Here is a 144,179-nt window from a genome sequence, read left to right on the forward strand (position 1 = left end):
AAAGTCCCTCCAATGACAAATGTAGTCAGTCAAAACGATTCCAGTGTCAATTTCATTTGCTAAGACCATTAAAATGTTTTATTGAAAGATAAGCAGAAAATTCTACTTATAAGTTTAGAAACAGCTATACTATGATTTCAGTATATTCTTAATCTCTCTCTGGGCCACTTGGATATGTCCGATGCTGAATATAACACAGTAAAACTTGACTTTGTGAAATTTCCTAAAAGCACAGAATTGTGCCCAACTGGAACAATGCTGATGATTAGAAATCCATTGATCAGCAGACCCTGTGGAGCACTGACAAGAAAATGCCTTTGATTGCAAATTGCCCACATTTTCTCTCAAAAATCCTGCAGTATAGATGTATCCTGTGTTTCTACTTCAGCAAACATTCTGTCAGGAAGACAGAAATGGGACCCAGCTTTCTCCACCCTATAATTTTTGCTCTGGAAGACATTTTATTTCTTTAAATACGTTAACAATTTGTGTCCAAATACATGTAAAGAGAAATGCTAGAATTGCAAGGGTGTTTGCTATGCACAGATCACTTGGTCAAATATTTAAAACACTGTCCGGTTCCTCTATTAGATTGATTATTGCAGAAAAAATATTCTGCAAACCAACCTACCCACTTCTTTATCAGTAATTCCTAACATGGGAATGAAAGTAGATAGACATTTTCTACCTTTGGAGTAAAATTTAATTGGTGTCGTCAGCAAAGTAATCAATCTCTCGAGGGAAGAGCAGTCTCAGAATCAGGAAACTTGGGTGTTTTTCTTCCACTTTCTCTAATATCAGATTACCATTTCATTATCATTTTTGGACCAAGAAATAAATTAAAAATATATTATGGAGGATGATTAAGAGAGTCAAATTAGTTAAATGATGTGCAAATCTCTAGCACAGGGCAAACTGTGTCAATAATATTATTTAATTTTTCCTAATCATTTAACATCACATTCTAAATTATTACATGAAACTATATGAATAAAAACCAGAATGGAACAGAGCACCTTAGCTCTCCTATTATATTCTTAGGTCAGTAGCAGTGATGTGCTTTCTTTTCGCTGATGTTTTATGCACCTGAGATTCTCAGAGAAACCTGGTCTATTAATATGATCCATGATGAGGACAAATGCATTGTGAAATGATCTATCCATAATACACAGTTATTCTGTGGCAGAGCTCTTCCTGAAACATAATTTTTATTCATTTGGAAAGGTCTGTAGTGCAATTTATTATCTTTATAGCAAAAAAAAATTAAGTACTGGAAAATAACTTTCTCTCTTATTTCCCCTATCTTCTTTTAATCTATAGATGCTATTAGGACAGAGGAAAGCTGTAAACTTCTGACAGCTTGTGGTTGATTTCTGAGGTGGCCTAACTTCCTCTCTCTCTCTCTCTCTCACTTCTCCCTTCTGTTTTATGGTGATCCTGCAGGAATGATGAAGGATATTCTTTTATTCACAAATATGCCCAAGTATCATGGGTATCTGAGACCACTTGTGTTCACAGATGTCATTGTAGAAGTTCATTGCTTAGGTCCAATGCATTATAAAACCATGCCTTTTTCATGCTAGAACAACTGATGTGAAATGGCAGTTCTCAATGAAAGGCATCTCTTAACTTCTACTTTGTATTTCCTAGGCAGTCATTTCTCTCACTGAAGGAGTCTTTTGCCCCTCAACATATACTTGGGTTACTATGAAAAAGTAATTTGCAAACTTGACTGTTAGTTTCAATATTAGTAACTCCAAATAGGTACTTACGGTGCCTTAACCTCCACTTTGTGTAGCATCATTCTACCTAGTACTTTATTTGTATGCTTTACCTGATGAAGGAAGCAAACCATTAGAGAGAAAATCCCTACCCTGGAAATTCACAATGACACAAGCAGCTTCCTAATATTGAAATAATAGGTGCTCATATTTATATAAAACCTATAGGTGTTAAGTATATATGTAAAGCACAACTTAAGTGAGCTTATGAGTTATTTGTAAGTGTGCACACGTATTTTCACTCCATTCGATTCATGCATTACATTCCAATCAGTAAATTATAACAAAAATCATAAATAATTATAGGATGATATGTTCCTAAATGAGAATGGGAAAGCATAGTAAGTAGATTCACAGAAGATGTATATACGTGAAAAACTGACCAAAAGTAGAATTAAAAAAAAAAACTTATTTTGTGCAATTTTTTTTGAAAATCCATACTTTTTTTTGATATTTCTTTTTTTTATTTTTTTAAACTTTTATTTAATGAATATAAATTTCCAAAGTACGACTTATGGATTACAATGGCTTCCCCCCCATACAGTCCTTCCCACCCACAACCCTCCCCTTTCCCACTCCCTCTCCCCTTCCATTCACATCAAGATTCATTTTCGATTATCTTAATATACAGAAGATCAGTTTAGCATACATTAAGTAAGGATTTCAACAGTTTGCTCCCACACAGAGACATAAAGTGAAAAATAATAGATGATTTATTTTTAAATGATGATGGAATCAGAGCAGACCTATTGTCATGTTTAATCCCAGTGAGAGTCAAGTTGGGAATTGATAATTTCTTTTTTTTTTTTTTTTTTTACAGAGGATCAGTTTAGTATGCATTAAGTAAGGATTTCAACAGTTTGCACCCCCATAGAAACACAAAGTGAAATATATTGTTTGAGTACTCATTATAGCATTAAATCTCAATGTACAGCACATTAAGGATAGAGATCCTACACGAGGAGTAAGTGCACAGTGACTCCTGTTGTTGACTTTACCAATTGACACTCCTGTCTATGGCATCAGTAATCTCCCTATGCTCCAGTCATGAGTTTCCAAGGCTATGGAAGCCCTCTGAGTTCTCCGACTCTTATCTTGTTTAGACAAGGTCATAGTCAAAGTGGAGGTTCTCTCCTCCCTTCAGAGAAAGGTACCTCCTTCTTTGATGACCTGTTCTTTCCACTGGGATCTCACTCGCAGAGATCTTTTGCCAGAGTGTCTTGGCTTTCCATGCCTGAAATACTCTCATGAGCTTTTCAGCCAGCTCCGAATGCCTTTAGGGCTGATTCTGAGGCCAGAGTGCTATTTAGGACATCTGCCATTCTATGAGTCTGCTGAGTATCTCACTTCCCATGTTGGATCACTCTCCCCTTTATTTACTCCATCGGTTAGCGTTAGCAGGTACTAGACTTGTCTATGTGCTCCCTTTGACTCCCAGTCCCTCCACCATGACCAACTGTGAACTGAAACTGATCACTTGGAATAGTGAGCTGGCATTGGTACATGCCACCTTGATGGGATTGAATTGGAATCCCTTGGTATGCTTCCAACTCCACCACTTGGGGCAAGTCAGCCTGAGCATGTCCCAAATTATACATCTCTTCCCTCTCTTATTCCTACTCTTATGTTCAACAGGGATCACATTTCAGTTAATTTTCAACACTTAAGAATAACTGTGCATCAATTACAGAACTAAACCAGTCATATTAAGTAGAACAGATAAAAAAACTACTAAGAGGGATAATGTATTAAGTTGTTCATTAACAGTCAGGGCTATGCTGATCAAGCCACCGTTTCCCATAGTGTCCACCTCACTCCAACAGGTTTCCCTCTTGGTGTTCAGTCAGTTGTCACTGATCAGGGAGAACATATGGTATTTGTCCCTTTGGGACTGGCTTATTTCACTCAGCATGATGTGTTCCAGATTCCTCCATTTTGTTGCAAATGACTGGATTTCGTTGTTTCTTACTGCAGTATAGTATTCTAAAGAGTACATATCCCATAATTTCTTTATCCAGTCTACCATTGATGGGCATTTAGGTTGGATCCAGGTCTTAGCTATTGTGAATTGAGCTGCAATAAACATTAGGGTGCAGACCGCTTTTTTGTTTGCCAATTTAAATTCCTTTGGGTAAATTCCAAGGAGTGGGATGGCTGGGTCAAACGGTAGGGTTATCTTCAGGTTTCTGAGGAATCTCCAGACTGACTTCCATAGTGGCTTGACCAGTTTGCATTCTCACCAACAGTGGGTTAGTGTCCCTTTTTCCCCACATCCTCGCCAGCATCTGTTGTTGGTAGATTTCTGCATGTGAGCCATTCTAACCGGGGTGAGGTGAAACCTCATTGTGCTTTTGATTTGCATTTCCCTGATTGCTAATGACCTTGAACATTTTTTCATGTGCCTGTTGGCCATTTGGATTTCCTCTTTTGAAAAATGTCTATTGAGGTCCTTGGCCCATCTCTTAAGTGGGTTGTTGGTTTTGTTTTTGTGGAGTTTCTTGATCTCTTTGTAGATTCTGGTTATTAACCCTTTATCTGTTGCATAGTTTGCAAATATTTTTTCCCATTCTGTCGGTTGTCTCTTCACTCTCCTGACTGTTTCTTTTGCAGTACAGAAACTTCTCAATTTGATGCAATCCCAATAGTTGATTTTGGCTTTGACTGCCTGTGCCTCCCGGGTCTTTTCCAGAAATTCTTTGCCTGTGCCAATATCTTGAAGGGTTTCTCCAATGTTCTCTAGTAACTTGATGGTGTCAGGTCGTAGATTTAGGTCTTTAATCCATGTTGAGTGGATTTTTGTGTAAGGTGTAAGGTAGGGGTCTTGCTTCATGATTCTGCACGTGGAAATCCAATTTTCCCAGCACCATTTATTGAATAGACTGTCCTTGCTCCAGGAATTAGTTTTAGATCCTTGATCAAATATAAGTTGGCTGTAGATGTTTGGGTTGATTTCTGGTGTTTCAATTCTGTTCCATTGGTCTATCCATCTGTTTCTGTACCAATACCATGCTGTTTTGATTACAACTGCCCTGTAGTATGTCCTGAAATCTGGTATTGTGATGCCTCCGGCTTTGTTTTTGTTGTACAAGATTGCTTTAGCTATTCGAGGTCTCTTGTGCCTCCATATAAATTTCAGCACCATTTTTTCCATACTTTTTTGTTAATACTCATTTTCCATGAACTTTTGGAAGACCTCTCCTCTACAGTTGCTGGGCTACCATCAGCTGCTATATTCAGGTTTATATTTTACTTTATCCTGTCCTTTTCTCATATTTCAGAGGTTTGTCAAGACATTCTTCAAAGCAAAATTCAAGGAGACATCTGTTTCCATGGCTCAGAGATAGCCCCCTTGAAAGACTGATTGTGCAGTGCACATTGTTCAGCAGCTGGGAAAAGGAAATTCTTGCAAATACTCATTCGTCACATACGCCAGATCTGTGGAACAGCAACAAAAAGCTTCCATTTCCCGAGTTGTTTAGAGGATCAGATGAGGGAAATTGGTACCTGGGTATTTTTCCCTTAGATGACTGAGGATGGAGAACTTTTGTTTGTTTTTTACTCTATTATTTCCAAGTCAACTTAAGCATTATGCTTTAGTTGTCTGACATAATCTAATCAATGCTTAGGTCCAACCCACAAATAAGATGCATGGAGAATTACATTCCCCAGACACAAGTGCAATTCAATATTAAATTCCACCCCCACTCAACCTCTAAATTCTGAAATTTTAGGTCGAATGAAAATGCTTCTGCCAGGAGCGTTTTTAATTTCCATTTATTTATAACATTTTCCCTAAGTTAACAATGGGATTATATATAACTAGTCTATCATTCAGTAATGAGCTAGGGGTCCTAGTTAGTACAGTTAAAGGTTAAATAAATAATAGTTAGATATTCCTTTTATAACATTCAAACTGTAATTTACCTATAAATATATTACAAAAGATAAGAAATAGCTTTACTGTTACAAATGTAAATTTATATACATAAATTTTATTGGAATGATTAAAGGAGACATAAATAAAAGCAGATATATACATATCTATCTATCTATATGCATATATATATATTCTTCCTTGATAGAAAAACTCACAGGTAATTCCTTGTAAGATTTATCTATATGTTCATTGCAATCTCAGTCAAAATTCCAACAGGAATTTTTGTGAACATTAGGAAGCTGCTTCTAAATATTAGATGAAAAATCAAAGGGTCAGTCATAGACAAAGCTTTTGAAGAAGAGAAGAATTGTGGAGGGGCCGGTTAAAGCTGCTATTAATGCTTATATATTTAAGACAGTGACCTATAAATACAGAACTGAGCAAGTAGACCTAAAGTGAATAGAAAGCCCAGAAACAAACCAAGGTACATGAAACTCAACTTTTAACAAAGGCGATATTACAGAATACAGGAGAAATAATAAACAATAAATTTTACTAAGACAGCTTTGCACTTAGGGAACAAATAGAATACATATCTCAATTTCAAGCACGTTGAAGACTTAAATGTTAAAAAAATCTTTAAAACTTTATAAGAATTCTTAGAGAAATATGAGAAGAATTAATTCTTTAAGCATGATATAAAAAGCCACAAATCATAAAGTAAATATAAAAAAGCCCTTCTCTTCACTAAAAGTGTTAAATTCTTAGCGAATACAGGTATGTAAACAAAGCAACTCCACAATGGATGGGATTGAAATCCTTGACAATCCCAGATATTGGAGAGGATTTGAAGCAACAATGTTCTCAGAGATGATCCATGAAGGTGTGTATTAGCAGCATCAGTTAGGCAATTTGTCATCATCAGGAAAAAGCTTGTACATATGCTAATATTTGTGTTTATATTCTAAGGTAAATTTCATGGTGAAAACCATGCACATATTCAGACAACTTCCTTTCACCAATAGTAGGGAAAAATCTTATAGTCATCTAAATCTCAATTAATAGTAAAATCCAATGCAGGTATAAATACATTTAAAATCAATCATATGCAGTAGAAATAATAGGACTATTGTTATAAAAGTCAGCATGGATGAATGTTAGTAACATGCATGAGAAAAGGAAGATGAAGAGCACATAGAATACAATAACATTTACATATAAAATTAAAAACATGTCAAAGTAAGTGATAGATTGTTAAGGATTTATGCAGTTGTAGCAAAAACTATAATGACAATGAAAGTAATAGTGGCAAAGATTAGAAGTATGGAATTCTTGAAATGTAGTTAGAATGGTGAAATCAGGAAGGCACGCAAGGTAAGCATGTATTTGTAATTTGTAAACTAGGTAGTGGGCACATAGAAGTTAAATTTATTAGGCCATCCTAGTCACATGTGTCATATATGTTGATTTAATGTTTGATCATTATAAAAGCTTTAAAGTACTACTACCCTGAGACTACTCAAAACAGTCAGACCACGTGTATGGCACTGAACTCTGTTCAGCTTACCTGTCCTACACACCTCGGTTGGTCTCCTTTTATTCCTTGTTGGAGTTTAAGGGGGCACATCTAGAACAATCTTGATCTTTGCTCCACTTTCAATTTGATGAGTGATTTTTTTCTTTATGGATGAAATACTTTTAGCTTACTGTGAGAAGCTTTTTAAAACTACACAATAATGACAATATTAGGTGATGATAATCTTCCTATTAAAAAAATTTAAGAGTCTTTTACCAAGTCATAGTTTTTTCACTGCACTAAATACATGTGTGAAAGCAAAAAATTTCATTTTTTTCTAAGTCAAGTATAAATTTGGACACTGTAGTTTTCTTCAGAGTTGCAAGGTGGAACCCTTTAATACATGGAGTTCATTGTTGAGGTGTTCAAAATGTAGAAGCAAATATTCTTATGAATGAATACAGTAAAAATGTGATGACAAAATACACAAAATATGTGCTTTTGCACCCACATTTTAAATCACAATATTGTGACCCACAATCATTTAGGTATGCTAGGCTGGAGTCAGTCAATAAACAGGAGCTTAAAAAGATTCCCTAACAATATTCCGTGGCACAGCATCTTTCTCTCAGAAAAGAAGATTCAAGTAGGAGAAAGATAAATGGAGAAAGATGAGCTATGGGTGGAGTACTCTCAGATACATGAGACCTACAGGGCAGCAAGTCAACTCTGTCTGCTTCACATCAGTCTGGGCCTGACACAAATACCTCCCCAGGACCATCCTTGGTCCTCCAGCCTTCTGATCCCAGAACTCCTTTCATTGCTTAACCAAGCAGTTCCTACAATATTGCTGCAGAGGCAGCAGGCAATTCTTATATGGAAAAGACTATTCCAACCTCAGTTTGCCTTTTTTGTATCTTGGAGAAAAAGATTTCAATATGCAGATAAAAAGGAACATCTAAGTATCAAAGATTAATTAAAGTCACTGTACATGGGAAGTTACATGAGTGTGGTCATATGCATGTTTGCAAACTAGAGGACTTTGAAAATTCTTAATCTTGAGCACCCTGTACACAGAATGTAAGAAATTTATCTATGTACACTTTCAGAGTATCAAAAATATCCTCACTCTTTCATAAAGTACAATTATAAATGCGTAGCAGAACTATCTCATCCAGCACATTCTTCTTGAGGTGAAAACTTGGATCTGGACCTGATTACCTTTGTTCATCACTATGACTGTGATATAAATAGACTGCTTCTTAACATATATGAAATCCTGCCATTTATTGCTTTATTTTTGTAAGAGTACATACTTATTTGTAGTTCTTTTCTATAAATAGGATTTCCCATAAAATTATTTTACTCAAACATACGTTTATTTTTAACTATATTTTATTAATGAAAGACCATATCTATGACCTAGGAAACTAGAATGCTCCTAGGTTTTTAAGCACAGGATAAATATTTGTCTTTGACATGCAATGAGATTAATCTCTTCTGCAACTCTTTTGTTCTTCTACTATTTTCTAGTGAAACAGAGTTCTTCGATACAAATTTGTGGAAATAGGAGGGTATGTGAATTTAAATGTGATTGTAACTTTAGTATTCTACTTACTATTTTAGATTTTGGTTCTGAGCAGTTTTCAAATGTCTCCCAACATGTCACTTTAATCTAGTCAGCAGATTACAATGGCATAAATAATTATTAAAAGGGGTACTACAAAAGCAAGAGTAAAAATGAGGTTCAGAAATCAAACATGGTTAAACAAAAAACTAAGTTAAACATTGCAAATATAAGAACATTACAGTCACTTTAAAAGGCAAGGGACTCTTAACCCTATATTAAGTTTCACTTACATGCACTTCAGTTTCATTCAAAAAATGCTGTATGGGAAAAGGACACTCTTGATTATAACATTATACATTATCAGGCAGGTATTTTTCCAGTGGGCAATGAAATTTTGGAGAATAAAACCAACTTGCAGAAAGATTTTACATTTATAGATTTCTCAATGTCACTCCCTCCACACAAATGATACACTTTGAAAATCTGTTGTAATTCTCAATTGTTTTCAGATGTATTTATGTCTGTTTTAAAATAATAGTAATTCCATGTAGTAAATCTACTGAAGGGGAGTTGTTTATACATGCTTATCATTCGGAATACTAAAATGCATATTCACATACAGAAGATATTCTTTCCTGATTAAGGTGACTTAGGCTACACCTGCCTAAGGAAATAGAATGAGACTGGATGATATTTCAAGGTCAGATTTTTAGATCTAGATGCTGTATGTAGCCACAGTGGATTTCATTTTGAGAGAAAGGCGATAGGTAGACTGTTTCAGCATTTGAAATGCTCCTATAATTATTCCATGAACAGCATGAAGGAAGATTTACATGTGACACCTGTCACTACTTTCCAGTAGCAGTGTGACCTGAGTTAAGTAAGCTGTTCCCTGTGTCTCAAGTTCCTCATTTGTGCCATGGATGTCAGAAAGCAAAGAAAATGAGGCTGGTGCTGTGTCGTAGTGGGTAAGGCTGCCGCCTGCAGCACATGCATCCCATATGGGCAGTGGTTTCAGTCCTGACTGCTCTATTTCCAATCCAGTTCCCTAATAATGTGTATGAATAAGCAGCAGAAGATGGCCCAAAGCTTGATCTCCTGCAATCAGATGGGAGACGCAGATGAAGCTCATTTAGGGAGTGAAACAGCAGATAGAAGATCTGTGCATGTGTGTGTGTGTGTGTGTGCGTGTCTCCCTCTCTCTGTAACTCTGCCTTCCAAATAGATAGACAAATATTTTTTTTTAAAAGCAAGGCAATGAAATAATGTTACCAACTGCTCATAGGAATCAAGACATATGTTATGTGATGCTTTTATAACAAACTAACCCCATACTGTCAAGGTTTTATACCATAAGATTTGCTTATCACATATGTGAAGATGAGTACATACATAGGCCACTTTCTTAGGGAATTGTCTGTCACGTGGTGACTTAGGTGTCCAGATTGCTTTATTTTGTGTTTATAGCATCTCAACACAAGTTTCTTATTTACAAAAAATTTTAAAGTCACCAGGCATGAGAGGTCACTTCTGAGAATAGATCACTAAATATATGGCTCTATCAGAGAGTAAGAGGATTGGGAAATGAGTGGAAGCAGACAGAATTTTAGGAAGTGCCAACACCTTTGACTCAGTTCTAAAAATAATGTAGATTAGTAATGACTATTGCCAATTGTATTGAGAGAATACAAAGAATTGTTTCAAAAGTAAGAGAATACAAAGAAATCCATGGGAGTAGATAAAAATAATTTGTGCTTCTTTTTTTAAAAAAAGATTTATTTACTTGAAAACATTAGAAAAAGAGCGAGAGAGAAAGAGAGAAAGAATTTTCTAAGTTTTCTTCTCTAGATACAAGTTTCATCTACTAAGGAAGATAGAAACACAGCCAGTCAAATATTATATTAGATGTTTAATTTTTCTCAAATGTGTGAAACAAAAATGAACAAAGGCATAAAACACATGTAATGAAAATTCAGTTGACTCATTCTAAATAAATCAACTGCATGCCTTAAAAATGGTTTATTTTTGTCTTTGTTAGAGCTTAGGGGTTGTCAGGAAGGGAATAAATACCTCCAAATAGTCCAGTCAGAAGGTCAAAGAAGTTAGAAACCTTTGTGTTGTTGTCACACTGAGTGATAATATTTATTATTGACTCTTGGTCAATAAAACTGAAATCTCACATATTCTAGGACTGATTCTCATAGGTTTAGTATAGTTTCAGCTAATGGTTTATATATTGTGAGATTGTCAGGCCCTGCTGGAATAGCCTATAAAATCTGCCAAAGGAAACAGGCCATGGGGCCAGGGCTAGGTGAATAGATTTCTTCAGTCAGGCAAGGAAGACACTCCATCACAAGGTACTCTACTTTTTGCAACCCAGATAAATAGAGACACTCAAAGAAGAAGCCATAAAGAAATCAGGATCTTTTCACATTATTGAGCCTCTGAGAGCAGAAAAGTTTTACAAAAATGGGGCATTTGTGGTGTGACTTGGTCATAAAGCAAGAAGACCTGCACTAGTGAGTCAGGGTGCTTTTGCACATGTTCACATAGGAGCAGAGGTGACAAAATGAACCTCATCTTCAATTCAATGTTTTTGTCATCTTGCTGTAATCACTTAGCTAGAGGAAGCTGATATGTTTATGGTCCTACAGACTGAATAATTGAATGATTACATATGAAGGAATGAATAAAATGAGAAGAATGTGAAATTTTTATATTTTTAGTTACTCCAAACATTTAACTTTTAAAATATCAAATATTATCAACTTATTATGTGTAAATGAAGAAATTTGATTATCTCTCTTTATTTTTTAAAATATGTAGTTATTTTTTTGAAAATCAGAATTACAGGAGAGGGAGAGGCAGAGGGAAAGAGAGAGAGAGAGAGAGAGAGAGAGAGAGAGAGAGAGAGATCTTTTATCTGCCGATTCACTCCCAGAAGAGAAATCCACCCCAAGTCACCTTTATGATAAATATTAGAACTCAAAGTTCAGCATTCTATACATTATTCTATAAACGAGTTCTAAAACAAATTGCTATAACTGTAAATTGCAGATTGAAAAGTTGACCCACACCTGTTACATAAAAGGTACTATCTTCATTCTGGTCATGTCTCTAACCACTAAAGATCTGAAACACAATAAAATGCACTGGGGTCCCAAGTTTTAAATGCTACTGTCAGCTCTCTGGGTTTGAATTGTACATAAGACAAAAATGCCTAGCATGGTTCAGTCTTACCTGTTTTTATAAAGAAAATTTGAGATCAGAAACTAGCCAAGTTCCAAGAAAAAATATACTCTGTCAAAAGGATGCAGAAAGGAATGCATATATTGAATTAAACGTTTCTTTACTAATGTACAACTGCTCTCTAGTTTTTCATTATCTAACTGCCTTAACTATATCCTTTACTTGGTGTGAGTGTGGTAATATTAGTTATACATTATTTTAAAAAGATCCTAAAAAAAGACATGCATCATATTCCCAATAAGAAACAAATTCATAGAAAAAGATTTCTTGCAAGTCCTTGCATATTTGTATAGTATTAAAAACCACCTTCTACAAACATAAAACACAATGTTATAGCAAATTATGTATTTTGAGATTTTCAAGCTCTGTTCGAAGAGTCTATTAATTCTGGCAAAGGAAACAGGCCACGGGGCCAGGGCTAGATGAATAGAGTTTCTCAGTCAGGCAAGGGAGGTGCTAATTGTTTGCATTCATATCTTGATGATCTTAAAACTAATTCATCTTTTTTAGGATTCACAAAACATAATATAGAATTCAAAATTTTTTGCATGCATTTGTAAAATTTAGTTAATATGTGTAATTCTGAGTGTTAATGTCGGGAATAACTTTAAATACAAAAATAATTCCTTTATTTCTTTACATATAACCAGCCAGAATAATGTTGAACAGGAAAGACAAGATCAGTTTTTTGTGGTATCTGGGAAACATTTAATGTCTCCAAGTGCAAAGATTCTCTAATAAACTGTGATCCATCACACAAATCAGTGTCCTTTTTTGTCTTGCCCCATATTAGAGACAACAGCATGGGTAGTTTATCTCAAATAATGGATTTTTAACAATAATGTAGAAAATGTGCTCTATGAAAATTATAAAATAGTGTACCTAGTATTGGACAATGCATCTGGATAAGTGAGTGAAATACATTGCTGTTTAAGGAAATAAATAATGTGTAGAAACACTCTTCAACATAATATTTTACTCAGAAAGAAATGCTGAATAGACAGTCCAGAGAATATCAACAAAAACAAGTTATAATCTCAGTAATTGGTGTGATCTCACTTCCATTGTCAAATAAAGCTCAGGAGTAGTTGCCCATCATACTTTGACACCAAATCAGAAGGTGGTACATCTAAGAGACACCTCAACATTTCTATCTAAATAACAAATTATTTCATTGTACAGCAGGGTTTATGCTATTATAAATCACTAAAAGTGGAAACATAAGAAAATTATATAACTTACTCCCCATGTAGGATCTCTGTCCTTAATGTGTTGTACAATGTGAATTAATGCTATAACTAGTACTCAAAGAGTTGTTTACACTTTGTGTTTCAGTGTGGGTGCAAACTGTTGAAATATTTACTTAATATATGCTAAATTGATCTTCTGTATATAAAGAGAATTGAAAATGAATCTTGATGTGAATGGATTGGGAGAGGGAAAAGGAGAGGGGAGGGTTGTGGGTGGGAGGGAAGTTAGGGGGGGGAAAGCCATTGTAATCTATAAGCTGTACTTTGGAAATTTATATTTATTAAATAAAAGTTAAAAAAGTAATAATAATATTGGACAATAATATTAGTGATAGAGGACCATCTTTGCTCTTCCTCTGCTCATGTGTATCAAGCACGTGAAAAAATGCTGTCCTGTAAAGTGGATGAATCTATACATAAGATTGCATATAAAAAGTAATTATTCACAATTTCATAGCCATATTAAAGTGAATTTGAATTGAATATCAAAATTCTAATTTTTTCCTGGTCAGACTCAATGCTCACTAGGTTGAATTTAATAGTTAAGTGAAATATGTTTTATATATTATCTAATTTAAACAGAGAAGCATATACGTTTCAAAAGTTCTGTGTGGAGCCAGCACCATGGCTCACTTACTTAATCCTCTGCCTGTGGCACCAGCATCCCGTATGGGCACCGGATTCTGTCCCGGTTGCTCCTCTTCCAGGCCAGCTCTCTGCTGTGGCCCGGGAGTGCAGTGGAGGATGGCCCAAGTGCTTGGGCCCCTGCACCCGCATGGGAGACCAGGAGAAGCATCTGGCTCCTGACTTCGGATTGGTGCAGCATGCCAGACACAGCGACCATTTTGGGGGTTAACCAATGGAAAGAAGACCTTTCCCTCTGTCCCTCTCTCTCACTAACTCTGCCTGTCAAAAAAAAGTTCTGTGTGTGTAGATGGGGGTGTGTTTTAAGTGTACTGTGTGTCCTACATTACCAGATTTCAAGAAATTTTTTGAAATATATAAAACATATTTTTTTTTACATTTGACATCCCAATCAAGGAAACATAGCAGCAGGAAGCAAAATAGAAGGAAAGTGATTAGTAGTCAGCTAGGACATCACTTTTCAGACTGTTTCCTTAAAATGATGTCCAATTGGCTATTATCAGATGTCCCACAAAAAATAGTTCACCAGCAATACATTTAGAAAATAATGTGTTTTCATCTCCTTTTTTTTTAAAGACTTATTTTATTTATTTGAAAGACAGAGTTAGAGAGAGAGGTAGAGACAGAGCGAGAGGTCTTCCATCCGCTAGTTCAATCCACAGAAGGCCACAATGGCCGGAGCTGCGCCAATCCAAAACCAGGAGCCAGGAGCTTCTTCTGGGTCTCCCATGCCGGTGCAGGGGCTCAAGGACTTGGGCCATCTTCTACTGTTCTCCCAGGCCATAGCAGAGAGCTGGATGGAAAGTGGAGCAGCTGGGACTCTAACCAGTGCCCAAGTGGGATGCCAGTGCTTAAGGCCAGGGCTTTAACCTGCTGTGCCACAGCACTGGTCCCTTCACCCATTTTGAAGCTGATTTATTTGCATGATGTTCTGAGTATATGAACACCACATTTTTGATCTAACAGTTTGTTGGTGATTTATCCACTTTTCTCCATATCTAAATACTTGTTAACCACTCAGAGTATATTTCATTATACCCAATTTGAGAGATCAAGATCTAGGGTGTGCTGCATGCTAGGTAGCTTTGTATATGCTAGTTCTTTTATTTTTCTACATCATTTTTAAATCTTATCCAATGAATCTTTATAATTAATTTTATTTTTATTAATATGAATAGAATAGATTTTATGTGTTTATAGGTACAGATATAAGAAATAAAACCATACTTCTTTCCCTTCCTCACTACCTTCCCCAATCCTACCCTTCCCTTTCTTCTTTTCTTTTCATTAAGTTTTTCAAAGACATAATTTTAATTCACTCTATATTCATAGGCTTAAAGCACCACTAACAATAATATCCAACAAGTGAAATGTAGGAAGACCACAGTTCCACAAGAATATAAATAATGGTTAAAAATAACAGGCATATCACAAGATGTCTGTTTTATTCCACTATTTTTTTGTATTCTATATTAATTGCCAAATATCTGAAAAAATGTATGATATTTTTCATTTTGAGACTGGCTTATTTCACTAACCATAATGATTTCCACTTGCATCCGTTTTGTTGCAAAAGATAGGATTCCATTCTTTTTTTTTTTTTTTATTGATGAGTAGTATGGTGTATATATATATATCACATTTTCTTTATCCAATCATCAGTTGATGGACAACTGGGTTGATTCCATATTTTAGCTGTTGTAAATTGAAAACATGAGGGTACAGATAACTTTTTCATGTGCTGATTTCATTTCATTTGAGTAGATTCCCAGGAGTAGCATGGCTGAGTCATATGTTAAATCTACTTTCAGATTTTTGAGAAATCTCCACTACAGCCATCCATAATGGTTGCACTAGTTTAAATTACTACCAATAGGGGTTTAAGGTGTGTTTTTTCCCATATCCTCACCAGCCTTTATTGTTTTTTTGATTTTTCCATGATACCCATTCTAACTTAGGTGTAGTGAAATATCTGTTTTTATTTGTATGATGGCATCTTCTTATGTGTCTGTTGGCCTTTGCATTTCATTGTTTGAAAAATTCCTGTTCCTGTCCTTTGCTTGTATTTTTAACATGATTGAATTGTTGCTGAGTTTCTTGAACTCTTTTAGATCCTGGATATTAATCCTTTATCAGTTGCATAGCTTGCAAATATTTTCTCCAATTCTGTCAGTTGCCTCTACAGTTTACTGAGTATTTCCTTTGCATTGCAGAAGCTTCTTAGCTTGATGTAAAACTATTTGTCTATTTTTGCTTTGATTGACTGTGTTTCTAGGGTCTATTCCAAGTAGTCTTTGCCAATGTCTTGCAGAATTTCTCCACCATTCTTCCCTAGTTATATGATGGGATTAGGTTGTAGATTTAGATCCTTGATCCATTTTGACTGGATTTTTGTATAAGGTGTAAGGTAGGGTTCTTGTATCATACTTTGGAATGCATAGATCCATTTTTCCCATCACCATTTATTAAAGAAATTCCTTGCTCCAGGGATTGATTTTAACTCCATTGTCAAAGATTAGTTGGTTGTAGACATGCGGATTAATTTCTGAGGTTTCTATTCTTATCCGTTGGTCTACATGTCTATCTTTATGCCAATAATTAGCTATTTTGATTATAATTGCCCTGTAGTATGTGTTGAATTCTGGTATTGTAATGCCTCCACTTTTATTTTTGCTGTTTAACATTTCAGCTATTTGGGGCCCCTTGTGTTTCCATATGAATGTTAACAAAGTTTATCTAGATCTTAGAAGAATGTCATTGGTATTTTAGTCAAGATTGCATTGCCTCTGTAAGCTGCTTTGGGTAGCATAGACATTTTGATGATACTAATTCTTCTAATCCATGAACATAGAAGGTTTTTCCACTTTTTTGTGTGCCTTCCTCTATCTCTCTTTAATTTTTTAAAATTTTCATTGTAGAGATTTTCTACTTCCTTGTTAAATTTATTCTAATGTATTTTTTGTACTCTTTGTGAATGGTACTTGTCTTACAATTTCTTTCATCCATGGCATTGTTTTTGTATACAAAGGTGACTGATTTTTGAGTGTTGATTTTATGTTCTGCATTTTTACCAAACTCTTTTATGTTTTCCAATGGTCTCTGAATGATGTCTTTTGCTTCCCATATAAAGAAAGGAATAATTTGACTTCTTCCTTTCCAATATGTATTCCTTTGATTTCTTTTTCTTGCCCAATGGCTCTGGTTAAAATTTTCAGATCTATATTGAGTAGCAAGAGTGAAAGTGAGATACTTTGCCTGGTTCTGGTACATATTAGAAATGCTTTCAGTTTTTGTCCATTCAATATGATGATGGCTATAGATTTGTCATATATTGCCTTGATTGTGTTGAAGAATGCTCCTTTTATTGAAAATTTTCTTAAGAGTTATTTTTTTAGCATGAAATGATGTATTTTATCAAATGTGTTCTCTGCATCTAATGAGATGATCATACGGTTTTTATTCTTCATTTTGTGCATGTAATGTATTACATTTATTGGTTTGTGTATGTTGAACCATCCCTGCATAACAATGATAAATCTCAGTTGGTCTGGGTGAATGATCTTTTTCTGGTTTTGAAATTTAAGCGATGCTATCCTCATAGAAAGAGTTTGGGAGGATTCTTTCCCTTTTATTGTTTTGAATAGTTTGAGAAGAATTGGAATTAGTTATTTAAAAGTTATGTAGAATTCATCAGTGAAGCCTTCAACTCCTGGGCTTTTCTTGATTGGGAGGATCTTTCTTACTGATAATTCTCCATGTTGGTTATTAATCTATTTAGGTTTACACTTTCATGATTTGCTTTTGGCAGATTGTATGAGTCCAGAAATCTCTCTATTTTTTCTAGAAATCTGAAATTAATGTCATATAGTAGTTTGCAGTAATTTATGATGATTGCTCTTATTTCTGTGATATCTGTTTCAACACCTCCCTTTTCATTTCTGATTTTATTAATTTGGGTTTCCCCAAACCCCACTTTTGTTTAGTTGGGTCAATGATGTATCAATTTTATTTATTTTTCATTGTTAGATCACTTATTTGATGCCTTTCCAATTTTTTGATGTAGGCACTAATTGTTGTAATCTTCCCTCTTAGCACTGCTTTTTCTATATACCATAAGTTTTGATATGTTGCATTGTTGTCTTCATTCATTTCCATACATTTTTTATTTCTCATTTTATTTCTTCTAAGACTATGAGTAGAGCAAATTTTTTTTATCATTTTACTGCTTTATTCTAATTTACACATTAGTTATACAACTGGAATTTAGTTGGATCCTTTTTAAGGTATGTGACTATAATCTCTGAGAGGTGTTAAAGGTGAGCAAATCAAGTAACCAACCAAACAATAATAGAAACGGAGACTATGAAGACCACAGTAATGAACAAGCCAAGTATAAAGAGGGCAACTCACAGAGAAAAACACAGAAACCCATTTAGAGGACTTGAAGCATAGGCAGGTGATGGGAAACAATTATTTTTTAAGATTTATTTTATTATTTATTTGAAAGGAAAGGTTACACACACACAGAGAGAGAGAGAGAGAGAGAGATCTTCCATCAGCTGGTTCAATCCCTAAATGGTCACAGTCGTTGAATTAGGCCAAGATGAATCCAGGAGCCAGGAACTCATCAAAGTATCCAACATGGGTGATACCAAAAACTCAGGTAGTATTCTACTGCCTGTCCATTTGCATTAGCAGGGAGTTGGATGGCAAGTGGAGCAGCCACAACTCAATCTGGCACTCATAGGCAACAGAGAATTCTGCTGTGTCAGAGTGCTAGCCCTCCAGAGAGCAATTCTTATGAACAGGTATTATCAAGTATCAGCCTAGATAGAAGCTCAGGGATAACCTAGAAGTTAGATTCTTACTAATGTTCTTCTAAAAAGATTCCTAAATATCAAATTCTTTTGAGTCAACTTTATGATTCATTATCCATGAAGCTGGATATAGCAAAATAAGAAAATCAAAGAAGTCTGTATATAAATAAATACTCGTTGGAAATAGGTAGTCTGAGATCTATAAAAATAATGGATATAGGAAATAAGAGTGAAGAACTAGAAACACAATTCTCCCAAAGTTACTGAAATTTAGCAACTCAAATATCTGACAAAAATTAGGAAAACTGTCATAACAAAGAAAAAGCAATCTGAAAAGAATGAAGGGAGAGTTCAACTGGATCCTGAAAAAGTGAAATCTGAGGTAACATAAGACTTCATGTATTTCTGCTTTTCGCCAAGTGGTAAGAGTTGAATTTCTAAGAGAATCAATTTAGACAAGTCAGAAAGAAACTGAAAGACAAATGGTAGATTAATCTTTAATGTTATTGTTTCCCCACCAATATTTGCCAATTAAGTCAGGTTTACTCAAAGACAACAGATATAGGCATGAGAACATAATTAACTCCTTGGGATTCCTAAATCCAGTATAAGAGCCTGAGACACAGTTCCATTTCTTTCCATCTCTTCATTCAGATTCAGCTTCCTGTTAATGCACCATGAAGACAACAGATGATAGTTTAAATATTTTGGTTTCCTGCCACCCACCTGGGAGATCCGATGGAAATTCTGGGTCCTGGCTTTGTCCTTGGCCAGTCCTGCATGTTGCATATACTTGGGTAGTGAAATGGTGAACACTGTCTCTCTGTCATTCTGCCTTTCAAATAAAAAGACGTTGACAAGATAACAGACATTAAAAGGGATCAATATTTTCATTTATGGCTAGCTCACAATTATATTAATAGAGAGCATAAGTATATTTTAGACCACTATCCCTGAAATTGATTCAAATATGTAATTTTGTACCTGTCTTGTATAATTTTTTGTGACAGAACTAGAGGTTTAAAGTTTCCCCCAAAATAAAATGCAAAATAAAAGCAAAACACTCAAGCCTCAAGTTTTGAATTAGAATTCAATGTGCATTTTTTCTAGTTGTAATTTTCTTTTCTATCATTGCCAAGATCCCAAATTAAATATATTTGGCACCATACCAGAGGATGGATCTCTAAATTACATTGACACTCATGTTTTCCATACAGTTCTATTGATAACATCAGCAGCAAAGCTGGGCAGTGCTACAGTGAAATAGGAAACAGATGTAGTTCCACTTCTGGCAGAGTGACTTACACACATGCACAAACACACACAGAATATTAAATACCTTTTAAAGGAGTTGGATATGCAGTAACCAATGATGGGGAAAGGGAGTTAGTGTGAGAGAAACAGATAACAACTTATTAAAATATTTTCAGCTATGAACACTGAAATCTGAGTGGTTTCCCGTTTTTCTGGCAAAATACCTTTAAGTAGTAAAATATTCCAAACCATTTCAGAAAGGAAAGCTCAAGCAATTGACCTCACTTGGCTACAGTTAGCAAGAGTTCAGAAAATTAAGATCTGAAAGAACAACTGCACACTCAGAAAAGATGAAACCAGGTGTCAAGAGTAATAATGTACCTTCAGCATAAACATTTGGTAACTTTTTAAAAAAGGAATATTAGAGACTAGCATCTCACTTTTTGAAAAAGTATATATATATATATATATATATATATATATATATATAATGATTTTCACCATAAAGAGGATTTTGACTTCAGAGCAACCTTGGACTAAGATATATTTAAATAACATCTCTACTTTATATTACTGCAAAAAATACAATTGTATTTGACATTAAAATTGTATCAACTTATTTCTTAGTTTCATAAGTTTTAAAAAACTAGTATGAAGGCTCTTCAAAAACTTTATGGAAATGTGCATTCTATTTTACCTTCACATTTTATTTGAGATGCAGAGAGATACAGAGACAGAGAAACAGAGTGAACCCTCATTCGCTGGCGGGTCCTCATATGCCTGCACAAACTGAGACAGGGCCAGGCTGAAGCCATGACACCTGGGATGCATCCAGTTTCCCCATATGGGTGGCAAGAACACAACTATTTGACTGGGTTCTTTTTAGTAAAAAGTTAGGACTGGGAGCCAGGCCAGGAGTTGAACTCTGGTACTCTGATGTGAAATGCAGGTATCCTAACTGGCTTCTTCAGTAGTAGGCTAAACACTTGCCCTTACATTATTTCACAACTGCATTTTCCCACAAACTCTTTGAAGTTCCCTCATTTGTACAAGTATGCATGTTTGTGTTGACATGAATCTTCCTTAAAATGAATTATTTAGCATGACAGAATTTCTGAAGTATTAATAACATTTTTGATACTAAGTGCATAAAACAAATGTGTGTTGGGGGAGTGATATTGAGACACAATAGGTTAAGACACTTTCTATGATGTCAACATCCCATATTGGAGCACTAATTTGAGACCCTGCTGTTCTACTTCTGGTCCAGGTCTTTGCTATTGTTCCTGGGACAGCAGCAGAAAATGGCCCAGAATTGTGGGCCTTTACTACCCAGGTGGGAGATCTGGATGGAGCACTGAGTTCCTAGATTTGGCCTGGCCCATTCCCTGTTGTTGCAGCCATTTGGGAAATGAATCAGAGGATGGAAGATTGATCTCTCTCTTTCTTCCTCTCTCTCTCTCTCTCTCCTTTTCAAATAAATAAACAAATAAATCTTAAAACATTAAAGAAAAACAAACAAGAAGCAGAGGTTGTATCATCATGGGTATGTAATTGCAGGCCTTGATGAAACCTAAGATAATTATAAAAAGTGATTTTGAAGGCATCACAAGAATGTTTATCACAATGAGAAAAAAGTTGCATTTCCAACAATCCATGTGCTTATAAAAGTGCGTCTTTTGATTTTCTTTATACTTTATTTTAAGTGACACTATTATTAGCACTAATGTGTAAAATTCACTCTAGTTCTGGAAATAAACCTTTAAGGAAATAGTTTTCAAACTCTATAGACAGCATATAATTATCATTATGATAAATTCCTTAACCTAAAATATTTCCCACATGTTTCATTGTTCAACATTGAGGACTGCAGATTCATAAACAAAATCAAATTATTATCAATATAATAATACTGCATGAGTAAATATTTATTCTTGCAGGCAAATTACATTATTGGTAATCAGATTAATTTTCCTATACATGGTATATATTTTTATTCAACCTCTTGCATTTTTTGAAATTACTTTCAAAAAGCACACAAGGGTAGTGGAAAAATGTTTCCTCATGCTGTGAGCACGGTCTCCATAGGACCCACCAAAAATGCTTCCTGAAGATCATTCCTGAATATAGAATAAGGCAGGTGTAATGTAGAAATAGCAAATAAAATATGTACTATAAAGCCAGATAGTACCCAGGATGAATAAATTCAATGACACAGGAAAATTTCAGGAAATGATACAAAACACATGTTTCAGGCTTTCGCCACCCAATGGACAGGACATAGGAGTTATGACAGATAGATAGATAGATAGACAGGCAGACAGACAGACTCCCAAAAGTCATTGAAATAGGATTGCTGGAAGAAGGTGTTGATTTTTGGGCACTTTGAGCTTGCAACATGGTGCATGGGCAATATGACTTCCTGCAGTTTCCTGGGAAACCAAGCCATCTGGTTTAGGAATATGCATTTTGACAGTTGGAAAGTGGTTAGAATGCATGAAAAAAGTCCAAGGAAGACAGACAGAGTTTGATATATCTATTAAACTTTACATCCAAAAGGAATAAAAGATGATCCTTATTCTTTTTCTCAGCCATTGCCCCTCTAAAATTCTTGAGATAGCCAAATTTAAAATATCTGAACTTAAAAGCATGCATGCAACTTATAGCAATCCCCCATTATAGATGAAATTAGGAGAATATGGCATTATTTCTTTATTGCTTCTTGTTAAAAAGTTTTATTTATTTATTTATTTATTTACTTACATAACACAGAGAGAGAGGGTCAGAAACTTACACACAAAGAGAGAGAGAGAGAGAGAGAGAGATCTTCCATCTGCTGGTTCATTCCTCTAATAGTTACAACAGCCAGGGCAGTGCTAGGCTGAAGCAAGGATACATTAACTCCATCCAGGTTTCCCACATGGGTAGCAGGGACCAAACATTTGGACCATCATCCACTGCTTTTCCAGGCACAATAGCAGGAAGCCTGATGTGACACCCATCAGAGACACTCAAATTATCACTCTGACATGGGATGCCAGTGCTACAGCAACTTAACACATTGAACCATAATGCTGCCCTCTATAGTTTCTTTCTGATAGAATCTAACAATCATATTCTTATTAGTAACACTTATTTCAAAATATTAGTTTTTTTTCCACTAGTTTTGACTCCATCCATATTTTTTTAACTTTTATTTAATGAATATAAATTTCCAAAGTACGATTTATGGATTACAATGGCTTCCCCCACATACCGTCCCTCCCACCCACAACCCTCCCCTTTCCCACTCCCTCTCCCCTTCCATTCACATCAAGATTCATTTTCGATTATCTTAATAGACAGAAGATCAGCTTAGTATACATTAAGTAAGGATTTCAACAGTTTGCTCCCACACAGAAACATAAAGTGAAAAATAATAGATGATTTTTTTTAAATGACGATGAAATCAGATCAGACCTATTGTCATGTTTAATCCCAGGAGAGTCAAGTTGGGAATTGATAATTTCTTTTTTTTTTTTTTTTTTTTTTTACAGAGGATCAGTTTAGTATGCATTAAGTAAAGATTTCAACAGTTTGCACCCCCATAGAAACACAAAGTGAAATATATTGTTTGAGTACTCGTTATAGCATTAAATCTCAATGCACAGCACATTAAGGACAGAGATCCTACATGAGGAGTAAGTGCACAGTGACTCCTGTTGTTGACTTTACCAATTGACACTCCTGTCTATGGCATCAGTAATCTCCCTATGCTCCAGTCATGAGTTTCCAAGGCTATGGAAGCCCTCTGAGTTCTCCGATTCTTATCTTGTTTAGACAAGGTCATAGTCAAAGTGAAAGTTCCCTCCTCCCTTCAGAGAAAGGTACCTCCCTCTTTGAAGACCTGTTCTTTCCACTGGGATCTCACTCACAGAGATCTTTTTGCCAGAGTGTCTTGGCTTTCCATGCCTGAAATACTCTCATGGGCTTTTCAGCCAGATCCGAATGCCTTTAGGGCTGATTCTGAGGCCAGAGTGCTATTTAGGACATCTGCCATTCTATGAGTCTGCTGAGTATCTCACTTCCCATGTTGGATCACTCTCCCCTTTATTTATTCTATCGGTTAGTGTTAGCAGGTACTAGACTTGTTTATGTGCTCCCTTTGTCTCTTAGTCCTTTCATTATGATCAATTGTGAACTGAAATTGATCACTTGGACTAGTGAGATGGCATTGGTACATGCCACCTTGATGGGATTGAATTGGAGTCCCCGGGTATGTTTCTAACTCTACCATTTGGGGCAAGTCAGCTTGAGCATGTCCCAAATTATACATCTCTTCCCTCTCTTATTCCCACTCTTGTGTTTAACAGGGATCACATTTCAGTTAATTTTCAACACTTAAGAATAACTGTCTATTAATTACAGAATTAAACCAGTCATATTAAGTAGAACAGACGAAAAAACTACTAAGAGGGATAATGTATTAAGTTGTTCATTAACAGTCAGGGCTATGCTGATCAAGTCACCGTTTCCCATAGTGTCCATTTCACTTCAACAGGTTTCCTTTTTGGTGTTCAGTCAGTTGTCACTGATCAGGGAGAACATATGGTATTTGTCCCTTTGGGACTGGCTTATTTCACTCAGCATGATGTTTTCCAGATTCCACTAATAATTATTTCTTTTCCCAAGTCCATAAAACACATGATTAGGTAAGTGATAAAAGGTTTTCAAAAAAAAACACAACTCAATCATTTCATTCTAAAACTAATTTTTAAGGGGGAGGGTCAAGAAGGCTGAATAGTGAGAACACACACACTGACCTGATCTGTAAAAGGCCATGCTTCCGGGTGATGGGCTGACATAAATTTTGAGTGAAGTGACAGAAGAGAGACTCTGTGGAACAATGAAGAAAGGTGCAGCCCACTGCCAGCTGGTGGTCGCCATTTTCCCAAATCAAGATAGAAAATATTGTCATGCACCCTGCCAACAGCAGGCTTGGTTGAGGAAGAATTCCATAGTTCCCCAATGGCTTTAGCTCCAAATTAGTGGTCTGAGTTGGGTCTGAGAAACTTCTTGACTCTGAGAAGTAAAGCCACATTGCCTCCCTCCCATCCCTGATGTCTGAAGAATGCCAAACTAAGTTGGCTGTGTACAGTCACAAAGTAGGTCTCTGTTCTACTCTTCTGGAGTTAGTAGAGCCAGAGTCAGGTACTTGTGGGGTGGCGCGCAGATGCCTTGCATGCTGCTCCTGGAGCATAAGCCCTAAAATTGTGCTCACTCACTTTCATGGTCTATGGTGATTCCCATCTGTTTCTTGGGTCTAGCACTAGCAGCAGCCCATACAATATCTGAACTTTACCTGAAGAAATTTTATTCAAACCTCCTACCTGATGGTGCCGGGACCCCCGGGAACAAATCCCAGCAAAAACTTTGCATGCCTTGCAAAAACTGGGGGCAGTTTCATCTGTGTCTTATGGAACCAAGATTGTTGATGTTGGTACTATATACTGTGGGGTAATTTTCACTCACTCACAGTGCCTAGAGTGCTCTATCTGCATTACTCTGCTTCAGACAGGTGGATACCACTCTCTCCAGCACCTGCCTCTCACACTGGGAGCTCTGGGTAATGACCCCATTGTAACCAGCAATGCCAGGATTGTAACAATCAGTACTAATTTCTCCAACCCAGAAATCTATCCATCAGTATTTAGGAAGGAACCTACCAGCATTCCATATCTCTGAACCCACACCTGCCATTGTAAAATCTCCTGTGTATTTTGTAGTCACCCTGTTGAAGTAGAGCAGTTTCAGTTCATACCCTCTAGTCCTGGGACTAGGATGTTGGTGTCATTAGCACCAACAACAGTTGCCCTCCCCTATAAGGACATGGGGGAGGGCCCATTCACCTCAAATAGTCATAGAGTCACAGCTACTGGTGCCAAAGCCCCACCACCACTCAGATTTGCCTGTGGGACACAGGGAAACCTCACTCTGTGTCACTCAGTACCAAAAACAAGGCATGGAGAAGAGAAGGAAAAAGTCTTTTAAATGCTGCTAAATAAAAGTGTAGTTGAAAATTCCTGGGTCTTAAAAGAGACATGGACATCCAGATTCAGGGAGCTCAATGGCCCTCAAACAGATAGAAACAAAAGATGTGTGTGGTGGAATGAGAAGGTGAAAAGGTCATGCCAAGATGGCTGTTGAGGTGAGAACTCATGCCAAGATGGCCACTGACAACAGAAACTGCCTGACAACAGGCCGTGATTGGATGACTTTGGAAACCACATGACAACCGAGCCTGACTGACAGCAGGCCATGATTGGATGGTTTCAGAAACTGCCTGGCAACAAGAGCCTGACTGGCAATAGGCTGTGATTGGATAGCTTTGGATACTGCCTGGCAACAGGCTGTGATTGGTTAGGGCATAGTCTGCCCCTTGACCAGATTGGCTGCCTTGGCTATATAAGCTGTTGTACCAACTGAAATAAATGAGTCTGTGGGCTGTTCCCCTCTGGCCCACTTTCACTGGACTCCCAGGGTCTGAGTGATGACTCCACGCCTCTTGCCCCCACCACACTCTTCCTCTCAGGAATGAATCCACAGCAACAGAAGTGTTCTTCAGGGTATAGTGTAGTCAAATTGTCTGAAGCTGAGGACAAGGAGAGAATCCTAAAGACAATGAGAGAAAGGTGTAAAATTATTTACAAAACAAAACCAAGTAGATTAATAGCAGACTTTTCATCAGAAACCCTTCAGGACAGAAGTTAGTTGGATAATATATTCAAAACCTTAAAAGAAAAAAAAAAAAACTTCCAATGAAGAATATTACATCCAGGAAAGCTTTCCTTTATTATTGAAGGAGAGGGGCCAGCATCATGGTTTAGTGGGTTAAGCTGCTGCCTGTGATGCTCACATCCCATATGGGTGCTGATTTGAGTCTAAGCTGTTGATCCAGCTCCCTGATAATGTTCCTGGGAAAGCAGCATAAGATGGCCCAAGTCCTTGTGCCCCTACAGCCATGTGAGAGACCCAGAAGAAACCTGCGGGATCCTGTCTTCAGATTGGCTCAGCTCTGGCCGTTGCAGACATTTGGGGAATGAATCAGTGGATAGAAGATCTCTCTGATCTCTCTCTCTCTCTCTCTCTTTCTCTCTCTCTCCTCTCTCTCTCTCTCTCTCTCTGTAAATTCTGTCTTTATAAACAAACAAACAAAAAAAAGTGCAGGAAAATAAGGTACTTTCCAGATAAGTGAAAACAGAGAATTCAGTACCACCAGACTATCTTTAAAAGAAATTCAGAAGGGAGCCTTACATAAAAAATAAATATCATGAAAACAGCAGGTATAATCAGTAACTAATCAATGAAATAACAGATATTAGTTCTTATCTAGCAACACAAACATTAAATTTAAGTGGATTAAATTCCCCAGCCAAAAGATTTAATTTGGCTGAATGGATTATAGATCAAAATTTGGGCCATCATTGAGGCATAGTGGGTAAAGCTGCTACCTGCAATGCTGGCCTCCAATATGGGTGCCTGTTCATGCCCCGGCTGCTCCATTTCCAATCTAGTTGTCTGCTAATGGCTTGGGAAAAGTAGAAGATGACCCAAGTGCTTGGGCCTCTGCTACTCATGTGGGAGACCTGGATGAAGTTCCAAGCTCCCAGCTTTGGCCTCGCCCAGCCACAGTCATTATGGACATCTGGGGAGTGAACTAGTGAATGGAAGATCGATCTCTTTCTTAATATCTCTCTCTCTGTCTCTTCATATCTTCAACTTTCAAATATATAAATAAATCTTTAAATTAAAAAAGGCATCAGTATATGCTCCCTTCATGAAACTCACTTCACAAAAAAAAGTTATACTTGGAATGAAAGTGGAGTTGTAAAAAAAAAAAAAAAATACACCAGACAAATGGAAACCAAAAACAAGCAAGAATACTATAGTCATATCAGAGAAAACAGACTAAATAAAAATTATAAAAAAAGATGAAGGACATTATATAATGATAAAATGATTGATTCAACAAGAAGATAAAGCAATTCTAAATGTATAAGCATCCATCACTTCACCACCCAGATATATGAAGAAAATACTATTAGACCTAAAGGGAAAGATATACTCAAATACAAAAATAGCACATGACTTTTCAACACCAACTCTCATCAAAAAACAGATCATCCAGGCAGGAAATCCACACAGATATATGGGTTGAGCCATAGTCTTAAGCAAATGCACCTAAGAGGGATTTACAAAACATTTCAGCAAACATATACAGAATGCACATGCTTCTCATTTGCACAACAAATATTTTCTTTGATATACTATATATTAGGCCACAAATAAATACAATAAATTTCACCAATCATATTCAGTATAGTACTGAAAGTATTAGCAAGAACAATTTAGGAGAAGAAAGAAATAAAGGGCATCAAAATTGGAAATGAGGAAGTCAAAATATCCATGATGGCATGATGTTGTACACAGAAAAACCTAAACACTCCACCAGAAATCTGTAAGAATTGATAAATCAACTCAGTAAAGTTGCAGATTACAAAATAAATATACAAAAAGTAGCCTTTTTTATACACTAAAGGTAAGCTCACAGAAAAAGTAATTCAGAAAGAAGTTTCATTCACAAAATCCACAAAAAATCAAATATTTAAGGATAAATTTAACCAAAGAAGTGAATGATCTCTATGATGAAAATTTTCAAAAAATGATGAAGGAAATCATCAAGGACAGATACAATATATAATTATTCTTTGCTCATGGATTGGAAGAATTCATATAATTAAAATGTCTATAATACCTAAAGTGATCTTTAGAATCAAATGCAATGCTTATCAAAACACCAATAACATTCTTTACAGAATTTTAACAAAGTTAAAATTTTAACTTTTAACTTTGTTAAATTTCCCCAAATCCTACAATCAGAAAAACAAGCACAGCAAACAAAAATAATCAACCTAGAGGCATCACAATACCAGACTACAAAGCCTACTACAAAGCTCAGTAATCAAAACAGCATGGTGCAAGCATAAAAACCAATATATTCACCAATGAAAGAGAATAGAGAGCCCTGAAATTAATCCACATATTTACAGCCAATTGATTTTTGACAAATGTACCCAGACCATACAGTGGAGAAAGGTTAATCTCTTCAATAAATACTGATGACAAAACTGGATGCATATATATGGAAGAATGAAATTAGGTCCCTCTCACCATGTACAAAATTCAACTCAAAATGCATCAACACCAAATTTAAGACCTGAGACTATGAAGTTCCTGGGAAAAAAATGTACTGGAAAACCTCAAGATATTGGTGTAAGTGATAATTTTTTGGATACATCTCTAAAAAGACAGGCTTGAAAATCCCTCATGGGAAGCGGGATACACAGTAAACTCATAGAATGGCAGATGTCCTAAATAGCACTCTGGCCTCAGAATCAGCCCTTAAGGCATTCGGATCTGGCTGAAGAGCCCATGAGAGTATTTTAGGCATAGAAAGCCAAGACACCCTGGGGGGAAAAAAAGGAAGACCTAAATGGAAGATCTCTATGAGTGAGATCCCAGTGGAAAGAATGGGGCCATCAAAGAAGGAGGTACCTTTCTCTGAAGGGAGGAGAGAACTTCCACTTTGAATATGACCCTGTCAGAATAAGATTGAAATCAAAAGGCTTCCATAGCCTTGGCAACTCATGACTAGAGCCTAGGGAGATTACTGATGCCATAAGCAAGAGTGTCAAATTGTTAAGTCAACAACAGGAGTCACTGTGTACTTACTTCTCATGTGGGATCTGTCCTTAGTGTGTTGTCCAATGTGAAGTAATGCTATAACTAATACTGAAACAGTATTTTACACTTTGTGTTTCTGTGTGGGTGCAAATTGATGAAATCTTTACTTAATATATACTGAATTGATCTTCTGTATATAAAGAGAATTGAAAATGAATCTTGATGTGAATGGAATTGGAGAGGGAGCGGGAGATGGGAGGGGTGTGAGTTTTAGGGACATTATGGGGGGGAAGCCATTGTAATCCATTAACTGTACTTTGAAAATTTATATTTACTAAATAAATAATTTTAAAAAAAGAAAAGCAAAACTGGACAAATGGGTTTATATCAGCCTCAGAAATTTCTTCACAGTAAAGGAAACAACCATTAGGGTGAAGGAATATCAGGTAGAATGGGAAAATAATCTGCAAAGACTTATACCCAGATTACATCAGCAACCCAAAAAAACTCAACAATAAAAGGCAACCAACCCAGTTAAGAAATGCACAAAGAATTTCAATGGATAGTTCTCAGAGGAAGAAATGCAAACAATTAAATGCTGTGTGAAAAAAATGTTCAACGTAATAGCCATCAGGGAAATACAAATCCAAACCACAGTGCAATACCATCTCACCCTTGATGGGTTGGCTATTGTCCAAGACAGAAATAGCAAACGATAATGAGGTTGTGGAGAAAGATCTCTTACACACTGTTGGTGCAACCATTATGGAAAACAGTATGAGGTTTCTCAAAAGCTAAAAATAGATTTGCATTATAATGCAACACACCCAATACTCAGTATATGGCCAGAAGACCTGAACATATTGTATCAAAGAGGTACTTACACAACCATGTTTATAGAAGCACTGTCACAACAGCCAAAACTTGGAATCAACCTGTGGGGAGCAACTGGGAGCAACTCGGACTAGACTAAGTTACTGGAATTAAGACTTATTCTATGCATCTGCTTTCCCACAATATGGCGCTGAGAAGGGAAACAGCTTCTACACAGCTGCCTCCAGTTCAACCAATAAACTGTGGGACCTGCTCCTGATTGGAGGAGAGCAGCGTACTCAGCGTGTGGGCAGCCGAGTTGGGATTGGCGGAGGAGGACTATAAAGGAGGAGAGAGACAACATGCACCAGGAACATCTAAGGGGAACATCTATCCGAATAACACCTGTGTAGCCCCCGAGAGAGCCGGCCGGCGGTGTGCCGCTCCCCTGCGGAAGTGGGGAAAGTGGCCAGGGGGAACTGCCCTTCCACGGAGGTGGAAGGGACGGCAGCCAACCCGGGAAGAACCAGCAACAAACCCGGGGAGGGCCCAGCAGACAAAAGAACAGCGCAGGGTCCTGTGTCTTCCTCCACGAAGACGGGGAGCGACACAACCATGCTGTCCATCACCTGATAAATGGATAAATAAAATGTGTATAAACGTATGCATACACACACACACATACACACACATTGGAATATTATTCAGCTATAAAAAAGAATGAAATTATACTACTTCCAGGGCCAACTCTGTGGAGTAGCAGGTAAAGCCACCACTTGCAGTATCGGCATCCCATATTGACGCCAGTTCGTATCTCATTGCTTCTTTTCCAATCCAGCTCTCTGCTATGGCCTGGGAAAGCAGTGGAAGATGGCCCCTGCATCTGGCTGGGAGACCCAGAAGAGTTTCCTGGCTCCTGGCTTCAGATCAGCACAGCTTGCACCATTGCAGCCAATTGGGGAGTGAACCAGTGGATGGAAGACCTCTCTCTCTCTCTCTGCCTCTCCTCTCTCTGTGTAAGTCTGATTTTCAAATAAATAATTAAAAAAAAAGAAATTATACTACTTCTACCAAAATGGGTGCCTGGGTGCAAATGGAGGACACCATGTTAAGTGAAATAAGCTGGATATGGAAAGACAAATACTGCATGTTCTCCCTTATTTGCAGGAGCTAAAATTAAAAAAGGAAAGAAATGTCTGTGTGTATCATTATTGCTGCAAGTATAGTTTTGTCAAACTTTGTTTTGTATCTTTGTCAAACTAATGGTTAATAATGATATGCTAGTTTAATGATTTCTGATTATTTTAAAATGTACTGCTATGAGTGAAATGGTCATCCTTATGTTTTTAATTTTCATTTATATAAAGAAAATGTTCATCTTTTCATTTGATTATTGTTTATAACTCTCACCTAGATTCACAATGAGCTCGGGTCTTTTAGCTTTTCAGTTGTCAAACTATTTAGTAGAACATTGAGCCTTCGACTATAATATAAATTAAAAATGTTGTCTCATGGCCGGCATGGCGCCTTGGCTCACTAGGCTAATCCTCCACCTGCGGCGTCGGCATCCTGGGTTCTAGTCCAGGTTGGGGCAATGGATTTTGTCCTGGTTGCTCCTCTTCCAGTCCAGCTCTCTGCTGTGGCCGGGGAGTGCATTGGAGGATGGCCCAAGTGCTTGGCCCCTGCTCCCGCATGGGAGGCCAGGAGGAAGCACCTGGCTCCTGGCTTCGGATCCACACAGTGCGCTGGCCGTATCAGCCATTTGGGGGTGAACCAACGGAAGGAAGAACTTTCTGTACTGTATCTCTCTCTCTCTCACTGTCTAATTCTATCTGTCCAAAAAAAAAAAAAATGTTGTCTCAGGTATTTGAAAAGAAACAATGAGAGAAAGAGAAAGACAAAAAGAGAGGAAAGGAAGGAATGGAATTATTACATTCTTAGACTTATATCTATTAAATACATGGAATCTGTTCTTTGTATTAATATCACATTAACGTGAGATTTGTTTAGAATTCTGTTGTAGTAATAATCCTGAATTTAATCTGACCCTGAGAATATAATGTATTAACAAATTCCTTCAAATAAAACACAAATAAAAATTTTAAGATAAAACTCATTAAAATTTTTGTTTTCAAATAAAAATGCAGACTTTAAGTATAGAATTTCTGATTTCTGTGCTTGGAAAAATGTATTTATGTAAAATGGCTCAAATTAAGACATAAAATATTTTTCTCACCTAAAAAAAAAAAAAACACTTTTTCATGCTACTTCATGCTTAATTCTCCCTTCTATTATGTTGTCTGTTCTAGTACTTGGTTTCAATGTATTTATGTTGTTTGTACTCCTTTGCGTATGACTTCTTTTTCCCAGTGTTTTGAGGAATCTTTGTAGCTGCGTGTCTCAGGACTTTGTGTCTTTTTTTTTTTATTGCTCAGTATAACTCAATTAAATAAATGTGTTAATATTGTTTCATCCATTATTCTGTTAAAAAAGCATTGAGATATTTTTGGCTTTTGGCTTTTATGAACAAAAGCTGCTAGGAATGTTTTTGTTAAGTCTTGGTAGACATTTTTCTTCCTTCTCTTTAGTAATAATTTAGGAAAGAAATGGCTAACCCAGGGATAAATTTTTTTTCCCTTTTGTGTTGATTTTTTTGCCTATCATTATGTAAATATTGAATTTTGGATTGCCACAGTAATCAGAGTACAAATGCTCCAACTTTGTATTTTTCCAGTTTGTTTTAACTCTTGTAAGTCATTTAAATATCCATATACATTTTGAATGAAATTTCCAAACTTAAAATTATTCTCAAATTTTTGTTGGACTGACATTGAACCTGGGGTCAATTTAAGGATATTTGTCTTCTCATTGTTGAGGGTAGTATATCTCTCAATTTATGTAATTTTTTTAAAAATTTTCTTAGCAGTATTTGATAGTTTTTATACAATATTGATGCTGTTTGCAGTCACCAAATTTTCAAGACCCCCACCACAAATTTTGATTAAAATTTAATTTAAAATATTTTCTAATTTTTCTTGTGAACTTTTCTTTAACTTATTGGGTCACTTAGAAATGAGTTGTATAATTTCCCAATCTGTGGATAGCATCCTAGATATTATTTTGGTCTTTAAAATTGTGGTCAGAGAACATTCTTTGTATATTTTTAATGGCTTTATATCTGCAACTTCTTTTATAACCCAGCAGTTCATTTTGGTGAGTGCTCTGATACAGTTGGAAACAATGTGCATTTTAGTGTTTTAAAAGTGCCAGTGTGGCTAAATTGCTTGATGCTGTTCAAATCTGCTACATATTAGGTCAGAATTTGTTTGTTTGCTTACTTGTTCTATCAACTTCAGACAGTCATATCAAAACCTTACAATTTGCAAGTTCTGTTTAATATACACATTTTTAAAATATTTTATTTATTTGAAAGACAGAGTTACAGAGAGAGAGGTAGAGAGAGAGAGAGAGAGGTCTTCCATCTGCTGGTTCACTTCCCAAATGGCTGCAAGCGATAGAGCTGAGCTGATCCGAAGTCAGGAGCCAGGAGCTTCTTTCCAGTCTCCCATGTGGGTGCAGGGGCCCAACAACCCAGGCCATCTTCTACTGCCTTCCTAGGCCATAGCAGAAAGCTGGATGGGAAGAGGAGCAGAGGGACTAGAATTGGTGCCCATATGGGATGCAGGCGCTTTAGGCCAGGACTTTAATCCACTATGCCACAGTGACAGCCCTAATGTATTTTGATAGCTTATTGTTGGATGTGTGCCTACTTAATATTCTCATTTCTAATGAATTCATCTTCCAATCACTGTGATGATCTCCTTTATTCTTTCATGCCTTGAAGAACATAACATTAATATTATGCTATTAATATAGTCACAACCACACCCATATTTTTGGTATTTTCTTGATACATTCTTTTCCTTTATTATATCTCAAATTATATTTGTGATTATATTTAAAGTTGTGTATAGTAAACTGCACATAGTTGGGTCTCATTTCCTATCCAGTTGAATAAATGCAATCTTTTAATTGAAGTTTAATTTTATTATGTGATGACTGATCCAGTTGGACTTCAAAGTGTCATCTTGCAATTCATATTCTACTTGTCTTTTCTACAATTCGATTTTTTGTACACCCTTTCTTTCATTATTTGGTGATTTATTAAGAACTTTTAGAATCTTCCCTTATTAATCAGTAAATTTTACTGTATCTTTACTTTTTCTCCTAACTCTTATTTCTTTGAAAATGCCCTTATTTCTGCTTCACTTCTGAAATATTTTCCTTTGCAGGTAAAATTTTAGATTGGCAGTTTTTTTTCTTTATGTGTGTGTATGTGTTTTTTTTTTCTTTTGCAAACATGATTATCAAAGATTTTAATGAATGAAACAGGATTTTAAAACATGCATTGACAGTTAATCACTGTCAATTTTAATTTCATCTAAAATCTGGAAGTAATGTGTTCTACTTTAGGGAAAATTCATATATGAAAATGTTTATTAGAAAAATAAACAACTTTAAATTTTACAATATTTTCCACTTCAATATTCTTTTAGATAAAGCAGATGCGTCTTATGGTTCAAACATATCTGATTTTCTTATTCAGTCCTACTTTGTAAAACAAAATACAAAAATACAAATGGTGAAAGAGTGGACTATTAATACCTATTAATAAATCCAATATAAAATGTTTTCCAGAAAGATCATTTGTTGTAGATACTTAAAAAAGCAGTATTTACTAAAAGTCTATCAGTTTATGTGGTTTTAATTATTATTTTGACATCCTTTCTTAAATATTCTTCTTTTGTTTTTGAAGAGTTATTTTATTTATTTGAATAGGGAAGGGAGAAGAGAGAGAGAGAGAGAGAGAGAGATTGTTTATCCAGTGCTTCACTCCCCAAATGACTGCAACAGATAGGGCTGGATCAGGCCAAAGCTTGTAATTCCATCTCGGTCTCTCAGGAGGGTGGCAGGGGCCCAAGTACTTGCATCATCTTCCTCTGCTTTCCTAGGTGCATTAGCAGGGAGATGAATTGGATGTGGAGCAACCAAGACTCGAACTGGCACTCACAGGATGCTGGCACTGTAGGTGGCAGCTTAACCCACTGCTCTACCATGCAGGCTTCCGTAGATCTTAGCCTATGTTCTTTGTTTCCCTCACCATTCCTTCAGTTTTTTTTTTTTTTTTAAACAAGCTTGTTATTATTTGTATGAAATGCATCTTTGTGCTCTTGCAACTTAAAAGGATTGTTTAGTCCCCTATCATCTAGGTTTTTCTCAGCAGTATAATATAATTCAGTTAAATATCCTTTGTATTAATCCTGCCTAGAGTTAGCTGAACTACAAAGAGCTTGTATTGATTGTAATAAATCAAATCTACAGTTTGAATCAGCTAATACTTTTCTAAAAATTTTATTTGCTATTATCTCCTCATTTTGGATCTTCAATAACATGTATTAAAGGCATTTCATACTGTTCATTAAATAATTGTATTTTTTTTATCTTTTATTTAATGAATATAAATTTCCAAAGTACGATTTATGGATTACAATGGCTTCCCCCACATACCGTCCCTCCCACCCACAACCCTCCCCTTTCCCACTCCCTCTCCCCTTCCATTCACATCAAGATTCATTTTCAATTATCTTAATATACAGAAGATCAGCTTAGTATACCTTAAGTAAGGATTTCAACAGTTTGCTCCCACACAGAAACATAAAGTGAAAAATAATAGATGATTTTTTTTAAATGATGATGAAATCAGATCAGACCTATTGTCATGTTTAATCCCAGTGAGAGTCAAGTTGGGAATTGATAATTTCTTTCTTTTTTTTTTTTTTTTTACAGAAGATCAGTTTAGTGTACATTAAGTAAAGATTTCAACCTTTTGCACCCCCATAGAAACACAAAGTGAAATATACTGTTTGAGTACTCGTTATAGCATTAAGCCTCAATGTACAGCACATTAAGGACAGAGATCCTACATGAGGAGTAAGTGCACAGTGACTCCTGTTGTTGACTTTACAAATTGACACTCCTGAATATGGCATCAGTAATCTCCCTATGCTCCAGTCATGAGTTTCCAAGGCTATGGAAGCCCTCTGAGTTCTCCGATTCTTATCTTGTTTAGACAAGGTCATAGTCAAAGTGAAAGTTCCCTCCTCCCTTCAGAGAAAGGCACTTCCCTCTTTGAAGACCTGTTCTTTCCACTGGGATCTCACTCACAGAGATCTTTTTGCCAGAGTGTCTTGGCTTTCCATGCCTGAAATACTCTCATGGGCTTTTCAGCCAGATCCGAGTGCCTTTAGGGCTGATTCTGAGGCCAGAGTGCTATTTAGGACATCTGCCATTCTATGAGTCTGCTGAGTATCTCACTTCCCATGTTGGATCACTCTCCCCTTTATTTATTCTATCGGTTAGTGTTAGCAGGTACTAGACTTGTTTATGTGCTCCCTTTGACTCTTAGTCCTTTCATTATGATCAATTGTGAACTGAAATTGATCACTTGGACTAGTGAGATGGCATTGGCACATGCCACCTTGATGGGATTGAACTGGAATCCCCTGGTATGTTTCCAACTCTACCAATTGGGTCCCACTCCTTGGAATTTACCCAAAGGAGTTTAAATTGACAAACAAAAAAGCTGTCTGCACCCTAATGTTTATTGCAGCTCAATTCACAATAGCCAAGACCTGGAACCAACCTAAATGCCCATCAACGGTAGACTGGATAAAGAAATTATGGGATATGTATTCTGTAGAATACTATACCGCAGTAAGAAACAACGAAATCCAGTCATTTGCAACAAAATGGAGGAATCTGGAACACATCATGCTGAGTGAAATAAGCCAGTCCCAAAGGGACAAATACCATATGTTCTCCCTGATCAGTGACAACTGACTGAACACCAAAAAGGAAACCTCCTGAAGTGAAATGGACACTATGAGAAATGGTGACTTGATCAGCATAGCCCTGACTGTTAATGGACAACTTAATACATTATCCCTCCTAGTATTTTTTTTGTCTGTTCTACTTAATATGACTGGTTTAATTCTGTAATTATCACACAGTTATTCTTAAGTGTTGAAAATTAACTGAAATGTGATCCCTGTTAAACATAAGAGTGGGAATAAGAGAGGGAAGAGATGTATAACTTGGGGCATGCTCGGGCTGACTTGCCCTAAATAATTGTATTTTAACAGATTTTTCCAATACCTGTTTTCTATTTGCTTCAGTGTAGTTGATTTCTATTTACCTGTCTTCTTTTCTTCTTTTTTTTTAACCTGTCTTCAAGTTCATGTTCCATATTTTTCTTTTGTGTGATTTATTTTTTTAAAGATTTTATTTATTTGAGAGGCAGAGTTACAGACTGTGAAAGAGAGAGACAGAGAGAAAGGTCTTCCTTCCAGTGGTTCACTCCCCAAATGGCGTCAATGGCCAGAGCTGCGCCAATCTGAAGCCAGGAGCCAGGAGCTTCTACTGGGCCTACCACGTGGGTGCAGGGGCCCAAGCATCCGAGCCATCTTCTGCTGCTTTCTCAGGGCATAGCAAGGAGCTGGATTGGAAGAGGAGCAGCCGGGACTAGAATGCATATGGGATGCTGGCACTTCAGGCCAGGGCTTTAACCTGCTGCGCCACAGCACTGGCCCCTTGTGTGATTTATTAAATCCGTGAATCATTTCTTAAATGTTTAATATATGGATTTTTTCTCATTTCTTATTATTATATTTTAAAATAATTTTAATTTATTTCTTTAAATTATTCATCTCTTAAAACATTTTTCACATATATTTCATTAAGATCATAAAATAATTAGTTATATTGGTGTCCTTAATTGATCATTCCAACCAAGATGTCATTTTGTTCTATTGATCCATGTTGTTTTCTTTTCTTTCACTTTTGTACGTGAAACAATCTTACAGTTGTTAATGATATCTTGTAGATTCTGGATTCTGTCATCTTCCTCCAAGAATTTAGTGAGTGTTGTCCTTTCAATTATATTACCAATGAATCATCCTGATCTGGTTGAAGGCCTGTTTTTATGCTTTGCAAAATATTATCTATTTTATTTTTTTCATTTATTCCTTGCATTTCTCTAACTTGATACACCAATGCCAAGCTCTCCTTCTCCTGCAGGCACCAGCTACTGAAAGTTCTGCTCAGGACTTTCTTTCACTTAGCTGTGGTTTTTCTCTAATCGGAATAGAGTCTGTCCCCTTCGTCCATTGCTTGGATGTCTGCCAAAGATTTTGGGAGTGCTTTATGGAAATTTGAGACCTCCCCTTTCTGCTCCCTCATTTCTGGGGTATCGCCTATTAATTTCGAGCTCTAAGCCCTGGATGCTCAGGTGATAGAACCGCGGCTTTCTGTTCCACATCTAATCACGACATGCCATAAGAATGTGGTTTTCACTCAGTGTAATTTCCTTCTCTCAGGGAGTAAACCCTCTTCCGTTTCTGCCTGTTGTGGTCACTCTCCAGTGCTTCTAAATAACTTTCTGTATGTGTATGAATACAGTTTTAGGTCTTTTATATACGTTTTGTCCAGAGTATGTAATTACTCTTCACAGAAGAGCTAGGTAAATACAAGCCTTACTGGAAGTCAGAGTTTTGGTGTTGCTATTTATGTATACTTTTGTTTTAGTCTTGTTGGTCCATCTTTTGTATGTGTGCTTCATAAAAAACATAACCTTAATAATAATAAAAGCAAGGTGGTGCGTTAAGAAAGCTCTAACAAATGTGTTGTGGTTCAGCCTCTGCTTATCTATTCGCATTCACAGAATGATGTGAACAGATCAATTTTTATAAAGTTATCATCATAATAAGTAACTTACATATTTGTGATTATTGATAAAAAGTATAGTAAAAGAGAATCTTACCAACAACTGACCTTTGTAACATAAAAGGCATAAAAAATTCATCCATTTGGGATTCATGTTAGAAAAACATATACTAAGTGAATATAGATGACCTGAATATCCATTTATTCTCTGAGTAAAGACTCGCATATCATAGGAATTACAACAAGAAGGAGAAGGCTGTTACATTCAGTAATAGAGATATGAATGTTTTTATCATACTAGAGATTGACAGCAATCCAGTAGTTCAGGTGGGTTCAACAGTATGTGATCAAAACATTCTGCCATTAGAGATCATGATGCATGTGCTATCATGACATATAAAGAAAAAATGAAGTAAATATAAGACTAGGTAATGTATGTGGACATAAAAAGTGTTTCAGCGATAAGAACAGTATTCACAAAGAAAACAAATAGACAAGGGATCCAATCTGCCATGTGTTTGGGGATTTAATTAGTCTGGAATCAACTATTCTACAATTTAGGAACTTATAAATTAATAACTTCTTAAAAATTCCATCAACATTTTTAAACAGCTGAATTCCTAAAGAGAACTGTCCATTTTATTATAAAGCACATGGAAAATTAATTTCAACTTTAAAATTAATATTAATACTATTTTATTGATTTTGAGACATAGAGACAGAGAAGAGAATCCATGTGCAGGTTAACTCCCCAAATATCCACAGTGGAAGCAACTGTATTGGTGTCAGAACTAAGAGCTGAAATTCAAACCAGGTCTCCCAGGCTGTCAGCAAGAACCCAGTTACTTGAATTGTCACTGTTGCCTCCCAAGGTCCGTACTGATGGAGAGCTGGAATCAGGAGTCAGAACTAGGAACAGAATTCACACGCTGGGATGCAGGACGTGGACATCTTATTTCCTAGGCTGGACACCCACTCTCCAATTTCACTTTTTAAATAATAGATATTCTTGAGACTCACTGTTATTTAGGGATTAAAATTCATTTTATGAACAGGATATTAGAAGTCAAGAGTTAATGTGTTATTGGCAAAAAATGAAATTATCACATTGTTTTCTAATGACCTACTTAAAAAGACAAGCAACATTTGATAGCAAAAATAGACAGTCTATCCAATATTATTTTTCTGTATAATTGTATAGAAATCCCTCTACTTTTACATGTATTATAAGCTTGATTCTGGCAAAAGAATAGGTAATGAAATATCTACCACACTTGATCTACAACTGAATTCCATTGATATTTCAAGATCCCCTTCAGAAAGGCCAATATTCACAAACCTTTAATTAGAGTACGTTTCTTCATTCCATGTCAATTTAGATTTCAAGCATCAGTTATGTCATTAACATAAATTTGCATATAAGTCAAAATTACATAAATGTCACTGTAAAGTTAGAGCCCATTGAAAGAAATAGATTAGTTTGGAATTGAAGCTTTCAATACTCTGTTAAACAGTAACAGGTTTTTTACCTGACCATGAATTCCTTTAGTGTGAATTTTCAGCCAAATGATTCACTTGCTTCTACCTGAAATGTACTTAGTAAGTTGGAACAGTTCTAAGCAAGTTCCCAGCATTTTTGAAATTTCTGGCACTGTTTTCCCTACCTCCATATCTCCATTAACAAGTAAATGGGCTGCAATAGTATGATTTCTGTGGGCTGTGTTGTCCTCATTGTACAAACAATTCAGATTTACGGAGTTCAGCAAAACCTGAGAGAGTCCAATTGGTAGCGCGAGTGAAGAGCCGACTTCAGAGAGCCTTGGGCAGTGCCAGTGTCACTGCTGGGGGCCTAATTTCTCACTGCAGCACACAAACAACCACAACTACAGAGTCCGGGGATCACCATCGATGCAACCAAAAGATGTAATCCTGGGATCCAGAGATGCCCACTGCACCCGCAGTCAGCCAGCCCCACACCACCCACAGCCTCAGAGTGAGTAGTGTGTGGGTGATACCTGCTGGTGGAACAAGAAGCTCACTGCTCTGAAGACTCTGAAGACTATGGAAACAGCAAAGCATGCAGTGCAAGAGAGAGGCATGGTGTTGTAACTGGGAATGACACCAAGTATGATGATTTTTGACACCAAACTGCCAGAAAAAAATAAAGAGGAATAGACCCCCAAAATACCGTGACAATGTAGGAGATGAGGCGACTGTGAAATTTGAAATGAATGAAGGAGAAAGTGGCGTGAAGACAATATTTGTTAGGCCCTGATGGGGCTCCAGTTCTAGGCAATCAATGCACAGCTAAAAGTAATGTAGGCGATGTCCTCACTGGGTGCCCTCCACACAATCTGCAAGAGATCTTCTAAATTGTGAGCAGAGGATGCAGATGAAGCATCACAGATGGCTCCCCAAGGCCAGGCCTTACCACAGGTGTAGGTGGTGCTGGTGTCCACTTTCCTGTAGGTAGAGATTTGGTAGGCATGGACCACTGTATCCCAGCACTTCTGTAGGGGAGAAGTGATGGGAGCAACCCGTGCAGGGAAAGAAGGTCAGCCAGGGGAATAAGGAGACGACTTTGTCTTGGGTCATGGTCTGGAGGGGCCCCCTGACCAAAAGCATACTGGAAATGACTGCAGTGAAGAGAAAAACAGAAATGAATAAGATGATATGGTTAATGAAACTCAATCAACAGAAAAGCACCAAAAACCCTAAACAAGATGGCCAGGAGACAAAAGCAGTCCCCAACAGCTGAGTATTTATTCATTTACCGTGAGCAGGACCTATTATCATCAAGTCTTCCAGTTTATTCATCCAGCAATAGGAAATGAGTTGGAGCTGAAGAATTGATGCTACCTTTTTGCTCATTAACTGGATGGCTAGAACTGTCTGCATTATCTATACAATATGAAGTTTCTTCTATTTTCACCCAAAGATGACTCCTTTTAGTAACAAATGTGCTTCTTGAAAAAAGCATGGTTTTTCTTGATACTTTACATGTATTTATTTTATTTTATTTTATTTTATTTTGACAGGCAGAGTGGACAGTGAGAGAGAGAGACAGAGAGAAAGGTCTTCCTTTGCCCTTGGTTCACCCTCCAATGGCCGCCACGGCTGGCGCGCTGAGGCCGGTGCACCGCGCTGATCCGATGGCAGGAGCCAGGTGCTTATCCTGGTCTCCCATGGGGTGCAGGGCCCAAGCACTTGGGCCATCCTCCACTGCACTCTCGGGCCACAGCAGAGAGCTGGCCTGGAAGAGGGGCAACCGGGACAGAATCCGGCACCCCGACCGGGACTAGAACCTGGTGTGCGGGCGCCACAAGACGGAGGATTAGCCTAGTGAGCCGTGGCGCTGGCTTACATGTATTTAATTTTTAAAATACATTTTTAAAAGTTTATTTAAATTGTTTCATATCTGGTCAAGTTGACATTTTTAAGAACTTCATTTTTAAATTGTGGGAAAAGGGGAGCCAGCATTGTTGTTGTGACACCGACATCCCGTATGGGTGCTGGCTGGTTCATGTCCTGACTGCTACACTTCTGACCCAGCTCACTAATAATGCATCTGCAAAAAGCAGTGGAAGATGTCCCAAGTGTTTGGGCCCCTACCACCCATGTGGAAGACCCTTGGCTTCCACTTGGCACAGTACTTGGCTATTTGGGTAATCTGGGGAGTGAACCAGTGGATGAAGACCTTTCTCTCTCTCTCTCTCTCTCTCTCTCTCTCTCTATAACTCTGACTTTCAAATAAATAAATAAATCTTTAAAAATCTGTGAGGAAAGTTTGCAACTTGAATATTTCAAAAAGTCAACAAACTGCAAATAATATGTTAATAAATATTTGAAATAATAACAAAAATCATGAGAGATCATCATTTTGGATTGAGCATTAGACACCAATAGATCACACCAAACCTGAATACAACCACTCATGCAAAATGCCACATGATCAAAATGAAACATTAAAGAACCAAACAGATCACAAAACAATCCATTTTTTTCTTGAAAACAAGGATTCTCTTCAACCTGAGTCAGGGTAATACGTAAGTCCTCTCCCATTTAACCCTTAGAAAAACAGGAACTAAAGTGACTCCATGTTAATCAACCAGCCTTTACATTTGTTGTTGTTTCCTTGCTCTCACCTCACAATGCCACTGCTCTGCTACTGCCACTTGGGTACTGTCATTCTATTTTGCAGAATGGAGGCTGCCCAGATTCATGAATCATGACTGAGAGTCAGATTTTTACTACAACTAAATTTGTTATAATTTTAACAATAGTCATGAAATTAGTGCCTTGACATATCAGCATGTCCACAAGGTTTCTTGCTGAATCCTTCCACAATGTCAGTGTACCTTTGCTTTCTTAATCCTCCTCTTCCAACCTTTGTTTCCTAACCCTCTTTGTGTAGCTCGTCTCATTCTAGTCTTGATCTTACTCAGAGAGGACTCTAAGGCACAGAATTTCAAAAATTTTTCCTGTATCTGCTATTACCTAAAATTATCCTAGAAGATATGCTAGCCAAAACTGAATTCTCTAGAATTATAAATATTTTCTTATATAATGTCACTCCCAGGAAACTTTCACCATCTTTTTGTATTTTCATAATACAATTGCATTTTGAATTACAGCTAGGCAAAATATTTAGCTTTCATCCCATGCTCCACTGAACATTAAAATCATACATTCAATGTCCTGCTCTTCATATTAATTATTATCTTGTTAGTTGTCAAGAGTTGATTATTTTTCCTTTGTGAAAACTCTCATCTTGAGAATTGTTGTTTTGTTCAGCATTTGTGACCTCCACATCCTAGAAGGGAGTTCCTAGATTCAAGTCCTAGCCCTGCTCTCCTTTTGAGTTTCTTGCTAATACCCTCCCTTGGAAGCATCAGGTGACAGCTCAAGTAGCTGGGTTCCTGCTGTCTACATGAGAGATGTGCATTGAGGTCCTGGCTCCTAGCTATGGCCTGGCCTAACCCGTTGTTGTGGGCATTTGGGGGAGTGAACCAATAAGGGAGAGTTTTTCTCTATCTCTCATTTTCTCTCTATCTATGCCTTTTGAAAGCATGGAATAAGAAAAATGAAAATTTTAAACTCTTATTAGCCTCAGTGAGATAAAATACCTGTAGTATATTCCATATTTCTAATCATTCTCTGAGTCATCATTGTTGATCTGTCTTCCCAAGATCTACATTTTGTTTACCCAAGGGCTCATTTCTGCATCTTAGTCTCTGTCATTTGCCCAACTAATATCTTCTATGCTCATCAATACTAATACCGTGTATTTTCTAATAATGCAAAATTTACATGATCAGTCTTACCGCTCTCTTGAGTTCTAGAATCCTGTATCAATTCTCCATAGAATTAGTCACTCAGAAATACACTTGAGTATTTCAAAGGCACCTCATTATGAGAATTAATGTGTTCAGAACCTAATACTTGATTCCCTTGAAACCTATTTTTCATTGAGTCTTTTTCAGTTAAATGAATTATGTCACTATCTACCCACATGCTTAGGCCAATGACCTGGAAATAATGGACAATTCCTTTTACTTTCCCTTTCCTTGGTACAATATATCAACAAATACTAAAGGATCAACCTCAAAAACGGTTTAAATCCATTCATTTCTCAGGGTGATTGCCAGTCATAGCTCTATCCAGGAATCCAGAACACCATCAAAGCGTTCCATATTGTTGCAGGGGTCTAAGTTCTTGAGCCATAACCTGATGCCCCAGGATGTGCATTACAAGGAAGCTGGATCTGCAGTGGAGTAGCTCGAATTCACATGAGGCTTTCCAATAGGATATGTGGGCACCCCAAATGGCAATTTTACAGCCATGTCAAATCCCAGCTCCTACATGTATTTAATAATAGTTGTTCATGAAATGTATGAAGGCATTTTGTAAAATAGAAAGCTGAAGGGAATTAATTTCTCAAGGTAAAATATCTAAGAAATAGCATAATAAGATTACCTATAGCTCCTGCATGGGAATACTAATCTGACAAAATTATTTGATAGCAACGGGGACAGAAGGAGGTTTAGAAGTAACATAAGATCCATCTTTGACAGGATTCAAATGACAGGATTCAAATGACACAAAGGAGTTTGGGAAGCAGTAATGGAAACAGAAGCCATAGAAGAACCTTGCCTTAAAGGAACTGCCTATTTGTTGAATGTGAAAATAATAGAGGAATTAAAATTAACTCTAAAGTTTCCACTATAGGGACTGGCTTTATGTTGCAGCAGGCTAAACCATCACCTTTGAGGCTGGCATCCTAATTCAGAATGCTTGTCTGAGTCCCAGTTGCTCTGCTCCCTATACAGCTCCATGGTAATGCACCTGAGAAGGCAGTGGATATGGCCCAAGTGTTTGGGTCACTGCCACCCTTGTGCGAGACCCGGATAGAGTTCCAGGCTCCTGGCTTCATCCTGGCCCAGGCCTGGTCATTCAAAAAGTGAACAGTGAGCCAACAGATGGAAAATCTCTCTTTCTCTCTGTCTCTCTCCATCACTTTGATTTTTAAATAAATAAATAAACTTTTTTTTAAAACAAAAGAATGTTTCAAGTGAAACTGAGAGTGAAAATGCTAATTTCATCAGAATAAAATAAGGAACAAAATGTGGCTATAGGAGATCAATGGATTCAGCATGGAGATGTGTTTAAGTACCTGGTAGCACAATCAGATAAGACAGACTTAATCAATTGAAAATACAATTCTGGTACATAGAAGGCAGATTGGTATTTTTATTTATATTTAATATTATTAATATGTGATTAATATGGAAAGGTTTTCTTTTAAAAATATATAATGATGTTGAAAATGTACCCATTCATTACCCCACAAAATTCCACCACATACCTTGATAGTCAATCTCTTTTCTGATATCTCAGGTTCTAGCAAAATAGTCAGATTTTTGCACCCGAATTTTGCACTTTCCATTAAAGTGATACAGGTAGAATCAGCAATATATGGTTTCTTTTTTCAACTTTTATTTAATAAATATAAATTTCCAAAGTACAACTTTTGGATTATAGTGACTTTTCCCCCCATAGCCTCCTCCCACCGACAACCATCCCATCTCCCACTCCCTCTCCCATCCCATTCTAAACAGCCAGAGGGCTGTTTAGGGCATCTGCCATTCTATGAGTCTGCTGTGTATCCCGCTTCCCATGTTGGATTGTTCTCTCCTTTTTTAATTCTATCAGTTAGTATTAGCAGACACTAGTCTTATTTATGTGATCCCTTTGACACTCAATCCTATCATTATGATCAATTATGAATTTAAACTGATCACTTTGACTAGTGAGATGGCATTGGTACACGCCACCTTGATGGAATTGAATTGGAATCCCCAGGCACATTTCTAGCTCTACCATTAGGAGTAAGTCCGAGTGAGCATATGCTGAACTGTACATCTCCTCCCTCTCTTATTCCCACTCTTATATTTAACAGGGATCACTTTTCAGTTAAATTTAAACACCTAAGAAAAATTGTGTGCTAATTAAAGAGTTCAACCAATGGTATTAAGTAGAACAAAAAATATTAAAAGGAATAAAATACTAAGTTGTTCCTCGACAGTCAGGACAAGGGCTGATCAAGTCATTCTTTCTTATGGTGTCCATTTCATTTCTACAGGTTTCCTCTTAGGTGCTCAGTTAGTTGTCACCGATCAGGGAGAACATATGATGTTTGTCCCTTTGGGACTGGCTTATTTCACTCAGCATGATGTTATCCAGAATCCTCCATTGTGTTGCTAATGACCGGATTTCATTTTTTTCTGCTATATAGTATTCTATAGAGTACATGTCCCATAATTTCTTTATCCAGTCTACTGTTGATGGGCATTTGGGTTGGTTCCAGGTCTTAGCTATTGTGAATTGAGCTACAATAAACACTGAAGTGCAGACAGCTCTTTTATTTGCCAATTTAATTTTTTGGGTAAATTCCAAGGAGTGGGATGGCTGGGTTGTATGGTAGGACTATATTCAGGTTTCTGAGCAATCTCCAAACTGACTTCTGTAGTGCATAGTGGCTTTACCAGTTTGCATTCCCACCAACAGTGGATTAGTGTGCCTTTTTCCCTACATCCTCACCAGCATCTGTTGTTAGTTGATTTCTGTATGTAAGCCATTCTAACTGAGGTGAGGTTAAACCTCATTGTTGTTTTGATTTGCATTTCCCTGATTGCTAGTGATCCTGAACATTTTTTCATGCGTCTGTAGGCCATTTGGATTTCCTCTTTTGAAAAATGTCTGTTTAAGTCCTTTGCCCATTTAATAACTTGATCTTAGTCTTTCTGGTGACCCCACGAAAAATGAAGCCAATGGAAAACTGTCTGCAAGTAGGTGTGGATTCCTTTTCCGTCTGGAACTATCAGCTGTACAAAATTTTCATCCTAACCAGCATCTTATCTTTAAAACTGTGTTAAATTTTTAGCTAATATTATGGTAATCATATCCCATTCAGTGTTTTGCCAAAGGTGAAACAATTTTTATGTTCACCAGTTTTATGTTTTATGTTCACCAGTCTTCCTTCAGGAATGTCTTTGAAATTTCTGATGGGCTTGAAACTATTATGCTCTTGTAGACTATTATAGCTTTTTCTCATTATATGTGTTGGTAGAGCATTCCCTTGCATTTTTAGATCCTAAACAGAAATGGGCCTTTCAGAGATTAGATTTTGCAACAAAAGTTATGCTGCTCTATAAAGAACTTTTGTAATTAAATCACCTGTAAGGGGAAAATGAATGGAAGAAATATAAATTTTTATGACAAAATTTGATGGAACTCTTAGATTCCATGCATGGCAATCCAACAAAATATGAAGTAATGGAGTGATGATGAATAGAAAGAAAATTAGAGTAGAGCATTGGTATGTGGGCTGAGAAATGATAAAGTGTAGTAAGGATAAGGATGTCTGATTATTGGTCATTAAATATCCTGAAGTGTTCTGGTACCATGGGAGATTTGAAAAGACTTCAGAAGTTTGGTCATGAATGATTTCCGAATTTTCAGTATAAAAGCCAAAGTTGAAGAGGTTAATGAATGGATTGTCAAAGAGAGGCAAATTGAAAATATGTCACTTTTTAAAGATTACATAGCTTTACAACTAAATCAATTTTGGAGAAAGTTTTGTTAAGATGGAGCTAACTGGAATTTGAAAAACAGGAAGTACAGCAAATATCTGTCAAAAACAATATTTATTTGTGGGATTAAATCAACACAGATTGACACTACAAGTGGAAAGAGTGATAAGTATTATCTCAGCACTTTATTAGAATAAATGAAATTTTTCCATGAAAAAATTTGGAAAAAAATTGGTAGGCAAGATTACCTTGGAGGTGTAATTTGCCAATTGCTGTCTCAGAGATTTCAGAGACATGTGTGACAAACTGCAAAGGAAGAATCACTGTCCCCAAAACATCCTACAAAACCCTTATGAAGCATTCTTGGAAGCTTTCTCTTTCTCAGTTAAGGGTTTCTCTATCGACACTTATTTCATTCTATTATTATTAAGTGAACACATATGTATCTCACACCAAATTTTGTAAGGTCTTGAGAGAAGAGAATGTTTTATCCATTTTTATAGACATTTTAGGGAATGTAAACATGAATCTGCTGTTTGGAAATCAGCCTTCAAAACTGTGTGAGTTAAGTAAAATGTCTTTATATGTTACTGAGCCTCAAGCATTTTGTTATAGCAAAAGAAAAGAGGCTACTACATAAATGTAAATATGTAGATATGAATGAAGTTCATGATGATATGAGTAGATTATATCTCTTTGAGGTTTTTGTTGCTGTCTTGACAAGACAGAAGTGAAATACTTAGGAGTTCAATAAAGGTGTTGGTTGATGGGCAGTCTCCTCCCTCAGATGTTTCTAATTGTTTCATTTGCTTTTGCCAATTGAGATTACAAAAGCAGTAACAGCAAAGACAGCATGAATCTGATACAGTAACAACCGACAGTGCTATTGTTACAGACAAGAAAAGAATATGGGCAAAATCTGTCAAGCTCTTCAAATTTAGAAAATTTGCTCAATATGAAGTGAAGTACATATTTCACATGGTGTTTTTGAATTTCCTTCGAGTAATTCACGGTAAACAGATCCAAGCTTATTCTGTCAGTGCCTCAAAATTCTGATGTGGCTTTTTATATTCCCAAGCGTTGCCATGTTTCCAGAGCTCTCATTTTTCTTCCATCTTATCTCAAGGCTGAAAGAAGTTTATCATATTATTAGACAACAGAGCAGAACAAAACAATACATCAAGCCCCAGCACCCAGTATTGTTCTCAGAAGAAAACCAGGTGAAATCTTTTATTGTGAGATATAAAAAGAGAAGAGGATGTCTCTGTTACCATATTTCAGAAATTGAAGTGTTGATATGCTTAATAAATGGCAAAGGGAATGACAACATGGCATATAGATTAGAAATTAATTAAAACAATGATTCAGAGACTAAATCCTGAGAGAAGAGATTTTTGAAACACATAAGAAACACATGGAAGAGAAAGAAATTCTGATGTGATAGATGAATTAAGCATGTGATAAAACACTTTCAAAAGTCTTATTTACTTATTTATGTGAAAGTCAAAATGACAGAAAGAGGGAAAGTGAGAGTAAGAGTAAGAGAGAGAGAGAGAGAGAGAGAGAGAATCTCCCCTCTGCTGGTTCACTCCTCAAGTGCCCACAACAGGTAGGGCTGAGCCAGGCCAAAGTCAGGAGCCCAGAACTCCACTTGGGTCTCCCATATGGGTGACAAGGGCTTATGTCCCTGAGCCAGTATTTGCTTCCTCCCAGGTGCATTGCATGAAGCTGGATGACAAGTAGAGTTGGGATTTGAGACCTGGTATTCTGAGAAGGGATGCAGATATCTCATATGGCAACTTACCCATCTGCACTACAACGCTCACCTCACAAAACACAAATTTTATTCAGTGACATAAAAGTGGGACTCTGGGTCCAATTATCATTCTTTTATATATAAAATTCAGTCATTCCATTAACATAAAGATATATTACAATTTAATGCCAGCAACCGATCTCTATGGATCATTAAATAGTCCCATCAAGTTATGTAGTTGTCTTCTCTGAAAATAAATATCTGAAATATCAATAACCATACTTTTCCAATGAGGGTCCCAAATTTTAGCTTCTGTAATCTTAAAGGCTCTTAAGACATGAACTAACACAGAGGAAATCATTTGTTGTTATGATCTAAATAAATCCCATGAAAATTTGGTATTACTATCTTAAAATCTTTGTTTCATCTTTGACTTTGGACATAACTGTGTGTTATGAGACTATTTGGAATGCAATTTCCCATACTGACCTTAAGACATTTTTTTCCTCTGGTCTTTACCTACATGAAATACAACTGATCTTATCATTGAGCTGCATGTTCTGTATGATTATTGTATGCTTGAAGTGACTAAGACAAGGCCTAAAAATGTGGACTACATGAGAAATGTAGTTGTTTCTTCCCAATGCAGCATATGATTATGACATGGAATGTGCATTCCTCATATTACACGAAAAGCAGCCACAGTGTGAGCTAGGCCTCTGCATGCTAGCAAGCAGCCATAGCAAGAGCCTGTGTAGAACATGGAGCAAAGCTCTAGGGCAACACTTCTTTCAACTTTTTACCTTTATACCCATATTTTGGTCAAATGATAACAGATCCCTAGATTTTATGTTGTTGACAAAAAATTTAAAAGGATCACCATAGTTCTTTAAACCATGCATCTTTTTAGCATATGTTTTCTCTATATGTTACTATATAAAACAAAAAGTAATGATTTTCAACTGTACTCAATTAAAATTTTGTAGACCAATAATGTCAAACTGTGGACTGTTATGCTCATGTAGATTGCTGTATTGCAAGGAGAGGTAAATAAACCTAGACATTAATAGTAAGGTGAAATTCAGATTAGCTTCTTGGAAACTTTTGAATTGATAAAATCATGATAGTACTTAAAGTATTTATGGAACATAGAACTGTTACTCTGAAAGACGCTGTTAGGAAGAAAATATGCTTTCATTATCCTACAGGTGTTTTGATTTATAGCTAGAGATTATTATGTTTTTCTATTAAAAATGAACACTTGTGAAAGACTTAAAAAATCAAAATGTTGATGCTGTTTATATTTTTGACACTAAACATCTAACAAGTTGAAGCTCTGAAAAACCATGTTTGCATTACTAAACTACATTTGTTGTGTTTCTATATTGCTTTACTTGTGGATTTCCAGGTAGGTAAATGAAAGAAGCCTGGATGCAGAAATGAAATATTTGGCCTTTTCTGAGAGCAACAGTTATTTTCAGTTTGGCTGATATAAAGAATCCTGATGGGAAGAGGGGCAGATTACAATGAGTGGGCTATCTGGAAGCCTCATAATACTTATGAAGATGTTAGTCACATGCACTGAGAATAATGGAGTCTGCAATGGCTGGAGAATTCAGAGTACTTTACATAACAATTTAAATAGAAAATTTTTGCTATGTACAGAAAGATTTGTTCCTGTTTGTTTCAAGCGAACCTTAAAGATTCAAGGCAAGCTGCTCATGATAAGAAAAGCTTCACAATACTGGAAAAAAGCCAAATACCTCTAAAATCTTTCCAGTGTACAGAATACATTTCAGGGTTTTCTCTCAGGAGTCAACCAGTTTATGCATGCTTCGATTGTCCAGTCTTATTTTTCACACCAAATGAATTAGAGATCCTTGACCACACTGTACACTGAAGTAATATAATATAGAACTCTCAAAGTGGCCTTATATTTTGTTCATATTGTCCTTGAAGTTTAAATGACAAAAGTAAATGGAAAGTTTAAGTCATTTTTTTCATATAAGAATTTTCAGAAACAAATTCTATTTTTCTGTGGGGTGGTCTAGCTGTTTAAACTAGAGCTTTTAGGGGGCCAGCCACGAAAATAAGAGGAATATTTTCTTTCTCAACTTTATTTATTCCTGTGTTGTCTCCAGTTTGCTACCTCTATCACAGAAAAAAACTAAATCATATTTAGTGCTCATCTTACTATCTTGCTAGGTTACACTTGCAAGTTGCTACTACTGTGGAAAACATGGTGCTACTGAACTCAAGTTTCTCATTATAGTTGTATCAAATTTTACTACATAATCAGGGTTGAAATATTAATATCTGTGTTCTGCCTAATCCAGTCATATATTTAATTATTAGGCCCTTTCAAATTTATGTAGCAAGAGACATGTCCAAAAGGAGAAATTTATTACTTAAGATGGCTGAAATTAGAACCTTTAAGTTAGAGTTTCATTTTATTAACTCCTCACCAAATTTTCAGAGGAAAAATATCTCCTGTGGCAAATGTGAAATTTAGTAGGTTGTAGAAGTCAGATGACATTGCTGGAAATTCTTCGTGCCTATGGCCACTATGAGGAAAAGCTAGTCTCCTTCACCAGGCATAAAAGTGGGATTCCAACCCTGTCAGAAAGTGGCATTAATCAAACAGAAAGGCATTAAGTCTCAGTAGAGACTTTCATGGAGGACATCAGCATGGAGTACACTCACGGCCACAGGAAATTTTCTATCATTCTAATAGTGAATAAAGTAAGACTTTTCCAAAGAAGAAAGTTGTGGTTCTAAACCTCCAGTAAAATATTTCTGAGCACCATTTTCTGGTTCTAGGGGAAGAAACGGAATTTGAGAAGTTGCTTCCACTTTTAACTGCCAATAGAATAAATTTAGAAAGACTATGTGGCTCAAATCATTCATTGATGCAAATTTGAAAGAGAGATCTTGGGTAAAGTGTAGAACAGCATACAGCATGAATTATAAATTCATTTGAAGGTCCTTTTCCAATGCTGCATATGTAGTATATTAATGAAATCACAGACTCTAGCACTCTCCTGGTTATTTTTGCAATGGTCAGATGGTCTATGAGATACTCTCTGTATTTTCAAAAGATAGATTCAAATTGCTGAAAATTTGTTCATAATTTTTGCATCTACATTGGTGAGTTCTATTGGTCTATATTTTTTATTCTTGTAAAATTTTTGTCTGTTTTGGGTGTCAGTAAAAACGCAAGCTTCAGAAAATGGGTTGGGATTTTACTTGAACAAATTTACATAACTGGTAAATTTTTTTTTGGTAGAATTCAAAGCAAACCCGTGAAGGCTTGGAGTTTACTTTGTGGGAATGTTTTTAACTGCAAATTGGATTTCTTTAATATAAGTTAAGCTATATTTCTTCATAAGTAGATTGAATGTGCCTCTGAGGGGTTTTCTCTTTTGCAATGGAATATTCTGTATGTTTGCTAGATTCTGGCATTTATCTTGAGATATAAAGAGAATTTAACATATCCAAGTCAATAAATGTAATATACTATGTTAACAAAATAGAGGATTAAAATTATATGATCTCAATAGGTATAGAAAAAGATTTTGACAAAATTCAACATTCTTGCATGATAAAAACTCACAAAACTTTAGATATTGCAGTAATGTGCATCAAAATTGTAACAGTCATCTATAAGAAACACACAGTTAGCGTTATACTCAACAGGGAAAAGCAGAAAATGTTTTCTCTAAGATTAGAATTAAAACAAAAACGCTGCTATGGTTTGGATGAGGCTTGTTCTCCAAGAATTAACATAGTGGAGGCTGAGTCTTTAGTGTGGCAGTGTTGAGGTGATGGAAACTTTTAAGAGATAGGGCCTAGTGGGAGATTCTTAGGTCATTAGGGGTGCTGTCTTCGTAAGATGTTAGCTCTTGTGAGAACAAATTGTTTTAAGAGTGAGTCTGGGCCGGCGCCGCGGTTCACTAGGCTAATCCTCTGCCTGTGGCGCCGGCACACCGGGTTCTAGTCCCAGTCGGGGCGCTGGATTCTGTCCTGGTTGCTCTTCTTCCTGTCCAGCTCTCTGCTGTGGCTCGGGAAGGCAGTGGAGGATGGCCCAAGTCCTTGGGCCCTGCACCCACATGGGAGACCAGGAAGAAGCACTTGGCTCCTGGCTTTGGATCAGCGGGGTGCGCCAGCCACAGTGGCCACTGGGGAGTGAACCAACGGAAAAGGAAGACCTTTCTCTCTGTCTCTCACTGTCCACTCTCCCTTTCAAAAAAAAAAAAAAAAAGTGAGTCTGTCCTCTGCATTGCTCTTTGACTTCCTGTCTGACAGTGTGATCTCTCTCTCTTACATGCACCCCCACCATTGTAGTACCATCTACAAAGAGTTCCTTATCGGCAATAACCAGATGTTGGCAGCATGTCCTGAACTTATGGAACTGTGCACCAATTAAGCATGTTTTCTTTTAAAGTAACCTCCCTCATGTATTGTATTGTTATATTTGAAAACTTACTGATAGAGATGCACATTTCAGCACTTCCATTGAACATAGTACTATAAGTTGTAGCCCAGTTAGGCAAGAAAAAGGAGTAAAGCCATCCAGATCATAAAGGAAGACATAAAATTGTATACTTTTCAGATGACATGATCATAGGTATAGAGAACCTTAAAACTGTCACCAAAAACTGTTAGAACTGATTAATGAGGTCAGCAGTTAAAGGTTGCAAAATCAACATGAAAGAAATGGATTACTTTTCTATATATTAAAAACCATCTTAAAATTAATACAACAATTAACTTTATAATTGTATCAGATGGATAAAATGTATCAGATGGATAAATTTAACCAGCTGGCGCCGCGGCTCACTAGGCTAATCCTCTGCCTTGCGGCGAAGGCACACCGGGTTCTAGTCCCGGTCGGGGCGCAGGATTCTGTCCCGGTTGCCCCTCTTGCAGGCCAACTCTCTGCTATGGCCCGGGAGTACAGTGGAGGATGGCCCAAGTGCTTGGGCCCTGCACCCCATGGGAGACCAGGAGAAGTAACTGGCTCCGGCCATCAGATCAGCGCGGTGTGCCGGCTGTAGCGGGCCGGCCACGGCAGCCATTGAAGGGTGAACCAATGGCAAAGGAAGACTGTCTCTTTCTCTCACTGTCCACTCTGCCTGTCAAAAATAAATAAATAAATTTAACCAAGGAGATTAAAAACCTGTATACTAAAAATTATAAAACATTGATAAAAGAAATTGAAGAAGACAAAATAAGTGAAAAATAGCTTATGTTAATTGATTGGGAAAATTAATATTAAAATGTCTGTACTACTCAAAGTGCTTTATCAATTTCAATCCATATCAATGACATTTTTCACAGAGATAGAATAAATAATTCTAAAATTCACAAGTAATTACAAAAGATCCCCAAATATCAAAATCAATTTTGAAATCAAAAATAAAACTTGAAGTAACACTTGTCCTTATTTCAAACCATATCACAAGCTATAGTTATCCATGCAGTATTAATCTGGCATAAACACACATACAAAGGACAATGGAAAAGAATAGAAAATCCCAAAGTAAACTTAGGCGTATATGGTCAACTAGTCTTTGACAAGGGCACCAAGAATACAAAATGAGAAAAGATAATCTCTGTAATAAATGGTGTTTGAAACACAAGAAAGCTACATGCACAAGAATGCAAATAGACTCATATTTTATACCATACACAAAAATCAATTCAAAATTGAATATAAGATTTGAAACTACAAGTGACCTAGAATATACAAAGGGACATTTGACTTGTCAATGATTTTTTTGGGATAGGACCAAAAAATCCACACACACACAAAAAAGAGAGAGTGAAACTAAAAAAGTTGGATTACAACAACCAAAAATCCAAATGGAAATCAAATTACAATGAGATATTATCTCAAACTTGCTAGGATGACCAGTGACTTAAAAAAAAATTCTGAGTGAGGATGTGGAAAAAGGGGATCTTGGTACTCTGTTGGTAAATGATGATGGATTTATGGATACATCCTTATCTCCAAACTCATTGAATGTATGCCTTAAATATATACAACTTTTTACTTGTCAATCAATAGAATGTTCTTAAAAAGATAGATATACAAAACTGAAAACATCTAAATATATATGTAAGAAACACCTCTGCCTGAAAAAGAGACAAATTTGCTTATAAGAATGCCATATCAGGTACAGAAAAAGTTAATTTAGAACTATCAACGCTTTGCTCTATCCTCACAGGTTTTAAACTACAAAGATAAAGTAGTCTCTGTGCATTTTACTTTTTGAGCATTATTGTTAGTGGTGCATTAAGCCTGTGAATATAATGTACATTTTGACCATGAGAGTATTTCAGGCAAGGAAAGCAAAGACACTGTGCAAAAAATGACCTAAATGTAAGATCTCTGTGAGATGCTAGTGAAAAGAATGGGCCACCAAAGAAGGAGGTACCTTTCTCTGAAGGTGGGGAGAACTTCCACTTTGACTATGGCCTTGTCTAAATAAGGTGGGAATTTGTGAACTCAAGAGGCTTCCATAGCCTCGGCAACTCATGACAAGAGCCTCGGGTGATTACTGACGTCATAAATAAAAGTGTCAATTGTTAAATCAACAACAGGAGTCACTGTGCACTTGCTCCCCATGTAGGAACTATGTCTTTAATGTGTTGTACTATGAGAATTAACGGTAAAACCAGTCTTCAAACAGTACTTTATACTTTGTGTGTCTGTGTGGGTGCAAACTGTTGAAATCTGTACTTAGTAAAGAATTGATCTTCTGTGTATATAGATAATTAAAAGTGAATCTTAATGAAGAATGGGATGGGAGAGGGAGTAGGAGATGGGATGGTTGCGGGTGGGAGGGTGGTTAAGGGGGGAAGAACCGCTATAAACCAAAAGATGTACTTTTGAAATTAATATTCATTAAATAAAAGTTTTCTATAAAAATAAATTGAAATTATCTTATTCAAAAAGCAAAAGAAAAGTGAAAGGAATAAAGGATGAGATTCAAAGAAAGAGGGAGGGAAGAATAGTTACCTTAGAATGGTATCCATTGAGGACATGAAATCTGTTCTGTTCATATTAATAAAAATTTTAAAAGTATTGTATACATCCAAGTAAAGCAACTCACACAACAGCCAGAACTATTCAGCTTGTATCACACATTTTTTACAGATTTATTTATTTATTTGAAATTCAGAGTTATACAGAAAAAGAAGGAGAGGCAGAGAGAGAAGGAGAGAGAGAAAATGATCTTCCATCCATTGATTCACTCCCCAGTTGGCCGCAATGGCTAGAGCTGTGCCAATCTGAAGTCAGGAGCCAGGAGCTTCTTCTGGATATCCCATGTGAGTACAGGGGCCCAAAGATTTGGGCCATCTTCTACTGCTTTCCTAGGCCATAGCAGAGAGCTAGATCGGAAGTGGAGTAGCCAGGACTCGAAACTGGCGCCCATATGGGATGTCGGTACTGCAGGCAATGGCTTTACCCACTATAACACAGTGCCATCCCCTGCGTCTCACATTTTTACAACAATCATCCATGTTACAAGAGAGTAAAGCAAAATAAATAACTTGAAAGAAAAATAAAAATGAATATGAAAATAAAAAATAAAATGAAACCCAGAAATTAACAGCCCATTTTTACCTTTTTATGATAGAAGTAGAAAAGATAATTTCCCTCTTAACTCTTTCTAAAATAAAAGTATTTTATAATAAAATAATTTATGTGGAAAATATATGGCTCAGTATTAGATTTATTTATATATAGCATTTAGGCTAACCAACTATAGGCATTATATCATTCATCTTTCTTTGAAATCTGTTGATATAAATTAATTTGAAACATAATGCTTTATTAAAGTAGAACATATAGCAGTATCCTATTCTTGCAATATTGCCTATTCATCCTTCTTTGAAATATGTATTCTTCCATCTTCTTATATGCAAAATCACATACATCAAGTGGTTATATCTGGATTGCATATTTTTGGATTACTTTTTATTTCTTCTTCCTGTTTTATGTCATTTCAATTTTTATATTGAGCTTATATCATATTTTAAAGCTTTTTTAAAAAAATATTTATTGATTTATTTGAAAGTCAGAGAGAAAGTTACACAGAGAGAGGAGAAGCAGAGAGAGAGAGAGGTCTTCTATCTGCTGGTTCATCCCCTTATTGGCCACAAGTGTTTGAGCTGTGCAGATCCAAAGCAAGGAGCCAGGAGCTTCTTCCGCATCTCCCATGTGAGTGCAGGGGCCCAAGGACTTGAGCCATCTTCCACTGCTTTCCCAGGCCAATAGCAAAGAGCTGGATCAGAATTGGAGCAGCCAGGACTAGAACTGGCGCTCATATGGGATGCTGGCACTGCAAGTGGTGGCTTTCACCTGCTATGCCACAGCGCTGGCCCCATATTTTAAAACTTTAATGGAATTATTTTTAAAACATAATACATTGTTCAAATGAAAATAATACCTAGGTACATTGTGTCATCAGTCCAACACGTGTAGACAATCTCTATCCATCTTTGTTATATAAGATTAACCAAAGAGCTGTGAGAGGGCTGTGCAATGAGAAGAGATTTACTCACATAGGAATAATAGCTGAAGTTAAAGACAGACACAAGGAATGGAGGACAAAAGTCAGTATCTGTTTTTCAAACTATTAGCATACTTTTAAAATGGTAGTATATGTCCATATGAAATAGATAAACATCAGTTGCTATAAACATAACTGAAATCATAGATTTCTATAATTCCTTGATATGATATAGCTTAGCATCTACATTTTATGTAACATGTAAATCCCACAAATAAAATACTATTGAATGCATAATGAAAACCAATGTTTGTCATTTCCAGCAATGCAAAAACTTTTATTTTGCTATTGTGTACCAAAAAGAAGAAAGTGGTGCAGCTATTTGCATAAATGTCTGGCTATTCTAGATAATATCTATTTATGTGATGGAATATTTGCAAATATTTAAAAGTATTTAAGTATAAACTATGGAATATAATATTAAGGGGAAGACTTCCAAATTCAGTAGAGTCTATATATTATTTATATTGTGAAACTTTGACCAAAATTTACCCTTCTTACAAAAGAGTATGCTGTCACATACAAAAAAATGCTATAAAGGCTTAAACAGTGAAATGTTGATAAGCACTGATTACTGAGAGGCGAGAACTTGAATTCAAGTGATTATTGGTGAGAAAAAAACCACAATATTAAATCATGTAATTTGTCACTGATATTAGCCTACATTTTACTTGTATTAAAAATAAGATGCAAATTAGCTCAGGTGGTTCATTTGAGCTTAGAATGAGTATAAATCCTGAAGTTTTCATAAACATAACTTACTTTTAGCAATCAAAGTTCAATTCCAAACACTGTAAATGTTAACCCAATAATTTGTGCTATTTTTCTCCTATCACAGAGATGATGTTTTCTTTCATTATCCTTTTCATAATTAGTGAATATTTTCTTTACACTTCTTAGTATATGAGTGATTTATTACCTTTATATATTTCAACATTCTCAAATATTTTCTTACATAACTGAATTATTGTTGTTTTTGTTATATTTATCCTACTTTGGAAAATAATTAGTGTTTCTTATATGTTTCTTTAAAAATCATTTTAGAAGTTATGCCTCCAATTAAAAATTACAATTGGTGACAAGACTTTTGTTAAGATTTGTTTGTTTATTTGAAAGAGCTACTCACAGAGAGAAGAGCAAGAGAGAGAGAGAGAGAGAGAGAGCGAGCAAGTGAGTGATCTTCCATCCCTGGTTCAATCCCCAAATGCAGCAAGGGCTGGAGCTGGGCCCGGCCAAAGTCAGGAGCTAGAAGGTTCTTGTGGGTCTCCCACATACATGGCAGGGGCCCGAGGACATGGGCCATCTTCCACTGTCCTCCCAGGCACATTAGCAGAGAGCTTGATCAGAAGCAGAGCAGCCTGGACTGGAACTGGCTACCATACAGGATACAAGTACTGCAGGTGGTGCCTTTACCCCAACACCAAAATGCAGGCCCTTGGTGACAAGATTTTCTTTGTGCCAGTAAAAAGTTATAATACACATCCCATCCATTAGATGCTCAAAGATTGCATTATGTGGTTTACTGAGACTAGCTATGCATAACAGGTGTTAAATTACATAATCTCATAAACTTATCGGATAATATGCTCACAATAGCAGATGACAATTTGCTTGAAGACCCATATCAACTGCCATAAAATATAAGAAGCAGTTAATTCCACATTTTTGTGGCAAGAAAATTAAGAGAGAGATATTTTACTTAATACATACACGTACAACACTTACATGGAGCTTTATTCTCCTTTTTTCATAAAAGGATGTGTTGGCTACATGTTCTAAAGGATTTGAAAGCTAATAAAATTTACATCACAACAGCAAATTTTGTACATGAGGAGGAGGGACCAGAGATTGATTCAAAACCTGTAAACAGTGCACATCCAAATTTGATAGTTATTATAATAGTAGAAAATATATGCTGTTTTTTTTTTTGTGATGATCATTTAAATGACTAGGATTTAAAGCTGAGAGCTGTATTTTTCTTTTTCTAAAAAAAATATTCTGTTATTTGAAAGTTAGAGTTACAGAGAGAGACATCTTCTTTCACCAGCTGGTTTACTCCCCAGAAGGCCGCAAAAGCCAGGGCTGGGCCAGCCTGAAGCCAGAAGTCAGGAGTGTCATGTGGGTGTCTAAACTGGGTGCAGGGGCCCAAGGACTTAGGCAATCTTGCACTGCTTTTCTCAGGCTGTTAGCAGGGAGCTGGATTAGAAGTGGAATAGCTGGACTTGAACCAGTGCCCATATGAGATTCTGGCATTACAGGAGGTGGCTTTACCCGCCTATGCCACAGCGCCTGCCCTGGAAGTTTTTTTTTTTCTAGATCAAGTAGCTTTCACATGAGCAGGCAGGCCAGCTACTTAAGTGGTGTGATTTAAGGGTCTTAAAATATCCTCTTGCCCTCCTCAACAAAAATGTTATCTTCCTGCTAACTCAGCACAATGCCAAAAATATACAGTATTAGCTGTAATCACTTAGGAATTAACAAATCTGTGAAGCATAGCATGTTAGGATGGAGATAAATGACAGGCACCAAAGACACCTAAATCCTACGCCCTAAAACTTGTGAATATTACCTTATATAGCAAGGTGAACTTTGTATATGTAATAAAATTAAGATCTTGAGATGGAAAAATATTCTGGGTTATCTTGGTGAGTCCTAAAGGCACTTAAGTGGTTTCACAAAAGGTAGGTGAGTAAAATCGGGTTACAGAAAGCAGATGAAGACAATATGATAAATGGAACAGGAAGCTACCACACTGACTTTGAAGATAGAGAAAAGCACCAGGAGTTGAAGAATCCAAGCAATGCAGTTCTAGAACCTTGAGTAGTCAAAGAAACAGATCTTTCCTAAACTTTCAGAAAGTTGCTCAGTTCTAATTTTGGAATTCTGCTGTCCAAAAGTTTCAGAAGATAAGTTTGTGGGTGATTTTAAGCTATTAAGTTCATAATACTTTGTTATAGCAGCACCAAGAAACTAATATGATCAGTAACTATATGGATGATAAAGTCATTAGAATCTCACCCATATATATGGATTAGGAAGGTATTAGATTAGGAAGGTATTAGAAAGCAAAAGGTAATAGTATTGATGGCATTAGATGGGATTTTATTTTGAAGCTTAAGATATCTACTTGAAAGAAAACAGGGGCTGGTGCTGTGGTGCAGCGGGTTAGCACCCTGGCCTGCAGCGCCAGCATCCCATATGGGCGCTGGTTCGAGACCCGGCTGCTCCACTTCCAATCCAGCTCTCTGCTACGGCCTGGGAAAATAGTAGAAAATGGCCCAAGTCCTTGGGCCCCTGAATCCACGTGGGAGACCCAGAAGACGCTCCTGGCTCCTAGCTTCGGGTTGGCGCAGCTCTGGCAGTTGTGGCCAATAGGGGAGTGAACCAGCAGATGGAAGACCTCTCTCTCTCTCCCTCTCTCTCTGCCTCTCCTCTCTCTTTGTGTAACTCTGACTTTCAAATAAATAAATACATCTTTTAAAAAATTTGAAGAAGACAGACTTGAGCAGGAGACAATAGAAAATACTTCAACTTTTAACAAAACTTCTTAGTATTATTTAATTCTGTTCTAATGTTCTAATTCTCATACGTGGCTACACAATCTCTATAAAGTAAGCACATTCTGAGTTGATAGGTGTCATAGGGTGGAATTTCAATCTATTTTTCTCCTAGAATATTTTTCTCCTAGAATATATGGAGAATAGTCATAAAAATAATGCAAAATACAAAAGTTATAGCACTCATCCTTTTCAAAGGAGAGGAACAATGATTTACCGACATAGGGGTATTCATAGTTTTCTTTGTATTTGTACCTGAAATAAATGCCCCCCTTTCCAAAGTGTTTGTCACTTGGCTGTATATTACATTTAGGTGAATGACATGTTTATGGAGGTATGCTCTCATTGAGAGCTAATGATTATGATCAGCCTTTGTCATAATCAAAATATATATTGTATTATAATCTCTTTCAGTTTTAATGTTTAAGATATATATGTATATAGTTTAAACATCCTTTCAAACTAACGTATAAGAAATATAATACAATGTAGTATTTAAAAGGTAAAATGTTGAAGGGATGACATTAGGTACAATTAATCAGGAAGGATTGCTGGAAGAGGTAACGAAGATGAGTTTTAAACAAAAGAATCAGGCATTGGCAAAGAGGAAAACCGAAGTTTCTATAACTACTAAGTTCAAGGCCAAAAGAAAAAGCAGTCTTGTCACAAAAACCTAGGGACTTTCCCACAACATGAAGTAATAATGTAAGTGACACCTCTATGGTTTAAACTGGATACAGCAAGTAGAATCTGAGTACATTTTAAACCCCATTATGGCACTTTGTTTAACGGCAAGTGTGAAACACCCCTGTTAAATCATTCCTGGCATAATCAATGTAGTCACTGCCGTGTCTAACTGCATTTTCATAGGTTTGCTGCCTTAGCACATTTCTGGAGTTATTTCTTCCTCTCCTTCCCCAGCTCTCCACTAAAATGCTCTGGTAATCATGCTTTACTGAACTTGAAGGCTGTGTCCCCTTCAGAGTGCTCATCTATGCCGATGGCCTTCTGAGTTTAATGGCTTGTAATTACTGTTCCCTCCTTAAACGGTATAAGTTCTGTAACTGAAAAAGTAAGCACTATTCTGCCAAAACCCTTCCCTCTAGGAGAAATAAGAAAGTGAAACAAGGTTATTGGTATCCACGCCAAAGAGAAAGAGACGGACAAAGCTAATTCATCCTCTTGTCTGCAAGATCAAATTAAAGGCATGAGCCAAGGCTTTCCCTGAGCCTTGACCTGGCTGGGGCAATGCGAAATAACCTTATTCCTCATCTGTGTCAGTTGGAACAGGGTCGTTTTGAGAATGAGCCAAATTCGGACTATTTATTTCCGTTAATACAATCAATTATTATGACAGTTCATCAAGGTTGGGAGTGAGTGAAATTTCTAAGGATAAAAGTTCTATTAAAACTCTCTTACAAGCAAATCTATAGATTAGCGTCAGCATGCTGTATTCAAACATCCTCAACCTCACCACATATAAATAAACCCAAATGGAAGTATCAGTCGATCAGTCAATAAATGTAATATATCAAGTACTCACACAATTTTTATTACATTTAGGTGGCTTATCAACAAATAAAATATTTGTAAAAATATTGGCAAATCTTCTAGTAGAGATTTTCACTGCCAGTAAAAAATGAAATTGCTAAAGGAATATTCTCAGAGAAAATATCACTAAAATAGTTTAAAGGAATAATATATATAAATTATGTTATTCTAAATATTTATTCATGTATTAATTTTTATAGTAAAGTATACAGACAATAAAAATGAAACTATTAATTAACTTAAGCATCTTCATGCTATCTTACACATTTTTGTGTATGTGTCTGACATAAAGATATTAACAGATTTTGCTTGCCAAGTTTCTGTTATAGCGCAACCTTCACAATGGCATAGAAATTAAAAGTTCTAAATTCATTATCTTTCACACAATGCAAATATATTGCAACTAATTGACTGTACATATACAAAAGCATTTTCCCTAATATGGGTTAGCCATTCTCCATCCCCACCTCACCTCCTTTTTTTCTAAGACAGTCATGGGAATAAGGCACACTGCTCAGATTTCTCTTTAAGAGAAACTGCTTTTAAGCACAACTGATTGAATCTGCCCATGCTATGACTCTGATCCCACAAAAATGCCCCCACACGCTCCTCCCAGTCTCCCGCTCCTACTCAGTGACAGAGTAGGTCATGTTGGGTGGGTGAGCAGAGAATAGCAGAAATCTTGGCTACCTAAGAGTTCTGACCTCTCCATTTCTCTCAGAGATGGGCAGCTTTGGCTTGGAAACCCTTTGGGCCTGTCTGAAATTTTCTCAAGAATATACTTTTACATAATGCATAACAATTTTTGGGTCACATATACAAAGGTGGTTCCATATGATTATATCTCCTAGTGATGCCATAACCTCTTAGTTTGGGTAAGTGAAACCTATGATGTTCTCATAGTGATGTGTTTTACATTGTTTTTAAGAAACACGTAACTGTGCTTGAAGTCTTTTTAAAAATTTTTTATTAATATAAAGATAACATATTTCATGTAATTCATAGATATAAATCCAATAATATAATGATACTTCAATCTTTCTCCCCCACTCTCTTTCATTTCTCCATTTTTAGATTATTGCAATAATATATTTTTAATTTACTTTATAATCACAGGTTCAATGCTCCACTAAATAAATAATTCAACAATTAAAAAGTAGAAATATCACTGTTCGGCATGAATATAAATAAAGACTAAAACAATAATCAAATCTCAAATGTCAATTTCACTTATAGATATTAACCTTTTTCTGTACTATATATATAAGCTACCACAAATCAGAGAAAATATGGTATTTCTCTTTTTGGAAAGGAAATGTATCTATGCTTTTCCTATTCAGTTCTGCCTTTTCTCACTTGCAACCAAGAGAGCCTACCTATACTTTTGCCTACTCGTTCTCATGTTTTCTTTATGTTCCATTGGCATATGCCCACCAACTCTACTGCACAAGCTATTTAATCTTGACATTTTCTTCTTAAATGGCCAAAACAGAAATAGGTGGTCCCATGACTGAGCCAGAAAAGGGAGGCACCTCAAGACTATTACCATTCCCGATCATCCCCTGGCTGACTCTGAGCCACCTTTCCATAAACTCTAGACTTTGCGAGGTTAGAAGTCTTGTTTTTTAAGAAGAGTAAATTCTTGCCAAAAGAGATAGCAATAGCTTAATTGCTATGGAATAGCCCAGGTCTGAGAAAGATTTGATTACTGAAGGCTCAGACTTCTAAAGAGTGAAGATTTGGGTCACACTTAAGGCAAACTCTCGAGATTGCCAAAGTAACAGGCAAGGGTGAGAGGGATTTACAATTCGGAGGAAAGTAATTCATTCCATCAATAACCAAAATTCCCTCTCTCAGTTTCCACCTAGGATTAATGGTCTACCAGAATCATGGAATAAATGCTCACATTGAGGTAGGAGCCAGATCTCTCTAGCACAGGGAGACTCTTGCAGGTATGGAAGTGTCCCATTCAGATGTGCCTTTGAGAAAATCTGCTGCTGGTGCACCACTGGATGAGACCTCTGGTCTTCATCCAAAGCAGCTTTCGTTCCAGTCCACATTTCCCCTGAGTGGTCCTTGTCAATGACTGACCCCTGAAGGGGTCTAAGAATCTGATTATTCCTGTACCACACTGGCTTTTCTAATGGATAGCTTTGCTCTTGTCCCACACTGGCCATTCTAATAGCTTTCATTTGAGGATTTCCAGTCAAAACCTTCACCGACTTCTGATTGGCTTTGAAACTTTTTAAACCAAATCCTTTCTTTTTTTTATTTATTTGACAGATACAGTTAGACAGTAAGAGAGATATACAGAGAGAAAAGTCTGCCTTCCATTGGTTCACTCCCCAAATGTCCACCACGATCGGAGATGGTCTCCCATGCGGGTGCAGGAGCCCAAGCACTTGGGCCATCCTCTACTGCCTTCCCGGGCCACAGCAGGGAGCTGGACTGGAAGAGGAGCAACAGGGACTAGAACCCAGCGCTCATATGGGATGTCAGCGCCACAGGTAGAGGATTAATCAAGTGAGCCATGGCACCAGCCCCAAACCAAATCCTTTCTTATCATCTTCCTTCCACAGATGTCGGATCTGCAACATGAGCTAGGGATCTCATTGTCTATGCCCTTAGGTTTAGCAAGCATTTTCTCAAAAAATTTCTTGCCTATTTAGTTCTCTCTTGGAATCTATTTCTTATAAACCTGTTTAATTTCTTAATTTAAAATGTATTCTACTGTAATTTATTCATATACCATGAGCAGATTCAATTCCCTAAAACTCAAGTTACATTGTGCCACTTCCTTGCTACTCTTCAGTCAAAATCAGTCCCAACTGCAATGCTATCCAATATTATTACATAGTCTATTCAATATTTCACTTAATATTTTCAAAAACTTGTTGCTTGATTTGACTAGCTATCTTTCTGACCCTTAATTCAAATGGACAAGTCTTCTTACTACTTCCACCAGGTTCTTATTTTCCACAAACCTAAATCTTTGTTTTCATATGAAATATTTACTGATCATTTGAAAACAAAATTGTGTTTTTTTACCTTTGTTGGATTTTTATATCACTTAAGAGTTTATTCTATAAAATCTGATGGTTCCATGTACATTTTATGTTGTGTATTGAACTTTCATTTCATTTGCCAAATTTATTAGAGTCAAAATTGATTTCAATGTTAAGACTATATATCAAAATTCTTCTTCAATATAACGATTATCAATGTATATGCACCTAATTACAGGGCACCTGTTTATTTAAAAGATTTGTTAAGGGACTTAAAGGGAGACTTAGACCCCAATACAATAGTGCTGGGGGACTTCAATACTCCACTCAGAAATAGACAGATCAACAGGACAGAAGATCAACAAGGATACAGTAGATTTAAACAACACTATAGCCCAAATGGATCTAACAGATATCTACAGAACTTTTCATCCTACACAGAAAGCATTTACATTCTTCTCAGCAGTACATGGAACCTTCTCTAGGATTGATCACATACTAGGCCATAAAGCAAGTCTCAGCAAATTCAAAAGAATTAGAATCATGTGATGCAGCATCTCAGACCATAAAGGAATGAAGTTGGAAATTAGCATCTCAGGAATCCCTAGAGCATACGAGAACACATGGAGATTGAACTACATGCTCCTGAATGAACAATGGGTCATAGAAGAAATAAAAAGAGAAATCAAAAACTTTCTGGAAGTAAATGAGGATAACAGCACAACATACCAAAACTTATGGGATACAGCAAAAGCAGTATTGAGAGGCAAGTTTATATCAATAGGTGCCTACATCAAGAAATTGGAAAGGCACCAAATAGATGAGCTTTCAATTCATCTCAAGGATCTAGAAAACGTACAGCAAACCAGACCCAAATCTAGTAGGAGAAGAGAAATAATTAAAATCAGAGAAGAAATCAACAGGATTGAATCCAAAAAAAAATGACAAAAAATCAGCCAAACGAGGAGCTGGTTTTTTGAAAAAATAAACAAAATTGACACCCCATTGGCCCAACTAACTAAAAAAAGAAGAGAAAAGACCCAAATCAATAAAATCAGAGATGAAAAAGGAAACGTAACAACAGACACCACAGAAATAAAAAGAATCATCAGAAATTACTACAAGGACTTCTATGCCAGCAAACAGGGAAACCTATCAGAAATGGATAGATTCCTGGACACATGAAACCTGCCTAAATTGAACCAGGAAGACATAGAAAACGTAAACAGACCCATAACTGAGACAGAAATTGAAACAGTAATAAAGGCACTCCTAACAAAGAAAAGCCCAGGACCAGATGGATTCACTGCTGAATTCTACCAGACATTTAAAGAAGAACTAACTCCAATTCTTCTCAAACTATTCAGAACAATCGAAGAGGGAATCCTCCCAAATTCTTTCTATGAAGCCAGCATCACCTTAAATCCTAAGCCGGAAAAAGATGTAGCATTCAAAGAAAATTACAGACCAATATCCCTGATGAACATAGATGTAAAAATCCTCAATAAAATTCTGGCCAATAGAATGCAACAACACATCAGAAAGATCATCCACCCAGACTAAGTGGGATTTATCCCTGGTATGCAGGGATGGTTCAATGTTCGCAAAACAATCAATGTGATAAACCACATTAACAGACTGCAGAAGAAAAACCATATGATTATTTCAATAGATGCAGAGAAAGCATTTGATAAAAAACAACACCATTTCATGATGAAAACTCGAAGCAAACTGGGTATGGAAGGAACATTCCTCAATACACTCAAAGCAATTTATGAAAAACCCACAGCCAACATCCTATTGAATGGGGAAAAGCTGGAAGCATTTCCACTGAGATCTGGTACCAGACAGGGATGCCCACTCTCACTACTGCTATTCAATATAGTCTGGAAGTTTTAGCCAGATCTATTAGGGAAGAAAAAGTAATTAAAGGGATACAAATTGGGAAGGAAGAACTCAAATTATCCCTCTTTGCAGATGATATGATTCTCAATTTAGGGGATCCAAAGAACTCTACTAAGAGACTATTGGAACTCATAGAAGAGTTTGGAAAAGTAGCAGGATATAAAATCAATGTACAAAAAGCAACACCTTTGTATACACAGGCAATGCCACGGCTGAGGAAGAACTGCTAAGATCAATCCCATTCACAATAGCTACAAAAACAATCAAATACCTTGGAATAAACTTAACCAAGGACGTTCAAGATCTCTACGATGAAAATTATAAAACCTTAAAGAAAGAAATAGAAGAGGATACCAAGAAATGGAAAAATCTTCCATGCTCATGGATTGGAAGAATCAATATCATCAAAATGTCCATTCTCCCAAAAGCAATTTATAGATTCAATGCAATACCAATCAAGATACCGAAGACCTTCTTCTCAGATCTGGAAAAAATAATGCTGCAATTCATATGGAGACACAGGAGACCTTGAATAGCTAAGACAATCTGGTACAACAAAAACAAAGCCGGAGGCATCACAATACCAGATTTCAGGACATACTACAGGGCAGTTGTTATCAAAACAGCATGGTACTGGTACAGAAACAGATGGATAGACCAATGGAACAGAATTGAAACACCAGAAATCCATCCAAACATCTACAGCCAACTCATATTTGATCAAGGATCCAAAACCAATCCCTGGAGTAAGGACAGTCTATTCAATAAATGGTGCTGGGAAAATTGGATTTCCACATGTAGAATCATGAAGCAAGACCCCTACCTTTCACCTTACACAAAAATTCACTCAACATGGATTAAAGATTTAAATCTATGACCCAACACCATCAAATTATTAGAGAGCATTGGAGAAACCCTGCAAGATAGAGGTACCAGCAAAGAATTCTTGGAATAGACCCCAGAAGCACAGGCAGTCAAAGCCAAAATTAACATTTGGGATTGCATCAAATTGAAAAGTTTCTGTACTTCAAAAGATGCAGTCAGGAAAGTGAAGAGGCAACCAACAGAATGGGAAAAAATATTTGCAAACTATGCAACAGATAAAGGGTTGATAACCAGAATCTACAAAGAAATCAAGAAACTCCACAACATCAAAACAAACAACCCACTTAAGAGATGGGCCAAGGACCTCAACAGACATTTTTCAAAAGAGGAATTCCAAAGAGCAAACAGACCCATGAAAAAATGTTCAAAATCACTACAATCAGGGAAATGCAAATCAAAACCACAAAGAGGTTTCACCCCACCCCAGTTAGAATGGCTCACATTCAGAAATCTACCAACAATGGATGCTGGAGAGGATGTGGGGGAAAAGGGAAACTAACCCACTGTTGGTGGGAATGCAAACTGGTTAAGCCACTATGGAAGTCAGTCTGGAGATTCCTCAGAAACCTGAATAGAACCCTACCATAAACCCAGCCTACCCACACCTTGGAATTTACCCAAAGGAAATTAAATTGGGAAACAAAAAAGCTGTCTGCACATTAATGTTTATTGCAGCTCAATTCACAATAGTTAAGACCTGGAACCAACCCAAATGCCCATCAACAGTAGACTGGATAAAGAAATTATGGGACATGTACTCTATAGAATACTATACAACAGTCAAAAAAAAATGAAACCCGGTCATTTGAAACAAGATGGGAGGAATCTGGAAAACATTATGCTGCATGAATTAAGCAAGTCCCCAAGGGAAAAATATCATATGTTCTCCCTGATTGGCGACAACTAACTGAGCACCAAAGAGGAAACCTGTTGAAGTGAAATGGACACTATGAGAAACAGTGACTTGATCAGCTCTTGTCCTGATGGTTGATGTACAATGTAATACTTTATCCATTTTAGTATTTTTTGTTCTAGTATTATTGCTTGAACTCTGTAATTAACACACAATTATTCTTAGGTGTTTAAATTTTAACTGAAAAGTGATCCCTGTTAGGAATCTGGAAAACATTATGCTGAGTGAAATAAGCCAATCCCAAAGGGACAAATACCATATGTTCTCCCCTGAACAGTGACAACTAACCGAGCACCAAAAAGAAAACCTGTTAAAGTGAAATGAACACTATGAGAAACAGTGACTTGATCAGCCCTCACCCTGACTGTTGATGAGCAACTTAATACGTTATGCCTCTTAGTATTTTTTTGTTTGTGCTACTTAATACTTTTGGTTGAATACTGTAATCAATACACAATTCTTCTTAAGTGCTGAAACTTAACTGAAAAGTGATCGCTGTTAAATATAAGAGTGGGAATAAGAGAGGGAAGAGATGTGCAATTTGGGACATGCTCAAGCTGACTTGCCCCAAATGGTAGAGTTAGAAACATACCAGGGGATTCCAATTCAATCCCATCAAGGTGGCATGTACCAATGCCATCTCACTAGTCCCAGTGATCAATTTCTGTTCACAATTGATCATAATGATAGGGCAAAGGTCAAAGGGAGCACATAAACAAGACTAGTGTCTGCAAATACTAACTGATAGAATAAAAAAGGGAGAGAACGATCCAGCATGGGAAACGAGATACACAGCAGACTCACAGAATGGCAGATGTCCTAAACAGCACTCTGGCCTCAGAATCAGCCCTTAAGGTGTGCATATCCAGCTGAAAAGCCCATGAGATTATTTCAGGCATGGAAAGCTAAGACACTCTGGCAAAAAAAAAAAAAAAATGATTTAAATGAAAGATCTCCTCGAGTGAGATTCCAGTAGAAAGAAGGGGCCATCAAAGAAGGAGGTACCTTTCTCTGAAGGGAGGAGAGAACTTCCACTTTGACAATGGCCTTGTCTAAATATGATCAGAGTCGGTGAACTCAAAAGGCTTTCATAGCCTTGGCAACTCATGACAAGAGCCTAGGGTGATTACTGATGCCATAAACAAGAGTGTCAATTTGTTAAATCAACAACAGGAGTCACTGTGCACTTACTGCTCATGTAGGATCTCTGTCCTTAATGTGCTGTACATTGAGATTTAATGCTATAACTAGTACTCAAACGGTATTTTTCACTTTGTGTTTCTATGTGGGTGCAAACTGTTGAAACCTTTACTTAATATATGCTAAACTGATCTTCTGTATATAAAGAGAATTGAAAATGAATCTTGATGTGAATGGAAGGGGAGAGGGAACGGGAAAGGGGAGGGTTGCGGGTGGGAAGGAAGTCATGGGGGGGAAGCAATGGTAATCTATAAGCTCTACTTTGGAAATTTATATTCATTAAATAAAAGTTAAAAAAAATTCTTCTTCAAAAATTTCACTTAAGAGTCGGCATTGTGGTATAGCAGGTAAAGTCACTGCTTACACTGCTGGCATCCCATATGTGTACTGATTCATATTCCGGCTTCACCATGTAGGATCCAGCTCCCTACTAATGGCCAAGGAAAATGGCAGAAGATGATATAAATGCTTGTGATCCTGTCACCCATGTGAGAGACCCCTATGAAACTCATGGCTTCTGGTATGGAAAATTCAGCTTTTTTAGTTGTCCTAATAATAAATTATTCTACAAAATATATTCTTATACAAATTTCTTTGATATTTCTCTGAAAATAATTTATAAAGTTCTGGATGAAAGTTCTTTATATATTTTTAGCCTCTTGATATGTATTACCTAAAATGCGCATTGCTAGAAATGTTACGCCAATTTAAAAATTATAAGTATGCTCTCTATTTTTACTAAAATTTATTTTTTTCATTTCATAATTGAAATACCTATTTATATTTGCATGTATGTATGTATTTATTTTGATTTACTGACTTTTTCTCAATCAGGCAGTTTTTACCAAGGAAGAGAAAGAAGGAGAGTTGATTATGGAGTCATTCAGACCTAGGTTTGAGTTATGGTTAAAACTCTTATTAGTTCTGTTATCGTAAGTCACTCATGTAAACTATTTAAGGATAAAATTCTCTTTTTATTAAATTGAGATAATAATACAATTGTATATTTTATAGCATATGTTATTAATATATATTTTAGTGGTAGTAATATTGACATAAGATAAGGAAAAGTTCTTAATACAGTGTGTAGTATATAATGAGTGTTCAATGTGTGCTAGTTATTAGTATATATATATATATATCTTGAATCTTCTTTGCTGTTAAATTTATATGCATTTTCTTATTTGTGTTGTCTCTGAGTTGTGTAATTACAAAATCAAGATACACAAATGTCAATGATCTTTCCAATATCAAGCTTTAATTGAAATAGTAAGGATATAAATAATTGGAGGATACTGTCTCAGAATCAAGAGGCCTGGCATCACCAATACTCAGGAGTGCCTCAGTTCCTTCTTTGTCATTTTGCATTCTACACTCATCCAGATTTACAGTGTGAGATCTCTAAATTATGTATAAAGGATATTATTTAAATGATATGAAGTAAATTATATGAATGCATGATTTTGGGTTTGATCCCCTTAAGAATTCCTATACAAAATATATTACCTGCCAAAAACACTTAATAGAATCTCCCACCAGGAAGTATTTGACCCTCCATACCCACATATCTTTATTTACCATACAAATTGAGCATTCTTTTTACAAAATGATTAATTAACACTGAACATGAAAAAAATATTTCTTTTCATTATTACTTAAATGATATAAACAAATGTATATGACATTTTCACTGTATTAAATATTATAAATTATCTAGAGATGGTTAGAAGTATAAGGAAGGGTTTGTGTAGGTTATATGCAGATATTTTGCCATTTAGTCTAAGGGACTTGACCATTCAAGGATTATGGTGTTTGGAGATGAGAGTTCCTGGAATCAGTCTCCCATAGATATCAACAAATGAGTTTGTCATTAATGGGATTTACATGAAGTTTGCCATTACTATATTTACAAAGAGATAAGAGGTTAGAAAAGCATTAAATTTCACCACAGTTATTTTTTTTTACTTTGTTTTTTTTTTTTCATTTTTTTTAACTTTTATTTAATGAATATAAATTTCCAAAGTACAGCTTATGGATTACAATGGCTTCGCCCCCATAACGTCCCTCCCACCCGCAACCCTCCCCTTTCCTGCTCCCTCTCCCCTTCCATTCACATCAAGATTCATTTTCATTTCTCTTTATATACAGAATATATACGAACTTCTATAAGTTTTTGTTTTCAAGTAACAAGTTAAGTTTAAGCAGCTAAATTTTTTGAAAGATTTTTTTTTTATTTTTATTACAAAGTTTTTCTTAATTTTTTTTTTAACTTTTATTTAATGCATATAAATTTCCAAAGTACGACTTATGGATTACAATGGCTTCCCCCCCATACCGTCCCTCCCACCCACAACCCTCCCCTTTCCCACTCTCTCTCCCCTTCCATTCACATCAAGATTCATTTTCGATTATCTTAATATACAGAAGATCAGCTTAGTATACATTAAGTATGGATTTCAACAGTTTGCTCCCACACAGAAACATAAAGTGAAAAATAATAGATGCTTTTTTTTAAATGATGATGAAATCAGAGCAGACCTATTGTCATGTTTAATCCCAGTGAGAGTCAAGTTGGGAATTGATAATTTCTTTTTTTTTTTTTTTTTTTTTTTTTTTTTTACAGAGGATCAGTTTAGTATGCATTAAGTAAGGATTTCAACAGTTTGCACCCCCATAGAAACACAAAGTGAAATATATTGTTTGAGTACTCGTTATAGCATTAAATCTCAATGTACAGCACATTAAGGACAGAGATCCTACATGAGGAGTAAGTGCACAGTGACTCCTGTTGTTGACTTTACCAATTGACACTCCTATCTGTGGCATCAGTAATCTCCCTATGCTCCAGTCATGAGTTTCCAAGGCTATGGAAGCCCTCTGAGTTCTCCGACTCTTATCTTGTTTAGACAAGGTCATAGTCAAAGTGGAGGTTCTCTCCTCCCTTCAGAGAAAGGTACCTCCTTCTTTGATGACCTGTTCTTTCCACTGGGATCTCACTCACAGAGATCTTTTGCCAGAGTGTCTTGGCTTTCCATGCCTGAAATACTCTCATGAGCTTTTCAGCCAGCTCCGAATGCCTTTAGGGCTGATATTGAGGCCAGAGTGCTATTTAGGACATCTGCCATTCTATGAGTCTGCTGAGTATCTCACTTCCCATGTTGGATCACTCTCCCCTTTATTTACTCCATCAGTTAGCGTTAGCAGGTACTAGACTTGTCTATGTGCTCCCTTTGACTCCCAGTCCCTCCACCATGACCAACTGTGAACTGAAACTGATAACCTGGAACAGTGAGATGGCATTGGTACATGCCACCTCGATGGGATTGAATTGGAATCCCCTGGTATGCTTCCAACTCCACCACTTGGGGCAAGTCAGCCTGAGCATGTCCCAAATTATACATCTCTTCCCTCTCCCATTCCCACCACCATGTTCAACAGGGATCACATTTCAGTTAATTTTCAACACTTAAGAATAACTGTGCATCAATTACAGAACTAAACCAGTCATATTAAGTAGAACAGATAAAAAAACTACTAAGAGGGATAATGTATTAAGTTGTTCATTAACAGTCAGGGCTATGCTGATCAAGCCACCGTTTCCCATAGTGTCCACCTCACTCCAACAGGTTTCCCTCTTGGTGTTCAGTCAGTCGTCACCGATCAGGGAGAACATATGGTATTTGTCCCTTTGGGACTGGCTTATTTCACTAAACATGATGTGTTCCAGATTCCTCCATTTTGTTGCAAATGACTGGATTTCGTTGTTTCTTACTGCGGTATAGTATTCTAAAGAGTACATATCCCATAATTTCTTTATCCAGTCAATCGTTGATGGGCATTTAGGTTGGTTCCAGGTCTTAACTATTGTGAATTGAGCTGCAATAAACATTAGGGTGCAGACCTCTTTTTTGTTTGCCAATTTAAATTCCTTTGGGTAAATTCCAAGGAGTGGGATGGCTGGGTCGAACGGTAGGGTTGTCTTCAGGTTTCTGAGGAATCTCCAGACTGACTTCCATAGTGGCTTGACCAGTTTGTATTCCCACCAACAGTGGGTTAGTGTCCCTTTTTCCCCACATCCTCGCCAGCATCTGTTGTTGGTAGATTTCTGCATGTGAGCCATTCTAACCGGGGTGAGGTGAAACCTCATTGTGGTTTTGATTTGCATTTCCCTGATTGCTAATGACCTTGAACATTTTTTCATGTGCCTGTTGGCCATTTGGATTTCCTCTTTTGAAAAATGTCTATTGAGGTCCTTGGCCCATCTCTTAAGTGGGTTGTTGGTTTTGTTTTTGTGGAGTTTCTTGATCTCTTTGTAGATTCTGGTTATTAACCCTTTATCTGTTGCATAGTTTGCAAATATTTTTTCCCATTCTGTCGGTTGTCTTTTCACTCTCCTGACTGTTTCTTTTGCGGTACAGAAACTTCTCAATTTGATGCAATCCCAATAGTTGATTTTGGCTTTGACTGCCTGTGCCTCCCGGGTCTTTTCCAGAAATTCTTTGCCTGTGCCAATATCTTGAAGGGTTTCTCCAATGTTCTCTAGTAACTTGATGGTGTCAGGTCATAGATTTAGGTCTTTAATCCATGTTGAGTGGATTTTTGTGTAAGGTGTAAGGTAGGGGTCTTGCTTCATGATTCTGCACGTGGAAATCCAGTTTTCCCAGCACCATTTATTGAATAGACTGTCCTTACTCCAGGAATTAGTTTTAGATCCTTGATCAAATATAAGTTGGCTGTAGATGTTTGGGTTGATTTCTGGTGTTTCAATTCTGTTCCATTGGTCTATCCATCTGTTTCTGTACCAGTACCATGCTGTTTTAATTACAACTGCCCTGTAGTATGTCCTGAAATCTGGTATTGTGATGCCTCCGGCTTTGTTTTTGTTGTACAAGATTGTTTTAGCTATTCGAGGTCTCTTGTGCCTCCATATAAATTTCAGCACCATTTTTTCCAGATCTGAGAAGAAGGTCTTCGGTATCTTGATTGGTATTGCATTGAATCTGTAAATTGCTTTTGGGAGAATGGACATTTTGATGATATTGATTCTTCCAATCCATGAGCATGGAAGATTTTTCCATTTCTTGGTATCCTCTTCTATTTCTTTCTTTAAGGTTTTATAATTTTCATCATAGAGATCTTTAACGTCTTTGGTTAAGTTTATTCCAAGGTATTTGATTGTTTTTGTAGCTATTGTGAATGGGATTGATCTTAGCAGTTCTTCCTCAGCCATGGCATTGTCTGTGTATACAAAGGCTGTTGATTTTTGTGCATTCATTTTATACCCTGCTACTTTGCCAAACTCTTCTATGAGTTCCAATAGTCTCTTAGTAGAGTTCTTTGGGTCCCCTAAATACAGAATCATGTCATCTGCAAAGAGGGATAGTTTGAGTTCTTCCTTCCCAATTTGTATCCCTTTAATTTCTTTTTCTTGCCTAATAGCTCTGGCTAGAACCTCCAGAACTATATTGAATAGCAGTGGTGAGAGTGGGCATCCCTGTCTGGTTCCAGATCTCAGTGGAAATGCTTCCAACTTTTCCCCATTCAATAGGATGTTGGCTGTGGGTTTTTCATAGTTTGCATAGTTTGCTTACAGTTTTCATCATGAACGGGTGTTGTATTTTATCAAATGCTTTCTCGGCATCTATTGAGATAATCATATGGTTTTTCTTCTGCAGTCTGTTAATGTGGTGTATTACATTGATTGTCTTGCGCACATTAAACCATCCCTGCATACCAGGGATAAATCCCACTTGGTCTGGGTGGATGATCTTTCTGATGTGTTGTTGCATTCTATTGGCGAGAATTTTATTGAGGATTTTTGCATTTATGTTCATCAGGGATATTGGTCTGTAATTTTCTTTCAGTGCTGCATCTTTCTCTGGCTTAGGAATTAAGGTGATGCTGGCTTCATAGAAAGAATTTGGGAGGATTCCCTCTTCGATTGTTCTGAATAGTTTGAGAAGAATTGGAGTTAGTTCTTCTTTAAACGTCTGGTAGAATTCAGCAGTGAATCCATCTGGTCCTGGGCTTTTCTTTGTTGGGAGGGCCTTTATTACTGTTTCAATTTCTGTCTCAGTTATGGGTCTGTTTACGTTTTCTATGTCTTCCTGGTTCAATTTAGGCAGGTTTCATGTGTCCAGGAATCTATCCATTTCTGATAGGTTTCCCTGTTTGCTGGCATAGAAGTCCTTGTAGTAATTTCTGATGATTCTTTTTATTTCTGTGGTGTCTGTTGTTACGTTTCCTTTTTCATCTCTGATTTTATTGATTTGGGTCTTTTCTCTTCTTTTTTTAGTTAGTTGGGCCAATGGGGTGTCAATTTTGTTTATTTTTTCAAAAAACCAGCTCTTCGTTTGGCTGATTTTTTGTAATGTTTTTCTTGATTCAATCCTGTTGATTTCTTCTCTGATTTTAATTATTTCTCTTCTCCTACTAGATTTGGGTCTGATTTGCTGTAGGTTTTCTAGATCCTTGAGGTGAATTGAAAGCTCATCTGTTTGGTGTCTTTCCAATTTCTTGATGTAGGCACCTATTGATATAAACTTTCCTCTTAACACTGCTTTTGTTGCGTCCCATAAGTTTTGGTATGTTGTGCTGTTATCCTCATTTACTTCCAGAAAGTTTTTGATTTCTCTTTTGATTTCTTCTATGACCCATTGTTCATTCAGGAGCATGTTGTTCAATCTCCATGTGTTTGCGTATGCTCTAGGGATTCCTGAGTTGCTAATTTCCAACTTCATTCCTTTATGGTCTGAGAAGTTGCATGGTATGATTCTAATTCTTTTGAATTTGCTGAGACTTGCTTTATGGCCTAGTATGTGGTCAATCCTAGAGAAGCTTCCATGTACTGCCGAGAAGAATGTAAAATCTTTAGCTGTAGGATTGAAAGTTCTGTATATATCTGTTAGATCCATTTGGGCTATAGTGTCGTTTAAATCTACTGTATCCTTGTTGATCTTCTGACCGGATGATCTCTCTATTTCTGAGAGTGGAGTATTGAAGTCCCCCAGTACTACTGTATTGTGGTCTAAGTCTCCCTTTAAGTCCGTTAATAAATCTTTTAGATAAACTGGTGCCCTGTAGTTAGGTGCATATACATTGATAATTGTTATAGCTTCCTGTTGAATTGATCCCTTAATCATGATATAGTGTCCCTCTTTGTCTCTCTTAACAGTTTTTGTGGTAAAGTTTATGTTGTCCGATATTAAGATGGCTACGCCCGCTCTTTTTTCATTTCTTTTGGCATGGTATATCTTTTTCCAGCCTTTCACTTTCAGTCTGTATGGATCTTTGTTGGAAAGATGTGTTTCTTGTAAGCAGCAAATCGATGGGTTTTGTTCCTTAACCCAATCAGCCAATCGGTGTCTTTTAACTGGACAGTTCAGGCCATTCACGTTCAAAGTGACTAATGATAAGTGGTAACTTTGCCCTGCCATTTGCCAAAGATAAGTTCTAATATATGCTTTGAATTCCCTGTGATCTTTCCTGTGAGGTTTCCTTCCTTGGTTTCCTTCCTTTACCTTCTTTCATATTGATGACCGTGTTTTTTTGTTTCTGTGTGTAACACATCTTTAAGCATCTTTTGCAGGGCTGGACGAGTGGCAACAAATTCTTTCAATTTCTGTTTGTTATGAAAAGTCTTTATTTCACCTTCATTCACAAATGATAGCTTTGCAGGATATAATATTCTGGGCTGGCAGTTGTTCTCTCTTAGTACCTGGGCTATATCTCGCCATTCCCTCCTAGCTTATAGAGTTTCTGATGAGAAGTCAGCTGTGAGTCTGATTGGAGATCCTCTGAGAGTAATCTGACGTTTCTCTCTTGCACATTTTAGGATCTTTTCTTTATGTTTCACTGTGGAGAGTTTAATTACAACGTGTCGTGGTGAGGATCTCTTTTGGTCGTGTTTATTAGGGGTTCTGTGGGCTTCCTGTACTAGGATTTCACTGCCCTTCTCCAAACCTGGGAAATTTTCTGCTAATATTTCACTAAAAAGGCCTTCTAATCCTTTTTCCCTCTCCATGCCTTCAGGAACTCCTAGAACCCGAATGTTGGGTTTTTTAATAGTATCCTGAAGATTCCCGACAATATGTTTTAGATTTCTAATTTCCTCTTCTTTTCTTTGGTCTGACTGTATCCTTTCCTGTTCTCTGTCTTCTAAGTCCGATATTCTCTCTTCTGCTTCACCCATTCTGTTTGTAAGGCTCTCTATTGTGTTTTTCATTTGATCTATTGAATTCTTCACTTCAGTCACTATCACAGTTTCCTGTTGTACTAGTTGTTTCGTTTCATTTTGATTCCTCCTTAATATTTCATTTTCACGAGAGAGATTTTCTATCTTGTCCATTAAGGATTTGTGTAGTTCCAGAATTTGTTTTTGAGAACTTCTTAATGTTCTTATCAATTTTTTGAGATCTGCTTCTTGCATTTCTTCTATGTCATCATCTTCATAATCTTGAATTGGGGTGTCTTTTTCATTTGAGGGCGTCATGGTGACTTCCTTGTTTTTATTACCTCGGTTTTTGCGTTTGTTATTTGGCATATTGGAGATATTTGGTTTCTTCACTGTGGTGCTTTTTCTTGTTATACTATGACTCTAGATTAAGTGGACTATCTGTTTTTGATGGAGCCTTAGGGCTTGAGATGGGTGTGGCCTGAGAGCTCTGTTTGGTGTGCCAAAGGTGACACTCCCAGGTTAGGCGTGGTAAATCTCTCTCTCTCTCTCTTTCTTTCTTTTTTTTTTTTTTTTTGATTCAAAAGGGAAGTAATTCTGCACAGCTGAACGAAGTTGGAGGTAGTTAGCAGGCAAATGATATACCCACAGGAGCCAGAGATCGGAAGCTCTTTCCCAAGATCCCCACAGGGAATCTGTTCGGCCCTCAGAGTGGGCTCAAATTCTCCTTCAGCCTCCCACTGGGTTGCCAAAGTTACGGAATTGTAGCGTCTCTGGAGAGTGCTCATGTGAATTCCGTGAGTTCTCTCCCCCACCGTCTCTTTTTTCACAGTCTCAGTTCAGTAGCACCACAAATTTACTAGGTCCTAATCTCCTGTTAATTCGCCCCGCCCAGAGTCAGGTTTTTCTGCTAGGCTCAGGGCCGGTGAAGACCTGAGGTCGCTCTGCTTATGACGTATGTCCAAGATGGCGCCTGCTCTTTGTCTTGCTCGCCCTTGAGAGGTGAGCGGAGAGAGAGAAACCCGTGTCCGTACTAGTCACCCTTTCTCTCTCTCTCTCTCTCTCTCTCTCTTCCAGTTAGCCTTGTGAACTTCCCCCCCCCGGGGGTCGTTCCCTCTAGTCTCCTCTCTCCGCTTGCCTGCCGGTGTCTCGGGCTATTGAGGTTCGGCTCACCTCGCTTTCCAGCGCTGGTGTGTTGAGTCTGCCGCTGATGTCCCGAACTGTGGGCTCCCACGCTCTCCACGCAGGTCCGCTGTGAGTCACGTGTTCCGGAAGAGTTTCTTCTGCTGTTTCCTCCCCTACTCTTCCTTGAACCTGCAGTATCTCCACTTTTATTAAACTATCTCTCCCCAGACTATCAGTGTGCTCCCTTCCTATTCCGCCATCTTGCCGGAAATCCCCACCACAGTTATTTTGATTTTAAGAAAACTTGGAGGCCGGCGCCGCGGCTCACTAGGCTAATCCTCCACCTAGCGGCGCCTGCACACCGGGTTCTAGTCCCGGTCGGGGCGCCGGATTCTGTCCCGGTTGTCCCTCTTCCAGGCCAGCCCTCTGCTGTGGCCAGGGAGTGCAGTGGAGGATGGCCCAAGTGCTTGGGCCCTACACCCCATGGGAGACCCGGAAAAGCACCTGGCTCCTAGCTCCTGCCATCGGATCAGCGCGGAGCGCCAGTCGCAGCGCACTGGCCGCGGCGGCCATTGGAGGGTGAACCAACGGCAAAGGAAGACCTTTCTCTCTGTCTCTCTCTCTCACTGTCCACTCTGCCTGTCAAAAAAATAAAAATAATAATAAAAATAAAATAAAAAATAAAAAAAAAGAAAAAGAAAACTTGGGAACTGGCCTTTTGGAGTAGAAAGTTAAGCCTCCTACTTGCTCCACTTCTGATCCAGCTCTCTGCTAATTGCCTGGGAATCCAGTCTCCGCACCCATATGGGAGACCCAGCCGAGGCTCCTGGCTTCAGATTGGCCCAGCTCAGGCTGTTGCGATCATTTGGGAAGTGAGCCAGTGGATTGAAGACCTTTTTTTGTCTATCTCTCTCTCTGTGAATCTGCTTCTCAGATATATAAATAAATCTTTTTTTTGAAAGAGAAATCTTAGGGGAGGCATTAATGGGCAGTAAATTAAATACTGTTTGAGATCCCATGACAGAATGCCTGGTTCAAGTCCTGACTACTCTGCTTCCAACCCAGCTTCTCGTTAATGCACCTTGGATTGAGCAGATGATGATGACTCAGGTATTTCAGTCCAAGCCACCCACATGGCAGATAGTAAATGGAAAGTCTTGCTTCTGGCTTCAGCATGGCCCAATCCTGGTATGTGCAGGTGTTTATGGAGTGAACAAGGGAACTGAAATTATCTTTTTTTGTCTCTCAACTCTTTCACTTTACTTTTGAAATAAATGAATAAATATTTTTATAATAGTGGAAACCCAGGTGGCTAAGAGTCTTTGGTGAACACATCTCAACAAAAACATCAATGTGAGCAGCTATACACACATTAAGCCACTTCACCAGAGCTATGGAAATGAAGAGAAAGATCACAGTGTCTTATCTTATTATAGCAGTAAGAAAAATGTCATTGATGAAATCAAGAAGAAAAGTTGTGTCACCTCTCCCCTAACTCCAAGGAACACAGTATGGAAAAATTATTCCTTCTAGAGAGAGAAAGTGTGTGAACAATATCCCAGTGTCAGGTTCACTATGAAAACCTTCAGTTGGAATGGATCCTTATTCCATGGCTTCCAGGAAAATACCTTTGTATTGAATAACTAGAACCTCCAGTGCAATACATATGGCCAACAGATACATGAAAATGTTGAGTACCACTACCATCAGGGAAATGCAAATTAAAACCAAAAATCTTATCTCACTAGAGTAAGATTGTCACCAAAAAGGAAAAGAAAAAAAAAAAAAAAAAACCAAAACCAAAAACAAAAACAAAAAAACAAAAAAACAAGTGTTGGCAAGGATATGGGAAAAAGGTAATTTTTTTAAAGATTTTTTTTTATTTACTTATTTGAGAGGTAGAGTTACATACAGTGAGAGGGAGAGACAGAGAGAAGGGTCTTCCTTCCGTTGGTTCACTCCTCAAATGGCCACAGCAGCCAGATCTGCGCCAATCCAAAGGCAGGAGCCAGTTGTTTCTTCCAGGTCTCCCATGTGGGTGCAGGGGCCTGATTACTTGGGCTATCATTTACTGCTTTCCCAAGCCACAGCAGAGAGCTGATTGGAAGAGGAGCAGCCAGGACTAGAACCAGTGTCCATATGGGATGCTGGCACTGCAGGCAGAGGATTAACCTACTGTGCCAATGCACTGGCCCTAGGAAAAAGGTAATTCTTAGAGAAGAAATAACTCCAATTTCTTCTCAAGCTATTCAAAACAATTGAAAGAGACGGAATCCTCCCAAATTCTTTCTTTGAACCCAGTGACACCTTAATTCCTAAACCCAAAAAAGATGACACAGAGAAAGAGAACTACAGACCAATTTCCCTGATGAACATAGACACAAAAATAATCAACAAAATTCTAGCCAATTAAATCCAAAAACACATCAGAAAGATCATTCACCCAGCCAACTGGGATTTATCCCTGGTAGGCAAGGATAGTTCATTTGCAAATCAAAATGATATATTACATTAAAAATTGAAGAACAAAAACCATATGATTACCTAAATACATGCAGAGAAAACACTTGACAAAATGCAACACACTTTAATGATGAAAACCCTAAGCAAATTGGGTTTAGAAGGAACATTCCTCAACACAATAAAAAGGAACTAGACAAGGATGTCCATTCTCACCATTGTTATGCAAGATAGTCCTGAGGGTCCAGTGCTGTGGAATAGCACGTTAAACAGCCACCTGCAGTGCCAGCATCCCATATGCACACCGTTTGGAGTACCAGCTGTTCCTCTTCTGATCCAGGTCTCTGCTATGGCTTAGGAAAGCAGTAGAAGATGGCCCAAGTCTTGAGCCCCTTTCCCCCAACATGGGAGACCCAGAATAAGCTCCTGGCTCCTGGCTTTGGATCAGTACAGCTCTGGCCATTGCAGCCAATTGGAGAGTGAAACAGCAGATAGAAGACTTCTCTCTCTCTCTCTCTCTCCCTCTCTCACTCTCTCTCTCTCTTTCTGCCACTCCTTCTCAGTCAGTGTAACTCAGACTTTGAAATAAATAAATAAATCTTAAATAAATAAAAAAGATAGTCCTGGAAGTTTTAGCCAGAGTCATTAGAAAACAAAAAGAAATAAAAATGATACAAATTGGGAAGGAGGAAGTCAAAGTATCCCTATTTGCAGATGACATGATTCTATATATAGGAGACACAGAAGACTCCACTAAGAGATTATTGGAACTCATAGAAGATGTTAGTAATATAGCAGGATATAACATCAATACACAAAAATCAACAGTCTTTGTATACAGAGACAATGCCACTGCTGAGAGAGAACTTCTAAGATCAATGTAATTCATAATAGTCACAAAATATTCAAATACTTTGGAATAAATTTAACCAAGTATGTCAAAGATCTCTATAATAAGAATTAGAAAACATCAAAGAAAGAAATAGAAGAAGGTACGAAAAAATGGAAAAATCTTCCATGTCAATGGATTGAATGATCAATATCATCAAATATCCATACTTCTAAATTATTTATAGATTCAATGTTTAAATATCAAGGACATGATTCTCACATTTAGAAAAAATGATGCTAAAATTGTTTATGGAAACACAGTAGACCCCAAATAGCTAAAGCAATTTTATACACCAAAAACAAAGCCAGAGTTGTCACAATACCACATTTTAAGACATACTGCAGGACAGTTATAATAAATAAAACCTGGTGCTGGCACAAGTACAGATGGATAGACCAATGGAACAGAATAGAAATGCCTGACATTTATCCAAGCATCTACAACCAACTTATATTTGACAAAGGAGCTAAAACCAATCCCAGGAGTGAGGACAGTTTCGTCAACAAATGGTGCCAGGAAAACTGGATTTATATATGCAAAAGTATAAAGCAAGACCCCATCTTATACCTTAGAAAGAAAAATTCACTAAAAATGGATTAAAGCCCTTAATCTACCATCCGATATCATCAAGTTATTAGATAATATTTGAGGAAACCCTGAAACACATTGGTACAGGCAAAGAATTCTTGGAAAAGACCCCAGAGGCACAATCAATCAAAACCAAGATTGACAAATGATATTACATCAAAATGAGAAGCTTCTGCACTGCAAAAGAAGCACTCAGCAAAGTGAAGAGACAACTGACAGAATGGGAGAAATTACTTGCAAACTATGAAACTGATAAAGGATTAAGAACCAAAGTATGTAAAGAGATAAAGAAACTAAAAAACAGCAAAACAAACAACCCAGTTAAGAAATGGACACAGGACTTAAATATTTTTTCAGAAAGGAAATCCAAATGACCAAAAGATGCATGAAAAAATGCTCAGGATCACTAGTTGTCAGGAAAATGCAAATCAAAACCACAATGAGGTTTCACCTCACCCCAGTTAGAGTATCTTTCATACAGAAATCAGCAAAGAGAAAATGCTGGTGTGGATGTGGGGAAAAAAAAGTACCCTAATCTACTGTTGGTGGGAATGTAAACTGTTAAAACCACTATGGAAGACAGTGTGGAGATACCTCAGAAATCTGAATATAGACCTACCATATGACCCAGCCATTCTAAGCCTGGGAATCTACCCAAAGGAAATTAAATCAGCATAAAAAGTGTTATTTGTACCCCCATATTTATTGCAGCTCAATTCATGATAGCAAGGGCATGGAATGAATGCAAATTTCCATCAACTGCAGACCAGATAAAGAAATTATGGATATGCACACCATGGAATACTACTTGGCGGTAAAAAAAAAAAAAAATGAAATCCAGTCAACAAGATGGATGAATCTGGAAAACATCATACTTAGTGAAATAAGCCAGTTCCAAAGGGACGAATACAATATGTTTTCCCTGACCCGTGATAACTAATAGAGCACTTAAAAGGCAATCTATAGAAGTGAAATTGACACTGGGAGAAGCAATGACTTGAACATATGTGTATAATGTCAATTGAAAATATATCTCACTAAAAACTAAAAGTGGGAATAAGAGAACGAGGAAGAAGAGGGGTAGGAAAATGGAAGGGAGGGAAGTCACAGTGGGAAGAATCTCCTGGTTTCTAATATTGTAATTATGAAGTGCATGAAGTTAGTTACTGTAAAGCTTTATATCTCAGCATATGTTTCTAAAGACTTACTTCTAAGGATACAATTTATAAACTAGCCATGGGGCCCCAAATCCCCTTAAGCAAGGTGGTAAAAATACCATCTTAAGTTTTATTCTGAACATATAGATAGGATTATGTGTCTGGTGATATGATGGGTAGAATTAAAAAGGAGTGAATGTTCTAACATGGGAAGCAGTCAACACAGCAGACTCATAGAATGACAATCATTTTAAATAACACTCTGACCTCAAAATCAGCCCTTAAGGCATTCTGATCTAGTTTAAATGTCTTTGAGAGTATTTGAGGCATGGAAAACTAAGATACCATGGTAAAAAATGTCTTACATGAAGGACCTTGGTGGGTGAGACCTCAGTGGAAAGAAGTGGCCATCAAAGAAGGAAGTACTTTTTTATGAAGGAAGAAGAGAACTTCCACGTTGATTATGGCTTTGCCTAAATACTGACAGAGTTTGTGGATTCAACGGGTTTACATAGTGGCTGGTGCTGTGGTGTAGTGATCAAATCCAACCCCCGCAGTGCTGGCATCCCACATGGGCGCCAGATAGAGTCCTGGCTGCTCCATTTCTAATTGAGTGCTCTGCTATGGCCTGAGAAAATGGTCCAAGTCCTTGGGCACCTGCACCTCTGTGGGAGACCTGGAAGAAGATCATGGCTCCTGGATTGGAATTGGCGCTGTTCCAGCCATTGCAGCCATCTGGGGAGTGAGCCAGCAGATGGAAGTCCTCCATCTCTCTCACTCTGCCTCTGCCTCTCTGTAACTCTCTATTTCCAATAAATAAATAAATATTTTAAAAAAAAGGCTTCCATAGCCTAGGCAGTTCATGTCAAGAGCCTCAGGTGATCACTGACATCACACATAAATCTGTTAACTGTTAAATTAACAACATGAGTTACTGTGTACTAACTTACGATGCAGGAACTCTGTCCTCAAAGAGTTTTATTATAATTATGTATAAGTACTCAGGAAAGATGTATCCTTCCTGGTTGCTTCTTTAAAGTTAATTAAGTTTCTTTAAAAAAACAAGTGAAATTAACTTTAAGATGCAACAACATTGAACAGCCCTTGTCTCGACTATTGAGGAACAATTTGTGTGTGTGTGTGTGTGTGTGCAAATTGTTAAATAATTTACTCAGTATAGAATTGGTCTTCTGTGTATAAAGTTAATCAAAAATAGATCTCAATGGAGAATGCGACTGAAAATGGGAGAGAGAAGAGAAGGAGCGGTGGGAGTGTGGGTGGAGAACGGTTATGGTGGGAAGAATCACTGTATTACAAAAGTTGACTTACAAAATGCTTGAAGCTTGTATTCCCTAAATTAAAAGTTTCTTTGAAAAAAAAAAAGAATAGTAAATGTCCTGAGGGAAGAGAATCTATGCTAATATTTGCTAGTGATGATTTTGATCTCACAGGAACCTGTAGAAGTTTAAAATGTCATCTTTTTGATTTCCTCAGATCCCACAGCATCACATATCCACCTGACTTGATCAGAGTACAATCTGAACTTCACTACACTGAACAGAGAGATACTGTTCCAAGGCAATAAATTTCAGTTGAAGAATTCTAGGTGCAGAACACCTGAGTTTGAATTAGAAGAGAGAAGACTTTCATTGAGTCTGATTCTGAGGACACACTTAACATCAAATGACCTTCTTAAATTAACTGTGACAACTCTATTGGTATAATTTAGAGAAGGATTCAAATGCAGAAGCAAGCCCTAAACAAACTACAAACCATGAAAGTGAAAGAGTTGAAGAAGATACCTACAGAAAGGGTAACAGAAGACCAAGAGGAAAAAATCAGAGAATTTTACAAAAGGATGCAATTTAGTCAAAGCCTATGGCTTTGTTATAGTCCATATATTTAACAGAATTGTCGAGTGTCTGTCCATTCAGAGGTTTTCCTAAGATGTTATTGTATCTTTTTTTATTGTATCTTTTTTATAACATGTTCATTATAGCGTACTATGCATTATTATACACTGTAATGTATTGAACTTGAGCTTCTTACTTGTGATGTTCGATCTTTGTGTCCTGTTTTCCCTCTGTGATGTGACAACTCTTGTTCTCCTAAAACTGTTCTCTCTCATTGGGTGGGTGGGCTAGTAAGAAGGAATTTCCAAAATCATTGGTGTTTTAAAAAAAAATTCAGGGTTGGGCTGGTGCTGCAGCTCACTTGGCTAATCCTCCACCTGTGGCGCCAGCGCCATGGGTTCTAGTCCCGGTTGGGGCGCCGGTTCTGTCGCGGTTGTTCCTCTTCCAGTCCTGCTCTCTGCTGTGGCCCAGGAGTGCAGTGGAGGATGGCCCAAGTGCTTGGGCCCTGCACCTGCATGGGAGACCAGGAGGAAGCACCTGACTCCTGGCTTCAGATCGGTGCAGTGCGCCAGCCATAGCGGTCATTTTTTGGGTGAACCAATGGAAAAAGGAAGACCTTTCTCTCTCTCTCTCACTGTCTAACTCCGCCTGTCCAAAAAAAAACAAAATAAATTCTGGGTTGAGCATTACATAAACAGAGAAATCCCTGGAAATCAGAAATAAATCAAAGGAGCTATATAAGAAATCAAGATGAGCTGTCTAAAAAGTTAATCCAATCTCTCAACATGTATCTATGAGCTGATTTTTATTTTTTAATCTTTATGTGATTTCATCTAAAATCTTACCAGTTAAGAGATTCAATTGATAATTTTGAGCTTTGTGTATTAAAATATAAATCTGAAAGGAATGTCCATCACCTCATATTGACCTTATTATTATTATTTCATAATTTTCTGCTACTAAGTAGAACCCCACTTAGAAATGAGGAGAAAAAAAGAGATTCAGTCCATCTTTGGAATACATGTGCAGTTCCATGTTCATTGAAGCACTGTTCACACCTGCCAAGAAGTAGAAATAATGTAAGTGTTCACTCACTAATGAGTGGATTAAAAAAAAGGTATGTATATATACACAGTGAAATATTATTCAATTATGAAGAAGGAATAGGAGATCATTATGTTAAATAAAATAAACCAAGCACAGAGAGACAAATATTAAATAATATCACTCATATGTAGAATCTAAAAAACAGGTAATGTCACAGAAGTTAAAAACACAATGCAGGTTACCAGAGGATGGGGAAGCAAATGGGGAAGGAGAGGTGAAGATGGATAGATGGATACTAGGCTGTAACTAGATGGGGTAAGAAGCTCTGGAGGGGCCGGCACCATGGCGCAGTAGGTTAATCCTCCACCTGTGGAGGCAGCATCCCATATGGGTGCCGGTTCTAGTCCCTGCCGCTCCTCTTCCAATCCAGCTCTCTGCTGCGGCCTGGGAAAGCAGTGGAAGATGGCCCAACTCCTTGGGCCCCTGCACCCACATGACAGACCTGGAAGAAGCACCTGGCTCCTGGATTCAGATTGGCAAAGCTACGGTCGTTGCAACCATTGGAGAGTAAACCAACGGATGGAAGACCTTTCTCTCTGTCTCTCCCTCTCCTCACTGTCTGTAACACTACCTCTCAAATAAATAAATAAAATCTTAAAAAAAAAGAAGCTTTGGATTTCTGTTGAGCAGTAGGGTGACTATAAATAATGGACTCTATCTTTATTAAAAAAAAAACTTTAGAATGCTTATGCTACAAAAATATTAAATGCTTCAAAGAATAAATAACTTACCCTGTTTGGATATTACACAATGTGTACATATATTAAAACATCCCATAGTTCCCCATAAATATACATAATTTTTATATATGTGTTGAAATTTTTAAAAGAGGCTGGCGCTGTGGCTCAACAGGCTAATTCTCTACCTGCGGTGCCGGCACACCGTGTTCTAGCCCTGGTTGGGGCGTCGGATTCTGTCCTGGCTGCCCCTCTTCCACTCCAGCTCTCTGCTGTGGCCCAGGAGTGCAGTGGAGGATGGTCCAAGTGCTTGGGCCCTGCACCCGCATGGGAGACTAGGGGAAGCACTTGGCTCCTGGCTTCAGATCAGCACAGTGCGCCGGCCGCAACGGCCATTGGGGGGTGAACCAATGGAAAAATAAGACCTTCCTCCCTGTCTCTCTCTCTCACTGTCCACTCTACCTGTCAAAAAAATTTTTTTAAAGATAAAATACTGTTTCATTAAAAAAATATTCTTGATAAAATAGAAAACAACTTGGTCATGTATGTTGCAAGCCTCTACCTCCCACCCCAGGGCTGTTAATTTTCTTTCAGCATGGGGAGTGGTATTTTAAGACCAACAAAAGCATTATTTGTGTTATTATTGTGTTATTACTAGTTATTATTTTGTCATACATACAATTTCCATTTTGCTTATGCATTCAGAGTTGCAAGTATCCAGGACATTTTTAATAATTCTATGGATAATAAACTGTTTTTTATTATAGTATAAAACACCTGGTAGTAATTTCATTGCGAAAAGTAAGTTTAAAGCCTTTTAAAAAATGTTTCCAAAAGTTAACCAAGTATCTCAACACTTAACATTATAAATTTTCTTGTTCTCATTCACTTATAAAAATAACTATCAGATTACAAATACTCAAAATATATATAATTAATATTTCTTTTCTTTTAAAAAATCATTTAACCGGTCTTTTCACTAGTTTTTCCCACATTTTCTTCAGTTAGAACTCTATACTTTCATTTAATAGACAGAGAATACTGTCTCCTCTTCCCCCACTTCATTATCCTTTACTTGCATAATATCCTTTAATATATTTTCCTAGTCATGCTTACAGATGAATTTTTAGTTCATGCTATTCAGTAACTCCTGAAATCCTTTGAAAATTTGATCATAATTGTATATTAGAATATATTTGGGGGAGAGAATGAGTAATTTTCTGTATCTCTACATTAGTTTCTAGGAGATGGCATAACTTTGCACTTATTCAACTATTTTATGTTATTCAGAAAAACTGTTTCCTTCACATATTCTATCCATTTCTTGTTCAATTTTCTCCTGTTCATTTTGTGCTTTTGTACTTATCATGAATGGTATATTTTTCCATTATACTTTTAAAATAGGTTTTGGTTATTGTCTTGGATAAAATTTTATTTTAGATACCTATATCTACTTTTGATAATTGTTTTCTTATCTGCACACTTTGTCACTTTTTTCCCAAAATAATGATAACTTTGTAGGCAGAAAAGGGAAGCTTTAACCCTTTTAATCATGATCCAATACAGCTTTGAAAATATGAAAATTATTCAAGATTTCTAAGTGTTCAATAAACTCATTCATAAAACTAAAAGAAGTTGCTATATATTCAAAATAAGTATTTAATCACTTTTAAAATTTGTTATGTTTATTTTTCTACATAACTCAAATTTTACAATAAAAAGTTAACACAAAGGCAAAATTGTCAAAGATATTTTCATGAAATACTCATTATTCCAAACAGTGAATGCTACTAATAATTGCACAAGAGAAGAAACAGCTGCCAGAGTAGCACCAATATCGATATCAGGCAACAAGCTTCCTAAGTGTTTCTTTCCCAAATGGAAACATATTTGAGTTTCAAAGTGACAGATGATCTCTACGTGATGGAGAAGGTGCCCTAGGGTATCCTGCCACAGCTTGGTTTTGTGGTATGCCTCACTAATAACTAATATCGCAGTTGAGCCAATATACTGTCCATTTTAAAATGCAAATGTAGCTCATAAATTACACATTTGTTTACAGTAAACCTAGAAAGACCAGTTTTATCCTATTGAAATCACTCTTGCATTAAATTTTATGACATGGTGATCTTAATAACCTTTGTGTTATCTTCCAGCTAATAAATCCATTGGCATGCCTAGAAAAAGATCTAAGTCATGTTGTAACTACTGTTTCCAATGAGATTGGGACAAAGATAACTATGCTGTGAAGAACACAAAGTATAGCATTTGATCCTGATCACCACACTTTCTTACATATTATTGGTTATATTATCTGTCACATTCTAATTTTCCAAAATTTGCACTTTCTTATTTCTTGCTTGGGCTAGAGTTCACAGAAATCGGTTTAACAAGAACTTCTCAATATCAATTCTGTTATAAATTGGATCATTATTTTCTACATGAACACAATTACTGAAATATTCAGTGACTGCTATGTGACATATACTATATAATTTTCCATAAACATTAGTGAACAAAGGTAGATACTTTAAACTTATTAAATATTATATTATTTTATGTCCTACAACAGGAACTCTTTTGGTGAATTTCCCATGTGCAGTTGAAAACAGTGCATACCACTGTTCTTTCATGAAGTGTTGTATAGATTTCAATTATGTCAACTTGCTTGATAATGTTACTCAGATCGTCTAAACTCTTACTGACTTTCCATATCCTATGAATTACTTTGAGAAGATTATTGAAATCATCAATTAAAATTAATTATTTCTATTATTAGAATTATATCTACAAAGAACATTGAATCTGTTAGTGATATTTTTTTAACTTTTATTTAATGAATATAAATTTCCAAAGTACAGCTTATGGATTACAATGGCTTGCCCCCCATAACGTCCCTCCCACCCGCAACCCTCCCCTTTCCCACTCCCTCTCCCCTTCCATTCACATCAAGATTCATTTTCGATTCTCTTTATATACAGAAGATCAGTTTAGCATACATTAAGTAAAGATTTCAACAGTTTGCTCCCACACAGAAACATAAAGTGAAAAATACTGTTTGAGTACTCGTTATAGCATTAAATCTCAATGTACAGCACACTAAGGACAGAGATCCTACATGAGCAGTAAGTGCATAGTGACTCCTGTTGTTGACTTTACAAATTGACACTCCTGTTTATGGCATCAGTAATCACCCTAGGCTCTTGTCATGAGCTGCCAAGGCTATGGAAGCCCCCTGAGTTCACCGACTCTGATCATATTTAGACAAGGCCATGGTCAAAGTGGAAGTTCTCTCCTCCCTTCAGAGAAAGGTACCTCGTTCTTTGATGACCCATTCTTTCCACTGGGATCTGACTCGTGGAGATCTTTCAGTTAGGGTTGTTTTTTTTTTTTTTTTTTTTTTTTTTTTTTTTTTTTTTTCCCCAGAGTGTCTTGGCTTTCCATGCCTGAAATAGTCTCATGGGCTTTTCAGCCGGATCTGCATGCCTTAAGGGCTGATTCTGAGGCCAGAGTGCTGTTTAGGACATCTGCCATTCTATGGGTCTGTTGTATATCTCACTTCCCATGTTGGATCGTTCTCTCCCTTTTTGATTCTATCAGCTAGTATTTGCAGACACTATTCTTGTTTATATGATTCCTTTGGTTCTTAGTCCTGGTGTACTTTTTGAATCCTGCCAGAAAACAAATAATAAAATGATTTCTGGAGTGACATCATTAGGAGAGTAATAATCCCAGTTGAGTTCTTGTTCAGGGATTGCATTTGCACCGGGATTGCATTTGCACCTATGGTATGAGGTGGGTTAGGTCTGTTTGATGGATCTCCTTGGCCAGGAAATGGGCATGTTCCCAACTCGTCTTTGCTCCTCTGGGAGGAGGGTGTTAGAAAGGATCATAGAAACATCATGAAAGGTTAATTCATAGGACTAAGTTAGTTATTGAAGTTTTTTTTTAATGTAGAAGGTGAGGCTAGAGGTAAAACAACCTAGTTTTTGTGTGACTTGTGACAGGTCACTCAGTGAGAAAGGAATGTAGACCTTGACTATGCCCTCCACCTCCATCATCTCCTGTAGAGGTAACATGGAGACAGGCTCCCTAGCTGCCATTTGAGAGTAAGTGACTCGGGGGCTAGGAGTAGGAGGTGGGGGATATGGGGTCTGGGATTGTGGCAGCAAGGCAGGACAGTTTACTGGCTCAGTGGGACAAAAGGAGGTGAATGTTGAGACAAGAGTTGTTGTTGTGGTTGAGATGGAGGTAAATAGGAAGCAAGGGGAGTAGAAACAGACACCACATTTTGATATCCCTGAATGGGAGGAGGCTGTGTTAGTGCCTGCAGTGGGCCTAGGGAGCAGTAAGGAGGAGGCTTGCCTGTAGGATCAAAAGTAGAAAGGGGGTTCTGGATTTTTCCTGGGAGCTTTGGAAGTAGAGAGAACCTGGGCAGAAGAACTCAAGGTGTAAAGAGAAGTTTTAGAATGAATATAGGAGAAGGTTTGGACATAGGGAATCTCCTCCCACTTTTCTGAATGCTCACAGAAGTGGTAGAGATCCCGAATAATGTCATGATCAAGCATGACATTAAGCAGCTGTTTGGACTGGTTGTCAGGGTTGAACATGGGCTTTGCCTGATTGTAGAGAAAGATGAGCCGATGGCATTTAAGATTCGGGGCCAATTGGAGAGGAGTGAGATTATTCAGGAGACAGTTGAGGGTAGATAGACGGAATGTGGGACGAGGAGACTCCCATAGCAGCCTGAGAGGTTGGACTTGTGGATAGAGGAGTCCCCGGTATCACATAAGTCTGACAACAAGAAAAAGGGAACAGAACAGAGGGGTGGGGTCATCACCCTCACCCACTGCCCAGGGTGTAAGGCCCATTAGGGAGGTGTAAAGCTCATAGGAGCTGTAGCACCTGGTACCAGGATTTCGAGGCAAAACAGCATAGAACCACAACCTGTAGAGAAATCACAGTGGGAGAATTTGAAGGTCCAGTATGTGGATGGAGATCATAGAGTGTTCAGTGGTGAAGAAAAAGAAAGAAAGAAAAAGGAATGCCTGTACCAGTATTGCTGCAAATATAGTTTGGTAGAACTTTTCTTTTCAAAAAAAGAGTAGCAATATTCAATATCTTGTTTGGAATGGTGCAAACATATGTTTAGACATATTCTGAAATTCACTGGATTATGTATTGAAAACATGAAAAAAAGAAAATTCATAAAACTTGATGTTTTTCACATTTTTTTGTTGCATAGTTGAGAGCAATGTTCTTTCCAACTCTCAGTTTCTCTAAACAAAAATTAGAAATCTCTTATGGATGGTTTTTAATTCTCAGTTCAAACTCTGCAAGAGGAAATTATAAGGTATTATACAACAATAGGCCTAATAATTTTATTGCCTACTTATTTTTTGGTTTAGTTAGTCAGTCACCAATATTTTAGTGTTTATTCTGAATCTACTTTGTTCTCAAAAATTGTTAGGACCTGCAAATAACTTCATATAAAACTGGGATTATATATATATATATATATATATATATATATAGAAAAAGTTTAAAACCTATAATGAAATGATGCAAATATGAGCTCAGCATAATTTCTATTATTAAAAATGGATTATGTGCCCGAAATGATACATTTCATTCAAATCTATGCTTGGAAATAAGTAGAAATTCTGTTTTGTATGTTCATTTATTCTGAAATGTTAATAAGAAAAGACTGATTTCTACTATTATTTATGATACTTTGAGGGAAATCCTAGTAAGCACTTCTGGAAATTTTAAGATTGTTAAAATCATAGCTGACTTTTATATTTTGTATGCAGATTTGTACTGAGCAAAACCCACAAGAGTTGCTGAAAGTTATTTACTGAGTTGTCCATTCCCATTCTAATCTTGAACCCTTAGATCCTATACTGCTAAAACTATAGTACAAGGATTAAACACATAGTGAATCAGGATGTGAAGTCAAATCTTCTAGAAGGATATTGTTTAGTACATGGAAGAAGAAAAAGCATGAGGATAAAAATATGAAGTCATCATCCATGTTGAACACAGGAAATTTAACTTAGTAAGTTGAAAATATTTATATATATATAAACATATATAGAGGCCGGCATTGTGGTAAAGCCACCACGTGCAGTGCCAGAAGCCCATATGGCTGCCGGTTCGAGTCCCGGCTGCTCCACTTTCGATCCAGCTCTCTGCTATGGCCTGGGAAAGCAACAGAAGATGGCCCAAGTCCTTGGGCCCTGGCACTTGCGTGGGAGACCCAGAGGAAGCTCCTGGCTCCTGGCTTCAGATCAGCGCAGCTCCGGCCATTGCAGCCATCTGGGGAGTTAAGCAGCTGATGGAAGACCTCTCTCTCTCTCTCTCTCTTTCTAACTCTCCTTCTCTCTCTGTGTAACTCTGAGGTTCAAATAAATAAATAAATAAATCATTAAAAAACTATTACCAACATTCAGTCTAATGTAATTTATTTTAAAAATAAATAAATAAACATATACTATATACATATATATATGTACTCCATAATATGTATGTGTATCCTTAACATCTGGTTGGAAGGAAGCTTTCATAAAGCTCCTAGAGTACTTCAAATGAAGGAAATGATATAAAAAATGGACCGTACTCTGAGAAAAGCAAATATGACTAATTTCATCATGCTATTTTATCCTAAATACATGTCTAAACTTATTGATTAAAGGCGACCAAATATTCTCTACTTTACAAGCTAAACCAGGCTTAGGCACACTCTGTAGTCAACTGCCATTTGGTCAAAGCAAGAACAGAGTTTGGCTTTATGGCTGAGCAGTGCATTTAATTCTGACAGCCAGACTTCTTAGGGCGTCACTCATCAAAAGCTCAGCACATAAACACACTGCCTGCAGCCTAGCATTGATTGTCAGCACAATTAATTGCCAGGAAAACTGCAGCTTTATTAAGTGTATAGTACTAACAATAAAAACATCACTATTTATAGCACGGAGCACAGCAGGATATCTATACAAATAAAATATAACAATAATAAACAAAAGTCGAGCCTGCAGTCACACAGAAGAACTCCAATGAATTTGTTTTAATGCCAGGCCACAACAGGATACTCCAGTGTCCCTGAGCATAAGATACTACAACCTCTGTTATAAGACAAGATCTGTTTTTGATCTCTGCAGTGTGAAGAGAGACGTGGATGTCTACCAGTCTCTTGGAAACTATTTTTGATAGTTTCCGATCTACATTGTCCCTATTCTTAACTACAATACTGCTGTCTGCAGAGAAGAGAAAGATCATCCATTTATCCAATTACACCCAGGATTGAAAAATGTCCTAAAGTTTAATTACTGATGGGATTTTATAGGCAGATAAACCTTGATATATCTTGGGAAATATAAATGGCACGGTTATATAATTGAGGAGATTTCAGTCTGGTATTAAAGGTTAAGGATTTGAGATAATGAGAGTGTTATTTTTATATCTTTTATATACTCATAACTGAACATTTGCTGTACAGTGTTGCATGATTCTTACTAAGTTTACTGCATTTGAGAAAATAGAGGAGGAGGAAAAGTGTAGAGACTAGAATTCATTTCATGAAATATTTGAGGACCCAATGTTTGCATCCAATACATCCGTTCATTTCATCACAGAAACCCGGCGATTATTGTAGCCAGAGTCTCCATGACAAAGAAAGTCTGCAGAGGAAGCATTTTCAAACAGTATGTCCAGAACATCTACATTAGAAGAAAATGGAATTATTTTTATTGAACAAAATAATCATATATTTTGTTAGTACGCTTCAGATAGATGCTGAGACTCCTTAAAGTTGTAAGTATAAATACATTCCTCTTGGCAGTAGTGATGCAGAGCAACAATCCAACTTCACTCTAATATGTTGGGTCCAATATGCAACAGTGCCTAGTATAACACACAAAGAGATAACTTCTTAAGGCCACTTAATTATGAAGAAGGTCAATTGAATTAAAATATAAGTAAGTATTTTCATTACTGTGTATGTTAAAGTACTTAGCATAGTATATATGAATTACATAACTTTATGTAGGTCTTCTGGTTTATCCACAGAAGCAATTTCAAATATGATTGGGAAGAAACACTAACTCAACATGAAAGACTCAAGTCAAGGCTTACTGAAACTCCAGTTGGTTAGAATTATCAGCTCTGGTTCTCCTGCTGGGTAGCGATAGAATCAACATAGAATTGCCTTTCCCTTTTTTCCCCTCTTAAATTCTGTACGTTGCCATTGAACAAGTAGCTATTGTACTGTTAACAACTGGCAACAGTAGAGTTTCTAAAATGCAGAACTGAATTGAGCTTTACAACTTTAAAATATGCTTTAACTTGTCACAGCACAATACAAAGATCAAGTATAGAAAGCCAAAAATTTTTCATCTTTGTAATCTCAGCACAAAATACAGGTAAAAATACAACATACTTACAATTTTTTTATCCAATAACCTCCTTCTTCATTCATCTATTCATCTCTCAAAATGAGAAGTTTTCACTCTTTGCTTCAAAATAAATGCTCTGAGTGAAAGATTTCCTTTAAAAGCATTTGGAATGTCATCTGATGGGTAGTATTCTGTTAGGTTAGAAGGTGGAGGAGGTTAGAAGAGTCAGAAATCACCCAGCGCCTCTGATAATTAACTAAAGAACCTAATCAAGTAAAGGAAAGCCTGTCTTTGATGAAAGACAAAAAATGTTGAGGCAAAACATCACACACACACCATCAGACACTGAAAATATAATTCATTATATAATCTTAACTCTGGACACTTGATCTATTTTCCTAGTTTAAACAAGGCAAACTTCTGTGACAAAAGTGACAGGTGATGAGGTATAGATAAAGTCAAATTCTGATTAGGTGCATATTAATTTTTCTTGAAAAAGCATGTCTACACTGGGGCAGAGATCATGTGAGCTGTCTCAAAATGTTGAACTGATGGCAAGTTGTAATATAACTGTGTTGTCTGGTCAAACATAAACATGTTAATTAATGAGAAGGTTGATATTCAACTATATTCCATTAAGTCTATCAATGCTAAATGTTAATACTTCTAATTTGAAATGAACTTGACAGCTGGACTTGCATGCTATCATATATCAAGCATACAAGGAGACTCCAAAAATTGAGAAAAAGTACAATTAAATTAGTTTTATTTTAGTGCAGAAAAATTTAATCCATGAATTATTTCATAATATGTTTTCCATGAATTTTGTGAAGACCTCTTGTGTATCATATATTTATATATTAATTATATTTACATATATGTTTATCATGTATTTATTTCTAACTATAGGTTCAACTTCAAGCATGGGACCATGTCCTCATTGTCATGTGATCTTGAAAAGTTACTAAGTCACTCTTGGTTTTAGTTTTTTCATTTATAAGATTTGAAACTAAGGCTATTTTAAAGCATTTTTTAAAATTATTTATTGTATTTGAAAGGCAGAGTTACAGAGAGAGAGAGGGAGAGATAGACAGAAATAACTTCTAGCCACTGGTTTACTCCCCAAATGGCCACAATGGACAGGGCTGGAGCAGGCCAAAGCCAGGAACTTAATCTAGGTCTCCCATGTGCAGGCGGGCCCAAGCACTTGGGCCATCATCCACTGCTTTCTCAGTCACATTAACACAGAGCAGTATCAGAAGTGGAGCAGCTGGGACTCCTGGCACCCATATGGGATGCCCATAATGGGCAGCTTAACCCATTATGCCACAATGCTGGCCCTATAATGTTTTTGTTAGAATTAAGTTAAATAAATAATTTTAAGATTTTTATTTGTTTGAGAGTCAGAGCAAATGGGACCTACCCACTGGTTCATTGATGAAATACCTGGCCAGGGTTAGAGCCAGGAGCTAGGAACACAATCCAGGTTTCTCACATGGGAAGCAGGAACCCAGTTACTGAGCCTCTCAGGATCTGTCATTGACAGGAAAGTGAACCCAGGTTCTCTGATGTGGGATGTGGGCTTCTTATCCATCTGGCTAAACATTCACTTCCTGAAATAAAAAGTTTAAAGTGTCACTCGACTAGGAACATTCAATATAATCTAGTTCAACATAATGTAGTACTCAAGAATTACAATTTTGCAAGAGTTAAATTTCTGCAAAGCAACTAGACCCTCGGTAATCTATTGGTTCCAGTGGAAACTTTAAAACTTTATGAAATTACTCCACTGATATAAGAAAAATATTCCACTTAATTTTACAGTTTATTAAGGAAAGAAGATAGTACAGTATAATTTAGAATCCTGTTAACTGTTGGAAAACAATACCCTTCATGTTGTAGTAGCCATTTTAACAAGAATTTTAGTCAAATTCCATGTATATGACAGTATCCAATAACATAGGAAATAACTTTTCTCTGGTTACTTCATTCAGCATTTTAAACAGCCATATTGTTGTTGCAGAAGAGCATTGTGTTCATAAAGAAGAAGCGAGCAGTGAACTGACCTTCCACAAGGTGGCCTTTATTGCTGCCAAAATTACTCTTGACTAATCTCTTCCTTCCTTAAATTACAGCAGGTAACTGTGGAACCAAAACAGTTTAAAATGCTGTCATCGTGAAGGGTAATGTTGGGAAGAAATTTATCATAACATTTTAAACAATAAAACAGGTAAGCATTTGCTTCATGTTTGCTATTTTCTTATTTTAAAAATAAAAATATTTTTTCAAAACATTCAAATGCCTTACCTCTAACTCTGCCCCTCAGTGGAAAGGTTTACGGGACCTGTGATAGTCTAACTAATGACAGACAAATGACTCCTATTGACATCCCATGAAAGAAAAGGCAGGACTTATTTATAATTACACCAGTCCCCACAAAGACTATGTTTCATTCTCTTTTGAGCCTTGCAATAGTTTTCATTTATCTATGCTGCCTGCTTTGTGTGCTGGTATTATCTCCTCATTTTTGGATTATTTCTGGTGGATGTTTTGGCAAAGTGGAGGAACTGCTTCCTGAAATCTATGTTGAAAACCACATGCTCCTTAACACTGGAAGATATCCAGGTCACACATCTGTTACTCATTTACGCCACTGAACCAGAAGCTGGGTCACAAGAATGGGATTATGAAAAGCAGGCTGTTAACAATTTCTCCTTCACTTTTCTCTCACCTCTTACATCTTCTTAACAAGCAGAATTTTGGTTACCAATGATAGAAAATGTATTCACTGTAATCACTACTGATACATTTGCTAAACATTTTCTCTTAATCTCTATATAATGTTACTTTTCTATTTTTTAACATTTCTTTTTGAAATCCAATTTTATTTTATAATACTTTTATGCTTACAGAAAACTTGAAATTGGTACAGAATTCTCATAAACACCATAGCAATTTTCACTTGGGCTAGTAAGTTGTGTTAGTTACGATTAATAGTGTGTTCTTTACTATAATTTCATTAAAGTTATTTTTTCTTTCAGGATTCCTTCCAACATATTGCATTATATGGAGTAGCCATACCTCCTTAGGCGGATCCTGGATGTGAGTTTCTCAAATTTCTGATGGTCTTCATGGTTTTGAGGAATACAGGTCAAGTATTATGCAGAATATCTCTCAACATTGGGATGTGAGTGATGTATTTTCTGTTGTTCCACTGAGATTAACCATTTTTGTGCATATTCAAAGATAATGTGTATTTTTTCACTCATTAATACCACAGGAAGGGTATATACCATCCATATGACTGTTGACATTGACTTTGGTGACGTCTGTGAAGTGATGTGTCAGATTTCTCCACTGTAAAGTACTTTTCCTTCCTTTCCACATTGTATTCTGTAGAAGGAAATCATGTCACACAACCAACATCTAAAATGTGGAGTATGCCTCTTCTCTTTGAGGAAAAAATACCTGTGTAAACAGATATTAGAGTTATTTGGGCACTTAAGTTGAGAATTCTCATCCATGACATAATTTTCGATTCTCTACATTTATTTAATTGTTCCATCATTTATATAAGTTTGAGTTCATGGATTTTTTTTTTTTGAGACCTAATGTAACATTATTCATTTTGCTGCTCAAAATGCTCCAATTTGGTCATTGGAAACTCTCAATTTTGGTCCTTCACCATGCCCTGTTATTGCTTTACTTTTGGTACTGTTGTTTATTTTTTACGAGATTTTTACTTATTTATTTGAGAGGTAGAATTACAGCGAGAAGACACAGAGACAGAGATCTTCCATTCAATGGTTCACTCCCTAAATGGCTGCAAGGGCCAAAACTGGGCCTATCTGAAGCCAGGAGCCAGGAGCTTCTTCTGGGTCTCCCACATGAGTGCAGGAGCCCAAGCACTTGAGTCACCTTCCACTGCTTTCCCAGGCCATTCGCAGAGAGCAGGATCAGAACAGGGGCAGCTAGGACACGAACTGGGACCCATATGGGATGTTCACACTGCAGGCAGAGGCTCAGCCTACTACGCCATAGTGCTGGCCCCTGTTTTGCCTTTTCTTTCCATTTTTCTGTTTAGTTTTTGAGCCCTACCTTAATTTCTGGCACTGCTATATGCTCTGAATAATTACAATTTCCAATGGATCCATGGTTGTTCTTAGTGAAGGGTGGTATCAGAAATCTAGATCTGAATCTTACGAGGAAGAATCACAGGGTATGTAGACTTTCAGGGCTTGTTTAGTTTGCTTCACCACATGAATTTATGATATATCTACATTTTATGTGACTTGATACCTTATTTATTTATTTATTTACAAGAAACTATCTTTGTCCATTTTGGATGTACAACAAAATACCACAAACAGATGAATTATGAACCCCAGATGTTTATTCTCACAGTTCTATAAGCTGGTACTGGCACATGCAGGATTTGTTCCTGATTCTTGATTCGTAAGGAACGCTTTGTCATGGTGACCTCACATGCCATAGAGAATAAAGGGGCTCTTTAAAGCCTCTTTTATGAGGGCACTAATACCATTTACGAGGTATCTACTCTCATGTCCTCTTACCTCCCAAAGCCCCAACTTCTAACACCATCATCGTGGGGTCTAGGATTTTAAGTTGTGTATTTGAAGGGGGTAAACATTCAACCCATAGCATTTGTTGCATACTATTCCATTGTATGGCTCTACCACAGTTTGTTTTTCCAGGTTTTGACTATAAATAGAAGTGCTATGGATATTTCTGTACAGAGTATTAGGCACAGGTAAGTTTTCAGAGTAGTTGTGTAGACATAAGTTTTTGCCACATTTGAGTAAACACCAAGGAGCACAATTGTTGGAATAAATGGTGAAAACAGATTTAGTTTTATGAAAAACTCAAACTGTCTACAAAAATGACTTTAACACTTTACATTCTCACCTACAATGAATGAGACTTCCTGTGGCTTCACAACCTTGCCAACATTTAATGTTGCCAGTGTTTTGGATTTTGGCCATCCTAGTAGGTGCACAGCGGTATCTTGCTATTGTTTGAATTTTCAATTCACTAATGACATTTGATTTAGACCATCTTTTAAAAAAGTCCATTTATTTATTGCTTCTCAGCCTTTTGACTAAGATCTAGTATCTGTTCTCATCAGTTTAAAAGCTCATTTATTTGCCTTTATTTATTAGAAGATAGAACCTCCATCCTCTGATTCACTCCCCAAATGCTCATAACAACCAGGGATGAGCCAAGCCAAAGTCAGGAGCCAAAAACTCCATCAAGGATTCTCATGTGGTAGCTGGGTTCCAAGTAATTGAGCCATCATCTGCTGCCTCCAAGGGTGCGCATTAGCAGGGAGCTGGGTAGGAAGTGGAGGGGGACTGATCTCAATATGGTGTGGGAGTCCTAAGCGGCAGCATGATACACATGCCGCACCTAGCATCTTTTTATTTGTCCCTTTTCCACTTACACATCTTTGGTGAGGTGTCTATTCAGTTAGCTTATTCATTTTTAAAGTAGGTTTTACATTTTTTATTAAGCGTTACACTGATTACTTTTTGAAAGTTTAACCAAATTTGTACATCTGAGATAAATCCTAAGTGACTGGTCTATAATTTATGTGTATAGATTTACACATTTCACTGGGATTTCAATGTTCATAAGAGATGTTGGACTGTAGATTTTTTTTTTCCTGTGATCTACTTATCTGATTTTGGCAATAAGGTTTTACTGGCTTCCTAAAATGAGATTGGAACTGTTCCCTCTTCAAATTTCCTGGAAGATTTTGTGGAAAACTGGTATGATTTCTTTCTTAAATATTTTATAAAATTCACTGATGAAGGCCACGGTTGTGGCATAGTGGGTTGAGCTGCTGTCCCATATGGGTACTGGTTTGAGTCCCAACTACTCCACTTCCAATCCAGCTCCCTGCTAATATGCCTAGGAAAACAGTAGATTATCACCAAGTATTGGGCGCCTGCTACCCACATGGGACACCTGGAAGAAGCTCCTGGCCCCAGCTGTTGCTACAATTTGGGAAGTGAACCAGCAGATGGAAGATCTCTCTCTGACTTCCCCTACCCCCTCCATAACTGTGCCTTTGAAATAAATAATAAATATTTTTTTAAAAAAAGAAGTCACTGTTGAAACTATGCAGGCCTGATGCTGTGATTTTTAGAGGCTTTTATTATTAATTAGCTGCTTTAACAGGTATTAATTTATTCAGATTATCTTTTTCCACTTTTGTGAGTTGTGAGGGAAGTCTTTTTAAAAGAATTATTTCACTCTCCCCAAGTTCTCAAATAGGGGTATAAGGCTGTTTGCAGTGCTCCTTGACTGTAATTTTGATGCCTATGAGTTCGGTAATAATGACTCTTCTTTCATTTCTTATATTGGCAATACCCTTCCCTTTCCCTACCCACATCTTCCCCCTTCCCACTTTCTGTTTCTTTCCTCCCTCCCTTTCTCCCTCCCTCCCTCCCTTCTTCCATCCTACCTCCCTCTCTTTCTCCCCTCCCTTTCTTCCTTCCCTCCTCCCTCCTTCCTTCCTTCCTTCTTTCCCAATAACTCTGTTAGAGGTTATAGTGGATTTTTTTAAAATATGTCAACATGTCTGGATTCTGTTGCCTAGATATTTGGTCAGACGCATTCTATAGTTTCTGATGAGCCTATTTCTGGATGAGATTTACATTCATATTGATGGACTTTGACTGAAGCAGATCTCCTTTCATAATGTGGGTGGGCCTCGGCCAATCAGGTGAAGGACTGTACAGACAAAAACCTGGCCTTCCTTGTGCAGGAAAGGATTCTGCAGCCCACTCTGTCAGACCTCAGGGGGAGGCAGGCTCTTCCTGGCTCTGCAACTGCCTTTGGACCTGAACTTTAACTACTGCCTCAGGCTCCAGACTCAAAGCCTGCAAATCCGACTTTGCATCAGCCAAAAAGCTTCCAAAACTATGCAAGTCAACTTCTTAAAATAAATCTCTTTCTTCATATACAAGTTCCACTGGTCTGTTTCTCTGGAAAACTATTTCACAAATTTATACATTTTATTGATCTTTTCAAAGAATCTTTTTTTTGTTTGTTTGTTTCATTGCTTCTCGCTATTGTTCCCACCCCCTTCTTTAAAAAAAAAAATGTTTATTTATTTGAAAGCCAGTGCTACAGAGAGAGGGAGTGACAGAGAGATCTTCCATCCACTTATTCACTCCCCAGCTGTCCGTAACAGCTAGGGCTGAGCCAAGCCAAAGTTAGGAGCATCTTTCAAGTTTCCCAGGTGAGTCCAGGAGCCCAGGGACTTGGGTCATCTGCTGTTACTTTTCTCAGGTATTAGCAGGGAACTGCATCAGAAGCGGTAGCAGCCAGGACACAGACCAGTGCCCACACAGGATACTGGCATCATAGGCAGTGGCTTCACCTGCCACACCACAGCTCTGGCCACTGTTATCTTCCTTTATAATTTCACTGATTTCTGCCTTAATTTGGGTTGTTTCTATTGTTCAGTTTGCTATGGAATTAAATTTCTCTACTTTGTCTAGTTTCCTAAAATAGAAACCTTGCTTTGATTTTAACTCAGTTTTTTCTTCTTTTTGTTACACATTTCTCTTTCAAAACTGCCCCATACCTGCACTGAGGCATAGCAGGTAAAGCCGCCACCTGCATTGCTGGCATTCCATATGGGTACCAATTCAAGTCCTGGCTGCTCTCCTTCTGATTCAGCTCTCTGTTATGGCCAGGGAAAGCAGTGGAACATGGCTCAAGTACTTGGGTCCCTGTACCCACGTGGGAGACCCAAAAGAAGCTCCAGACTCCCAGCTTTGTATATCCCCAACTCCGACCTGAGAAAAGCACTGGAAGGAGGCCCAAGACCTTGGACCCCTGTTAACTACAATGGAAGCTGTGGAAGAAGCTCCTGACTCCTGGCTCTTGACTTTGGCCTAGCCCCGTCGTGGCCATTGTAGCCATTTGGGGAGTGAACCAGTAGATGGAAAATTCTCTCCCTCTTTCTGCCTCTGCCTCTGCCTCTCTAACTCTGCCTTTCAAATAAGTAAATCTTTTTTAAAAACTGCCCCATAAACTTAATTGATATTATATTTATTTTCTTTAGTTAAAATATGCTTTTAGTTCTTGTGAAATTTCTTTTTTGACCCATGAATTATTCAAAATGGTATCATTTAATTTCCAAATATTTGTGTGTTTTACAAATATGTTTCGATTGTTAATTTTAGCTTATTTCCATTGTGGTCTGAATGCATAAGATGTGGCAGGGGGACTGGAAGTTTCAAACTACATTGTGGGTATTTGCGTGTGGGATTATTTGTGGGGTTATTATGCTTTCACGGAGCTGTAAGCCATTAGTTACTACGTACTATCTCTATTTCTGAGAATTTTGTTTATTTGGTAGTTAGCTCTCTGAAGACAATCTAGCTACTTCAGCTTTTTTGATTTGTGTTAGCATTAGATTTATTTCTTTACTCCTTTACTTTTCACCAGTTTGAGTCTTTATATACATATGGTGGGTTTCTTATGGACAGTATGTAATTCTCTCTCTCTCTCTCTCTCTCTCTTTTTTTTTTTTTTTTTTTTTTGCCAGGCAGAGTTAGACAGTGAGAGAGAGAGAGAGGGAGTTATAGAAAGTCTCTCTCTCTCTCTCTCTCTCTCTCTCTCTTTATTCTTCTCTGGTATTTTTCTTCTCTGATTATCTCTTTTTCCCCTATTGGTATCCTCAGATCATTATGTTGAAAGCAACTGAGTTGGATTATGTTTTTAACTATATTGATACACCTGCTCTCTGATTCCCTTCTCCCCTTTTCTTTTATGGTATTTCATATTATTTCATTTTTATCCCTTGAAACATAAACATTGCACTTATTTTAAAAACTTGTTTTGAAGTGCTTGCCTCAGAATTCCCAATATCCATTTTTTAAAATTATTTATTTATTTACTTGAAAGGCAGAGTTAGAGAGAGGGAGGCACAGAGAGAGAGATCTCCCATCTGCTGGTTGGCTCTCCAAATGGCCACACCATCAGAGCTGAGTTGATCCAAATCCAGGAGCCAGGAGCTACTTCCAGGTCTCTCACATGGATGCAGTTCGACTGCTTTCCTAGCTGCTCCAGCAGGGAGCTGTACTGGAAGTGGAGCAGCCTGGACTCAAACAGGTACCCATATGGGATGCCAGCGCTGCAGGCAGAGGCTTTACCCACTATATCACCAGAGCAGGCCCCTCCAATATACATTTTTAAGTCATCTAAATCCACTATCAAACAACTCCATATAGCTCCATGTGTCCTATTGTTTTATGTATCTTATAACAGAATATTTCTAATATTCTCCTCACTTCCCTACTTTTATAATTTTTATTGGATACTTTGTTTATTCTTCTACCATCTAAGTGTTGAGCTTGGCTGTCAGTTACCTATCCTTGCAATATTCCTTACTGAATGGACTTTGCACCTATATGCAGAGTATCAAATTGCTTTCTAGTATTTCACGGCTTCTTCACACCTAACATTTTATATAGTAATAGACTCATCAAAAGACCTCAGCTTCAGAGCTGAGGATTCAGAAGCACAGCACTTTGGAGTACCATCAGCACAATAAACATTTGAGTATGTGAGAACCTACGGTACAATTACTTCTTTGACAAATGCCCGTTATTTTCATAGTGGGTGCTGACTGGCAAAGGTCAGAGATTGCACCTAACACATCACTGGTGCATTCCCTGACCCTGGCTTATCTCCACTCACTTTCATTTTTAAAATGAAAATTTTATGACAAGCAGGAAATATTGATAATTTCTTCTTGTGCACCTACAACCTGATCTTTTTTTTCTCATCACTTGCCACTTTCTCCCAAACAGGCGTTGGAAATGTAAACGTAAGAGAATTATGCTGCAAGCTTGTTCTTCATAAAAGAACAGCTTTTAATTAAATTAGAGAAAATCACCACAGGCAACACTTAAATGGACAAGAAATGCATTCTGTTAATCTTTGCAGAGAGGCTCTGTGTACGGCGCTTAATTTAATTAGGTAGAGAAAAAGCCCTTTCAGTCCTAGGGGGCTTACCAATGTCCTTTTAAATTGAGGACACAGCGATTATATAAAGTCATTTTAATATCATGCAATATATTTCTAAATAGTAATTTAAAAATATTACTTACCATTATTAAATGATACTTTGTTGTAACTTCTTACTTGATGAAGCAACTTTCATTTCACAGAGAAATTTCACCCAGCTACAGGGCCTTTGCTACCCTCCAATAATCTAATGATTTTGAAACTGTTAAATAATGAGGGCTAAGTTCCCTGGAAAACAACGGCACTAGGGAAATACATGTCAAACCTATATTAACATGGATAATGTATTTGGATTATGTTTCACTTCTGGGCTATGGTACTGCATGATAACAAGTAACTTTTATATTAAAAATTGTATTACAGTTCAGAAGTAGGTTATAGTCTGAGAATACTCCTAGGACTACAGATACAAAAAAAGAAAGCTTCAGGAAACTTCAGTCATCTTTTAAAATTGTAAATATTTCTTTACAACACATTAAATTCTTCATTGACACTTTCTACCCCTCTTGACCACCTGAAAGCTACAGATGCATCAGTCTGTTATACTCCTGAACTACAATGGAAAATCATCTAGGTATCCCAGTGAATAGCCAAATATAAGCAAATGAGTACATTGGATATTTAAAAATGTTTCTTTTTATATGCTTTTGATTAGTTTGTTGTTGTTGCTGCTGCTGACTTAACCCAGAGTCTCAGAGAGTGTTCTCTGCCAAAGGAAACTTATGAATAAAAATGATAATACTTTTATCAAGTTCTTTGGATTTCACTCATTAATTTATCTATTCCCTAGTGTACATGAGTTGAGGGTAGATGTGAGTCTGGGTGATACTGAGAACATATTGAACTAGTCAATCTCAGACCTTCACAGTATGAAGACTGGAATCCAAAGGTCCTAGGGTTCTTTCTGTCTGTGGTTTCAGGCTTAAGAGGAGTTTGAGCAGTTTTTGATAGAAGTGATTGATTAGAAGTTTTGTATACCTCCTTTTCATTATCTGTTAGCATACTAAAACATCTTTTTCAATTATGAGGATAACGTGTTATCAAAATTAATCCAAAACAAAGAGTGCGAACCCACTTCCAGCAATAGCTTGTATGCATCAATTTTCAGTTCTGGTCTGAAAACCAAAGCTGACCTCAGCTTTAAAATTATTGTTTGTGGACTTACTAAAGAGCCTATTATCAGATGGAATGTTTTTTTGTGGCATTAATTTGCATAGAGACTTACATAACTTTTCCAAATTTATTCCATTGTTCATGTATAGAGAACTCCTTGAGTGATTAGCACAGAATCTGGCCTAATGGAATCCTCAGTGAATGCTGAGTAGCCTACCTACTGGGTAAATACTACGTCAGTGTTTGCAACACAAATTTTGTTGCCAGATGGACCTAGATCTGAATGCTAATTCTCGCATTTATTAGCTGAATTATCTTAAGGCTTCTTATTTAGCCTGTGAGTCAAATATTCTGTGCACTTACTCCTCATGTAGGATCTTTGTCCTTAGTGTGCTGTACATTGAGATTTAATGCTATAACTAGTACTCAAACAGTATTTTTCACTTTATGTTTCTGTGTGGGAGCAAACTGTTGAAATCTTTACTTAATGTATGCTAAACTGATCTTCTGTATATAAAGAGAATTGAAAATGAATCTTGATGTGAATGGAAGGGGAGAGGGAGTGGATAAAGGGAGGGTTGTGGGTTGGAGGGACGTTATGGGGGGGAAGCCATTGTAATCCATATTCTGTACTTTGGAAATTTATATTCATTAAATAAAAGTTAAAAAAATAATCTTTCAAAGTTGTTCTTATCAGGATTAAATCTTAAAATATATCCCAAATATTTATTAGCAAATGTTGAATATTATTGTATTGGTAGCACCGTACGAGTCTTAAAAATTTCTTGGTACTATTTAATGATTTATATAAAATGCTTTTGTGTGTTAATGGGGACTCTGACGCAAATGACTGTATATCTTCTCAACTAAAATGAAACTAGAGGTGAATAATTTTAAATTTGCTATTGGGGATTTAACAACACCATCGATGACTCAGGCTCTCCCCTTGGTTTTGCTCTGCTACCTAAGGGGCTGACTTTTATCCCTCAGTCTTGGACTCCCTCAGCCATAAGGTGACTCATAGCTCTGCTTTTGTATTTTCACAGGACGTTATCTGATGGTCAAAGGCGGAAATGCAAGTATTAAGAAGTATAAAGGATTTGACTCTTGCTAGCTAGCAAGTTAGCCTGCCACAGCTCCATAGAGGCTGAGAGAAGCCAGGAGACCCTTGAGTGAGACAGAGATGGGCAGTGTATTACACACAACAAAAGCAACATTCACAGTTTTATCAATGTAAAACTACTTCCTAAAGTCAGAGTTCCCACAGAGAAACATGAAGCCTCCTGATGCCTGCTTGGGGAAGTGTTTTCTAGAAGAGAAACCCTCGTACTAGCGCGTTGTAATCTTTTATAACAAACTTTGAGTAAACCTGTTTGAATTTTGCGCAGAAAGGATATACTATCTCTGTTATTAAGATCAACTAACTACTGCCCTTTGCTCCCAAACTATCCCTAGCTTTGAATGCATTCTGAAGGCGCTTTAAGACAGCCTGGAATGAAAGGGCAATGAGCACAGAAGTACAAGAACGCACAAGCAGAACGTGAATTCCATCCTCATGTCTCTTGTTAAAAATAACAAAAACTATCAAAAATTTCATTGAAGCCTTTGCTTCATTCAATATTTTGGAGTCTCACTTGCATCCTTAGTTTCAACAATTGTAAGGGAAAGGGCAGTGCCATGACTCGCTTTCATTCATCAAGATTTAACTGTTGGGATTAAGCAGGAACCCAATGTCCCCTATAGCAAATGGCTCCTTCATATCTGAAAGAAGAATAGCATTTTCTTACAAAGGGGAAACCGAAGATTATTATTAGGCAAGAAACTAATCAACAGGGTTTACTACTGTTGGTAGTGGATAGATTTATACCAGTCAGGACAAATGATCCTTGAAACAAGCTTTCTGATATGAAAGTATCAGAAATATTATGGCAACTGCAATAGGATATATATTTCTATATATATATATAATATACATACGAGGGAATGAGAGAGATTGTGGTGTTCACAGTGCTTATTTATGAGAAATTTTCTCTTGTTTTATCTACATTCTCTCATTTTGCACATTGAATAAATATACATTCATATATAAATAGTACTTGATTAATATAGGTGTATATTAAATCTTATTTAATTAAATGTTATTTTAGGTATATTATATCTAATCTAATATCTAATATCTATATCTAATATCTAATATTGCTGCACTGTTTTGTTTTTTTTTTTGTTGTTGTTGTTACTGCTGTTGCTTATCAATTGTATCCCAAATGCATGTATTTCTACCAAATGCCCAAGAAAGCAGTATCTAATAAGACTACCCTGGGTCAAATGTCACCTTCATCATGTACTTCAATGGTAACAGAAATGAGCAGTTAGTCCAAAAACTGATTCTTTAAAAAATATCAATAAAATTGACAAACTTCTATATCAGAGCTTTCCAGAGGAACAGAAACAACAGGATATGTATACTCATACATGAAGAAAGAGATTTATTTTAAGGAATTGACTTACACAGTTTTATAGGCTTGGCAGCAAGATCAAAATCTGCAGCTTGGAGCCTGGAGACTGAGGATAGAGTTGCAGTTCAGATCCTAAGGCAGCGTGCTGCAGAGCCAGGAGGAGCCTACATCACTGATGATGTCTGACAGCAGTGGGCTGCAGAACTCCCTCCTGCTCAGGGCAGTAGGCTTTTGTTCTTTGCAGTTCTTCAACTGATTGGCAGAGGCCCACCAACATTGTGCAAGGCAATCTACTTTACTCAAAGTCCATCAAAGTTTGGATGAGATGAACATACATCTCATCCAAAACAACCTCAAGAATACAGAATAATGCCAGGTCAAATATCTGGGTACCAGGGCCCAGGACACTTTGATAAATATGTGTTCCAGTGTATTATAACTAAAATATACCACACATATCCACGTTTCTATGCTGGCATAAGTAAATGATTAGATAGATAAGGATAGTTCCCCAGTTGATCTTGTGCTGATCCAGTTCTTGATCCCCTTTTGCTTGTAGTTCTCATGAATAACTGAAGAGTGTACTGGGAACACAATATCCTGAGACAGGGAAGCACTGTATGAAATAGCCCAGGGCATGCTCCTTCCCATGTTATGGAATATAATATCTTGCAACAGGGAGGGATTTCCCTGGACAGCTTTGTTTCTGTCTTCCCTAGGAGAAGGATGTCTTTCAAGGCTTTTCCTATGGAGTCACCTGACCTGGAGCTGTATTGTCAGGAGTGGAATACACTTCAGGGTCCCTCAGTTTCGGTGCAAGTGGAACATATTAGTCGAGACTGCAAATGCTTTGGGCAGCTTTCTTGAGTCTTGGGTAGAGTGAGGGACAACTCACAATGAATCCTAGGCTTTTATTTTCCTTACTGTCTTTCTGTAAATAATAAATCAGCTTTATGTGCTGGACTGTATTGTGTCTGTCTCACCTGACTCACACAGGTTGGTAACCAGTACACAGTGAACTTGCTTCGCTGATGGAGGGAGATAGGCAAGGGAGGATGCCTTCCTTATAGGAATTATAATCAATAATTATGGAAACAATAAAGAAAATAGAAAATAGCCATTAGAATGCCACAGGGAACTTTTCTGCTGGGAAGATACAGCAATGGGTGCCAAAATTCTCTTTAGGAAAATCAAAACATTTGCATAGTTTCCCAGTGTCTTCTCCCAAATACACTAATTAGTGTAAGCACACAAAATGTTTCGTAACCTTACCTCCAAAGTGCAAGGCTTTATTTTATTTCATTTTTTGCTTTAACTTTCAGTGTATTGGTTGCCAAACATTTCTTTTGTAATTTTTTGAGATAAAATGTTTTCACCTCACCTTGAGTCTGGTCTATATGTAATGATTCCTCCCATCATGTTAAATTATAAAATTATAAATTTCAGTGCAGGAATCCAGGCAACACAACCTAACAGAAGGTCAGGTTCACCAGTTTTAAGTCATGTTGATATCACATGTCTCCCTGGCATGATGTGATAAGAAGGGTTTTAAAAGTTAGAAATTTGGGTCTTTCTCTGCCTCTAATATCTGGGGAGGAGAAATTAAGAGATAACAGCAGCCGGCACCACGGCTCACTAGGCTAATCCTCCGCCTTGAGGCGCCGGCACACCAGGTTCTAGTCCCGGTCGGGGTGCCGGATTCTGTCCCAGTTGCCCCTCTTTCAGGCCAGCTCTCTGCTGTGGCCAGGGAGTGCAGTGGAGGATGGCCCAAGTGCTTGGGCCCTGCACCCCATGGGAGACCAGGATAAGTACCTGGCTCCTGCCATCGGATCAGGGCGGTGCGCCGGCCTCAGCGCGCCAGCCATGGCGGCCATTGGAGGGTGAACCAACGGCAAAGGAAGACCTTTCTCTCTCTCTATCTCTCTCTCACTGTCCACTCTGCCTGTCAAAAAAAAAAAAAAAAAAAAAAAAAAAAAAAAAGGTTCGTCTATGTGACAAATCACTGACCCTGTGTAAGAAACTAAGCTCTCTATGGGAGTCCATAAAATGGAAATAATAACATTTATTTTCCTGTTATAAGAGGTTTCATAGGACTAAAGCACAGATTTAAGTATTAGAGTGATCTCACAACTGAGCAAGCATTTAATCTGCACTTTCTTTTTGTGAAAAAAGGAAGGAAGGAAGGATGGATGGAAGGAAGGAAGGAAGGAAGGAAGGAACAAACTTAAACAGAAGGATAGAGGAAGCAGAAATTTAAAAAGACTAATTCTCCAGAATACCCCCAACTTCATTTAAAAATACGTGCAGCATAATCATACACATTGATTAAACAAAATATCAAACAGCCACATGGTCCCTCTAGTTAAATGGTATATAGTCAGAATTCCTTCATTTATCAGACTGAAAAATATTGTTACAATATGCCTAAAGGTTAAAATAAATTCAATTTTCTTTTATCCATCTAAATATTGACCCTCATTCTGTGTGGCCATCTGTTGTCTTGTGAAATCTTGGATCCTGTTACATGTGGAAAAACTCTCTCAGGAAGGTCAGAGTCTTCCTTAACAAAAATGTATATCTAACACCATAAACTATCCCTGTTGGGATGCCAGTTTGCTGATATTATTCCTTCTCCTTAAGCTAAACTTAGCCTCCCTGTTTCTACAAATGCCTCTCTAAGACTCCATCTGTATACTTTATTATTGCTCTATTTGGTTTCTCCAACTTGGCAAAGTGTCTCACATCGTATATGAAGATAACTGTCCTTGAAGCTCAGCTTTTATATAAGCCACATAATAATACTTAAGATTGCCCCATGACAAATGGAAGAATTCTAAAATGTACTATGCAATTTGGTTAGGCAAGCATGCTGATATTTGGGCAAAGAGATCTGACATATAAGGGAAGGCATATATTATGATTAAACTAATCTTCCTATTCCCTTTAAAAGCCTTTAAAGTATTCTGTTACTAATTTTCTATTGAAATGTCTTTGCTATCTTCCTTTATTAGTGGTCCATTTACAACAAAATAATGCTTAAAAATGCCACTTAAGATATTCATCATTTCAGGTAGGGTAATTTACTTGGGTGCCTATAATATATTCAGTAATATTTCAGCCAGGAAAGAAATATTAATGGAATAGGGCCTTTTATTCTACCTAAAGAGTATTTTTGCTTCTGAATATGTTTTAGAAAATCACTAGAAATAAATCATCACAATACTACACACTGAGATCAATGAACAGGTGTGTGCAAGCTCATTCCTAGATGCAAATAACTAGAAAACAAGTTTTTTCTAATTACTTTTTTTTAATTGACAACTTAACCAGTTTCAAAATTTCAGCAGTTATGGTTCAGAGGAAATGAAGGAGTATTGCAAAGAATGATTTAAAGAAGAGAGAATCAGCACTTTCACACTGTTTTTGGTTACACATCATACAAGAGTAATTTATTGAGACATTGATTTGTTTTGTTTTTTTTTTCTGTAACCTCTTCTCTTTCCTTTTATCTATGAGTCAGGCCTACTCTGGAGAATGTTCTATACAGTAGCTCATTGAAGATATTGCTTGGTTAATATGCATCAGGGAGAGGTGTGGACAGCAACGTATAAAGAACAGAAAAGGGAGAGATAACATGAGGCAAATGAGAAAGATGCCCTACTCCAAGAAAGAGACAGAATTGGATGGATAGAAATCTAGACACCATAGCTCATCAAAGAACGCGCTGAAGAGGGACAGCGTTGTGGCTTAACATGTAAAGCCACCGCTGTGGTGCCAGCATCCCGTATGGGTAGCGATTCCAGTCCCGGCTGCTCAACTTCTGATCCAGCTCTCTGGAATGGCCTGGAAAAGCAAGTCGTCAGGCCCCTGCATCCACGTGGGAGACCTGAAGAAGCTCCTGACTTCAAATCGGTGCCAGCTTTGGTTGTTGCAGCCATTTGGGGAGTGAACCAGGGGATGGAAGAATTCACTTTCTCTCTCTTCCTCTGCCTCTCTGTAATTCTGTCTTTTAAATAAATAAGCAAATACTTTTATAAAAAAGAATGCACTAAGGAAATGTGAAAACCAAAGAAGGAGCTGCTTTTATGCATGGTAAGTTAGGTAGACCACGGTGTCAGCTATCCTGACATCTACAAAGATGCCCATGCTAGACTGACATAACAGAAAGTAGAGTTGCTGCATTATTTGTATCTATAATGACTTAGAGAGTAAAGAAAGATTTTTTTTCAGCTACCAAGATGCACTTAACATGAATGTGCTCTTGTTATTTCTTAGTCTTTATTCCAACCTTGTGAATTCTTGTGCAATTAGGAGACAGGAGAATGCCTCAGTCACCATCTCTAACTCATGAAGAACTATTACATTACTTCACCACTTAAGTTGGTAAGACTCATGACACCTCCACATGTTAAAATAATCATCCATTTAATTTCTAGGATTTTTGTACTATTCCTCATTATAATTGTTATGCACTGAATGTTTCTGTCCCCCTAAAATTCATACGTTGAAATCTAATCCCCAGTGTGATGGTATTTGGGAGGCAAGCCTTTAAGAGTGAGAATAGTGACCACATAGAGGCAACTCAAGAGAATGCCCTTACCCATTCCACCAAGTGGAGACACAGCCAAAGTTGGCTGGCAATGAAGCAGGAACTCGATCTCCATCAGACAATAAATCTGCTGTTGTCTTTATCTAGAACTTTTCAACCCCTAAAACTGTAAAAAAAAATTTTGTTTGTTTGTTATAAAAGTATCAATGATTTTTTTTCGTGGTGACCTGAAATGAAGTAAGACGAAATAAACACTTCAGACACTCGTCACGGTTCTGTTGATTTCACATTTTCTCTCTGTCTTTTTATCAATCTGTTTTCTGAAATTGTAAGAAATTTTCTCCAACACATGCTCACACATATGCATAGCCTCTGTGGTTTGTTTGCTTGCTTGCTTGTTTTTTCCACTGCTCCCACATATGAGTTATGTGGACTCAGTTCTTCCCAATCATAGAAGCTGACCCTAAGGGACCAGCATATGTCATTGCAGTGGGACTTTCCCTTCCATTTAAAAGTTAATGCTGTGTCTACCATGACTTCTTCCTTATACCAGCGCTCCCTGCTTTAGGAAACCAAATCACTTAATTATAAAATTAGTGGCACCAAGACTCACAATAAGGATCTTAGTGGAGGAAATTCTCTTAGAGAAGGATTAATGAGCTCTGTTCTGTGTGACTGCCAAGAAAGGTAACAAACACATGGCTTCCCTCCAAGTAGAGATTGTTCGCTACGCTGTTGATTAAGGTACTTTTCAAGAGTTCTTTGCTATTGAAAGAAAGCATGAGAGGCCATCTTATATTGTATCTACCTCTAGGAAAGATACACTTGATGTTGTAATTAAAAATTGCTTCATACTCTGTTCTGTGAGGTTATGATTCTAATTTCTGAAAGCAATTTCTTATTTGAGGATGTTGGGCAGTGATAGCTATGCCTGAAACAGTGATTCACCTGTGTAACTTCTTAAAAATTCACACGCTTGGTTTCATTTTGGAAGTATCAAAGATTAAGCAACACAAGAGGTTCCATCCTAGAATGCTGTTCTCATATTAGCATGTCCAATTACATTCTATTTGAGTTAAGTGACAGCTATTTGATCTCTAGCATCACAATGCATGTTGCCATTATTCTGTTGCTGTTGTTATTTGTAACGGAAAAATACCCTAAGTATTTATTCACTTATACAGGCAATAAATATTGATTGGATTACTATAAAAGGAGAAATAGTGCTCTTGCTTTAGATACTTAGAAAGAAAAGAGGCCAGTTGTTGAGAATACTAGATGAAATAAGATATTTAGTCTGGGCTAAGTCATGTAGCATTTGGAGGCCATTATGAAGGGTTGGCCACTAACTCTGAATACATAGGGAAGCTACTGGAGAACTTCAGACAGAAAATTTTTATCTGATTTAATAGCTAAAAAGGATTCCTCTGGCTACTAGGTTGAGAGCATACACTATGGGGTCAAGGTTAAAAACTTGGTGTCAGGGTAAGACTTTTACAATTATCAAAGCAAGAAATGAAAGTGCTTGCATCATGTGGTAGCAGTGAGAATGACAAGCTTAGGCTATATTCTAGAAAGATTTAAAAAATTGAAGTAATAGAATTTATAGCTATATTTTAATTTGGTTGAGATATGAGGTGAAAGAGAAGTCAAGGATAATTCCAATATCTATGGAATGAATAATAGAAAAATACAGGTGATATTTACAGTGCTTTACTGGTGGAGAAGTTAGGTAGGAGTTAAATAATCAATCAAGGCTGGCACCGCGGCTCAATAGGCTAATCCTCCACCTGCAGCGCCGGCACCCCGGGTTCTAGTCCTGGTCAGGGCACCAGATTCTGTCCTGGTCGCTCCTCTTCCTGTCCAGCTCTCTGCTGTGGCCAGGGAGTGCAGTGGAGGATGGCCCAAGTGCTTGGGCCCTGCACCCCATGGAGACCAGGAGAAGCACCTGGCTCCTGCCTTCGGATCAGCGCAGTGCGCTGGCTGCAGCGTGCCAGCCACGGCGTCCATTGGAGGGTGAACCAACGGCAAAGGAAGACCTTTCTCTCTGTCTCTCTCTCTCACTGTCCACTCTGCCTGTCCAAAAAAAAAAAAAAAAAAAAAGATGAATGTATAATGTGACTACAAAAGCAGCAAAACAAAAAAAATAAAAATTGAAGTGGGAGCTCTGTGAGTTCCAATATTCACAGGTAACAGAGATGAGGAAGACCAAGCAAAGGAATGGAAAAGCAAGTAGGAGGAAAATCCAAGGGAGTGTGGTATTCTATATATTACAGCCATAAGAGCATTTCAAAGATCAGAGAGCACCCATCTAGCTGGAGCTAAGTCAAGTCACAAGCTGAAAATTCCCAATGGCACCAACCTGAGGGCCACAGATGACAATGAAATTTAGTAGAATGAAAGTAGCAAAAGCCTGATAGGATGTCTTGAAGAGAGAAGAGAATGACAGAACATGGAGATATTTCTTATAGTATTGTAAATTTAGGCCCAAAAATATTATTTGCCACTTACTTGTCGCTCCCCCTCTTCGTGGAGGAACGACACAGGACCCTGCGTTGTTCCTCTGTCTGCTCGGCCCTCCCCGGGTTTGCTGCTGGTTCTTCCCGGGTTGGCTACCGTCCCTTCCACCTCCGTGGAAGGGCGGTTCCCCCTGCCACTTTCCCCACTTCCGCGGGGGAGCGGCACACCGCCGGCCGGCTCTCTCGGGGGCTGCACAGGTGTTCCCTCAGATGTTCCTGGTGCATGTTGTCTCTCTCCTCCTTTATAGTCCTCTTCCACCAATCCCAACTCTGCTACCCACATGCCGAGTACGCTGCTCTCCTCCAATCAGGAGCAGGTCCTGCTGTTATTGGTTGAACTGGAGGCAGCTGTGTAGAAGCTGTTTCCTCCTCTCCCAGTGCCATATTGTGGGAGAGCAGATGCATAGAATAAGTCTTAATTCCAGTAACTTAGTCTAGTCTGAGTTGCTCCCCACATTACTAAATGGCAAAAAGTGAAGAGAACATTCACCAGTCAGAAGCCAGTTAATAATGCACCTTGAGCCCTTGCATGTTGTTTAGTGAGTTCTCATTCATATGAGTGTACAATATTTTGCTTTTCCAAAAAGTGTTTGAAACCTACCAAAAGGTAGTTCTTTTACTCACTTGTAAAAATTGTTGCATAATATATGTGTATAGAATATCTATTTATATATTACATTTGGGTATTTTTATTTCTTTATAAATATTTGATTTTTTCTACATTGTATTGTAAGGCAAGGAAACGAAAAAATGGGATAGTACCTAAAGAAGAATTGAGGGCAATGAATTTCTTTTGAAGCTCAAGGGAGTTGGATCTCATCAACATTACCAAATTTCTTCCATCCTAAAAAACATTGTTAGTACAGAGGGGAAAGCAGATGTGCTAAGGGGCAGTTGTGAGGTTTTTACAAAATTTGCATTTAAAATAGTTCAGTCAATACCTAGGTAGAGGCTGACCAATGTAAGGACAAGACTGCTGCTATGTGCTGCCATTGCATCTTTTTTTTTTTTTTTTTTTTTTTGACAGGCAGAGTGGACAGTGAGAGAGAAACAGAGAAACAGAAGAGAAATGTTTTCCTTTTTCCATTGGTTCACCCTCCAATGGCTGCTGCGGCTGGCGCACTGCACTGATCCGAAGGCAGGAGCCAGGTGCTTCTCCTGGTCTCCCATGTGGGTGCAGGGCCCAAGCACTTGGGCCATCCTCCACTGCACTCCCGGGCCATAGCAGAGAGCTGGCCTGGAAGAGGGGCAACTGGGACAGAATCTGGTGCCCCGACCGAGACTAGAACCTGGTGTGCCATCGCCACAGGCGGAGGATTAGCCTAGTGAGCCATGGCGCTGGCCGCCATTGCATCTTATATTTGCCTGATTTTAGTTTTCATCACATGTGGTGATTAATCCTTGCATAAATGACTTTTGTACTTGATTTTATTCCATAAAGACAGAAACAAGTCTATCTCACGAACATACCCTCGGCAATGGTACATGGCAGTTGATTAGTGAATATTTTTGGATGAATTGATATATGGTTAAAAGAAGTGAAGAAAAGCATAAGTCTAAGCAGGAAAGCCTACAAATCTGATAACTAAAAATACTCACTATCTCAAAGTTTCAAAATTTATGTGGAATAAAAAATATTGCACCAAATAAAATTTAAAAATCATGCAATGCATTCAGAGTGTTGGTGAATAGAGCAGTACAGATAATAGAATTCAAATTTTATTTTCCTTATAAAGTAAGTGAAATTCATAGGTGAGACAAATAATGGTAGATTTTTATGAGAAATAAGAGCTACTAAAAATTGTTTCTTCAATAATTAAAGTGCTATGTAATTATTATCTTTGGTATTTTAAATGATTGTTGGCACTTGATTTATATGATACTCCATTTGAAATGTTTTGCTGAACATGGCAAAGCAGACAAAATAAACACAATGCACCATGACTCCCCATTTGGCAGATTCCTAGTTACTTCCCCAAATCTGTCTTTCCCTTCCTCCATAGTAATACCATTTTATGCCCAAAATGGTTAACAGACACTCTCAATTCCCAGCTTCCTGGCAAAAATGTCTCTTCATTCTGTGAGTGGAGGTAATATGAGGGATTTCCATATTGTTCCATATAGTGGTAGAGTACCTGTTCCATTGTCTGTGACCCATTTTCTCTTTCATCATTTGTAATGATCTTAGCAACCCTGGAAACCCCTAATCCATACAACCTACTAGTTTCTTTAATACATTATTTCAATTTAGTGACTTCCAAAATATTTATCTTCTAGTTCCTGAAATCAGAACTCTAATATAAGGGGCTAGGATTGAGGTGCTGCAAATTATGCCACTGATTGTGATATTTGCATCCCGTATTGGAATACAAATTTGACTCCTGGATGCTGGCTTCTGGTCCAGTTTCCTGCTAATGTCCCATTTTCTTAATGGTCTTGGTTCTTGGGCCCCTGCCACCCATGTGGTGATTCTGATAGTGTGCCTGGATCTTGGCTTCGTCCTGGCCTAGACCTGACTATTGTGGCCACTGGGGAAGTGAACCAGCAAATGGATGATTCTTTCTCTCTCCCTCTCTCTCTGTGTGTGTGTGTGTGTGTGTGTGTTTCCATCTATCTGTCTCACACTCCCTCTATTGTTCTTTCAAATACATAATCTTAATTTTAAAATTAAAGTATAAAGTAAGTCTCATTGATTCTTAGATTCAGAGGTCATCAAGGCTGCTTCCTCCTGTATTCCCATGAAAGGATTCATTCCCTTGCTTTTTCCAGGACCTCTAGACAACTTGCTTATCTTGATTTGTGATCCCTTTTTGTCTTTCAACTCAAGTAGCACATCCTTTTAAGATGTCTCTTTCAGTATATACTCTCTTCTTCCATTGTCACGTTGCCTTCTAGGGCTCTTACCTTCCTTCCTCATTCTTATAAACCCCCTGGTGAATACACGGGGACCTCCTGAGCATTTCTTTAATAACAAAGCCATCTGAATATCCTTAACTCAATCATAGGTTCAAGGATTAGAATATGGATATCTCTATAGAGGGATATTACTTGGCCTATCACAGCAACCAAGAGCTTAAGAACCTAATTTTCTCATTGAGCTGATTCACCCACCAGTTAATACCCATCTTGTTACTAAAGATGCTAAATAAAAGGCACATTTATTTGTTCAATAAACTACTGCAGTTTGAAACGATGTAGTAGTCACTTTGCTATATCAATGTATCCTCTCGTAATCATTATTTTGCAGTTCTATATATCAAGGCAGAGAATATTTGTAATTGTTAGTATAATTAACCACAGAAATTCATAATATGTTATTTCTATATGCACAGCCCTTTATCTTATAATAATTCAATATTTACTGATTGTTAATTTATAATTTATTCTTACAGGTTTATTCTAAATACATTTTTATAATGAGTTCTTTTTTTTTCTTTTTTCTTTGTTTTTATAAGAAAGTCACCTTAGAAATTAAATGTACAGTGAGGCTGTGGACCTGTGTCAGAACTGATGATCTTGACCCTTGGATTCCAGATGGATCATTAAAAAAAGATCCTGCCAGTTATTCTTTAATTCCATACTGTGCACTCCATCTGTTAGTCCACTTGCTGTGGTTAGGGGCTGCTGGTCTGGCTTACTTTTCAGTACTCCACAGAGACAAAACTCAACTGATATATACACATCTTATGCATACAGGTATGTAGTTAGGATATATGTAAGAAGAAATCAAGAACAAGATATAAACGAGCAGAATATGACATTATATTAAAATCTAGCCCACCTAGTCTAGTAAGCTAAAAAATGAGGCTAACAAAAAAATTTTACATTTTGGGGGGAAAAATTAAGTACTTATTTATTCTACATTTAGATTAGAATTGAGGTCCAGAACATATATAAATTTGAGCATGGAAGCTACTAAGTTTATAGTAAAAGCCCTTAACAAGCATTTAGTCATATGACATTGGAAATGGTATCTAGAGTTAACAAGAAACAATCTAATTGGACTTATGATAGTCTAGTTAGATGGGTTAGTACAGTGTCACACTGAAAATTATGAGTTATAACAAAATCAATACTCTGAAAGCTGAAAGTAAATTTCAAAAAATACTCTTAATTTTTCTAACAAAAAAATTAATAAAATAAAACAAAGCCCTATACTTTCATTCTAGACTATGAGGTCCTGAATTTTCTGTGTCCTACACATTGCATGGCAAATAAGTTCTTCAAAAATGTATATTCAACTAATGATCTGAACTAGAAATAATATCAATAAATCTCTAGTATTCACTAAAATAAATGACAAGGTAACAATTGAGGAAGTGACATTTATTCATGTTCTGTACTATTTATTATCAGAATAATAAATACATTTACAGAGTTTTGTATATGCGTTATGTTCTTTGTGGCAGACATGTGGTTGAAATTCAGATAACCTGAATTAGGTGTACCAGATTATAAACACAATTCAAAAAGAAAACTTTGACATTCTTCTGCCACCATTCAATCACATGCATTTTCAAAGGAACTGTCCAAGAAATGCTCCCATTGGAGTGTAATTTTGGTCCTTTTTCTTCTTATCCAAAAACATTCCTCCTTCAATATCAGTCTTCAGTTAACATACATTTTGTGAGTCACTTAAACTGAAAAATCTATTTTATTGAAAAAGGGAAATCATTATGTATAAAATAGGTTCTAAAAGGAAATCTGTTAGTGTAAAATATATCCTGGATGAGAGGGTCACGGGTAGAGTATAAAGCAGTCACTAGCTAGGCTTTGTCTACTAGTGGAATACAGCAGTGATGTTTACATTATATTAGGATTGGTAGAGGAAAGAAAGACAAGAATTGACAGGAAATAATGTTTTACTGGGTACTGGATGTTGGCTCAGGTCTAGGGATTCTCATCTGCACTCCATGGGGCTGTGGCAGAGGTTGCTTTCTTCACGCTGGAATATACGGCTTTGCTGCTCGAGTGAAAATGTGCCCCCAGGGTTGAGTAATATATGGATTTGGTACCTAGAGAATATAGAGCAAGAAGGAGATATGAGGAGGCAGCATCTTTGGTACAAATATTAATGACTACTTAGCTAGTACTACCTGAGTGTAGTAATCAAAGGACCTCATGTGACTTTATTAGCTGGGTCATCAATTGTAACTACAGTGAGGAATATAGTGGATTCCAAAACTAAGAAACATTCTTCTTAAACCCCAAAAGAGATATGTCCAAGGACTCCCAGAAATGACAGAGTGAGAATTTAAGGAGAACTGTATGTTAAAGATAAGGAGATTGAGGCCTGAATTGGTAACGTGTTGGTTACCATTAATGCAGGTTTGGGAAACAGGATATAAGAAGAAGGAAACACTAGAAAATCCAAGAACATATCCTAATCTTCACTGGAAAGACAATAGCCAAAGGAAAATAGGGAAACTTGGGTTTGAGTGATAATATCACTCTGGTTAGAAATAAGAGAATTTAAGGCACCAAAAAAGCTCTTAACTCAACAGTAAATCTGATTCAAATACTACTGGAAATGGTTCAAATTTTAAAATGACATTTTCTTCCCAGTAAGTACCAAAGTAATGGAGTTAACCCATTTGATTTCAGCATATAATGCAAGAAGTAAAGAATTTGGACACACAAATTATTTCTTTTAAAATATATATATATATATATACACACACACTTTCCACTGCCAGAAATTCCATGCTCTGAGCACTTTTCCAGATGCACTTCTATTGGACTAACCGGATCATAATCATTTCCCTTTGGATAATCTGGGATTCATATGTCCTGGACAGTGATGTTTTGTATGGAAATAAATTGATTGAGCTTCCATGTCCATTACTCTATGTACAATAAGAACTTCTGCCATGACACGCATGTAGCAGAGTAAAGGCAGGAGTCTACTCCTCATGTTTTCTCATATTTTTTTTCTGATCACAGATTCCCTCCCGGCCACTCCTTGGGTTGTGGAATAAGCATGTAGCTGTCATCTCCCTTCTTTACCTCCCTCCCCCAGCAGCTGTAATATTGTCCTATTCCATTTTTTGATATTCCAGTTTAGTTTGGAAATAGAGTCAACAACAATAACAAAATTAGTAACTATATCCTAATGCATTAATTTTCTCAGTTTGCTCAAGAACATAGCCACATCTCACATTTTCTAATAACCTATGCCTGACATCAAATCTCCCAGATTCTATGAAGCCACGTATGAAATAGGGATTTCTTTGCATCACTCCTGAAGAGAAATTTTAATTTATTCAAAACAACTTTTACCAAAAAGGGTGCAATCTGAAGTGAACAGTCAATACTGCATCTGTTTGCTGCTGAACTCAAGCAAAAGCATGTAGGGTGGGAAGTACAAAGCCTGAAGTTAGGGGCTCATTCTGAGCTCTGTACTGAATGGCAGCAGGATTTTTGGGCAAACCACTCTTCACACTTCCATTTCCCATATTCAAGTAGAAATTTAAATATCTACTATACTTACTTTGTATTTCAAGGTGCAAATATGTGTCTATCCTAGAAGCTGTAAAATGCCATAAAGTTTAGTTATGATTATTACAAATACATAATCGTGTGTCCTTAAACACATTCTCTAGGTCAGTTGCTTTCACATTTTAACACCTTCTCCCCAATCTGTAGGATTTCTTCTGTCATGTTTGTTGGTCTGTGACTGGCAAGCAATTACAATGAGTAATTCCATTTTAGGAGAAGATAATAAAACGTGATATCGTAACTACCCACAGAGCCTCAAAAGTATTTATGTTTCCTCTAATAACCTGGTGTGATGCTGTTAATCTTACAAAGACTGCCTGGCAGGTGCTAGGGAGCTGAATCTTCATATTCTCTCACTGTTTGCTGACTCGTCCACAGGGAAGACTCTAAGCTATTAAAATGCAATGGCCCTGCTCTATTTTTAATTACATTTAGTTTATTAGAGGAACAATCAGATGCATATCAAATACTGGGAATGGACTTTCCCCCATTACCTCAATGAAGGCATAGAACATTTCATCACAAACAAAAGGGGTCATGGGGAGCTTTTACCACCAATAAAAGTTAAAACACAAATTGAAAAAGCAAAAGAATTGTATCACTTCTAAAGGGACTCAATCTATTGATAATTTCCCCTTCAATCCAGTTAGCCTTTTTTTCTAAAATTTATCTTCATAAACTTCATGTAATTAAGAAAGTAACTGGGTGGAAACTCTGAACTTTTCATTGTTACATGAAGCACAGAGTTGCCATGAAATAAACCTGAATGTGGAATATATAATATTTCCCTTAGACACAGTCTGCAGGTTATAAGGTATCAATAAACATAACTCTTGCCGTTCTGAAGAAAATGGGCTGTGTTCCTTGGTTGACCAAATCAATTCACTTCCTTTCAATACACAGCATTACTAAAGCTGTAATTTCATGCATTATTATGTGCAAATAGAATTTAAGACTGCCTTCCATTTTATGTCTAAAGAAAGGTATATACCATAGAAGAAGAAATATTTTTCACATTTATCATAAAGTTATTTTCCAATTCCATTTCTGAACCAAGTCTATAGTTTGGGCAAATGGCCATTATCATTAATCACGTAGAGCAGCGGGAACATGGCAGGGTGTGAACTGTAGATTGTCTTTTTTCTCTTCTTTTCTGTTTTGAGAGTAGGTTTGTGTTATTGTTTCCAAATGCTGTGTAGGACAATTGCAACACTGAGAGAACAGATGCAAACAGGGCAAATGGTAAAGTAACCATCATGAAAAAGAAACTATTAGGGAAAGGCCCAGGTAGCATTGCTTGGCTTCAACGAATTAAACGTCAGATGGTTTGTTTATTTTTGTTTTCTTTGGTTCAATATTAGATCCTACTCTGGTGAGTATTTTGGTTCCTCTCTAACCCCCAGAAACTCCTATTTAAAAGATGAGAAGTCAATGACCCCCTCCCAGTAACCTGCATTTTACTTGAAAAGAAAAAAAATATTTCTTATGAAGGATTTAATGCTATCTCCCAACATCAGAAAAATTGCGAAACAAATGTTATTGACTATCTCAGATTTTGGTTTAGATTTGGTTTCCTTAGGACTTCATAAATAAATGTTCTGTCTTTCTTTACTTCATCTTCTTCCCATCTTTAATATTAGAATGGAAAAAAAGCTAACAGAAAATTGAGGCAAGTAGAGAAAAATATGAAAAAATATACATTCATCACATATTTAATCATTCAAAATCAATTAATAAAAATCTCTTACAAATGAATTAATACACTCAATGAGTATGCACACAGGAGCTATTATGCTTCATTGTGCTAAGTGGAGAGAGAGTAAGGAATAAAATATGGTCTCTTTGTGATGTTTAGAGACTCATGGAAAAGAAACATACCATGAAGTACTCACATTTTTATAAATGTTATCAAGGATAATTAAAAGAGACTGCTGAACTTATAATAGTTTGAATGGGAGGGGTAGGTGGAGAATTAAGAAAGAAAAGACATAAGACCTGAAGGATAAAAAGGAACTGAAAGAAATCACCACGTCCACAGCTTGGAGTGGTGGCGTTAGGTGAGGTATTGTGAAGGTTGAGGTGAGTGGTATTAGATGAGTGGTATATCCTGCAAAGCTATAATGTTTGCAGTAAGAATGTGGGACTCTGTAAGAACAATAGAAAGCCATTTGAGGGCTTTAAGCTGAAAGTGACTAATTTAAATTTTATAAAGATTCTTCTGGCTTCATTATAGAATATAGAGGGAAGCCAGAATCATTATGTGAATTCCTGCTAGCAAAGAACAGCAAAATTCCTCCTCTGTACAAGTTTTAGGTGATAATTTCACAGATTTATGTGATCCAGTATTATAGTTTCTGTCCTCTCTACTCGCACAAAGTGACAGTGGTTTCTATAAGTATGCTTAGTGAGAACAGAGGTGTTCAGATTGTAAATAAACTAATGAAATGGCAAAATAAATCCTAGTGCCTCTTCGAAGATGAGGAGTGAGAACACTGTAGCGAGGAAAGTCAAGAATATTCCAGATTTCACACTGAGAGCTGAAGTGTCCTTTATGCATCGTAGCAAGAGGTGCTAGTTTAGGGTAATCAGTGTGGTTATCCCTATGATGAATACAAAAGAAAATAAAACACATCCTGACCCTCACAGGACAAGTTAAATGTTTGAATCCGAAGTCTACAACCAAAATTGGGACTACTTAGGAGGTATATGCGACAATTGAAGGAAGAATGCGACTTTGAAGAAAGAATAGCAGTATAAGCTGCAGTAGTAAGCAAAAGGAACATTATGGGAACTATGTCTTGCTGAAGCAGTAAGCTTTGGAATGGTAAATTGAGTGTAGGGGTAGTTATATGTAACTGAAAAACAGAGTTCCTGTGGAATAGAAGAAATATACTAACGGGCAGTCTTGACAGATTCTGGGTGGCCTTGGAAGCCAGAAAAGGAGATTTGGAGTTGTGAAAGTAGATATGGAAATATTAAACAAGGAAACTAGATGTTGCTATTGATGATATTACATGATAGGCTACAACTAACTGGCAGATAAAACTGAAGGCGGAGAATACAGTATACAGGTGCCAGGACTCCAGGCATAAATTGACATAGTCCTTGATCACAGTAATGTTAGTGGAAATGGACAGGTAGAGTAATCATCTTTGAAAATATTCTGTGAATTATTTTAAAAAACTAGATAATAAAGCGAAATTAAGACATGGAGCTTCTATACACCTTCCATCCAGTTTAATCAAACATTACTGTGTGTTTTGTTTGTTTCAGGACTTTTTTCTCCCAAAGAACAAATATAAATGGCAATCTCTGTTTGCCTTTCTTAAGAGGCAGCCACTATTGTGAATCAAGTGCTTATCAGTTCTATGCCACTATCTATATTTTACTACATATTTATATATAAAACCTATAATTTATCATTTTCTACTTAGTATATTTATCTAAATTAGAGCAAACAGTACATTTTATTTTGTAATTTACTCTTTTCATTCAACAATATATCTGACATATATCTATTTCAATAGATAATATTTTCTCTTTTTAAGCATTGCATGGCTTTACATTGTATAGTTTTACATTCTTCGGTCATAGTCATTTAGGATGTTTTCCAATGTTGGCTATTAAAAGCAATGTTTCAACAAACCCTTTATGCCTCATTATGTACAAATCCTATTGCTTTCTCCATATGTGTCTAAAGAATTAGAACCTGAGATTTATATGATTTGTTAGCTCTTGTTAACTTATTCTCTGAAATGATGGATTCTGTTTGGCGCAACTGCATCAAACATGTATTAGTGCAAGTCCACGTCTGCATTAATACTTGATTTTGCAATTTTTGTCAATCTAATTAGACATTAAATGGCTGCATTCCACATTTTTAATTCTTATTGCCATACTTATAAGAAATTGCCATCTTTTTTGTTGAGTTCCTCCTTTAGGAAGTGTTTATGTGTATATTTGCAAATTTTTTCTTGTGTCATTTGTCTTCTTGTTACATGGTTGGATACACTACTCATATTCTAAAGCTTTTCCTTTACATCTTAATGGTATCTTTTGTTTAGCATGCAAAAATGTGGGTAGGGTATATTATTTTCTTTGTTGCTTTTTTTGTCATATTCAAGAAAGAGTATCTTATTTGGAGGTTTCAAATTAAATTGAGATACACATTCTAAGATATTTTTTGATCTGAAAATCATGTTGATTTGTGGCCTGAAGCATCTGTTTTTTTTAAAATCCTGTCAATATGTATAAAATGATTTATCATTTCTCTCTTTATTTGTATTGTCAACTCTGCTAAATATGAAAATATCTTACATAAATAAGTCCTCTTGGAGAACCTTCACTCTATCTTTTGTGCATTTTGGTTAATTTCACGATTCCAGTTGTTTTAGATCTGTGGTAGGCGAGATATCTGGTGGACCAAGTCATCTTACCTCATGGATCAAAACTGCCTGTTCTGTCTATTCCTTCTTACTTTTGAATTTTAGGATCAGAATTTCTAATTACAGAAAAATAACTGTAGCTAGATACAATTAAGTCATAGTTTATATTCTAAATCATGAACAGCTAGAGTTCTTTTCATTTATTTAAATCTTTTACACCATTCATCATTATTTCATAATTATATTCTCAAAATTTTGAACATTTTCAGACAGATTTATTTCTGGGAAACACAGTTTTCCTTGCTACTGTATCACATTCTATTCTCTACTTGTTGTAAGTGCTTTTGTCTCTATAGATTTGACACGGTATATAAGGGACTTTTGTACATTGAGTTTCTATTCCAATATATAATATCTAAATCTGAAAACTTTACTAGAATTTCAACTATATAATAAGATCTATAAGTATGAAATTTATTTTGAATATTTTATATTAACAATATTGTCTGAAAGTGGCAATTTATATCTCTATATGCATTTATATATCGAATACAATGTAATAATTTTGGTGTTGAATTTTTCATTTTAATATGTTTACTTTGACTGTTGGTTACTGAAACTTTGGCTTCTTTTGACTACCTCACTATACTTTCGTTATACCTTTGTCTATCTTTGTTTCCTTTGGATGACTCAACTTTTTTTTTTATTTATACAAAAAGGAAAGATCTCATGTACTTCATATATACAATTTTTCACCATTTTGCAAGTACTTTTAATAATAATCACTTAAATGTGTACAAAATTTTTCAGTTAATTAGAGAAATAAACATTCATTCTTTGTATTTTCTAATCAAGTAGGAAACACAGTTCATATAAGGTTATTACTTTTGTTTGTTTTTAGCAGCTGCTTACTGTTTTATTTTTTATTTTTTTAATGATTTATTTATTTTAAATGAAAGGTGGAATTGCAGAGACAGAGAGGCAGAGGCAGAGAAAGAGAGAAATCTTCCATCCCGGATTTCTCTTTCCAAATGGCTGCGACAGCTGGAGCTGGGCCAGTCTGAAGCCAGGATCCAGGAGCTTCTTCTGGGGTTTCTCACATGGGTGCAGGGTTCCAAGGCCTTGGACCATCTTCCACTGCTTTTCTAGGCACATTAGCAGGGATCTGGATCACAAGTGGAGCAATCGGGACTGAACTGGCACTGCCTTATATGGTGAATAAAGTGGACAACATCCAACCACCGGTGGCAAGTCAAGAAGAGAAACTGTCAGTTGGTGGAGGTTCTATGGGTGGTGCTTTCTTGGAGTTTTTTTTTTTTTTTTTTTAACTTCATTTTCTCTCTTTCTTTACAGTATATTTTCTGTGCGTGGCTGTGGCTGTGTGTGCATGTGTATACGGGGAGGGGTTTGCATTCAGACTGACCAATCTTCCTCTTCTTTGCCACCCTGCAGCCATAGCAGGGTGGCAGCGGAGGTCTCCTGCTGCTGTTTCTGCTGGTGGTGGAGCTGCTCAGAGGCAACTCACTTCTCCCTCTGCTGCTCTTGCATCTTCTTTGTTTCCTCTGAGTACTTGCAAAAGGTGTGTGCGAACATGGCCTACACCTTGTGGGGCACAGTGATGGAGCTGCAGTAGGTGGGCTTCACCTCGCTCACTCATACTCATAGTCTGTACGTGTTGGGGCCACACTGAGGAAGCGTGCTTGTTGTCCACAGACAAAGAAGTTCCCAGTCTCCCTGCCCTGCTCCTCCTTCCTTCCTTTCTTTTCTTTTCTTTTAATTTTTGTGATGACATACTTTCAATTTACTTCGTAGTCATAGGCTTAATCTCCTAGTCAATAAAGAATTCAACAAATTTCATGGGAGTATAGACAAAGCCTATAAACCATAATCAAATTGCAAGATGTCAATTTCACTCATACACATTACTTTTTTACTATCTTTTTTTTTTCTCTATGTGGTAGATAGACACTACTGTGACATACAGTGATCCTTCCTTCCATGTTTGTCGCTTTTTGTATACATTCCCCCTTGATTCTTTCTAGTAAAAATTAACAGAACATGGCAGAAGTAAAGATTGTCTCTTCCAAGAACAGGTAACATAATAAGACTGTGGATTCTGTCTTGGGACTCATTTCTGGACTGCTCGCTTTGGGAGAAGCCAATAGCTACGTCTTGAGGTTGCCCAGTGGCATGGTCCAGCCACATGAGTAAGCTTGAAATCAGACCTTCTGAGGCCAACTAAAACCAAGTCAGTGAGCTTAGAGACCAATTATTTGCATCAGAGATGTGGACAGGAGTAAAGACTGTTGGCATACGAAATAGTTGAAATAACAAACTTTGGATCTGGACTATGTAGGAAGGAAAAATGATTGCAGACATTTGCCTGATAGGTAGAGAGATGAAATCTTTTTAAAATTTTTAATTGTTACATTTATTAATTTGCGGCATCCTTAAAACATCACTGTGAGCTAAGTGTCCCTGTATCATCTTCATTTTACACAGACATAGTTAACCAAGGTTAGTAAAAGATGTGGACTCTGACAAGCATGGGAGATACCAGGAGAACAAGAATGATACAGTAATGCCCCTATGAGAGCAGGTTCAGAGATAGGTAAGGTAAGCCAATATAAAGATGGAAAATGAAGACATTTAGGAATAACTTTCAAACCAAGAGGAAGGATCCTACTGCAGAGACTAGAGGAAAGTATGTGATATGAAATGTAATATTGGGCACTGCAGATCAGTAAGTTTACTTGGTCAAAGTTATTTAGCTGTTTAAATGAAAGACTGTATGCAAATGCAAAAGCTATTAGGATGTTTGCTCAAGCTATGATTACTGAAAGAGAAGCAAGATGTTTTGCTGATTTTATTCTAATTTTGTATCCAGAATAGTTCCATAAGATTTTGAAGTAGTGTAACGAAGTTTACAGTTAGTATTATTCTTGTTCTTAATGGAGAATAATGATATCCTTAATTGCTTTTAGAAAAGAGTTTATAAAGAATTAAGAAATATAAAAGATGTATTGGTATGTATGGGTGAATTCATTTGTATTTTATAGACTTTTTTAAGAAAAAAGAAACAAGAAAAATGTGTGTTCTTTTTCAAAGGAATCATAAAAAACTAGACAATTGTTTCCTAAAACATTACAACACTGTGCAATCTGATGAGATATTCCATTGCTGTTACAGTCAGCTTATCAAAGACCGGTGGTGACAGAGAAAAACAAAAATTTTAAAATAGTCTTTCATAAACTGCTTATAGTGAATCAATTGTTTTAATTAAAAGATTCAGTTCTCATTTAGATCCTAAGTTTTCATAAACAAACTCAATGTTTCCTTATAGTGGCATCTTCTTAAAAAATTCCCACTTTCTATTTGCTTGATGGATTTGATTCCTATTAATAATTTTTTTGCTAGTAGCACACAAGTTATCATGAGATAGCTCCTTTCCTACATCGGAAAATCATTATTCTTTAAAAATAGCACTCTATAGGCCAGCGCTGTGGCATAGCAGGTTAAGCCTCCATGTGTAGCATTGGCATCCCCTATGGGTGCCATCCCAGCTGCTCCACTTCTGATCAAGCACTTTGCTAATGTGCCTGAGAAAGCAGCAGAAAATGACCCAAGTCCTTGGGTCGCTGCACCCATGTGGGAGACTTAGAAGAAGCTCCTGGCTTCTGGCTTTGGCCTGGCACAGCTCTGGCCATTGCAGCCATTTGGGGAGTGAACCAGAGGATGAAGACCTCTCTTTCTCTTTCTCTCTCTCTCCCCCCCTGTAACTCTGGCTTTCAAAAGAAGTAAAAAAATCTTTAAAAAATAGCATTCCAGTCTATAAAGTTCATCATTACCTTTGATTTGAACTAAACATATACTGTATGTATGTGTGTATGTGTGTGTGTTTGAAAATTAAGCATTATTTCCCTTGCCCAGGGAGAACACAAATCCAAATCTAAACTAAACTTTAACATGTACCAGATTAATGCTAACGGTCTTCAGCTTACAACAAAAGGACACCACCAGTAGCACCTAACTCCCTCCTCACAAAAATAATTGCGTTCACTGAAAAAACAGAACTCTGTTCCTGACCAAAATACTCACATTATACATGTTCTCAAGCAAGTCAAATAGCCTGTTCTCACATGATGTTAGTAATGTGTTAATGGACCATGAAATCATAACAGTAATAGCAACTGTGCCATTTTCACAATTTCCATTTTTCATTGATCAAGTGTAACACAGAAGATTATGTGATATGAAGTGATTTCATACCAAATTATTTCTTTCCCTATAACTCATTTACTTCATAATCTTTATGGCAGGGCCCAGCACCTTGAGTACAGAGGGTGGTAGAGAAACTATTCCTTTAACTGGATACCATTTAATACAACTCACTTTTAACAGCATGGTTGTGTGAGAACAGGTATTTTTATCTGTTTATTTACTGATATGACCCAAGTACCTAACATAAAGCCTGGTAAGTGGTGGTACTCAAGCCACACTCACTGGATGAATTGTTGACTGATAGAGGACTAATCACTTGTGCTAATTTGTTATTTTTCTCAGACCTGTAATTATCACTCAAAGTATATCTTGTGTAATTGAATACTAGATGTAATCTCAGCAATACATTAAAATTCTCTAAAGCTACAGCTATTTAACAGTCACAGAACAGTACAACCTGAGGTATCTACCATTACTAAACTACTACATTTATGTTATGAGGGTGAAAGTGTGACATATGCTATACAGGCAAATAATGTCCTCTCATATCCCAAGAGAGTATGTCTGGCACCATAGTGTGGCATAATTGTAAGAATTTTTAACTGTTAAACTACATGAAGCCTCCTTATGTAGTCAAGGAATATATTTTTTAAAGATTTATTTATTTTTATTTGGAAGGCAGAGTTACAGAGAGGGTGAAACAGAGAAGGGGGATTTCCATTGGCTTGTTCACTCCATAAATGGCCCAATGGTCAGGGCCAGGCCAGGCTGAAGCCAGGATCCAGGAGCTTCATCTGGTCTCCCATGTCGGTGCAGGGGCCCAATCACTTGAACCATCTCCCACTGTTTTCCCAGGTGCATTAGTAGGGAACTGGATTGGAAGTAGAGCATCCAGTACTCGAATGAGTGCCCATGTAGGATGCTGGTGCAACCGGCAATGGCTTTACCTACTATGCCACATGCCAGCCCTGGCAGGGAATATTTTAATAGTATGTCTATAAGCACATAAAGTATGTTAACCACTATGAAGCTTGACTTACATGCTTTTTGTTTAAATATGTGAAATGAAGCTATTGACTTATATTGAATTTTATAACAAAAATCCACTTTCCAATGTTTTAAAGAAGTGTAGTCTTAGACCCTTTGCTTTATATATCTAAGCTACACTGAAATTTGCATGAATAAATTAACATGTAAAATGTGGGAATAGGGAAAGAAACCATACCTACTTAGTGTATACCAGGTGTAAGGTTCTGTATAACAATTATATATATATATATATATATATATATATATATATATGAAGAGAGAGACCACACATAAATGTGCTTCCCTGAGGTACAAACGTTTTTCTCTGATGTTTTCAGCTAGCCTAATGTCTAATGAAGGAAAATGCATCCAGAGATGACAAAAAAATCCTGTTCCCTTATAAGCAGTATCACTGACTGGTGACAGAATGATAATAGAATTATGTGAATTTCTCAGTGTTTATTTACTCCATCAAAGGTTTAAACAACGTAGAAAGGACAAACATAGAAGACTCTTGGAAAAGAACTGAAAGAAATCAAAATGTTAATGAAATTTTAGAGAAGTCATCAATCTGACTACAGACTGACATAGAAATTAATGACAACAAAGACAGAAATGATTGAGGAAAGAGAATGACTGGAGCAGGGAAGAAGAGAAAAATGTGGTAAACCTCATCAAATACAAGTCCCTGATGTGAGTAATCAACACTCTGCAATCACCATGGAACGGTATTGCCTAGAAAATGCATTGCAGCTGACAGCACTGGTGAAGCTGGATTCTCTTCTCACAGGGCACAAAACCAACCTCACTTCATCTGATGCCAACATCCTTTTGTGGTCAAGGGAAGATGATTCCTAGCAGCTTAGTCTTTCCAATAGCTGTCCATAACGAGCAAGCATGGATATTTAACAGAATTTGCTTATACTTTCTGGGAGTTACATTCATTCACAGACAACTAGGGGTTTGGTCATTTGTCATTTTGCTAGAAACAGAATTTTATTGTTATTGCATTGGCTATATGTGTGTAACTAAGACAATGTATTATTGGTAAAAATCATTTGTTTAAAGTTAATATTGTTTGCTTAAAAGGAGACTTTTAGGAAGGGAGCATTTGGCCTAGCATATTGGAATAGCTGTTTTCCATTCTCAGCTCCAATTTCTAACTCTAGATTTATGCTATTAAAGTAACAAGGAAGTAATGGTAATGGCTCAGGTAATTATGTTTCTGCTATCTGCATGAGACACCTAGATCGCATTCCCAGCTTTCTGTTTTAGGTCTTGTCTAGCCACTGCCAAGCCTCACCATTGTGGCATTTGGGAATGAACCACCAGATGGGTTCTCTTTCTCTCTCTCTCTCTCTCCCTCCCTCCTTTCTATCTTCCCCATTAAGTAAATTTAAAGAGGATTTTTGTCAAGAGAATTCAATATATTATTAAATTTCTCTCAATGCAAATATGATAGCCTTGAGAAACATTTTAATAACAATGACTGTACATTATTAGTCCTATCCTTTCTGTGAAACAGTACATATGATTACCTAGCAAGGCCACAAGAAAGGGGACCCATTTTCCAGAAATTAAGCCATAACATCCTATGACTTATTAGTTCTATTCATAAAAATATATCTTAATGCAGAAAACTGATAAAGCGGCAGTCTTTTACATAGGTATAAACTATTTGAATATTGTTCAGAGTAAGGGCAATGGAAAGAAAGTTTCTCAAAAACAAAGAAATATGAGATAATATTAGTTTACGTTCACATTACAGATGATCCCTTTAAAATGAAGCTTATAAAAACCATTAATGGCAAACACAAAATTAGGTGAAGTTTAATAATACAAAACAGTGTAAATTAATTTTGTTAAAATAGATTTGCAATATTTGTAACAGACATTTTAATACTTTCAGAAAATATGATATCCGTTTTTTTCTAGGAAATTGCACTTGACTAAACTCAGTTTCATGATTGTACAATAAGTCTGTAGTCATTACCTTGGAGAAATGTATGAAGCCAATATTTTCCTGAGTGTTAAATGGTAATACTTAGGCTGAGGATATTATACAAATTATGCATATTTTTAGCAGTCTTGTCCCTAAAAACCTATTTTTCTTCTTTGATAAAAATATTCTTTGATGTTTAATGATTTAGAATATTCTGTGAATGGATAGTCTCTTTACCTTCTTGATATAATTATAGTGTGTGTGTGTGTGTGCATATGTGCACATACATATGATGGATTAAGCAGTTACTCATGGAAAATATGGAATTGAGTCTTTGAAAACAAGATAAGAGGCATATGGAGAAGCAGGAATGGAAACCTCACACCAGTTACAGGACAGGCCAAAAGAATCTCACAGGAATGTCAAAGCTCTATATACTTGATTTTGTCTAATACTTGATAATTCACGGGGTATGAAATGCTTTTACTGTCCTGTGTGGTTAAGAGAAAGAGGAGAGAGGTCATCTTTATTTTTTTAGGATTTATTTATTTATTTAAAAAGCAGACTTATGGAGAAAGAAGGGGAGAGAGAGACAGAGAGACAGAGACAGAGAGAGAGAGACAGAGAGAGGCCTTCCAGCCACTGGCTCACACCACGAACGAATGCAATGGCCAGAGCTGGGCCAATCCAAAGCCAGGTGCTGGGAGCTTCATCTAGGTCTCCCACATGGGTAAAAGGGCCCAGACACTTAGGCCATCTTCCACTGCTTTCCCAGGCACATTAGCAGGAACCTGGATCAGAAATGGAGCAACCAGGACTCAAACTGTCACCCATATGGGATGCTGGCATTGAGGTGGTGGCTGTACCTTCAATGCCACTGTGTGGGCCCCAAGAAGGTCCTCTCAAGGGATTTTTGCTTATACAATGTATATATTCTAAGAATATGGAAAATCCTGGTATAGGAAATTAGAATTATGAAAATTATATTTAGCAGTAAGAAAAAAATTTCCTAGCGCAAGTGTTAGACACAGTGGTTAGAACACTTGCACCCCACATCAGAGTTCTGGGTTCAAGTCCCAGGTGCTCCACGTCTGATCCAGCTTTCTGCTACTGTGCACCCTGGGAAGCAGCAGGTAATGGCTCCGGTGCTTGGGTCCCTGGCACACACATGAGAAACCCACTTGGAATTTTAGCTGCTGACTTTGGCTTTGTCCATTCCTGGCTGTTGTGGTCATTTTGAGGAGTTAACCAGTGGAAAGAAGACCTTTCTGTCCCTGTTTCTCTGTCTATCTTTCAAATAAAGGGAAATAAATAATATTTTTAAAAAGGAACTTCTTTCTAAAAATGAAAAAGAAAGGAATTTCCTTTTCTTTTTCAGTGATTTTCAAGGATAAGGAAAGACATGAGCATTATCGCATTAAGAGAATTGCAGAACTGCACTTTCCATGGAGCAGCTACATTGAAGGGAGGCAGAAAAGCACCTGAGTGGGAATTCCTTTGCTAAGCCCGCAAACACACATAGTATAGCAGACCAACCTAACAGAACATTACACTCCCTATTCTACTTCCCACCTGCATTCCTGAGGCTCAGTAGGGTTTTACTATAAGTGTTAAGTTGCTATAATGTCATGGGGAATGAAGTAAAGGGTCTTTCCTGCCCTTGGACTTAAGGGACAAAGGTTAAGTCCTCTCCCCTCTCTCAAGGCTACTGATGGTAGGCAGAAAAGCCATATCAAGGAAAGAAATTTTAGGCAGCAATTCTGGGTTGTTCCAATTTCACAAAGCAGCTAAAATAACACATAGAATGCAATGAGGTATAGAAAATACAGTGTTATACGTGCTTTGAGAAGCCACTAGTGTTAGGATTAAAATCCCCAGGGAATACACTTACATAACAGTGGAGAACTAAGCTACCTTATAAAAAGGATGCTCCAGTGAACTTCAGGACTTTGTAGTGCTGAGGAGGGGATGTAAGCCTGCGACCAGTGCTGAGTCATTTGGAACAGTATGTTTAGGTATACACAGAGCTTGGCAGATTCAATTCCAGAGACCTGCAATAAAGCAAGTATCACAATAAATGAGTCGCACCAACCTTTTAATTTCCTAGATCATATAAAAGTCATATTTACATTATATTATAGTCTATTAAGTATGAAAATATGGCATGTTTAAAATATATGTACCTGTTCTTATAATTTAAAATAAATAGAGTACTTAAAAATGCTAATGATCATCTGAATCTTTGGCGAGTCATAATGTTTTTGCTGGCAGAGGGTCTTGCCTCAGTGTTGAAGGCTGCTGACCAGCGTGGTGGTTGTTGAAGGTTCGGGTGACTATGGCAATGTTCTAACATGAGGCAAGACTACCGTTGACTGCAGTGACCAATCCTTCCTTTTGCAGATTACTTTACTGTAGCCTGTGGTGCTGTAGATAGCAATTTACCCAGAGTAGAATGTTTTTCAGTATTGGAATCTGTTCTCTCAAGGCTTGCTGCTGCCTTATCAACTAAGTTTATGCAATATGCTAAATCTTTTATTTTCCTTTCAACAATGTTCACAGCATCTTCATCAGGAGTAGCTTCCCTTCCAAGAAACTGTTTTCACCTATTAGAAGTAATTCTTCATATGTTACTTCTTTTTAGAAGTTTTAACATCAGATTACCACAATTCAGTTACAACTTCAGGCCAATTTAGTTACATCTTCAGGCACAGCTCCCAATTCTACTTTTCTTGCTGTTTCCACCACATCTGCAGTTACTTCCTCCACTGAAGTCTTGAAGGCATCAAAGTCATCCAAGAGGATTGGATTCCACTTCTTCCAAATCCCTGTCAATGTTGATATTTTGACTCCTTCCCACATAACACAAATGTACTTAATGGCGTCTACATGATGAGTTCTTTCCATAAGGATTTCAGCTTATTTTGCCCAGATTCATCAGAGGAATAATTTATGGCAGCTACAGTCTTAGGGAACGTATTTGTTAAATAAGAAGACTTAAAAATCAAAATTATTCCTTGATCCATGGACTGCAGAATAGATGTTTGAATGTCTTGGTTTGTATGTAGGCATGAAAACAACATTAATCTCACTATAAATCTCCATTAGAGCCCTTCGGTGACAAGTTCACTGTCAATGAGCAGTAATGCCTTAATTAATTATTTGAAAGAGACAGACAGAACTGCCATCTGTTGTTTCACTCTCCAAATGGCTACATTCTCCAAGAGTCTGAAGTAGGAGGATAAAACTCAATCAGGGTCTTCCATGTCAGTGGCAAGAACCCAACTATTTGAACCACCACAGCTGTCTTCCAGGCTGTGTATTAGCACAAAGCTGGAATGGGGAACTGGGGCTAGGAGTCAAAACCAGACATTCTGGTTGAGACACAGGTGTCAGGTGTCATAATCAGCCTCTTAACCACCAAGCCAGCCACTTCCCCCAGTAATATTTTGGAAGAATCATTTTTCCTAAGTAATAGATCTCAACAGTGGGCTTAAAAATATCAACTAAACAACTCTGTAAACAGAAGTACCATTATCAGGAGTCTGTTTTTCCATTTATAGAGCACAGGCACAGTAGATGTAGTATTCCTAAGAGCCCTAGGGTTTTGGGAAAGGTAAATTAACATTGACTTCAACTGAAAGTCAGCAGCTGATTAGCCTCTAACATCAGAGTCACCGTGTCCTTTGAATCACTAAAAGCAGACATTGATTTTTCTTCCCTAGCTATGAAATCCCTAGATGGCCTCTTCCTTCAATAAAAAGCTGTTTTTGTATATGTTAAATATCTGTTTGTACAGTGCAGCCACCTTCATCAGTTACCTTAGACTTTCTAAATAACTTGCTGCATCTTCTTCCTTAGCTCCTAATGTTTACCTTGTACTTTCACATTACGGTGAGGACTTCTTTCCTCAAACCACATGGAACAAAATCTACCACATTCAGGTTTTGCTTTAGCAGCTTCCTCATCTTTTATAGTCCTCATAAAATTAAAAATATTAAGTCCTGCGGGTAGGCATTTAGGCTAATGGTTAGGATGCTGGTTAAAATGCCCGCATCCCACATTGGAATACCTGGGTTCAATTCTCATCTCAGGCTACAACTACTGCTCTTGATTCCAACTTCTTGCCACTATGAATCTGGGAGGATTTGTGGTGATGTCTCAAGTAATTAGATTTCTAACATTCCCAGGGGAGGCCTAGATTTTGTACCTGGCTCCCAGGTTCAACCCCAGGCTGGGCCATTGCAGGTCTCTCTCCCACTCTTCAAGATGCTATCCCTCTGTTTCTGTCTCTGCCACTCATAAAAATTTAAAAAGAAAGAATGTTAAATACTTGCTCTGGATTATATTTTGGCTTGAGGGGATATTGTGGCTGGCTTGATCTTACACCTAGACTACTAAAACCTCCATATCAGCATCGGAGCTGCTTTGTTTTCTAAACATTCATATGTTCACAAGAGTAGTGGTTTTAATTTCTTTCAAGATCTTTTCCTCTGCACACACAACTTAGGTAACTGTTGGGCACAAGAGGTCTAACTTTTGGCTTATCCTAGTTTTTTTCTTTCACATTCAATTTGTATTTTTTAATACTGCACAACACAATATTTGTTTCATGTGTTTCTTTTTTTATTTTTTTCTCTGGCTGTTATTATTATTTACTAAAAGTAAGAATGAATTTTTGTGGCCATTTTCTTGTTTTGTAGGCCACCTTAAGCTTTGTAAATCTGGAAAATCTAAGCAAGCTAAAAGGAAAAGGAGGTTCCCCAACATAAGGGGGAAAGGAAAGTTTGCTTTGTTAATCATGCCTTATGGTGGGTGATTAGCTGCTGGTACAATTACATTTTGCTTTTCATTTCATTTTCATTACAAATTAAATTTCATTTTTATTCATTGTGCTTAAGGCTGTAATTAAATCTGAGGGTTTCTTTCTTGGAGCAGCTTGTGCTGACAAAGATTCATGTGTTGGATGCCAAGTGGATGTTCTCAGTGTCCACTGCGTAAGTGAAGGGAGGACAGCAGTAGTGGTCCCCATGTGCACTAGCAGTGCCAATTCTCAGGAACTCATGGTGAATGAAGCACTTGGCCCAGGCCATGCATGGGTACTCTCTGAGCTCAGGAGTAGTATCCTCAGGAGTAGCATAGCAAGAAAATTCTAGGAAGTAGTCCTCAAGGATCAATTTGCTAGTAAGGCCTTTCTTATCCAGCAGATCTTCCTTGCTGAGGAACAGAATCACAGGTACGGTGCACAGCCATCGGTTGTTCCATATGCTCTTGAAGAGGTTTCAAGTTCGCAGTTGGTATAGTTGTCCTCCCAGAAAATCACATTGTAACTCTTCTGGTTACTACAACAAGGATGGTAGTCCCATCACAGAAGCACTAAATCCACCTGAAGTCTTCACCCCACTGGCTGCCCACATGGAAATGTGGGAGTTAACTGTCCACCTGGAGCTTGGTCTCAAATTGTACAGTGTCAGGACAGAGGTCAGGACACAGCTGTGAGGCAGCAGTGGGCAGCCTCTTGATGATGTCCGTCTTGCCCAGGAAATATTGGTCGCAGTCAACAAGCTAGTACTTGTGGCAGCGCTGGCTCATAGCAGGCTCTCACTCATTCCTCCTACAGAGCCTTAAAATGAGCTCTTAGAACTCAAGAAAGAAGTCAGTGTTGGGCACCTTCATCACACTCAGAATATAGTACACCCAGAACTGGTTCCTAGAGCTGGCCAGCCCCACTGGGGACATCAGGCTCTCATGGTGACCAGGACAGTTTCAATTGCCTCCTTCAGGTTGTTTTTTGGTGTCTTACATTTGGTAGGCTTCTCATTGCCAATATTAAAATCAGTAACAGTCAGGGTCCACATCTGCATCTCAATGCTGTTTTTACCAGTCTCCCCAGCTCCTTCTGGTTTGCAAGCTCACATTCTTCTAAGTCCCCTCTCCAGCCTCTAGGGCCTTGGGAAACAGCCCTAGACTGCTCCAGCCAAGTTGCATTCTAACCCATCTCCTGACTAGCTGAGATAAAAGGTTGACAATGCCCCAACATAATCAAGCTCATGCTGTCAAACTGGTAGCCTTTAGGGGCACCACTAAAATCCCTGTGTCTCTGCTACCTGTGCCTCCAAGCAGCAGCAGCTACCAGTGAGCCGCGAGTCTGCAGGGGAGGCATGCCTTGGGGCTCACAGGCACATGCACATAGTTTTTTTTTGTTTGTTTGTTTGTTTTTTTTTTTTTTTTTTTTGACAGGCAGAGTGGACAGTGAGAGAGAGAGACAGAGAGAAAGGTCTTCCTTTGCCGTTGGTTCACCCTCCAATGGCCGCCACGGCCGGCCGGCGCACCGCACTGATCCGAAGCCAGGAGCCAGGTGCTTCTCCTGGTCTCCCATGGGGTGCAGGGCCCAAGGACTTGGGCCATCCTCCACTGCACTCCCTGGCCACAGAAGAGAGCTGGCCTGGAAGAGGGGCAACCGGGACAGAATCCGCCGCCCCGACAGGGCGGAACCTGGTGTGCCGGCGCCGCAAGGCGGAGGATTAGCCTAGTGAGCCGTGGCACCAGCCAACACATAGTTTTTTTTAATCCCAGCATTTCACACAGCTTCCTCACGAAGCTTACCATTTCTAGCTTTTGAATTAAAATGAGAGAACATATGACTCTCTCTCACATGAACACTTAGAGGATTCTATAGAAGTTTTAATTTGTTAAGTTTATATTGATGTGTCTCAGGGAATAGGGAGTACCAAATTGAGGGAGAGATATGAGGAGTGACCAGTCCGTGGAGCAGTCAGACACACACACCATTTATCAATTAAGATATTCATCTTACATGGGCATGATTTCTGGAACCCAAAACAATTATATAGTAATATCAAAGACTAATGAGTACAGACCACCATGAAAGATACAATAGTCATAAAATATCTGAAATACTTTAAGAATTGCCAGAATATGACAGACATGCAGCAAGCACCTGCTATTGCAAAGGCTTGCTTGATGCAGGGTTGTCACAGAACTTCCGTTTGTAAGAGCACAGTATCTACAAGGTATAACAAGGTGAAGCAAATAGAATGAGGTATGCCTGTGCACATTATCATCTATCCTGTAGTATGCAGTGTCATCTCTGCATATGGAAAATATTTAGAAATGATCAACAACCATGTGGTTACATAGAGTGCTTGGTCCCTGGAATGCTCTAGGTAGCCAAAGCTGAATCTGGCCCTGGGGAGCCATGGCGGGTCCCAGGGAGGGATTGTTATGAGCAAAG

The 144,179-nt window shown here is 37.3% G+C and overlaps 2 pseudogenes; both read left to right on the forward strand.

The window, feature by feature from the left end:
* The first annotated feature begins 6,459 nt into the window (after positions 1 to 6,459).
* Positions 6,460 to 88,023, forward strand: LOC149127293 (ribosome production factor 2 homolog; annotated as a pseudogene).
* Positions 88,024 to 103,246: 15,223 nt separating this feature from the next.
* On the forward strand, positions 103,247 to 103,341 carry LOC127491957 (U2 spliceosomal RNA; annotated as a pseudogene).
* Positions 103,342 to 144,179: the final 40,838 nt, after the last annotated feature.

This window comes from Oryctolagus cuniculus, chromosome 3, assembly GCF_051225735.1.
Source record: "Oryctolagus cuniculus isolate XC-2025 breed Fujian yellow rabbit chromosome 3, ASM5122573v1, whole genome shotgun sequence".
Lineage (NCBI taxonomy): Eukaryota > Metazoa > Chordata > Mammalia > Lagomorpha > Leporidae > Oryctolagus > Oryctolagus cuniculus.